Source organism: Diceros bicornis, chromosome 23 (genome assembly GCF_020826845.1).
Source record: "Diceros bicornis minor isolate mBicDic1 chromosome 23, mDicBic1.mat.cur, whole genome shotgun sequence".
Taxonomy (NCBI): Eukaryota; Metazoa; Chordata; class Mammalia; order Perissodactyla; family Rhinocerotidae; genus Diceros; species Diceros bicornis.
The window spans coordinates 19,700,314-19,844,492 of record NC_080762.1 but is presented as its reverse complement, the minus strand read 5'-3'; the positions used below and the strand labels follow the sequence as shown (position 1 = coordinate 19,844,492).

General features: G+C 39.3%; 4 protein-coding genes across 6 annotated transcripts in view; 3 read left to right on the top strand and 1 right to left on the bottom strand.

Annotated features, from left to right (window-relative positions):
• Window positions 1-15,683, bottom strand: part of TSPYL1 (TSPY like 1) — a 61,613-nt gene extending 45,930 nt beyond the window's left edge. The window contains exon 1 of the mRNA XM_058566168.1: window positions 15,608-15,683. Within this exon, the coding sequence (XP_058422151.1) occupies window positions 15,608-15,683 (76 nt within the window). The remainder of the gene's footprint in view (window positions 1-15,607) is intronic.
• Window positions 15,684-27,210: 11,527 nt separating this feature from the next.
• Window positions 27,211-97,105, top strand: DSE (dermatan sulfate epimerase). 3 transcript variants are annotated; one of them, XM_058566409.1, is made up of 6 exons: window positions 27,211-27,380; window positions 53,364-53,832; window positions 86,022-86,275; window positions 88,991-89,230; window positions 92,084-92,291; window positions 94,423-97,105. In XM_058566409.1, exons 2-6 carry the CDS (start codon window positions 53,417-53,419, stop codon window positions 96,182-96,184), a joined length of 2,880 nt encoding a protein of 959 aa, XP_058422392.1. In that variant the 5' UTR covers window positions 27,211-27,380; window positions 53,364-53,416; the 3' UTR covers window positions 96,185-97,105. The 3 variants fall into 3 exon arrangements, with proteins under 3 accessions (XP_058422392.1, XP_058422390.1, XP_058422393.1); XM_058566407.1 differs by lacking the exon at window positions 27,211-27,380 and adding an exon at window positions 36,201-36,318; XM_058566410.1 differs by lacking the exons at window positions 27,211-27,380; window positions 53,364-53,832; window positions 88,991-89,230; window positions 92,084-92,291 and having other exon boundaries at window positions 86,193-86,275.
• Window positions 97,106-118,777: 21,672 nt separating this feature from the next.
• CALHM6 (calcium homeostasis modulator family member 6) lies at window positions 118,778-120,492 on the top strand. Its single transcript, XM_058566846.1, has 2 exons — window positions 118,778-119,327; window positions 120,007-120,492. The coding sequence occupies exons 1-2, from the start codon at window positions 118,779-118,781 to the stop codon at window positions 120,421-120,423; spliced, it is 966 nt and encodes a 321-aa protein (XP_058422829.1). The 5' UTR covers window position 118,778; the 3' UTR covers window positions 120,424-120,492.
• A 20,961-nt stretch (window positions 120,493-141,453) lies between these two features.
• LOC131420662 (calcium homeostasis modulator protein 6-like) lies at window positions 141,454-143,286 on the top strand. Its single transcript, XM_058566845.1, has one exon. The coding sequence runs from the start codon at window positions 141,638-141,640 to the stop codon at window positions 142,130-142,132; it is 495 nt and encodes a 164-aa protein (XP_058422828.1). The 5' UTR covers window positions 141,454-141,637; the 3' UTR covers window positions 142,133-143,286.
• Window positions 143,287-144,179: the final 893 nt, after the last annotated feature.

Here is a 144,179-nt window from a genome sequence, read left to right as displayed (position 1 = left end):
GTAGGATTAATCTGGGTGAGGAAGTAATGAAATCCTAAACTAGGGAAGTAGCAGTGAAAATGAACAGGAATGAGAAAATAGTCGGTAGAATTGGCAGGACTTAGCAACTGAGTAAAGTTGGGGGAGAAGGAAAGTCAAAGGTAACTGAGATTTCAGGTTGCCTGTTGCTCACTCTTATAGCTAATGCCATTATAGAAATACGGAACAACAGAAGAAGAATCTCCATTTTGCAGATAGGAGGCTAGTGAAATATCCAAGAAGAGGTATTTAACCAGGTGATGGAAATGCAGAAGCCATGTTGCAAGATTTGAAAGTCTCTTTCCCGATAGTCTAGGAAAATGGATAGAATTTTTATGTGACTGTTTGTAAAGTATAAGAAGGTAAGAGTTGCATGGCATTTTAAAAAACACACTCACTGAGAAAAAAAGGTTTGAGGAAGAAAAATATACAAAAGAGGAACAGTCATGAGGTGTGAGGGGACCCATGAGACTACACAGTCACAGAAAGCCAGGGAGGAGGGTTTCATGCCAAAGGTTTATCTACTTGAAGTTCGTTGGGCCTCTTGGATACACAGATTAATATTTTTAATCAAATTTGATAAGTTTTCAGTCATTATTTTTTCAAATATTTTTTCTGCCCCTTTCTCATTCTCCTCTCCCTGTGGAGCTCACATTACATGGATATTGGTACACTTGATGTTGTCCCATAGGTCTGTGTTACTCAGCTTTGGTAATTTCTACTGTTCTGTCTTCAAATTCACTGATTCTTTTTTCTGCCATCTTGAGTCCGCTATTGAGACCTTCTAGTGAATTTTTCATTTCAGTTTTCAAATCAAGAATATGCATTTTGTTCTTTTTTCTAATTTCTGTCACTTTACTGAGAATTTCTATTTGTTGATTAAGTGCTATCATACTTTAATTCTTAAACATGGTTTACTTTAGTTCTTTGAACTACATAGCTGCTATTTAAAATAAGTGCTTTGTATTTTGTGTGTGCAAAATCCAACATTTGGGGACAACCAGAGACTGTTTCTATTGATTGCTTTATTTCCTGAATATGGGTCACACATTCTTGTTTTTTTGCTCATCTCATAATTATTTTGTTGAAAACTGGATATATTAGACAATACATTGTAATGGGTCTGGATTCTGATTTTTTTTTTACTTCTGAAGATTATTGTTGTTGCTGATTTTTGTTTGCTTGTTTAATAACTTTACTGAGCTAAATTTGTGATATTTTTCTCCCCTGCCATTTGTGTGTGCTGATGTCTCTGCTCATTTTATAATTTTATTTATTTATTCTTTTCCCCCAAAGCCCCAGTAGATAGTTGTATGTCATAGCTGCACATCCTTCTAGTTGCTGTATGTGGGACGCGGCTTCAGCATGGTCGGAGAAGCGGTGCGTTGTTGCGCGCCCGGGATGCGAACCAGGGCCGCCAGCAGCGGAGCGCGCGCACTTAACCGCTAAGCCATGGGGCCGGCCCTCTCTGCTCATTTTAAAAAATATATAGATGTAGATGTATGTATACATACATATATATGTATTTATATATTATATATATCATATATCTTATGAATCTATGTATCTTTTAACCGAGCAGAGTGTATATATAGACACATATATATGTGTATATATAGTATATCTACACACACACATGTGGTTGTTTTTATTTCTAAGCCTGGTTTCCTAAGGGTTTTCCTGTGTCTGCATGGCTTAGGAATTGGACAGAAGCTGTATTTAGCATCTTGAGCCAGTAAGGCTTCTGTCCTCTGCCAATGAATCGCTGTGTGGCTAGGGGAGCTCATTCAAAGTTCAGACTGTTTCCAAGCCTGCTCCAGCTCCAGCTTTTACTTTCTACCAGGCCTTTTCTTATCGCCTTTGTGCATGCACACAGCTCCAGAGTTTGCCAGGAATGTGTGACTAGCTTTGGCTCTCTCTGGTCTCCACATATACATAGCCAGGAATATGCCTCGACCGTGACCACAGCCTCAGACTAGTAGAGCTGTTGGCTCTGTCTCTTCACCCACCTAAGAGATCATTCCACTAAAAATGCTGCTGGGAGTGGTTGTCTCCCACCACTCCAAATTGAGTGAGCTTCCACTTACCATGACAGAGAAGCTGCCAGGCCGCATGGCCCGCCCTGCCTCTACAAAACCTCTGTCCTTTCTTAGGGAGGAGCACAGGGTGGGCAGCTTCAGGCCAGAATGCCACAAATTCTCGTTAATTTTACTGAACGTTTAGCAGTTTTTCAATCCTAAACACTTATCAGATTGTTGTTGCTTTTGGTCGATTTTCAGAGTGCTGAAATGATTGTTTTTGTCTATTTTATCCAGCTTTATAATTGCTTTTTGGACAAAAGATTTCCAGTCTCCTTACATGGCCATAACCAGAAGTTCCACACCTATTTACTGTCTTAAGAAGAATGGATTATGTGTTAATTCTGTTTCATATTTACATGCATAAAATTAAAAAAGAGATTACCTAAATATACTTCTCCCTTTTATAATGTTTAGGAATCTGAGCTTAGAACTTTAAGAATCTAGGTAGCCCAAATCTAAGTTTCACTTTCAAATTTTATGCTTTACTTTTTCTCTATTTCAAAGTGATCTGCGTGTCATAAAGGAAGAGGATAGTAAGAGAATTGAAAAGTGATCAGATCATTTCAAATGTCTTAATAAAAACTGTTCAAAAGGATATGGTTGAGGAACAGTATTAAGATCAATGTAGTATCCATGTGCATTATTCCAGGACCTACTTACTTCCTCACAGAGAAGAAACCATCTACTCTCTAAATTCTGTGGCAATACACTTCTTTTAAAGAAGCAAAATTACATCAGAACTCATTCTTCAGAGAAAGGAACTTTCATCTCTCCTTTTCGTATCACAAAAGCTTACTCCAGAGAACCCCGGATAAGCCAATCTGAAAATCACATTTAGAACTTGCCGAGTCTTGAACTTCTATCCAGATTTTCTCAAGGAAAAGTATTAAATAGGACCATCATTAGCCCATTAATCATATAAAAATCCACTAACAATTTTCTATTCTTTGAGGGAGCAAAGAACTAGTCAGGCATTGTATTGTATTAATTGGTGATTATGGTATCTAAGACTATTCTTTAGACAGTAAAGGATATGGCGGTCTAAATATCATGCAAGTTCTCACTGTTGTGATGGTACTCTCAAAGAGGAGTTACGTTCCACACAAGTATTTTCACTAAACATATACATTACTATATATAATCTGCTTCCAAGTAAGGAAAAAGCTAGAGCAATTTTTGGGTGTTTTCCATGACATGATGAAGATAGATTGTTTCATTGTACAATTATTTTCCTGGCATATCTTCCTTTCAAATAAAAAGTTCTGAAAGTCTCTCTGTTTCATGAAACATTCTAGTCTCTGTTCTGCATTGTATTACTTTACATAGAAGTTACAGTCTTAGAAAAAAATGTTTGTTCATTTGTTAAAAGCTACTTAAATTGGCTAATATTATTGATGCTATAGTTTGTTTTTACATAGTGTTTAATAGAACATTTGCTGTAGTTAAGCACAAATTTGTTTCTTCGTCTACTTTTCTCTTTTCCTCCAAATAGTCAATAGACGATAGTCAAGTAATAACTTTCCTATAGCAGGGATGTGAATGTTGTCCTCTTGCTGAATAGCCAGTCTCATGAATCCACGGTCTCAGAACCCTTATTTTAACAGAACAGTCATCTGATCTTATTTTGGCTATCCGATACCCAAATCTCCTGGCAGTGACAGAGTAACTCTTGCTTGGTACCTGTGAGTATGGTAGAAGATAAAAAATAAACCTGATACTTTATTTCACATATTAAAACTTTTGTTTTTTATTTAAGAAAATTGCTAATAAGTTGGTAACCTTATTAACATTTAAATTCCTAGGAACCATTTTTATAGCTGATTATAATATTATATTCTTATTGATTAAATATATCACAACTTCATTCTGTTACATTCTGTTATAGTGGTGTTTGTTATTTATGAATGACTTCGTTATTTTTACCTCACTATAAAATAGCTACATATATACTGAATTTTTTAATAATGTTCCACAAAGAAGGAAATAAAATAAGGGTTACTGATCATCTTAGATTATTTTTCATGAATCTGGAGTCCTCAAGTACATAATTTTAGAAACACGAGTTTATCAATTTAATTCAAATGATCAGTCTTTGCTGATTAGAGTAGTCTTCTCTATCATCCAGCATACTCCAATTCTAATCTTAGGGCATTTAGGAATTTGAATTTGTAATCAGAAAGCTCCCTGGTGAGCTATAATGGAGACAAAGGTCTTGAGGAATATTCATCCCAACTCTGGAAGAACCTAGAGAGTTGTCTCTTACATTTTATCATATGCCTTTCTAGGGACTGCAGTTCTCCTATCCCAGTGTGCTACTTTTGAGTTTATGAGAACTTTAAGTTCCATCATTAAACCTTTACTAATTGTGTGTAACCTCCTTGGTTACACTTAGTTTCCACTGGACTGAAACCAAAGCTCATTCCAGTCTCTGCCCATCATCTGGAAAAAGTTAAAATCTCCAGACTTTAATTCTGTCTGTAAATATGTAAAACAAAAGGATCAAACTAGATGTCTAGCTATAACATTTCATGATTTTAGGTGATTGTACATTCTTGGAATCAGTATCAACACACAGTGGTGGCTTTAAACAAATCAACCATTATCTATCTACACATGGCTTCCTTGGTGCAAGCAATCCTTTCAGACCTTAGCTTGTCCTATTGCTATGTCTAAGGATCAGTTCAACTAAAATGACCAGTCAGAACCATTTCTTCTCTCAATCACAAGGGTTGCCCAAACATAGGACTGCCTCAAAAGATGAAGTACCTGCCCAAGAACAATCTCTCAATAAGGTGCTGAACTGTCATGGGTCATTAATCTTAATTTCTGGACTCTGCATGGAGGTAGTGTGCTTGAAACTGTGGTTCTGAAAGGCAAAAGGACTTAAGATCCACGGGGTTAGTGCTAGTTAGGGCAGAGGTCAGCAGCTCTTAAACTGGTAGTAAACATGAAGGAATTGAGAAATAAAAAGCAGGAACTTTGGGATGTTTGAGGAGGATGCTTCTAACCACCACAGCCTCAAATGTTTGTGCTAATGAAGTAGAAGGGCCAAAAAGAAAACATTAGTCAGGTCTGGGACTCCACTCATTCCAATAATATGCCTGGCAGAGAAATTACTACCCATTTTGCAACGTAGCCTTAGGACAAGTCTGGACCAGCTCTGGGTAGGCAAAAAATTCAGTTCCCAAAACTGACCTGGCTTGCCAACCCAACCCATACACATGCCCAACACATGGAATCCTCCTTTCTTTCCTCCTTCCTTCCTTTTTTCCTTCCTCCCTTCCTCCTTCCTTCCTTTTCTCTCTCTCTCTCTGTCTCCCTCTCTCTCTGTCTTTCTTCTCCAGAATGATTTGTGGGAATATGGAATGTGTTTGCCAGACAGGTCCATCAGGGATAGTTAAGAAAAAGACGGAGGAATGAGGCTTGTGGTCATTATAAGTGCTTGAACTTCCCTACTACCTCATTCATTTATGTTAGCTAAGTACTAAAATCAAGGTCTTTATTAATTTTATAGTTCAAATATACATGTGAGCAAATATGTTTGTGTGTATGTGTGCACATGGAAGTGTGTATGTGTGTGGGTGTGTGTGTGTGTGAACACTGATGGATATTTTTCCAAATGAACTGATGGTGACCTCCAATTTGTGGTTTAGAAGAAGGAACTCGATGTTCTACTTTTCCTCTGGAGAAATAAAAAGACTACTAAGGGTGATGGTGGGGCAGCATCGTGCATATGTGTGAGTGTGTGAGTGTTAGGTAATATTGCGTGGAAAATTTAGGGATTTTCTTTTGTAGTATTCTAAATAAATCTGTTTATGTCATGGATAGTTACAGATAATAAATATCTTTCTTCACGAGGGCCTTCTTAATTTCCAGAAAATTTTATAAATGTTTATCAGTAAGGTCTTTAAATAGACTTTGTTTCAACAATAATAATAGCTACCTTTGAGCATTTACTCTCTCAGACGTTGCGTCCAACACTTTACATTCTTTATGTTTCATCCTCATAACCTCGTAAGATGGACATTAACATTCCCAGAAAACCGAGATTTGGGGAGGCTAAGCCATTTGCCTGATATCATAGAGGAAATAAATTGTACAGCTCTTGTTTGAACATAGATCTGACTGCCTCTAGCCTCTGGACGCTTGCCATTGTGACATAAAGGGACTCAAACAGTTATGGAGCTTATTTTATAATTTTTATACTTTGATGAGAGCTTGTCTATAAAGATGTTTGGTTTTTTCGTGAGCTTTAATGACAAATATAAAATAACGATAATTATTATAAGTTCAAAAAATCTTAGAGTCAATCTAAACATGCTCATATGTCACATATTGAGATTCTTACAAAAGGATTCAAAGTAGATGTAAACAACCCTCAGATAGTGAATCATAATAGCTATCTGCTTTTAAAGACTAATATAGCATTACTTTCTAGAATCTAGACTTCAGATAGCCCCCAAATATATGCTTACACTAAATATGCAGCAATATTTAGACGTAATATTTCCTGAAATATAGTCCTTCTTAAAGAGAATGAAGATAATATTTAGTGTAGGCTATACAGGAACAGAGCCTCTTTCCTCATATTTGTCCTTGAGATATGAAGCAAAGATTGGGGATTATTAAGTAAATGATGACCCAGACTATCTAAATTTAATGATCTAAATCTTTTTTTTTTTTTTTTTTTTGGTGAGGAAGATTGACTCTGAGCTAACATCTGTGCCAATCTCCCTCTATTTTGTACGTGGGCTGCTGCCACAGCATGGCTTGATGAGTGGTGTGTAGGTCCACGCCCAGGATCTGAACCTGCGAACCCCAGGCTGCTGAAGCGGAGCGCACAAACATAACCACTACTCCACTGGGCCAGCCCCATGACCTAAATCCTTTTTTAAAAAAAATTTAAGGAGGTTGGAAAAAGGTAAGTAATATTTATTGAAAGCTATGTGCTGTTTGGGTCTTAGACAACATAACCTCATATAGACCTTACAACTGCTCCAGTGATCAGCCATGTTCTCAAGTCAGGCTCTTTTGGTTGCAGGAAACAGAGTTGCCCCCCAATGCCATCTCAAAAGGGGTAAGTTATTTTAAGAGAGAGTGGATGGAGGGTTTGTACAATAAGGAAACCAGGAAGTTCATGGAATTGATGTACCAGAAAGCCTTACAAGAACTCCAGTTAGAACTCTGTCAGAATGTGAAGCAGCTCAAGAAACTCACTCTTTTCACTTCAGGAAAGGATGATATTTTTCTGGCATTAATTTTTCTTTAAATGTTTGATAGCATTTATCAGTGAAACTAACTGGTCCTGGGCTTTTCTTTGTTGGAACGTTTTTGAAACTCCTTACACGTTATTGATCTGTTCAGATTTTCTATTTCTTCATGATTCAGACTTGATAGATTGCATGTTTCTAGGAATTTATCCATTTCTTCTTACCCAATTTGTTGGCATATAATTGTTCATAGTAGTCTCTTGTGATCCTTTGTGTTTCTGCGGTATCAATTGTAATGTCTCCTCTTTTCTTTCTGACTTTATTCATTTGAGTATTCTCTTTTTTAAAAAAATTAGTGTAGCTTGTTAGACTGGTTTCTTAGTCTAGTTTGCCAATTTTATCTTTTCAAAAAACCAGTCTTAGGGGGCCGGCCCGGTGGCGCAAGCGGTTAAGTGCACACGTTCCGCTGTGGCGGCCCGGGGTTCGCCGGTTCGGATCCCGGGTGTGCACCGACGCACGGCTTGTCAAGCCATGCTGTGGCGGCATCCCATATAAAGTGGAGGAAGATGGGCACGGATGTTAGCCCAGGGCCAGTCTTCCTCAGCAAAAAAAGAGGAGGATTGGCATTGGATGTTAGCTCAGGGCTGGTCCTCCTCACAAAAAAAAAAAAAAAAAAAAAAAAACCAGTCTTAGTTTCACTGATCTTTTCTATTGTTTTTCTGGTCTCTATTTCATTTATTTCTGCTCTGATCTTTGTTATTTCCTTACTTATGCTAACTTTGGGCTTAATTTCTTCTTATTTTTCTAGTTCCTTGAGGTGTGAAGTTAACTTGTCTATTTGAGATCTTTTTTCTTAATGTAGGTTAGAACTGCTTTTGCAGCATCCCATAGATTTTGATATATTGTGTTTCCATTTTTGTTTGTTTCAAGATATTTTTTGATTTCTCTTTTAATTTCTTCTTTGACCTATTCATTCTTCAGGATCGTGTTGTTTCATTTACACATATTTGTGAATTCTCCAGCTTTCCTCCTGTTATTCATTTCTAGTTTCATACCATTGTGGTTGCAAAAGATACTTGGTATGATTTCAATCTTCTTAAATTTCTAAAACTTGTTTTGTGACCCATCATACGATGCATCCTGGAGAATGTTCTGGTGTACTTGAGAAGAATGTGAATCCTGGTGCTGTTGGATGGAACGTTCTGTATGTATCTATTAGGTCCATTTGGTCCAAGGTATGATTCAAGTCCAACATTTCCTTGTTGATTTTCTATCTGGATGATCTATCCATAGTTGGAAGTGGGGTATTAAATTTCCTTACTATGATTGTATTATTGTCTATTTCTCTAATGTTAGATCTGTTAGTATTTCCTTAATATATTTAGGTGCTCCTATGTTGGGTGTTTATATATTTACGATTGTTATATTTTATTCATGAATTGACTCCTTTATCGTTATATAATTGACCTTCTTTGTCTCTTGTTACCATTTTTGGCTTAAAGTCTATTTTGTCTAATATAAATACAGCTACCACTGCCCTCTTTTGGTTTCTACTTGCATGGGATATCTTTTTCCATCCCTTCACTTTGAGCCTATGTTTGTTCTCAAAGCTGAAGTGAATCTCTTGTAGGCAGCATATAGTTGGACCTTGTTTTTTTATCCATTCAACTTCTGTATGTCTTTTGATTGGATAATTTAATCCATTTACATTTAGAGTAATTATTGATAGGTAAGAACATACTAATGCCATCTTATTAACTGTTTTATGGTGTTTTGTAGTTCTCTTATTCCTTCCTTCCTCTCTTGCTGCCTTCTTTTGTGAATTGATGATTTTCCATAGTGGTACACTTTGATTCTCTTCTCTTTATCTTTTGTGAATCTACTATAAGTCTTTGCTTTGTGGCTACCATAAGGCTTACATAAAACATCCTATAGATATAATAGTCTATTTTATGCTGATAGCTATTTAACTTCAATTGCATAGAACAACTCTACTCTTTTACTTTCCTTCTTTTATATTTTTGATGTTACAATTTACCTCTTTTTATATAGTGTATCCTTTCCTTTCAGCATTTCTTGTAAGTGGTAATGAACTCCCTCAGCTTTTGTTTGTTAGGGAAAGTCTTTGTCTCACCTTACTTTCTGAAGGACAACTTTACCAGGTAAAATATTCTTGGTTGGCAGTTTCTTTCCTTCAGCACTTTGAATATATTGTCCCTTTCTTTCCTGGCCTGCAAGATCTTTGCTGATAAATCTGCTGATAGCCTTATAGGAGAGAAATTATTTTTCTCTTGCTGTTTTAAGATTCTCTCTTTGTTTTTGATTTTAGATAGTTTTATTACAGGGTTCTTGGAGAAAATTATTTTAGATTGAAATTTTGATGTGACCTATTAGCTTCACAAACTTGGATGTCCAAATCTCTCATGTTTGGGAAGTTCTCAGGCATTATTTCTTTAAACAAGCTTTCCACCCCTTTCTTCCTCTCTTTTCCTCTGGGACTCCAGTGATGTGAATATTGTTTCTTATAATGGTGTCCCTTAAACTTTCTTCATTCTTTTTTATTCTTTTTTCTTTTTCTCCTCTGATTGGATAATTTCCATTGATCTGTCTTCTAGATCATTGATTCCCTCTTCTTCTTGGTCAAGTTAGCTATTGAAGCTCTCTATTCAATTCTTCAGTTCAGTTATTGTATTCTTCAACTCCAAAATTTCTGTTTGGTTGTTTTTTATGTTTTCTATCTCTTTGTTGAGCTTCTCACTTTGTTCTTGTATTGTTTTCCTTATATCATTAAATTGTTTATCTGTGTTCTCTTGTAGCTCTCTGAGCATTTTTAGAACAACTATTTTGAATTTTTTGTCAGACAATCCCTGGATCTCCATTTCTTTGGGGCCAGTTACTGGACATTTACTGTATTCCTTTGGTGGACTCATGTTTCCCAGATTCTTCATGATCTTTGTGGACTTGTGTAGGTGTCTGTGCATTTGAAGGAGCAGTCACCTCTTCCAGATTTTATAGACTGACTCCATTAAGGGAAGACTTTCACCTATGGGTGGGGGCACAGTGGAGCATGCTGTGATCCCAGATCTATTGGTACAGGGTGCCAAATATGAGGATGTGTGGCAGCTCTGGGTTCAGGATGGGCATGACGTCTCTTTGGCTCAGGCTGCTGGGGTCCACATCATCAACAACTCTGTGGTGCTTGGTGAGCACTGTGGGTGATCCACAGTGACTGTAAGGACTACTGCGGTCTTCAGCTGCACCTCCAGGTCCAGTGGCTTGGGACCAGGGCAGGCAGAAGTGGTGGCTGGACCCAGTTGTGTGCACACACTCAGCTGTGGGGGCCAGCTGCAGGTTCCTGTGTAGTGGCAGGGGCTGGTTGCAGACACACACACAATGATGGGGACCAGGGCAGGAAGCATGACCAGGGCCAATGATGGGCTCACTGGCCTCTGCAAGGGCCCTAGCTGTTAGTATGATCTCCCATGGCTGCATAGTCTCCACTTCCTCCCCCCAGTGTGCACATGCAGAGAAGGATAGTGATGGGGATTGGGCCAGGGGCATGCAGGTGCACAGCTGGAGGGACTAGCTACAGGTGAGTGCAGTGGTGCAGCCTTAGTGACAGGAGATAGGGCATGATCTGAGACCACAAGTAGGTGCAGAGACCCTGCCTCACAGTTGCTCTCACGTGGCTCCACAGTCTCCCCCTGGGTAGGCACACTGCTGTGAAGGCCAGTGACAGGCATCAGGCCAATGGGTACAAATGCACAGCTGGAGGGGCTAGCCTTGAATGTGTACACAACAATGGAGGTCAGCTGTGGGGATCTATGCTGGCATCTTGCACTTATGCAGCTGCAGAGGCCTGGGCTGGTTGCTGGCGCTGTTAGGGCTCTGGTGGTGTGGGGCGGGGAGGCGGGGGGAGAAGGGAGGGACTCAGGTGGCTGGCATCAACAAATGAGAATACCTGTGGGGTGAAAGCTGGTGAAATCTGCAGGGAGTCTGTTGAGGCTATGCTGGCCTTTAGTTACTTCAGTGGCAAAATCTGCTGGATTTGTGTGCAGATCAGGTCACCGTGGACTGAGACTGCTCCTGCTGCATGGCTGCTATTGGCAGCCCCTGCTTTCCTTCCTTGTTCCTAGCTGTCTCTGTACATCTCAGCTTTGCTGGTCTGAGTAGGGTGAAGCCAATGCGGAACCTTCATGTAGTGTCCCAAAGGCTGGGGAAGCTGCTCGCTCACTCCACTATTCCTTTCCTGGCAAGGAGAACTCCTTCTAGCTGAGAAGTTCCCTCTTGGTGCTGAGCGATGCCGGCTGGGGGATGGGATGATGCAGGCAAAATGCAGCTGTCTTCGTCTCTTCGTCTCTTCGTGTGTGATTGTTCTCAGGTGTTTTGTTCCACTGTGTTCTAAAGTTTCTTAAGTGGACTCCAGAGCTCTCCTAGAACTGTTTTTGTTCGTGGATAGCTAACTGGTGATCTCCTTGCAGGGACAGAGGCTGGGTTCTCCTATGTCACCATTTTGGTCTCACTTATATTTTTATGCTCCGGTTAGGCCACAGATACCCTCATATCCCACTCCTTTCTCTTTGGGATAATGTTGACTAGGGCTCACTCAACCTAATTTCAACTTATCTCTTTTCTGAAGATTCCCTAGTAGCCTTCTTTGTTCGTGCTTAAATGATTTCGGAAGTCTAGAAAGGAGCCTTCTAATACATATACCCATATATTTTCATCTCAGTAAAATGAAAGTATTATGAGACTCTTCACTTTGATGAGTTCTCTCAACTACTCTGTTACCACTCAATTAAAGACATCTGAAGGTGAGAATTAGTCTTAGATTGAAGCCAACCAGTCTACACACAAACATTAAACAGTCTCAAAAATAGATCTGTAACCACAGAGGCAGCTCCGTCAAGTTACCAGCTGGCATGTCCTGGCAAAGTGGAATCTGGTCGCCTTTGTTTTGCAACATCAGCTCATTGTTCTTTAATACATTTTAACTTGAACAAGTTAAATTGCCTTCAATCACTGGAAGCACCCTATGCTGTCAGGATTAGTGTTGAAATCTTCCAGCCCACATAGGGGACAGAAGATAGTTCTCTTGATAACTATCTGGAGAGTCTCTGGAGAGGATACTAACCACATGACCACTGCTTCCCTTATTCCACTGACCTCTGAACAGCGTGAAGGCTCAATGAGGTCAGTGAAACACTGCCCTACTGACTGGTATGAACTGGAGGCACATCAGATTTAGCTAGTGGATTTTCTAAGCTATGACACATGCCCAAGAATTGAGGTGGGCTCAGAAATATTTTTTAAGTTCCTCCAGTAATTTTGAATAGCCAGGCTTTGGAACCATGGCTTAGAGCAGTAAAGAGAAATGTAGCTCCTGCTCCCATCCTGTAACTTTCCACTACTGTCTAGAGCTGTGCCATCCAATACGGTAGATGGTAGCCACTAGCTAAATGTGGCTATTGAGCACTTGAAGTGTGAGTGGCTACTAGAGATTTCAAAGACATGCCGAAATGACAATATTTTGGACATACTGGGTTAAATAAAAATATCATAAAATCTTATTTCACCTGTTTCTTTTTACATATTTGATGTAGCTACTAAACACTTAAAATTACATACATGGCTTGCATTATATTTCTACTGGACAGTCCTGATCTAGAAGGCATCTGTTCCATAGCTCAGAAACTATGAATCCTAAAATTCTAAAGTTCAAGGAATCTTATACATGGTACAACCCTTTCATTTCATAAATGGGGAAACTGGCACCCAGGTGGGTGAAGTGACTTATTCAGGTCACCTGAGTTGGTGGCAGAGCCAAGCTGTCCCTAAATCCCACATCCCTGGATCTCCATCCAGTGCTAGCTTCTCCCTCCCATGCTGCCCATGTTTGGCTGCAGTAGGCAATTGAGTGTTTCAGGGGTCCCGCAATACTGGGGCATGGAAAGTCTCTCCATTCACTGTGGTCTCTGCTCACCAGATCCTGTGATTCATTACTAAAGAGCCATATTCAGGCCTTAAGTCGATGTCTCCCCTTTTCACCATCTCACATTAATTATTAGTCTTGACTCCACACAGAGCTGTGGTGTTAGTGAGGTCTTGGTATCTTTCCAAAGCATGGCTCAAAAAAAAGAAATAAAAAATCAAAAACGCTTCTAGCTAATTGAGAACTGTGAAACGTTGAAATTCATTAATAATTTCCCCCCTCAAGGTTTACTACATCCTAGTTTTCTCTGGCATCCACAAAACAATGTTCCTTCTCCTTTACTAGTTTGCTCTTCAGAAGGATCAAGTGCCGATGGGTGGTGAGCCACTCCCAGGCTCCTGGCCTTTAGCCATAAAAACAAGTTATTTATTTTTTTTACATGGCATCAGCAGATCCTTATTTTTTTAAGACTTTTTTCAAAGCCAAAAATATTTTTCCTTCTCTCTCATCCTTTAATAAATGATTTGAGAATTTTAAGAAAATAGTGTTGTTGGTAGCACCCAAAATATTTCTAGAATCCCTCCGCCCAAATATTTGCTGCTCTGAATGGTGCATTCCAGGGACCTACTTTCCTGGATGATTGCAAGCCTGTTAAGATCCATGTATGTACATGTCCCAAAATGTCTGAAAATCCGTTTGTGTGTGGGTGTCAAAGTCAGTGAAGACACAGAGAAATGCCTGGCTGATGTCTTTGCATTTTGATGTATATCCTTCCAGATTCCTTAGGTTTAAGCTGAGCTGTCAAGTATAGAATTTATAGAGCGTAATTAACCTAAGTCACTGATAAATTAAAATGCCCCAGGCAAATAAGAATATGTGAATAAATCTGGTTTTAGAGTTTCTAAGGACTAGGTCACAAAATGCTTTCCAATTTCAGTCCTTTATTTTCGAGTTGAATCCTCACTACTGGCAGAAGGCAGGCAAGTCCTCTTTGCCTGGCTCCAAAGCTCTGTACCCAACACAGCAAAGATTTCTAAACATGGCCCTCTTTCCCTCATCACTTATAGGTGTTTTTTACTGCTGCTGATTCTTTCTGACCATAGAGATATTTGCTCTGTGAAAATAAATAAAAATAATAATCAATAGAAGACATGTTTAGAGATCAGAGTATCAACACCATCTACAATAGCAGACTGTAGCCTACGCTGGCATACATACTATCATACAATTATTTACACATGGAGGAGGTGAGAAGAGTTTTTAAAAGTCTCTAGCTTTGTTGAGGGGAAGAGTTATTCTTTAGTGATTAAAAACCTGAGATGAGGTAGTGAGACAATGTGGCGGGTATGGTCTGAGATGTTCAGTCCTTGGAAGTAGCCTTCCCAATGACAGAAGCTGATCACTCATGATCATGCAGGTGGACTTTCTCATTGATGAGCTGATGGCATCTAGACTGTGTGGAACTTCTGGTGCCTTACAGCTCTAACAACTGTGTAATTTCTTGGTGTGCCTCATAAACACAGGATCTTCCTGTTAGAAGATCTCTGTGGCCTTTGGAAAATCTTAAAGGTAGTACATGGCTTTAAACCATATCTATTTACTACTGTTTCCTTCTTCTCCTGCTAGTATGAGCAGGCTTCTAAATTCCACAAAGTTGTTTCTACTTCTCATTTGGCTAAAGCTTCAAGGCATCTTCTTATGTGTTTAACAGTCAGATTTATGTAGGTTGGAAAGAGCTTAGAAGCCACTGATTCAGTTTCATATTTCTTAGAGGTCTACACCCTTAAACTTTGAAAGTAAACATGAAGAATATCTTTCTATACATACACAATAACCCCAGTGCTATGTTTTTACGCTATAAGTTGCAATCTATTAGTGGGTCTTGAAATCTATTTAGTCTGTCTTTCTTTTTTAATGAAATAGACTAAAATAAAAAATATAAACATCGGTTTCTGAAACTTTGTTTTATACATATCTACTTCTATATCTTTACCATCTATCAATCATCTATTGTCTATCATCTATCTATCCATATTAGTTTTTAGTTAAAAAAAAAGTTTGAAGAAAATCTGCTTTAAGAGAACTGTCAGAAATAGATGATTAGACTTTGTGACAATTATTATGATTTCTTGGTAGACTAAACAGAGAAAACTTCTGATAAGTTTGCATACGGGATGATGTCCTTCTTTTACAACATCCTCCTCCCACAACTCCCATATTGGGTTTTTTTTTTTTGTGTGTGCCTTTTAGAGACATTTAAAAAGGGGTAATAATAAGTCTTACAGACATCTGGATAAATTATCAGAGGCGTTTGCCTGAGTGGATCCAAGCTCTCTGGGCTAGACCCAGCTCATGTTCCTCCTTACGGATGCCATCCAGCAGAAGAGACAGGTAGAACGTCAGCTCCTCCAAGGCCTTGCCTTGCTGGGCACTGACTCCCATGGGTGCCTTAAATGAAAGGGGTTGTAGAAGAATTTGGGCACTTGTTCCAAGTCTGTTCGTTCACGTATCACACCTCAAGCATGTACTTGGAAGTCAATAGCCAATGAGGCTTGTTTATGCTTCTGAGCAGTAGGAACACCAAACCCTTAACTGAAATTTAAAGTAAAAACTTTATCATGATATATAAAGCAGAGCATAATTTTTAAAGGAGACAGTATCATGAGAAATATTGCTTCCCTACACAATTCTGACACTTCAGTCACCCAGTCAGGACATAGAATTTGGTACTTTGTCAATCCAGAATAATTGAGCTGTCATTTGCTATCTCAATGTTGAAGAAACAAAAGTCACCTATAAAAATGGAGGTCAAAAATAATATATATTTTCCTGTTTATCCTTCATTAGAACTATTCTGCTCATCGGGGAAGGGAAGACATGGACACGTTCTGCTATCAGTTCCTGGCAAAGCTGGCAAATAAGACTTTCTTATATATTTCTGAAGTAAGAAAATACATATAGTTCTAACTGATGATGCTTCTCTCAATAAAAACAAAAAAATCTTATGTTTAGAATGGTATTTTAGCAATTTATTCACTGAAAGTGAAGAGTATATTTTAACCCAGTTTCTTAGTAATAAAATGCAATTTACAATAACCATTGTTAGAATTTTATGGATTTCAGTAGTTGTTGTCAACCATTATGATCAAATTTAAATATATGTTTCTTCCTATAGATAATTTTAGCTCAGCTATTGTAGTCATATCTCTAGTTTCTATAGATAGCAAATACTGTTTTAATATTAGTGAAGTTCAGAAGCTTCTTTGCTTTCAGAGAATAACATCTGACAGATTGGGGACATACAAAAGTTAGTGCTATTCTTTCACACTCAGAATAGAAACTCTGTAATACAGATCTTTCATTTCAATACAGTATATGTAACAGGTGATGTGGTTAAGTGGTAACAGCTGGGAGTTTTGCAATATTATTACAAATCAGAATTCTATAATACTTCCTTTTCTCTTCTAGCATTTGTTAATCTCAGCTCCTCTGTGGTTCTAAGTGTTATGTAGCTCGCTTTCCTTGTAAAATTATATCTGTTGACTTTGGAGGCAAGATCTCTTAGGGTAAATTGCTAGGCCAGGGTCATTCTCAGTGGCGTCCAATAAAAGTAAAATTCATATGGCAGCATTGTTTTCAAACAATTCCCCACAAAATTATGTTTTACTTATTAACTTGCTTACAGAGAAGGAATATTGCCCTGTATCTGCATATGGAAAGAAAGTCAGATCTTGACATGTGTTCTAATATTTGATTTGTAATTTCCCTGGTAATGGTTACTTTTTGCAAATGTGGAAAATATCTGAAAGCTAGTTATTGAAGGATTCGTAAATAAAGGTGACACTATTACTCTCCTTTCAACAGAGCAGGGATTTTTGAGTGGATGTACCAATTCGCTGTTAATTCCTCAGTCACTTTGTGACCATTAGTATGGATATTTAACACGTCTATATGTTTGAAAATGTTGCCACCTTGGCGTTATCAGAACAGAGTTCTAATTAAACCAAGAGCTCAAATACCATTCTTAAGAACTCTCCTATTAAACCCCAGGACTATTAAGAAGATTGCTAGTTTTGATTCATTAGTTACTTGTTCCTCTCTGATGAATTTTAAATGGTTCATGTGCCTGAGAGAGAAAAGTAAAAATATCAGGGGATTGTGTTTTCTACTTTTATGTTCTAACTTCTGTGCTGATAGTATTACGATTAAGTTTACTGGTCAGAGCTCTAATGATTTATTTTAAAAAGCCATTTTTCTGCAACTATTATTGTAAATTTTGGGGGAAATGGCATCTATAATTTTTATTCTAGAGCCATTTATATGCTAGTATCAAAAGAGATTTTAAAGTTATATAACTCTGAATGTAAGTTTTAATACTAAGAAATACCCATAGCGCCTTTATTTATATGGTTGAATGAACTTTTTTGAGATTTACAAAATAATCACGTTATGTTTGTTTGTTTTTTAGAACTATCCCTGGACTCTAAATTTGCAAGATTCTTTTAAAATATCTCATAAGCATCTGGCTACTATCCAAACCCTCATTTAGTCTTACATGGTGGAAAAACACTGACCATCAAATAAATCATTGATTTTTATGAAGAATAAAGGACCATATATCTAGCAAACATACTATCAAAATAGCAGTTCTCAAAAAAAATTCTGTTTAATGTATTATATCATCAACTGATTAATGAAAAGGGACTAACAAATGTGTTTGTATCTGAAACTACAAAATAGAAAGAGCTATCTTTTCACCTTCCTTTTGATATAGATTATCTAGATTATGTATATTATATCACATACATTATATATGTCATTATATTAAAATCTATACCATGTTAGGACTGAAAAGACCCTTAGAGATTTTCTACACCAGCGGTTCTCAGATTGGATTCACCAGCAGAGCTTTAAAACTTGCTTAGAGTGAGCATCCTGTAATAAATCAAAATCTCTGGGATTGGGCCCCAGGCATCCAAGATTTAAAAATCCGCCAGTGATTCAGTGTGCAGCCTAGTGTTAAGAACAAGTGCCCAGGCCAGTGATCCTCAAACTTGACTGTACATAAGAACCACCTGTAGAGTTTGTTAAAACATGGGTTCCTGGCCCTTACTCCCAGAGAATCTAATTCAATAGATATGGGCTTGGGTCTGAACTATTTCAAAATACCGAGTGCTATGGACTGAATTGTGTCCCCCTCTCCCTGCCCCCACACACAAATTCATATGTGACGCTCTCACCCCCAATGTGACTGTATTTGGAGATAGAGCTTTTAGGAGGGAATGTTACATGAGGTCATAGGGTGAGGTCATAATTCAGTAGAACTGGTGGCCTTATAAGAAGAGGAAGAGAGAGAAAGAAAGGTTTATTTCTCTACATGTGCATGCACCAAGGAAAGGCCATGTGAGGACACAGCGAAAAAACAGGAAGAGAGCTCTCCCCAGAACTGAATCAGCTAGCACCTTGATCTTGGACTTTCCAGCCTCTAGAACCATGAGAAATAAATTTCTGTTGTTTAAGCCACCCAGTCTATGGTATTTTGTTATGGCAGCCCAAGCTGACTAATATGCCAAGTAATGCGGATGCTGGTGGTCCATGAACCACATTTTGAGTACCACTAGCCTAGGCCACATCCTCCAGAAATTCTGTTTTAATCTATCTGAGGGTAGTGCAGGGCATCATTATTTTTTTAACGTTTCCTGGGTGATTCTAATACATAACTAGGATTGAGAACTGCTGATCAAGGCCTGTTTCTTCAACATATAGCTAAGAACACTGACATTCAAAGAGGGTAAGTGATTTGCCCTAGCTATCATGTATGCTATTGCTGAATTTTTCAAATTTATAGGAGAAAAAATGAAACAATTTCTTCTGGGGTCACACTGCTGATATGAAAGACTTAGTCCTAGAACCTGGCACAGTCAATTTCTAGTACTAACTCATTCATTCCTCCCAAACAACATCAAAATTTGTTTAATTCTGACAGATTAATCTTAAGTGACTTTTCTATTATAGTACAATCCGAGATTGTACTATATATGTTCTGTCTGCTTCATAATGGTTGCTATTTGTTGCAACATGCTCGACTGATCAGAAAGTGAGATTATATATATATAATATATATATATGTAGATATGTGGCTGATCTTCACATTGTAATATTAATCTGCCTACAATGACTAGAAGCACTGCTATCTAGCATTATCCTTCTTGTCTAATAGCCGAAAACTTAGAAAATTGATTCATGCAATAAAAGAGTGAAAATTTGTTAAGACTTTTGAATGCCTTAAAAATCCCAGCTATAATGAGGATAAATGACTCAAGATGGGTAAAAGTTTATGAAGATTTCACCTCAAGGACAGGAGCTTGGTTAGGTAGCTCTTGTAAGTACGTGGTGATGAGGTTTCTTTGCCCACATGTCCTTTGAAAATTATAAGTAACACACACCATCGAGTTTAACAGTGCTAAATGAAAGGTGCCGTCCCATTTATATTTTGAGTAGATATTTGATTTTCTCCCCAAATAGTGCTCATTTCTCCTTATGCATTGACATTTTGTTAATGGAAAGCATGCATCTTTATATATTTTTATAAATTGCCACCACTGTTCATGTAAAATATGAAAACCTCAAAAGGAGAAGTTAGTTGCACATCCTTGGCCAATGATACAGCATGGAGAAGTGGGAAAAAGAAAGTTTGGCCAGGAACCAGGAAGCTTGACCTCTCTTCTTACCCCTGCCAGTAACAAGCAGCAGGAGCTAGTAACAATCACCACCCACGTTAACCTCGGTTTCTTTGTAAAAAGAAAGGGTCGGCATATAATTATTCCAAATTTCTATCTACCTTTTTCTTTGCATAGATGATAAATACTTCTAAGGAATGCTGACTTTCTGTTAGACTGTAGCTGGGCTTTTAAATTTCATCATTTCAGCATTTTTTAAAAACACCAGTGTTTTCCATTTGGCCACAAAGAGTAAAAATGGCCTCTCCCAGATCGCACTATTTTAAAAAATCATAAAAATCAAAACAGAAGAAGAAACAGTCTGTATCCTTTGGAGTTAGATTAGAAAAAGTTATAGAAAAATGTCATTGGATTACATACTTAGGTTGACGTCAGCAAACTGTCAATTATTCCTCATCTAAAAGATACTATAAATGCAAAACAGCAAAGATTTTCTTTGCTTGATACAGTTAATCTCATCATCAGCAGAAGAAATGTGAATAGCCTGGCTGTTAAATGTTTTATTGTAACTCATTATGTATAATACTCGGACAGCAGAAATGTGTAGTGAAACATTAACTATAATCTAAAAGCAACTTCACTAGTTCAGCTAATACCAAAATCAAGTATCACTTCTTCAAACTGCATATTCAACCAGAAAACTTACAAGTACCTATGTTAGTGAACTGGTGTAAATGAAAACCAACCTTCACAATATTCTATATAATTATTACACAAGTACAAATGTGGCAAATAAACATACTGTCTAAATCGAATGCTTTATTTGGTTTGAGTGCCCATTTAAGACTCCTGTAGAACACCGGTTCCCAAACTTTCTGTGTATTGGAATCACAGTGTTTTAAACACTCCAGTCATTATGCTTTGATTGGTGCAGGCCACAACCAGGGGGGGCATCAGAAGTTCTAAAAGCTCCCCAGATTGTTTGAATGTGCAGCAAAGTTTGGAAACGACTGCCACGGAGCATTGGTTCTAACAGGCTGCGCACTGGAACCACCTGGTATCTTTAAAAGCATATAGGATGGCTAGGCTTCATCCTAGAAAGAATTAAATCAGAATTCCTGAGAGTGAACCTGAGCATTGGTGTGTTTTAGGTACTCCCCAGGTAATGCTAACATGCCACCAGGGTTTAGAATTACTACTACAGAATATTGCCAGAGTAGCTCCCTATCTCCTCCTGAATATGTTAGCATAAAATCCCACAAGGCTAGGCTTCCAAACCAGTGCAAACCTGGCGTAATCTCAACTACTTTTAGCGGGGTTGTGAGTGAGTGCAGTGCATGAAGAGAGAAGTGGGGCTATTTCTTGAAATAACAGAGCATAACACCACAGGGACATTGGGCAGATTCCTGGGCCATGAACCTGTCCTCAGAATTTTCTTGACACAATTCTTTAATTGGACTTTTCTGGAGAAAGCCAGAGTTTGGTTTAAAAAAAAAAGGAGGATTAAGTACTATCCAAATGCTTGTTATAAGGAATCACCAAAATAAATCAAGCCTCAATAAACATTCATTTTCTAAACTCCTCAGTGATGTCCACAGTTCTTTACAGTTCTCAAAAGCCATGTTTAAGAAAAATATTAAATGCTTAAACTCCTTTTGGTTCATTCCGTAACTCTGAGGAAAAGAACAAACTTCTAATTTCATTCATTTATGTGGCAAATATCAATATTTATATTTGTAATTTCACAGAATAGTGCTGTAATTTGGTAGGCGTATGGGACACCTTGGATAGTTTAAAATAAATCAGGATGCGATATAAAAATCATCCATTTCAAAAGTCAATCAAGAATGAATGGAAAATAACTTTCACCTGAGGCCAGGACGCTCAACCTGTAAGTGGGGCTACATTTAAATATGAAAAGTTGGTATAGGCTGAGTAGTTCAGTGAAAAGAGCCTGGATTTGATGTCAGAAAACCTAATCATATGTGGTCTGAGCCATGTATACCTGGGGGAAATTCACTTCAACTTTGAGCCTCTGTTTCCTCATCAGTCAAATGAGCACGGTAGTGCTGGCATCAGTGCCTATGAGGATAAAATGAGACACATATGGAAGTGCCTGGCATGCTTAATGATCTGCCGGAAGACTGTGAGGCCAGGAAATGCGGACCTGAAGAATTACATGTAAAAGCCTCAAATTGTGACTGGGGGCAGAGGGGGTTACGATTAAGAAGGTAGGTAAGTGTTTCGTTTTTTTTTTTTTTTTTTTTGTGAGGAGATCAGCCCTGAGCTAACATCCGCCAATCCTCCTCTTTTTTTGCTGAGGAAGACGGCCCTGGGCTAACATCGGTGCCTATCTTCCTCCACTTTATATGGGACGCCGCCACAGCATGGCTTACCAAGCAGTACTTCGGTGCGCACCCGGGATCCGAACCAGCGAACCCCGGGCCGCCGCAGCGGAGCGCGCGCACTTAACCGCTTGCGCCACCGGGCCGGCCCCTGTTTCATTTTGTTTTAATGATGAAAACTAAGTTCAGGAAGCTTGAGTCATCTGGAGATGAAGCCGTAGCAGCAGAATAGTCTAGGTAATGGGGAGAAGCAGGCTAGCACTGGAACAGTCAGGGAGGTGGTGGGCCTTAGTAAGGGAGGTCTCGAGAAGGTTCGAGAAGTGGTGGATGTGTGGCCAGAGCCGAATGCTCAGGAATGGAAGAGGAAGCTGGAGCTTATCACTGAATAAGCACGTACAAGTATAGGGCATCAGGCTTGAGCAAACCAAAATGATCGTGTCTCTTCAGTGACTCTAGAATGAATCTTTTAGGTGTAGGGTAAGGCAGTTTTACAAATAGACTAATTTCGCCTGAGGAAGAAAAAGAAAAAAATCACTTCAAGGATTGAAGCAGTTGTACAGTCATGGGCCCATTGGCTGGTTAGTAAAATCCAAAAGGGAAATTTGAGTTTAATTTAATGAACTAAACTAAACAAGAGAACAAAAACCATGTACTTGTAACAGCCCTATGAGATTAGGGTCTGTTAGGCTAGAGCCAAGAATAAACTAAGGACAACAAAAAACATTTACTTTTTTTTTTGTTTTGTTCGGACAAGAAGAACATAAAAGGGATGCCCCTACTTGAGATAAATGGATGACAAACTAGAACTAATTCCCTTTTTTCTTTTCTATCATGAAAAAAATAACCATTCAACTGAAAGAGTAAAATGAACTTTGCAAGAGTTCAGTTTCTTCACCTAAGATAGGTGAAGAACTTGTAAGAAAATACCCTAGCTCTCTAAGGCTTAACTTCTCTTGCCTAGAAAAATTATATCTCAGCAAGGAGAGTTTACAAATAAAGACTTTTATCTAAAATCAGCACAGAGGGAGAGGAACACTAAATGACTGGAGATGGACAAATGGAATCCCAGTTTCCAAGAAAGAATCAGCTTGATTCCTGAAACCAAGACAAGGAGCTTTTCACAGATCCTGAGCAAAATTAATAAACCTATTATTAAAGTACTATCTGTGCACTTAGAAAAGGAAGAAATTCAGAAGTTAAGAATTCACTAATCAAAAAATCAAGGTTAGAACTACCATATGATCCAGCTATTTCACTGTTGGATATTTATCCAAAGAACTTGAAAACACCAATTTGTAAAGGTACATGCACCCCTGTGTTCATTGCAGCATTATTCACAATAGCCAAGACTTGGAAGCAACCTAAGTGCCCATCAAGGGACGAATGGATAAAGAAGCTGTGGTATATATACACAATGGAATACTACTCAGCCATAAGAAACGATGAAATCCAGCCATTTGTGACAACATGGATGGACATTGAGGGTATAATGCAAAGTGAAATAAGTCAGAGGGAGAAGGTCAAATACCATATGATTTCCTTCATTAAGTAGTAGATAATAACAACAATAAACAAACACATAGGGACAGAGATTGGATTGGTGGTTGCCGGGGGGGAAGGGCGGGGAGAGGGGGGTGAAGGGGATGGTTCGGTACATGTGTGTGGTGATGGGTTGTAGTTGGTGTTTTGGTGGTGAACATGATGTAATCTGTGCAGAAGTGGAGGTGTAGTGATGTACACCTGAAATTTTTACAATGTTGTAAACCAATGTTACTGCAATAAACAAAAAATTAAAAAAAAAAAAAAAAGAATTCACTTTGTAGTCATTTCCTTTTTTTGGGCAGTGTTGCTATACCAGTAGGGCAAGCACGTCAAACAGACAAGGCACATCTGGTGTTTAGGGCTGTATCTGCAAGGAAGAGGTTGCTTTTTCCTAATCCCTCAGCCTGGATAAGGATGGTGTACCTTTTCTAATTTCTACAAAGATGCCTACACCCACGTCTATTAGCTGCTGCTCTGGGACAAGGAGAGAAAATATAACTAAGTAACACGTGAGTCCTAAGTTGATGAGAATATTCATCAACAGCATGCTAATTCAGTGTCAGTTGGCAGTGGAAAGCCTCTGACAATGAGAACTTGAATGATGACATGGCATACAGAGAAAATTAGCATAAGACATGAACTTGGGAGGTAGCATTACTCAGTCACATCAATAATATCCAACATGTTGACAAGCTAAAAGAAGAGGCCTAACTTAGCACAATAAAATTTAATCGAATTGTATGTGAAGTGCTGAATACTAACTGTAATGAGTGTAGGTTGGGAAGGCATGTTTTGGAGCAGTTGTGGAAAAGGCTTTCCTGCTTCAGAGTTTCAGTAGATTGTAACATAGGAGTCAATAGGGTAGTATTGCTGCCATAATAGCTCCCAGGATTTACTTGGGGAAATACAGTAATTAGAACAAAGTCATTAAACATCCTTTCCTCTGTGTTATTTGGATGAAACCTTGAATTCAGTTACTGGGATCAGATTTTGAGAGGGATGATGGCAAAGTAAATCACCTCCCAAGGGCTTTCAGAAAGGATGAGGAAAAGCTGATGGAGTTGGTAGGTACCCAGCAAATTGAAGCACTCTTCTGTGGAATCAAAGCTAGATGCATCCTGGAAGACTCCAGAGGTCAGAACTGCCCATCTTTTTTTTTTGCTGAGGAAGATTAGCCCTGAGCTAATATTTGTGCCAATCTTCCTCTATTTTATATGTGGGTTGCTGCCACAACATGGCTGACAGGTAGTGTAGGTCTGCATGTCCGGGATCTGGGCCTGCGAACCCGGGCGACCGAAGTAGAGCATGCTGAACTGAACCACTAGGCCACAGGGCCAGCCCCCAGAACTGCAGATCTTTGAGGCTTACTGTATGAGGGCCGTTTGCAAGAGGTGGATGTTATCCAGAAGCATATTTTTAGGTCAATCGAAGGCAAAACTGAGGGCGAAGCAGAGCAAATGACAATGGGTACCGTCTCCTTTGAAGAGTTCTCAATCCTGGTTGCACATTATGATCCCCTGGGAAGAAATTTTAAAATGCTGATGCTTAGATTCTAGCCCTAGAGATTCTGATTTATTGGTCTGGTGTGGGGTCCCCATTAAAAAGTATTTTATCAAAGTTCCCCTACTAATGTAATGTTCTAGATTGGAAAATCACTGAGCTAGATGACTACTTGTTGGGAGGTAAGATAAATCAAACCAGATGCTTTTTCTAAAGTCTCTTCCAAATTTGAGAAGATAAATGGAAATCAACACCTATGGGTTACATACTACAGCTAGGCACTTTCACAATTAATTTTCTCTAATAATTGAATTAATACATGTAAATCCCTTAGCACAGTGTCTGGCAGGTAATAACTCAAATATTAGCTATTTTTATTTTATCCTCTATAACTATTCAATGGAGGTATTGTCTCTCTACATTACAGATGGGGAAACCGAGGCTCTAAAGTTAGTTTTCCAAGACCCCTAGTAGTAACTTGCAAAATAAGGATTTAAACCAGATTAAAGCTAGTTCTCAACTCTAGAGCCCCCTCTCCTCTCTTCCACAGGCCACCTCTAAAACACTGCTAAACATCCAGTTTACGCAATCAGTGGTTTACCTGGGTGAACATTAAAAAAAATTTAATAAAACCACTTCCTCTTGACTTATTTATTTGTAAGGAGTCTCTCTTCAAACGCAATTTCTGAAAAAGAGAAGCATAAAAGTAGACATCCACATTTTTTTCTAACGTGGCCTGATAGCAACTCCTCTGTAAGTCTTGAGAACCGCTGAGGACAGGCAAAATGGATGGAGGGGGGCCCTTAGAACTCAAACAAAGCACTTTGAAGCAAATGGAGAAAAGCCCTGCTCTCAGGTAAAACATGTCCAATCCTAAGGAATGGGTAAACATCTGTCACTTCTGTACCGGGGCGAGCTCTGGTAGGTTAATTACATGCTAACACAAAGGGAGGTGAAGTTAGCCCTCAGGTGATGGCCCTGGCCACCTCTGACACCTCCCTGGAGCCAGGTTGGACCCTGCTGTGTGCAGTGGCTGCTTTAAGAGAACGGAGGAAACTTCTCCAAGGCGGCTGTGACTACTAAGGTTGCAGATCTTCCACCTGAAGAACTCAGATGGATGAGGGGTCTCTTCCTTCTCCCTCTGCCTCCCACCCACACAGGCCTAGGAGATAAAGTAATGAAATTTCCTCTTGTAAGCTGCAAACATCAAATGCTCTGTGCCTGACCATTTCCTTTGATGATTAAAATCCGTTCAGATTGCAGGGTTTAGTGCTTTTGGATTTAGTGTATTTCGTTAGTACAGCTGAGGCTAGAACTGCTTCTAAATAGGTGATTTCCTCCCTTCTCTCTGAGGAGAGAGTAAAACCGAATGTGAGAGAAAAGGAGTAACTATCTTGGAGAAGGCGAGGGGAGTGGGCAACAGCCCCCGTTGTAAGGTTCTCCACGTTTTCCTTCCCCGGGCTGTACAAAAGCATCAGCTCCTCCCCCTGGGCCTCCAAAAGTATCTTTTGATTGGGGGCGATTCCAGAGTTGAACCTGAAGCGAATGGGTCACTAGAAACTAGAGCAAGTTAGAGCCAAAGAGGCCTGGCAGGGCAGGGGTGCGTGGAGTCGGGGCCCGAGTGGAGAAGGCCGAACGCAACTCCGAGCCGCGAGCCCCGGGAGAGGAGGAGGGGGAGACAGCCGGGCGGGCCAGAGGTCGGGGTCGGGCAGGGGGAGAGGGTCCCGGTTTCCCTCTCCCATCCTCGCCTCCCCGGGCTCTGGTGACGTTGCGGTTTCCTCCTCTCTCCAGCCGAGCCTCAGCGCCCGCCGCGTCCCGCCCTCCTCCCCTCTGCCCACACCCCACCCGCCCGCGCCGGCCCGGCTCGCAGTAGCGCCGCCCGAGGCTGCAGCGGCGCATCCCGAGGCGCGGCGCCCACCGGCACCCATGGCGCGGCGGGCGCGCTGAGGGCTGGGCTCCGAGGGCGCCGGGGGCCCGGGCGCCCTGGAGTGAGGGGGCCGGGAAGGGGCTCCAGAGCCTGGGCCGAGGCTGGGGAGGCAACGCCCGAGACGACGAAGCCGCGGCGGGGAGCGGTAAGCCGAGGGGCGCGCGGTGGGCGCCACTCTGGGCCCCACACGGCGCAACTTTCTTCCGGAGACTCGGGCGGGTCGCCGGCCGGGCGCGGGCGGGAGGCGGAGAGCCACGTCCCCCGCCGGGTGCGGAGCGCCGCGCGCCCCGGGCTGCGCGCCCGGGCCCGGCTCGGCTGGGCTCCTGCACGGCGCGCGAGGCGTGAAGCCGGAGCCGTGGGGGCCAGCTTTTAGTCCCTTCCCAGCCCTGGAGCGCCCAGCCCAGAGCCCGGCGCACCGCGAGAACCCGGAGGTCGCTTTCGGTGCGTCGGGTCTGGCCGGCCCGGCCGCGATTTCCCGGACGGCCCGCGGGGCTCTGGCTTCCCTCTGCCCGGTTGGGTGCCACGGCCTCGCGCTCTCCTTTCCCTGCGTCCCCGCACTGATTGGGGTGGTGGTGGTCGTGTGTGCCGATCCCGGCGCTGGCAGCCAGCCTCTGCGGCTGCGGCAGTCCGGGAAGCACGTCCCGAGCCTCCCCCAGACGCTGGATTCCAGCGCCGCTTGGCTCCACCGACCCTCGGAGAAATTGTGGGTATACCTCCCTCCGAGGCAGTCCCTGGTGGTGGTGGGGGGGGCGGGGGCGGGGGCGGGGGGCGCTTGACTCACAGGCTGGGAAGCTCTGTAAGCAATGCCACATGGATGGGCTCGAGATCTGTCGCGGCTGGAATCTGAGCTAAGTTTGTGACCCGAGAACTTGCTCATTTTCATCGCTCATGTAAGGCAGCAGCCTCCGTTTAGGCCGGCTGGCATTAAAGGTTGAAACCGAATCCATTGCTTAAAAGCAGGGGATGAACCTCATTCACCTGGAATTCCTTAGATCAGGAAATGACACTTCTAGTTTCTGGGGATCTTCATGTAATAAAGGTCTTTAAATTTTTTTTCGTTAGTCATGGTTTAGAAAGTCATGGTTTAGTTAATGTTACGTTAAATTTGAAAATGGATATTTTCACTTAGAATTAGTTTCAAAATAGTTTTCAGTATTTTGTTTTTCACATTATAGAATTTAATCTTTAAGAAATTCTCTTTTCTTCAGTTTTTTTTGATTTCCCAATAAATGATAACCTCTATGAAATGATGAGCAATATTTTGTAGAATATTCAGACAGTACTACTAAAATGGGATCACAGAAATGTTTGTATTGTGCATGGAAGAAATAAAATACAGGATTATCTGAGTATTTGTCTATCATGTGCCACTTTTTCTTTTCAAGTCACCATACAGATATAAGTTCTTCTATGAGGTGTGTAGATAAGATGTGTTCTAGTAAAAATGGATGTGGAAAGGTTGAATCTGATGCCTCCATTGTCTGGTGACCCCTCTGTGTGGGTTCAGCAAAAAGAGCAAGACAGTGCTGGTTACTGAGGAGACATGTAGAGTTGTAAGCAACTGCCCGAGCTCCTTGGAGCGGCTCATGTAGAAAGGGAGAAAACATGAATAAGCAACACCTGAGAGTTTGAGTTTGGGAAGCATCATATTTCATTGATATATGATGTTAGTATATGATAGTATATGATGTTAGTTTCATCAAGTTTTAATTAAATAAAACCAGTGGCCTACAAAGTACATTTTTACATTCAGGTTAAAAAATGTTGATAGTACAGTCACCAAGCAAAAGGGAGTTCTTGAAAAAAGGAACTTGGACCAAGAGGGAAATTTGCAACAGAACACAGGATAGGCCTTTGCCATGGAGCGGATTAGGACCCTCCTGGTCCTGCTGGGTAGAGGCTGTTTCTGGTTCCTGCCTCTGAGGTTAGGGGCCTGGTTGTGGGAAGACCTCTTGTAAGCGGTCAGCTAGGTTGGCCACATGAGGTCAGGACCATGATTTGTGTGAGCATCTACTTTAGTATTCATAAAATTAGTCCACAAATTAGCTGACACAGAGTTTCAGTGAGATTTGTGGTCTTTCCAGTCCGGTATCCTACAGTACTGCTTTGAGAGGACTGGTGGTTATCCACCAGGTGAGGTTCTTAACTTCACCGATGTTGCCCTGCCTTTCCCAATGGCTCATTATAAAGATTTTTTAATCTCTGGAAAAGTGTTTTAAAGTCATAGATGAAAATGCACTCTGCAGTTAAACAATAAAATATTTGTGTATACATTTTTAGATGTTATTTGTGATAGATTAGTTTGGTGTTTATTTCTACTGCCTTGGTTCACACTGTATGGTGTGAAAGAAACTATGTGATTCTCATTCAGTATTATGATTTCAACAAATGACTGGAGGGGAATAAAGGAAGATAAAATATTTAAATTTGGGTTTTTATATATCACTAATCTTTGTTTTCAAAAGGGATAAAGAAACTAGTAATAAAAGACTAGCATTTTGTAGTTGCAGTGTATATTGAATATTACTTAACCATTAGCATGTTTGAGTCCTAAATATAGTAAATATTCTTATCCTTTTTCACCCCCCTCCCAATAAAAAGAGAAATATCGTTACTATCCTGCCATGTGCTTGTGGCAGGCCTTTGAGGAGGTCCAGGACTTGTGTAGCGGGAACTTCACTATTATAGTGGATATTGTTAGTCCATTTACTGAGAGGGCCGGGATCTTTACTATTCTGAAGGAATGCGGCAGGCAGCTGCTGCGATTTGATGAACAGCAGCCTTCTGAAAGAATGTGTCCAAGCAGAGGACAGGACAGTTCTTATTACTAATGCCTTAGGGTTTTCTCATCTTGGAATTACATTATCTTCCCTTATAGTGATTTATAGAATAAAACTCTTTGGGGATTCATAAGATTACCAGCAGATGTTTGGATGACACAATAAAATCCTCTAAACCTAAAGTCGGTGCCCAACATGGGAAATAGGCAAGTGTATAAACCCAGAGTACCAAAAAGAAAAATTGTTTCCCCATGGAATTCATATGGTGGATTAGTGGCCGAATGGAAGGTAGAGATTAAAATCCCAGATTCTCGTGCCGCTGATTCAGGCTTCCATTTGGTGATAGCAATAAGTAGAAATGGATGAGTTTCATAAAGTCGTGCCAACTCTAATGCCCAATTCTAATAGGAAATTCCCTCCGCCCTTTTTTTTTTGTGAGGAAGATTAGCCCTGAGCTGATACTGTTGCCAATCCTCCTCTTTTTTGTGGCAAAGATTTGCCCTGGGCTAACATCCATGCCCATCTTCCTCTACTTTATGTGGGACGCCTGCCACAGGCGTGGCTTGTTGAGTGGTGTGTAGGTCTGCGCCTGGGATCCAAATCTGTGAACTCTGGGCCACCAGAAGTGGAGCGTGTGAACTTAACCACTACGCCACTGGGCCAGCCCCAGGAAATTCCCTTTTAAAAGTTAAAGTTTGCGTTAAGTGGATACTATTTTTAATTTAAATAATTGTTCTTTAAAGAAAATCTTTTTATGTAAGTTGGTAAATAAATATAGTCCCAAATTCTGACCCACCTAAATTTAGTGTTTCACAACTTCTAGTTATGTATAGAAGAGTGGCTTGGTTAGCTGATGGTGAAGTGTTGCGGTAAAGAATCGAACTAGAAAGAGAAATAGAAAATATTGTGGATAGGATAAAGGGAGGTCATTAGGATTAATAAACTCTTGCTTACAAATTGATATGTATTTAGACGATTGAAGGAAAGGACAAGTCCCTGATAGATCACCCAGCTACATGAATACTTGCATTTTAAAATTGCCTAGTACTTTTTAATTTTTTCAAATTATTCTAATATTTCCATATTGTAGCCTAGAGGAAATGGAGAGTGATGTAGTACAGGTGTCTTATTTTCATTTTAGGGGTGTGGAAATGGAACTACTATGAAGGTAAGTGACTTGTTTATCAGTTTACGAGTAAGTACTGGCCTACCTTAAATATGAGATGAACCTAAACTGCATATTTAATTTTACTTTTCTCCTTCATGGCTCCAAATTCATGTTATGAAAGACTCTTACATTTCATTTTCCTACAGATCTAGTGTCTTATCCCTTTTACTACTCACTCCTGTCCATGAACTGTCAGCTCCCTAGAATGTTATGTGCTTCCCAGGCTGCTGTGAACTGGCCATTTACAGACACCCTTCCCCCCAGCTCCCTCCCCTTCCACTCTGCTGTATCTCCTCCCAGGCCCTGTAAGGATTCCATTGTGGGGCCTCTTCTAATTCCTGCAGAGTCCTAGGCTCCTTACTCAGTTCTCGTTAGCTGGCTTCAGGTCATGGATGCTTTAGCTTACTTCTGCCTATGTAGGCAAGCTCCAGCCTGTTAAGGGTGTGGATTCCAGATCCTCTTTCAGATGCCCAGGAGAGTATAAACCTGCAGGAGGCAGAGTGTTCAGAGAGCCTGTTGGAAATCACAACGGAGAAAAGAGAGTGATTTTAATTTGGAAAGGGAAGACAAGATTGTTGAGGCCATCTGTTTATTTCTTGAATGGAGTGGTTTGTTCAGTCCTTAATTCAGAATAATACTGTGAATTTTAATGTGCATTAAGGTTACCACTGGATTTCCTTCTATGTGTTTCAACTCTCTTGGGATATTCCATAAACTTGATCTTGGTAAGTGTTGTCATCAAATGTTAGTAAACAATTCCTGAAAGAACAGAAATTTTCTCTTCGGTAACACATGGAAGCTGTAAACATATTGATAATAAGCATGATTTGTTTTGGCGTTTCATGTTTGGGCATAGTTATAACCATTAGGTAAGTGTAGTCTGTTTTGTATGTAACAAAAGACGTATATGCAGTTATCTCTCAATTTCGCATATGTGATATATCCATTGTAGGTTATTTGAGTCCATTTGGTTTGTCCTAGACAAGGTCAGAGAGTTTGCAAGCAAGGGTATGTGTCTACTGTCATGATTTTTTTGGTGTTATTTACGGAATAAATAGTGCCTCTCTTCTCTCCAATTAATGTGAAAAATAGCAGGATAATCATAGTAAAATTCCCTGTGTGTTTAAATTAGCGTACATGCTCTTTTAGTAGAAATGGAATAGTTCCACAGTCAGTTAAAAAGCTGTCATTTAAATCTTTCCATTTGAAATATTTTTTGCATTCCCAGATGCCATAAAGTTGTAAATTTGTACTTGTTGGTTAAATCAATGCTTTTGCATTTTTTTCATGTGTAACAAACTTAGCTACTAAAGCAATAGGCATTTAAGCCTTGCGGATGTTACACCACAACAAAGTTGAATCAGCATTTCATAACTATTAAAAGGAATTTGTAAAGGAAATGGGCTCACCAAGCTTGTGGGTCTATAATGTTTTTATTGACGAAATATGGAGGCAATATACTGGCTTTACTGTTGGAGTCTAATGGCTATTGCAAGAAAAATGAGAATATTTGTTAGCAATTCCTGAAGTGGGAGGTAACAACATTAGGTTGGTAATACAAATTTTGGTGTAAAATGTAGTAATTTGCAGATTATGCTGTGAATCTAGTAGAGATTATTCATTTAAAGAAATAACAGAGTAGAAAGGAACCCTTTCATTTAAAGCAGTCTTGTTAGATTAAAGTAGTGAAAGGGTTATTGCATTTCTAAAGTTAGCTTACATCCAGAAAGTTGCGTCAGTGACAAAAAACTCAAGAATTGCATGATAAAAATCACTAAGTAGCGTAAAAATGTTGCATGCCAAGATGCACTCAACGTGCTGATGCAAAGCGTAGAGCAGTAGTGAAGACCAAGAGGGCCTGGCTGCAAGACAACGCTGCTTACCTTCTTTACAGTTCTGACTGTAAACTTTTCTTCTTGAAACTGTGCTATTTTTGTTGTTTGAGTATATCTGAGGACAGACTATAAGCAATGGATTTCTAGAATTCCACAAATACTGGTAAAGAACTTTCCTTGGGGCCTTTGCAGTTTAATGATATCATTCTAGGAAGTAGGAATGGGGCCAGGCTCCCTAGCCCCATGGATAATCAGCATGGGCCAGCTGGATTTTGGAATCACCTGCAGTGTTTACACTTCTCCCATGGGGGGAGTGAGCCTGGCAGGAAGGAAAAAGTAGCCTGAAAGGGAATGTTGAACAGCTGTTTTCCACCTTCCCTGAAGAAAAAGAAGAGGAAATCGACTTACAGCAAGCATCAAGGGGGATTTATACTAAATACAGGGAAGTTTTTCTGAATGTTTTAACCTTTAGAATGGATTTCTGAAGGAGGCCTTCGAGTTCTTCTCTGTTTAGAAAGGTTTAAGTGAGGATGTCTTGAAGGGATGTTAGCATTTGTCTTCTGGGACTCTAATTTTATGACTTCTGCTCATCTGGATTTGAAAGTCTTAGAAATTAAAAGTGATTTAATTGTATGAATGTAGAAGAAATGGCCAGTTTTAGTGTTTGAAATACACACTGCCTTTATAGTTTCTACTTAGCATTTTAATTTATTAGAACAGAATATTTGTTAACTGGTTAAATATTGACCATATATAGGACCATAACCTTTCATTCAGGTACACATTGCAATATCTGAAAACTCCTCTGCTCTATGCTTTATCTGTTTTCTCCCCAAACAGGTCACTTTTCTCCACTTTTTTTTTTTTTATTCTAGAAAATCTTAAAGAAAAGGTCTTGGCACCAGACTATGGCGTTCCATTGGACTTTGAATAATATCTTTTACATTTCTCTGTTCCATTTTTTATAGTAGAACTAGACTGGCAACAGTGGTCACATGAACATATGGGGCATTCATCAGCCATGTGGTCAAAATATAGAGGTTGCCCGTGTCAGAAAGACTCTGGAAATTTCTCTCATATATCAAACTTCTTGTAATAATATTTATGGCTAATAATGGTGTTTATAGAAACAGAATGTGAACTTTGTTTCATTTTTGTTTAGGAAGATAGAATCTCCAGGAGAACTGATTCTGTGGTTTCAGGCCAGTGCTTCTGTTTTTTCTCAATATTAAAATTAGGCAGTACTCACGATGTAATTATCTTAAAAGCAGGTTTATTTTGATGCTGCAGAAGATGTTGGAAAATTCACTTTAGGCCAATAATATTGGGTCACTGAGCTTAGAAGATGCCAGGAAGTGGTGCCCAGCAAAGTCAGTGTCTTAGGCCATTGGAATTAAGTGTTTCGACTTAGTTTTACAGCCCATAGTTTTAAAGCAGTTTTGAAATGTTTTTCACAGTTACATTTCTCAAAGGAAATTGGTTCTTGGAAGCACTGAAAAACCTGCAGAGTTATCTTAGGTAAGAGTGTCTTTTGCTGGCCCCTTCAGTTGTGAGGTTAATTTCTTCTTTTCTTCCTCTATCTTTACCATAAGTTTTCTACAAATTAGAGCCTGTTGGTTCTAATGAAAACCCAGGAGAAGTAGAGAGTGAAATAATCGATCTGTTGCTTTTATGCAATACTTCACTTTTTCCTTTTTTAAATACTAGTGGAAAATTTTAAGATCTACTTTTTTTCCCTAAGGAAACCAATATTGTTCAGATCGGATTTATCTTGTTGACTATGTGTTATGTTAGGGTTCTAAGATTTTCACTGTTAAAATTTTTAGTCTTATGGTGACTTGCATAGAATTATCCTATATAAAATTCAAATTAGCAAATGGTATTTGAGTATCTGCTTTGGAAACTCTAAAAATTCAGTTTCACCTTTACTTGTTAAATTTCATCTTACAAGTTTTAGGTTAAGTTGGACCACTTTCAATATCTCTTTCTTGGGGAAGAAATGTGTGGGAGTATTTACACTACTAAATTGCCGTAAAATGATAAATCTGGTGTCTAAAGAAGTTGAACTGAGCTAGCAGTGTTAGGGTGGTTATATAACAGATCCTTCTTTGTGTGCTTTGCACCTTTTTTTCTTGTTGGTGAAGCCACTGCAGTTTGGTTTAGTGATTGCAAGTTTTAGCAAAGATAAATCTGTGTTACTTGGGAATGAATGCTTTGATATTTAACTTTTTCCAATGTCCTTTTGAACCTGGAGAGTCAGAGGAAAGAACGTTATACTTTAGTGATACAAATACTGCAAGGATTTAGTCATTCAGTGAGTATTTGCCAGGTACTTCTGTGTTTGAGGGAACTTCTGAGTGGAGGTGAAGAGGGGAGGCATGCAAAATAAATAAGACGTGGTTTCCAGGCTTGAGGAGCCATAAACTCTGGTTGGAGAAGGATAACTGAGTATGAAACCTCATGAAAACAGTTAAGTGCTGAACGGAGACCAATGCCTACGGTAGGATTGCAGGAAGGAAGAGATCTGTGAGGGTTCCATGGGCAGAGAATACTCAACCAGGAGGGGAGAATGGATGGGACCTCAGAGCATTTTATGCCAAAAAGGGGAGGGGAAAAAGAATTATAAGTAAGCAGCCACTTGAGCAAAGGCACAGGAAGAGGCACGGGCAGAGAAATACAGCGGCTGCCAGGTTGAGGAGAACTTCTTGGAAAAATCATAGGAATTCACGTACCTCCTTTTATGATATTCTCTTTTCTTTCTTCCTTCCTTTCTTCACATATTCTTTCGTATTTTCCACAAATATTTTTTGAAGCCCTGTAATTGCACGTAATCAGTGGTGCATGACACTGTAGGACAAGATGAGACCTCAGCCTACCAGCAGCTTATACCCAAGTAGGTGAAACAAGTGTGAGAAAGTCAGATAACATATACCCTCAAATAACTGGTGTTAATTAGCACTGAATGCCAATTAGTACTAAATTAGTAGAGACAGTTAAAGCTATAAACATTCTTATTGACCCCTTTTTAAGGCCTAATTCAGTTACCACTTCCTCAGTGCATCCTCCCTTCTTGACTCCAGCCAGAAGTGTTAACTTCTGTAAATTTTAATAGTACTTTGTCATTCTCATGCAAACTTCCTTCTTTTTATTTTGTGTAAGTATTTTCTTTCTTCTGCAATCTTATAAAATGGTATAAGCACCTTCTTGGCTGGCATCTTCCCTGCGTTCTCAAAGAAAAGTGAGCTTATATGTGACCCCAAGGAGACCATTTATGGATAGAGTTTGTGTTTTTTGAAAAAGGTAAGAAGTTGGGTGTGGAGTAGGTAGAGGGAACCCCAGGGAAGGGAGTAACCATGGGAATAAAGGACAGAAATGTGAGTTGTGCTCAGGTGAGGATGAGCAGATAAGTGCGAAGGGGGAGTTTGTATAGGGAGGAAGTGAGTGATAAAATGGAAAAGGTAGGCCAGAGCTAGACTGTGAAAGCTCTTGGATGTGGAAAGTTGTCCATTTTGCTGTGGGAAATAGAGGCTCTTGAGTAGGAAAGTGATATGATGATGGTGATTTCTTTATTTTGTGAGGAACTTTATGGTTTATAAAGATAGTTATTTCATGGGTAGTATTAGTTAGAATGCTAGGTTTATATCTTCGCTCCTTCACTTTCTGTGTGACTTCGGGTAACTTGCTCCATCTATGCCTCAGTTTCCTCAGCTGTGAAAAGGAGATGAGATTACTACCTACATTATGAAAATGTAGGTTCTGTGAAAAGGAGATGAGATTAGTACCTACATTATGAAGCTATGGTGAATATTAAATGAGTTAATCCATGTGAAGTACTTAGCATAGTTCCTGACTTCTGGTAAGCATGAAATTTATTGTTTACAGCAGCCTCTGATGTAGACATAATAAGAATTACAATCCCTACTTTAGCAATGAGAAAAATATAGAAGGAGGACTCTCTATTAGTTTGGTAGGTCTGCTGTAACAAAGTGCCTCAAACTGGGTGGCTTAAACAACAGAAATTTATTGTCCCACAGTTCTGGAGGCTAGAAGTCCAAGATTAAGGTGTCAGCAGGGTTGGTTTCTTCTAAGGCCATGAAGAACAATCTATTCCATGCCTTTCACCTAGCTTCTGTTGGTTCCTGTCAATCTTTGGCATTCCTTGTCTTGTAGGTACTTCACTCTGATCTCTACCTTGGTCTTCACATGGGATTCTCCCTGTGTGTGTGTGTCTCTTCAAATTTTTCCTTCTTATAAAGATACCAGTCATATTGGATTAGGGGCCCATCTTACTCCATTATGACCTTGTCTTAACTTAACTATATCTGTGCTGACTCTATTTCTAAATAAGTTTACATTCTGCGGTATTGAGGATTAGGACATATGAATCTTTGCAGGACACAATTCAGCCCAAAACAGACTCTAGGTCAGATCTTTTGAGTCTACCACACTATGGCCATGGTGTGCCAAAAGGATTTTAGAAAAGAGGAGGAACCTGTAGGTTTATATGAGAAACATTTAATGAGCTGTCCTTGGCCCTTCTCTCTCCTGTTTGCCTGGACCTGCACCATTCTCTGAAGAGCCACAGAGATGGACATGTCACAGAGGGCCTTGGGATATTGGTGTGCTCCCTGTCTCCTGAAAGGATCTTTGGCCTTTCTTCCTTCTTTCCAGCATGGCACTCTTGGTGACTTCTTTCTATTTGGGATTGGAGGTAAAAATATTTAGATAAGTTTAAAGACATTATACTTGTACTGGATAATTTCAGTATTCTCTATAAAGTTGGATGATATATCACTCTTCCAATGTATAGGTAATAAGGGAAGAAGTCAATGCTTTTGGAAAGAGAAAAATCTAAAGTATCAATAGTAAGGATTTTACTGAGGAGTCAATTGGAGATGAATAAGTGGGCAGCTGTGCAGCTGTGAGGTGAGATAGAAGTTGATGTCTCCCAGGTTTATAGTAGGGATTGAGGTGGATGGGCAAATATGATTGAGGTTCCTAAATCACAGAAGAAGTTAGAAATATCCCCAAAGCAATAGAAATTACCTGTGAAGCTTAAAAAGAGTACATAGACAAATGGTGACTTTAAGTCATGAAAATGCCAGGAGAGTCAGTCCTAGGGAGCCACTGAGAGAATGAAGGTGGCCCAGGAATTGAAGAGGCTGGCTCCATCTTGCTTGTGGGTTGGGGAGAATGTGAGATTCGGCCTCCATGGGAGAGCGCAGCAAGAGCTAATGTGTCACTGAAAGAGTCCACGTTTCTTCAGGAAATATTTAATTTGGAAGGATCCTAAGTGACATCTGGTATCTCTCCCCTGCCCCATTTAACTCAGAAATCACATGACAGGTACTCATCTAAGTCTCCACATCCATTTAGGACAAGACATAGGAAGAGAGTTTAAAAGATAAGATTACTACAAAATGAGTTTTCTCCTGCATGGATGAAGAAGTGTTCCACCAGTTTTGACCAAAAGAAGGTGGAATCTGGCTGTGAGCAGAGATGGGGTGAAATGGGCAGGGTGGATATGAGAGGTGTATGCCTAGATGAGGAGATGCACGGAGTGGGGCTAACACCCCCATGTAGGATACTGTGAAAGACAGAGTGAAATATAGACAGTGGATTCACTAAGACAAGGATATAGACACTGAGTTAAACACTCCTGACCTTGGACACACACACAGACATAAACATGAAATATCTGGCCATGTTTCAGGCCCTGAATTGGAGTATTTCTGGCAGGAACATGTTTTTTGTCCTGTGGATCTGTGGCCAACAATTCAGAAATTATTCTCTTGTTCTGCACAGCGTGCGTAGTCTCCAGCAGTCTAGTAAAGCTTTTCCTCAAAAATTGTTTCCTGACCAGTAACACTTTATAGATAGATCTATAAAAACTCCCATAATAAGTTTTTTAGTACAAAGTAACAGGAATGATATAGGTATAAAATAAATAATAATTCATTAGAAAGCATCCTTATTTTTTTGAATTCTCTAGATAAATGCCAGCAGTATAGAAAGATTTTTTAAAATTTGCAAATAGTAGTGCTAATAAAGTCCTTATACCAAACCTTCAAATAATACTAATCCTTGGGAATATAGATAAAGGTGGGGACCTGAAGAGAATCACTTTCAATTTCAAAAAAGAATAACCTCAATAAAAATCTTAGCGTCGAAACAATCATCCAGCAGAAAGGGAGACCTGGCTGGACTGGGCATGAGTAGACGGGAGGAGTGGCAAGGTGTCTAATCCTATGTGAAATGGGCTGAAAGTTTTGAGGTGGCATTTAGGAAAAGACCCTAAGAAAACCATGAAAACCAGCTGTGGAATGTTGAGAAACAACAAGGGATGCTCAGGGAGTGGACTGCGGTCAGAGGCGGGCCAGGCACGTTAATGAGGGCTGGGGGAGATTTGGGGTGCAGCAGCCAGCCAGCACCCTGGGGCGAACATAGAGCTTTGTGTCTGAGAGAAGGTTGGGAGAACGCGGGCTATGGCGGCAGCTCTCAGTAACAGTAAACTCTGGTAATCGCCCTGAGCAACCTTGAAAGTTGCAAGCATTGTAGCACATTTTACCTCCAAATGGTTTGTCTTAGTGCATGAAAATTTATTTTGCTTCTTTCTATGTAGTTATATTTATGTAGCTATATAATTATGTGTATAGTTATTTCTGAGTTTTTGAAGGTTTACATCTTGACACCTTAGTTAAATTCATCTATTCAGTTAATATTCTCTGAATGTTGATTAAAAGCTGAGTACTCTTCTGGGTGTTGGGAGATAGCAGAAAGCAAGGTGCCCTCATGGAGCTTATGTTCTAGAGTGGGGAGCCAGGCACACAAAAGAAATAAGTAAACTATATAGTAGATGAGAAGGTTATAAGTGCTACGAGGAAAAATAAAATCTGAAAGGAAGTTAGGGAATGGTGGTGGTTGTGTGTGGTAAGGATGTAATTTAAATAAGACACTTGGTCACGGCTGGCCTCACTGAGAAAGTGACATGTGAGCAAACACTTAAAGGAGGTGAGGGAGCAAGCCATGTGGATGTCTGGGGGGAAGCATTCTAGGCGGAAAGAACAAGCACACAAGCGCTGAGGAGGGAGCATACCCCATGTGTAAAAGAGTAGCACGGAGGCCACATGGCTCGAATGGGGATAGAGTTGGGAGAGATATAGGACGCGTAGGCAGAGAGGTACATGGCCAGGCCTTGTAGTGCCCTGAGAGCTATTGTCAGCACTTTGGTTTCTACTAGGAATGAGATGGGAAGGCATTGGAGGGTTTAAGCAGAGTGGTGACATAATCTGAATTATGATTGAATAGGATGGCTCTGGCTCCTGTGTTGAAAATGACCATCAGGAGGTAAGGGCGAAGGCAAGGAGACTAGGTTGAAGGCTATTGCAGTAATTCAGGCAAGACATGGTGTGGCTTAGGCCATCTTGGTCGTGGTGAAAGTGGCTGGATTCTGGATGGATTTTGAGGGTAGAGCCAACAGAATTTGCAGATGGTTTGGATATGGAGACGGGGGGGGGGGGGGGGGGGGGGGAAGAGAGGGAGGGGGAGTTTCGGCCTGAATTGCTAGCAGGAGTGGTTGCCAGTAGCAGAGATGGGGAAGTCTGAGAAGGCAATGCTTGCATCTTTGGGTTAGTTATGTCTGTGCATCATTGTTTTACCAACCAAGTCTGTGGTATTCTGAGTTTTCATTGTGATTCATAAGAGGACATTTGGAAAGTAGTCAGGGCTTTTGTTGCTAAAGACCTATGATGTGTGAGACAAAAATGAGAATCATAAAAAGTGCGTATAAAAATGTTTGAGAAAGTGAAAGGCAGCAAAAAAAGTAAATTTTATCATTGGTATTTGAAGATTGAAAAAACGGAAGAATGCTTGAATATGCATAATGAATGAAAAAGAGCTGCATGTTTAGTGGTGAAAACATCACTCCATATATATTCATCCAATAAATGAAATTTCCATTTCAATCAAATGAACTGGAATTGTAGGTTTAATGCCAGCAAATTACTTTCCCATGAAATTCTGTTAAGCTTTTTGCCTAACATCTATGTATTTCATTTTTAAACGATATCTAAAGCTTTTAAACAATCTGTAAGTCCAGTATATTCAGCTGTGTCCTTTGCTCCAACTGTAGCATCCTTGGACAAAATTGTTTTTTCTGAGTGTAAGAGAAAAATAGCAAAAGTTATGTAAAGAGAAAGATTTGGTGAAAAGTATCATAACGTTTTCTTTTCTAATGGGACAAAGTATTATGGCAAGACTCTCGTAATTCTAACAGGAACTTAGATGATTGGACTAAAATGAAGGTCGGGGATCCTCAAGACCATTGTCAGGCTCAGTGATTCACTAGAAGGCCTCAAAAAAGCTGCTATAATCAGGGTTATGGTTTAGTACGGCCAAAGGATACAGATTAAAATCAGCAAAGGGAAAAGGGGCAAGGGGCGAAGGCCAGGAGAGACCAGGCACAGGCTTCTAGGAGTGCTTTCCTAGTGGGGTTGCACCCCCACAACAATATGCGACAACGTGTACAAAGTGTTGCCAGCCAGGTACGCTCACCTGAGCCTTGGTGTGCAGGGCTTCCATTGGGGTTCTGTCATGTAGACATGCATGACTGACTTCAGCTATTCCGACTAGCCCCCCAGAGCAAAGACAGAAGTTCATCATGTCACATTGTTAGTATAAACTATCTGATCAAACTGGTACCACATGGCCCAAGGCCTCAGCCATACAAAAAACTCTTATCAGGTGGACTATTACAAGGGCTCAGAGCTCATCTCCTATGAGTCAGACAAGGGGCAGTCCTAAAGACAGGCCTTTCTTGGAAATGTGTAGGGTTTGAGCAATAGGCCTGCTGAGTTAACCCTTTCCTGCATAGCATGGCAGGGCCTTAAACATGGTATTAGTGCTTCTTTGAGTCATTATTATTAGAGGGTGAACTTATAGGACCTGATCCTGGAGGAGATGATATAAGCACATAGTCAAAATATGCCTAGTTTTAGCTAAATTCGTGAGAGAACCATAGTAGATTACACACAAGAGGTTAAGCATGTTTTGTGGTGCTTTACCTGAAAATCTGTAATTGATGTCAGGACTCATCCCATAGAAGTTTGCAGATACTGGGCTAGAAGAACAGGGACACTGACCTGCAAGTATATGTGATATTGATTGGAATCAGGAAAGAGGTGGAAAGGAGGAAAGGTAGCCTGGAAGTTGATGTTGAGGCAGAGGAATTGGCTTATGTGACTATGGAGGCTGAGAAGTCCCATGATCTGCTGTCTGCAAGCTGGAGCCCAGGAAAACTGGTGGTGTAGGACCCAGTCCAAGGGTGGGAGAAGGCTATGCCCCAGCTCATGCAGTGAGACAGAGAGAGAGATTGAGAGAGAGAGAGAATGGATTCTCCCTTCCTCTGCCTTTTTGTTCTATTTAGACCCTCAATGGATTGAAAGAAGCTCACCCACATCAGAGAGAGCAATCTGCTTTACTCAGTCTACCGATTCAAATGCTAACCTCTTCTGGAAACCCCTTCACAGACACATCCAGAAATAATGTTTAACCACATATCTGGACACCCAGTGGCCAGTCGGGTTGACACATAAAATTACCATCACCACTGGTAAGAAAAGAAGTCGCAGATCTAAAAATCAAAGGGGGAGAGTTGGTTACAGAATTAGAAATAGTTTTATCCACAAATTCAAGGAGTTCCATTACCAACTGAAGGTTAACATATATTGCCATTTACAGGAAGTAGAAAATGTATTTCAATCAAACATCAAATTTTATAAAATTATATTTAAATTCAGAAGTAATTTTTTCATCTTTTAAATTTCATCAAGACTGATGTTTCTATATTTAGGACATTTTTTATGTTTAAGCAGATATATATCAGTATGGTGTATCAGTAAGCTTTATATCTCTCTATAAATTTTGGTTGATGAAGAAATAGTATTAGATTTAAAGACTTCTTTTCTCCTCAGATGTGTTCAGTTACTTGGAACATGTAGCCTGAAAGTTATAAATGTGTAGTTGAGCAGGAAGAAGGAGAAGCCTCTTGGCATCAAATACTTTATATTTGTCAAAAGATTTGATATTTTTAGGATCTTGAGTGTGCAAGGTTATGGACACACAGTGCATTGTACCTAAAAAATCACTTAATGTGAGTCATGGTTTTGTGAGCACTTCCTCCTGGTGTCATGGCACACTTCCTCTCAGTGGGACTGACCTGGGAGTGCTCATTGAGAAGATGATGCCTGCCAGCATTTATTGAACACCTTTTAAATCCTAGGCACCCTTTTAATGCTTTAAAGATATCAGCTAATTTAAGATCACAGAGACCCTGTGGGGAAGCTATTCTTATTTTATCTATTTTACAGAGGAGGAAGCAGGTACATCACTAAGGATGTGGTGACACTGGGATTCAAACCCAGGAAGTCTGGCTGCAGCTTGTACCCTCAACCACTAACTGTGTTCTGAGGTGAACAGTACTAACTAGCATTTTTGGGGGACACTTACCAGGAAGTGGTAAGTGCTTTATAGGTGTTATCTCAATCTCCCAACTAGTCTATGAGCCAGATACCATTTTATCTTCATTTTAAATGAGGGACTGAGTTTAGATAATTAGCTTGTCCAAAGTCATAGAGTGGTGAAAAAAGCCACTCTGTCCCCGGGGCCAGCCCTCTAAACCATCTCACCGGTCTGCCCTCGTAAATCTATGGCAAACAGAAAAGTTTTACTTTAGATTTTCATGAGCATTTCATGGTTTAGTTTAACTGTTATTTGAAACTGTCTGAGATTATATTTAGCTATTGGCTTCATTATCTTTATTCATCTTCTTTTCTGTGCTTTATTTTTTTAGTTAGTAATACCAGAAAAGAGTGTTTTCATGGTTAAATCTATAGCTGGTTTTTCAGAAAATCTTTGGTTACTTACTGTTGAGAATAACGTTGAAAGAAAAGATTGCTAATTTTCTTTGGGGGCCGGGTGCAGTAAGTTAAATAAATTGCTTTGGTCTAAGGGAAAATTCATATTCATCTTTATAGTCAGACAAAGCAATACAAGTACTGCAGTTAAAAAAAAACACCTCAGAAACTCCAGCTTCTTAGATTTTTATCCTATAGTTGTTTAGGGCAGAGCATAGATTTTCTTGTTTGCTTTGTATCCCCATGCCTACCATAGTTCTTGGATTTAATAGCTGCTCAATATGTAGCTGAATTAATTTATTAGTATTTATAAGAAATTCTTACCCCCAACATGGATAGGGAATTGATACTCCGATTCTGGGAAACAATGCATTGGAAAACTTAATACACATAAATTTCTACTTTTTAAAAGATTTAGAATACCAAAAAGAAATACACTTAATTGTACTCAACAGTAAATTATTCTGAAAATAAATATCAGAATAAAAAATTCTGAATATACTTTAGGATATTGTATTCCAAAACCATCATTAAGAACATCAATTAAACTTATAATAGAGAAGTACCAATCAGAAGATATCCAACTATTAGACTGCTAGATAAACTAGAATTTACTTATAGCTTATCTTAGTATAACCATTTCATTTTCTCTTTTAGCCTTTTTGTAAGCAAAATTAAGTACTCCAGTAGTCTCATCAGTGACTTTATAGACCCACCTCTACCCTGCTTTCTCTTTGCCTCCATGAAAATGATACAGATTTTACTTCCTTTCTACATTCTATGAGACAACCACTCTCTCAGAAGCTGGATCTTAGTTTTGTAGTAATGTGCACTAGGGAAAACTCTACTACTAAATTTTGCCTTAGTTTGATAGCCACTAAATTACTCATTCAACTAGTCTCTGATGAACGGGAGACTTGACATCAGAAAATAACTATGGCCATTTTATTTTATTTGTTGAGGAAGATTCACCCTGAGCTAACATCCATTGCCAGTCATACTCTTTTTTTTTGCTTGAGGAGGATTATCCCTGAGCTAATATCTGTGCCCATCTTCCTCTACTTTGTATGTGGAACACTGCCAAAGCAGGGCTGGTGAGTGGCCTAGGTCTGTTCCCGGGATCTGAACCCATGAACCCGGGCCACCAAAGCGGAGCGTGTGGAACTTTAACCCCTCTGCCACGGGGCCGGGCACTCTATGGCCATTTTAAACATAATTTAGATTAATTTAAACATAATTTAGATTAATTATGCTTCTCATATAAGGAAGTTGTACAATTATCATTGTTGATATAGGAAAGAAATGAGCTTCAGATTATATTATGAGAAAATGTGGTATCTTCACAGAAACTTTCCTAGGGACAATGTAGAAATGTTCTTTGCACAGACCTGCACTTAACTTACAAACCTAACCTAGAGTTTCTCCAGTGTTGAGCATGAAGATGGTGAACACCATTATTATACACAATGTGGTTTTGCGCTGTGGGTTCAGAGTTATAATTACTCCCTCAGTAGTGTGTATAAATTCTTGGGAGTTCAATATGCTATAATTTCATATTGTGGATTTTTGTTTGGAAATGACTTTTTGGGGAGATATTTTTCATTTCACCCTTAAATAAGGAAACAATAAGTCTTCAGTAAAAGCAAGTTTTATTTTCATTAAGAGCCCTTGGTTTTTAAAATTTTCTTTTTTGGCTGAGTCCACAGGCTTTACACATCAGGGAATATAATTTTAGGGAATGATGGTATAGTACCAAAACCATATGTTTTCTTAGGATTTGATGTATTTAAGAATAATGTTAGATTTATTTCACTACAAAAATTTACCAAGGACATGTAAGGTTTTAATTTAATATTAAGGAAAAATTACTTTTCAAAAAATCAACCTAATTCTATGTTTAATAAGGTTGAAATAGAAAAGTAAAGAGAACTCTAAAAATATGTACATTCCATTAGTTAAAATATGTGGAAATAGTGAAGTAGTTAGGTGTGAGACCATGGCAAGATGTTTCTCAAATACTTGGAAATAGGTTTCTCTGAGAGTTAAATCCTAAAATAGACCAAAGAAGGAAATGTACAACTCTGTTAGGATATGTTAGTGCTCTCAGGGCATCAGAGTTTGCCTAAAACCTGACTGGAGGCCTAAAGAGGCAGGAAACTTGAGTTTCAATTGAAGCATGAACAAGGAAGGGTCGTAGTTGCTGACTTCTGCAGTGTCTGCACATTTTTCAGGGGAGGGAGTACGACGTCAGGGGCATCCAGTTGTCTGGTCTGCGGGACTGTTTAAGCCCTCCGTGAATATGGGCACATCCACTTCTAGTGTGGGAGGTATTTAACTGTCCTAATCATATAACTAACTACTGGGCCCGTCCATTGGGTTGGGCAAACTGGAACAGCTACTCTTGGGCTGAGCTTGGGGGTGGTGGTGGCAGGAACTGTGGGGGATGTACATTTTTGCTCTTCTTTCCTAAATATCATTACACTTCAATTAAAAAAATTTTTTAATGCTATCCCAAGGGCATCTGTGACAGAGACTGACAACACAGCCTCCTCTCAAGTGCAGTTATGGCGGTGATCTTGACTGGTTGAGTTGCCCCAAGCTCAGGGCCCTTCCTCCTCCCTTTGTTCTGATTCCTTGTGCACCAGGCAATTATCTAATAATTTTACTTTCCTGTGTAGTTTCCCAATGAAGCCAGAAAATGTTTCCTAATCTACTTGATAGTTGTATTTCTTGTAAATGAATGCACTGACATTCTGGTTTTATATATGTTGGGGGAGGAGGGTTTTAGTTTTATTAACATCAGATAGCATCTCCCAGGATGATCAGCTGAGATACTGATGACATTGAGCCAAGACTAGACCCTGAACTGAGGTTAACTCATCAACTCTGGCAGTGGCAGCAGATGTCCCCTCCAGCAGAAGGGGTGTATCTTGTACCCCTTCCATAATATAAATTTGTTCCTAGGAAACAGCACCCAAGCCAGAGATTGTATTTCCCAGCCCCTATTCTATCACCTGGCCTTTCTTTTGAAAGAATAGTAAGAAGCAGTCACCTTTTGTACACCAAGAATTACTGGCCTTGGGAAGCAACCAAATTCATATAATAGTTTATTTAATCATTATTCTTTTCTTTTGGGGCATAACCTCCAACAAATACTCGAAAAATTTCAAGGGTCATATGCTTTCTTTCCAGTGCGTGTTGAGCATACTATGAATGTTGTGTCAAAGAGTCAGGAGCCTTATATTCCAGGTTCAGCTAAATCTCTAACAAGTGGCTTGACCTTACCCTAGTCAGTTAATGTCTCTGGTTCTCATTCTTTTGCTTGTAATATTTAGTTTTGTTCAAATAAAATATTTTATGGATAGATTAATATAATCTTGCATGTCTGAAACTTCTTCGCTTTTATTAAAAATAAATATTTAATGAGCTCTTACTTCATGTCTGGTTCTATGCTGAGTGCATCACATAATGTTTAATCACCCCACGATGTTGGGACCATTTTTTTGTGTGTATGTGTGGATGATTAGCCCTGAGCTAACATCCGATGACAATCCTCTTTTTGCTGAGGAAGATCGGCCCTGGGCTAACGTCCATGCCCATCTTCCTCTACTTTATATGGGATGCCACCACAGCATGGCTTGACAAGCAGTGCATCGTGCCAGGGATCCGAACTCCGCGAACCCCAGGCTGCCACGCTGCTGAAGTGGAGCGCGCGCACTTAACCACTATGCCACTAGGCTGGCTGAAATTGGGACCATTTTATGGATGAGAGAATGGAGGCTTTGAGAGCAGAAGTCAGTTGGTCAAAACTAGTAGACAACAGCTGGGACTTATACTCATGTCTGCCCAACTCCACACCCATGATATTAATCATTATTCTGTGCTCCTTAGACTTGGCACATATTCTAAGAGGGTTTTTAATCCATCTTAATTTGGGACATGTTTTACTTTCTACAGGGTGATTTCTCTCTTCCAGACTTACACTTTCTATATTTTCTAAAGCCAGAGGGATTGAAAGAACTTTTGTACGACCATGTGTTTCGTTTATAAACAGTCTCAGACCATTTGGAAACCCACTTCATTTTTGAACCTCAGTGTGCTAGTATAGTTTTCAATTCTTTTTCTTTTCAGCCAGCTTACTCTTTCTGTGCTTTCTTTGTGTAGGGATGGCAAAAATGGAAACTTTGTTGTTGTTAAAAATTTGGCTGAAAGGTGGCTGGCCTGGTGGCATAGTGATTGGGTTTGCACGCTCTGCTTTGGCGGCACACGGTGCGTGGGTTCGGATCCCAAGCGCGGACCTACACACCGCTCATCAAGCCGTACTGTGGCAGCATCCCACATACACAGTGGAAGAAGATAGGCACAGATGTTAGCTCGGAGCTAATGTTTGTTCCTCAGCAAAAAGAGGAAGAGTGGCAACAGATGTTAACTCAGGGCCAATTTTCCTTACCAAAAAAAAAAAAAATGGTTAAAGGAAATAAATTTAGCTGAGGATTTAGGAGATTCGAGTTCTAGTTCTGCCTCTGAAGTTTACTCTAAGATACTGTGAGAATAACAGTATCAATAACTCTTGATACTGTTTTTGCCACGTTAAGTTACTGTAAATAAAAGATCAAATATGTGAAAAGCATTTCATACAAAATATCTCTGTGTGTCAGCAATCATAATAGTTGGAGTGGATTGTTGAAATCAGAATTAAGGCAAAATAATTTTAGGCTTATTATTGCTTTGTGAGAATCTACTTAAGATAATTAGAATTCAGGCATCTTATTAAATGCTTTTTGTATCATTTGTTTTGGCCTAAGAATAATGCCAAACTTGGACTGCTGCAGATATAAGTAGGGCATAGAGGCAGAGAGATGATCAAATTGCTGTTTGAATTATCTTGTGGTGACAGGTTATATCTTGTATCTTGTAGTGACAAATTTATACTTGACACTAAATGACTATACTTAATGACTACACTTGTCTTAAATGACTATATTGTATTCATTGATTATGTCAAAATTTAGGCATGTTTTGCTCTCTAAGCTGCGCAGAGTGAGACAAAAGAATGAGAAGGAAGACTGGATTAGGCAAGTTAGTGTATTACAGTGGAGGAGAAGAAGAAAGAAAGACTTTTAGGGGAAATGAGGCTCAATAGAGTCATTGAGAAACATCCTGAGAATTGAATTACAGGGAACTGTGTATTATTAGGGGCAGCTGCTGGGGGTAGCCCGTGATTTTGCCATATTGAAAATGCCATGCTCTTGAACTGGGCCAGGTGCAACTTAGAGATTTAAGGGAGCTGGCAGTGCTCTGCTGTGCAACACAATGAGCTAGGGGAGAATGGCTTGGGAGATCATCCACGGACGTCTGAAAGTACTGACTTATTTGCCTAAGGTGTGTGTATGTGTGTTTTGTGATGGGGGAGTGGGAGAGTCAGAGACGGCCATTCTAGTAAACTCATTAGCCTTTAGTGGCCATTGTTTCCCTTAGCATTTTCAGCATCTCCCAAACTTTAGTCATTTAGGCACTGCCTTCAACAATTTTTGTGTTATCCACTTACTTTTTTTTAAAACTTACTTCTAAACTTAAATGTATTTTATTTTATTTATTTATTTATTTATTTATTTTTGTGGGGAAGATCAGCCCTGAGCTAACATCCACACCAATCCTCCTCTTTTTGCTGAGGAAGACTGACCCTGAGCTAACATCCGTGCCAATCTTCCTCCACTTTATGTGGGACGCTGCCACAGCATGGCCTGGCAAGCGGTGCGTTGGTCCGTGCCTGGGATCCGAACCCAGGCCGCCAGTAGCCGAGAGCGCACACTTAGCCGCTACGCCACGGGGCCAGCCCCTAAACTTAAATGTATTTTAAATGGGAACTTTACATATTTGTTGAAATCTCAGGTTTGATGTGCTAGTTATATTTTTTCCTAACGTACATTGAAATAAATACATAAAATTAGCATAAAATTCGTATCTATTGTCCACCTAAAATTATCTTGAGAAATGCTCCTTTCATCTAATTTTAGCTCTTCTCTTTGCAGAGATGCCGAAGGTGGAAGGTGAAAGGGGAAACCCAAAGACTGGAAATAGAGGCTTTTTGGTGAAATTTTCTAGACAGATTTAAGATAGTAGATGGGAATTAGGTCTCCCTTTAGATTATCAGCTGAAAGCAAGGTTGGATTAGACTTCAGTTAAGTTTAATTTCTTTCTTTCTTTTTTTGGAAAAACTACCAAATAGTTTTTAGGCTACAGGAGTTTCTAGGCCTTGTGAGTGTTTTCCTCCATTAGTTTCCTAGCAGAAATTTTTTCTGAAAAATTATAAACTTGCTTTGGCTTCAAATAAGGTTTCTCCTTGCTCATTTCAGTGATGGTATCTACTCTACCAGCTCCTAAGCCCGAGAGGTAGTTCAGTGCTCAGAGGAGCATCTCTGAGCTGCTTTTTATATGTCAGGCACAGTATGAAGCCCTGTGATGGGAAGAGGAAGCTATGGTCCCACCTTCTGTGAGGCATGGCATATAAACAGCCGAAACAGTCCAGTGTGATACAGGTATGAGCCAGATACAGGAGAAATGAACTCGGGGTAGATCAACAAAGGCCTCAATTAACAGCTGGGAGAGCAGTAGGGGCTGAGCACATTGAGTGTGATATAAGGAAAACAACACACAATTTGTGCCACTGTGAATGCTGTGGTACTTTCTCCTCCGGCGTCCTTGTACATGATTGTTCTGCAGAATTTCTGTGGGTTCTGCATTGGCCCACATGGTGTTCCAATAAGAATTAATGTTTTAAATGTGTGGTAACGCACGGCCTTGCTGCCTTGACACCCTCACATGAATTTGAAGCAATAACTAGGGAACCTTCAATAACAGTTGGCGTATTGGGATGGCATCATTCCCAAAACAACATCTTAATGAGGTTCTGTGCTTGAGGAGCAACCTTTCTTGTTTAAATACACTCAGGCACATCCGACGTAACTGGAAGCAATTTGGCAGAAGTGCCTGGGATCGTAGGATGAGTCCCACATTATGAGGGGCGCTCTGGAGCAGCCCTGACCAACTCCGTGACTCCAGACCTGGGCAGGAGGATTCAAAGGAAGAGAAAAAGAGTAAAACAAATCAGCCTTAGCCACCTTTGGGGAACGTTTACACAGAATCTGAGGTAGAGAAATTCTAGTCTTCACGTAGCTTTTTACCCATCCCCCCATAACCCGAGCCACCCCCTACCCACCTAGAACTTGAGCTACATATTCAAAAACCAATAGTGGAGAGAAGATCTTCAGTTCTATGTATGTAGGGGTCAATTAAAGGAGAAACTTCCAACCTATCCTCACTCTGGGTACCTAAAATTCCCTCAGTGTTAATTGCATTGATGGCTGCATCCATCTTAGATTTTTGAGGATTCAATATATACAGGCTTTTTTTTTTTTTTTTGGTGAGGAAGATTGGCCCTGAGCTAACATCTGTTGCCAATCTTCCTCTTTTTTTGCTTGAGGAAGATTGTCCTTGAGCTAACATCTGTGCCAGTCTTCCTCTATTTTGTATGTGGGTCGCTGCCACAGCGTGGGTGATGAGTGGTGTAGGTCTGCGCCCTGGATCCAAACCCAGGAACCTGGGCCTCCAAAGCAGAGCATGCAGAACTTAACCGCTTCGCCGGGGGGCCAGCCCCTATACAGGCTTTTTAAAAAGAAATTTTTAGCACAATTGTTCTCTGAAAAGAGCAAGCAATAAATCCCGGGGATTAGGGGGTGACTGAACATTAATTCAGACCCAGCCACGTCTCTGCATTGCCAGAGACCACACCCCTCCCCAGATATAACCACAGAAGACTATTTCTTTTGGCCAAGTCTCTGACCTTGAAGGATCTAGCCAGCCGCCTTGAAGCTTTGGGTGCTAGACAAAATATGAGTAGAGTCCAAGAGTTATTTCTATTTTATATAGTTTATTTAGCATGGCTATACTAATTATTTTTATTCATCACAAGTTCTACTCTTGAAGTAAATCTAAAATCCTTCATAAAATGGCTGCCATTGAGTTTCATATATATGGTCTAAGACACATTCAGAAATATAAAGAATACAAGAATTTATGGCAGCATCCACAGTGATGCCACATTGCCGTTCTCTTGGAGATATCGCAAGTTGGGAATGTGGATTGATCTCCAATGTGTGCGAAATCCTTAGTTTTCTTTCTTCTAAATGAGGTGAGACAGTTTTTCCTTGGAAAAATAGTTTGTGTTCAGCTGGGGAGGTTGATTTTTCTCCATAGTTTCTCCCTTTAATAATTGAAAACTACTGTTCATTATTTACATAAAACTGTCTTTTTCTGGTCTGCTTTCTATAACCTTTCCCCTCTGAAGAATTTTAAGAATTCCCTGACTTTCCTCTGGGGGATTTTATGCCTGCTTTATCCCAGATGTGGGACATAGACTCGGCTGTGGTTTTTTTTTTTTTTTTAATGTTCCTACATTTGAAAGACATTCTTTTAACCTGTGAGCAAAGCTGCCACTGCAAAAAGGATTTTTGAGAAAGTTAAGTAGTTAAGAAAATATGTGAGCTTGGTTTAAATGTCTGACTTACTGAATGACACCAAAATCCCATATGCAAAATGAAAAAGTAGACAGTAGTTTCAAATAAAAAGGGGAAAATGCACATGTGTTATTTCAGCCTTTTGATTCAGAGATTTTGTTTTTTGAATGAAGGCGTGTCAGTTTCTAGTCCCAGCAGCCAGTGTGTGATCTCGCACTGCATGCTTGCTGATGTCAGCCCAGGGATCGCTCGGGCTTGGCAGATCTTTACCCTGCTTTTGTCTTCTCTGTCCCCACCTTCTGCTGACACAAAGCAGATATTTAGCTTGATTCATAATGTTTTGTTTGCTTACATTCCTATGGATGTATTGATCCCAACCCCTCGTTCAGAATGTAGAATGTTAGGGGAGAAGTGAGCGTGAAGGAGGCTATTTAAGAAAGACAGGATTTTCTTTTCTTTCCTAATATCCATTCAGATTCCCAGTCGACATTTCACCAGCAGCTTTTGGCTATTGTGGTTTTCATATTAATGTCTAAAAAAATACCTAATGACTAAAATGTCTAAAAAGTAAAATCTAAACATTTTTGTGTGATGAAATATGAGAAGGCAGCCAAGGGCAGTTTTTCTTTCTACTTGAGCAAATATTACACTGTTTCCCCAAGTCTGAAGTTCTATTTTCCACAATGAATTTGTGTCTGATGTATCATGTTTAATTAATTAGTCAATTAATTAATTAAATTATTAGGTTTTAGTAAGTTTCTTCCTGGTTCAAATTTTTGTTATATTTTTAAAAAATCGAAATTCATAAGCTGTATTTTTCAATATATAGGCCTTTTCCTAGTAAGTGAGGTTGCTACGTACCACGTGTCCTACTTTGCCACGTTCCCTTGGTTGACATATCCTTTTCCTCCTGTAGGATCTTTCGAAGATGGTTTGGCTGCCTTGGAGATTTGGAGATCTGATGCCACGATGAAGACTCACACACGGGGGGCTCCCAGTGTGTTTTTCATATGTTTGTTTTGCTTTGCATCAGCCTACATCACCGACGAGAATCCAGAAGTCATGATTCCCTTCACCAACGCCAACTATGACAGCCACCCGATGCTGTATTTCTCCAGGGCCGAGGTGGCGGAGCTCCAGCTCAGGGCCGCCAGCTCGCACGAGCACATTGCCGCCCGGCTCACCGAGGCGGTGCACACCATGCTGTCCAGCCCCTTGGAGTACCTCCCTCCCTGGGATCCCAAGGACTACAGCGCCCGCTGGAATGAGATTTACGGCAACAACTTGGGTGCCTTGGCGATGTTCTGTGTGCTGTATCCTGAGAACATTGAAGCCCGAGACATGGCCAAAGACTACATGGAGAGAATGGCGGCTCAGCCTAGTTGGTAGATTTTTGTCTTTTTCTTCTTACTGTATTAACTCTGCAATTTAAAGAAATGAATTCATATCTAGATGAAATCGCAGAGGCCAGATTTTCGTATACTGGTGTGTGTGTGTGTGTGTGTGTGTGTGTGTGTGTGAGTGAGTGAAGGGGAGGGGTTATTTGTTATTTGTGTTCCCAGTGGCTTATGAATGGTCCATAGTTTGAAAAGATCTAGTAACTTCCATGTTTAGCTTTAGAAGGAAAATATTTAGATACAACCTAACCAAAAAAAAAAAAATTTGCTGAATTGAGTAAATAGTATCATCTTGATTGTTGAGAATTCTTTCCCCTTGTTTAATAAGTATGTATTACCATCATCTGGTGTTAGGTTCTGATTGACCCCCAAGTGGTGAAAACCTTTTGCCAGCAAGAGATTTCAGTCAATTAAGACTTATTTGCATCTTATGACAGTAAGGAGCTAAAAGTAAAGTGATGGGATTAACTGGCAATTTATAAACAGGAGCCTATCCAATAAACAGCAAACTGCCCAAACCTGTAGGAAAACCAATGTTGTAATGTAATTGTGTGAGGAATTCTAATTATGTAATAATTTACTTCCAGAAGTTCAAGATTTGAGAACAAAATTCCTGTCTCTTTTTGATTAGCTTAAATTTATCTTATTTGTTTATAATTAATGTGTCTACCTGCTTCCAGAAAGATATGGGATGGATTGATTAAATTAGGGATCCTATGGGTATTCTTGCTTAAACTGTGTTTAAATACACATTCATGGTTCAGTTGCACTAAAAAAATTTACAAACTATGTGAAATATCCTTTTAAAATTACATAAGCTGCTACTTGTCATAGGGCTAGAGAAGAGCTCATTTTTAAATGCTTAGAAAATTCAGTGAATGCATTTAATGCTGTGATGAATTACGTCTCGCATGAATTACATCTCCCATATAGCGGTGAAGAATTGTAGTTTGCAAGCTTCCTGAATTCTGCCACTGTGGTAAAGAAGTTTAATTCTTCCTAAATTTCTGCCAATATGGTAAAGAATGCTGTTTGCTTATAGAGTGTGAAGCATTTTCTGGAATTTCTTAATGAAAAAGATCATGAGAGTGTTGGCATTAAATTCATATCAGAGCTGATCTTTAAGGCTTATTGTTAGGTATGTATAATCATTTTGAAACTTATAATATTGTAGGTTGAAAAGAACCTTTTCATTTTGTTTATCTCAAAGCTGAGCCATGTATACAGTAGTTTCTGACTTTGACTCTATTTAATGGATATTATTCTCTCTGACACCAAGAAAGAAAATAAAAGACAGATGAAAATTTATTTGATATTTGAACTACAAGATTATATTATCAAATGTTACAATTACTCACTTGACATTGTGCAATTAGTTAAAAATGGCAACCATATTTACTTTATTTAGAAAAAAACCTTTGTTGTCTATAAGAGTGCTTTTTCTTTTAAAGCCCTTTTTGTGTTAGATAGATAAGTGAAATTTGACAGGTTAAGATACTGATGAAAATGTTCCATAGAGATAGTTACTATAAAAAGCCATCTATTTCATCTCTTAAAAGCATAGCTGACTGTGAAGTAATATTTTTTCATGGAGATTTTTTAAGCACAAATACAATAACATTAAGAGAATTCCACAAGACTAGTATAATTTTATTATTAAAATATAAAACATTCAGGCATATAAATACCAACTTGAATAATGCTGTCATTAGAGAGAAATAGTCTCCTATGATAAAAGAAGGAAAATAAATAACTTGAAATAAAAATGATTAATTTTCAGTTTCTACAAGTTCGGATTTACTGGTTATTGGAGATGTGTATAAATTTGTGGGAGGACAGTACTTTATCTGTGGCAGTATTGATAAAAATAGCTATAACTCTGTGTCATTATCCAGTAACCCAGAAGACAGTCTGTGACTTAATAGGGCTGGACAGTTGACTGTTTTTCTCCTGACCTCCTAGAAGCTGAAGGTCAGAAATTAAGAATTTACCTTTACATCTGGTTTCTAGTTCAAGAAGTGATCCCAGCATAAAAAGTTGAGCTACTGGAACATTTTGTCTTGGCAAGTACTGTTTCTAGGTGTGCTTTTCAATGATTTTATGGAAATTTTAACTTTTTAAAAACCACCACACCGAATCCCTAGACTCTTAAATTTTCATTTAGGTTTGTAGTTGAACATAATGACTTTTTGACAATTTAAAACACTATTAAATGTTTTTATAGTTCAACTATCTCTGTTTAAATCAACTAAATCATATGTCCCCACTATGCACAAGGAAGTATATTTTGGGTGTTGTCATTGTCTTAGGATATAGCTCACCTATATTTGGTTTCAGAGGGGGAAAAAAAGACTAGCTTTTATTTACAAAAATAGATAAATAATTAATATGATGGAATTAAAAAAAAAAGCTTCCTACAGTGGCTTCATCAGGCTGATAGATTTGCCATTTTCCTTGAAGAGTAGTTCTACTCTTTTGAAAACCAGTAACTAAACTGTGTTCATTCACTTATTCAATCAACAAACATTTTATTGAGCATCTATTGCCTGTCATGCACTGTGCTGGAGATTCAAAGATGTAATAGCCCAGTAATTTTATAATTTACACCTAGGGTAAAAGGTGCAAATATTGGATGTTTGAAACCTCAGCTAGGAGTATGCCTCAGCTCAGAAATGAGTGTAAGGATCACTTAATAAGGGGTTTCATTATTTTTCGTTCATGACTTACTTAAAGGTTTGTATCATGCTGCTCTTTAGTGCAGTAGAAAAGTGCTAACTTTGGAGTCATACTGCATGGATTTGAATCCCAGCTCCCAACTCTTTTGTGTTACTTCAGACTAATTTACTTAATTTGTCTGAGTCTTAGCGTCCTGTAGTATAAAGTGGCAGTAACAGCAGTATGTACCTCATAGGGTTGTTAAGAGGATTAAATGAGATTATGTGAAGTACTTAGCACAGTTCCTGTCACTTAGTCTTCAGTAAATAAAAATAATAATTATTGTTACTGTTATTTACCTAGTACTTTGACTCTGGTTTATAATTTGGTATTTGTAGGCTCTAAGGAAATAGTATTTGTTTGGAGTTTATTTGGAGGTTTTACTCATCTTTGTTCAAATTGCTCTCAAAACTAGAACATCTGTTTAACTCATTAAATTTTACTTTTGGCTTTGTTCCATTAAAACTTTCAGTGATGCTCCCTGGGCTGTTTTTTCTGCATTCAAGAATCTGATGATAACACCAACGAAGGAGGCCTGAGGGAAAGTAACAATGATGTGTCTTTCGTCTGGTGTTAAAAAGATGTACATCTGAGATATACATGCATACAAATTTATTAATGTGGTTCATTTCATTTGAGTATTTTATAAATGAATAACTAAAAAATCGCATCTATAGATTCACTTATTTAAGAATCTTGAGCCATTTTAAAAGGAAAGTTAAGTGGAAAATATTATGTAATTCTACTGATCTTGTTATGTGTCCATCTGATAAAACAGACTTACAAAGTAGAAAGGGGATCTGATAGATAATGTTACGGTGGTGATTGAAAAATCGCAGCATACAAGCTCCTTTCTTCCTTTTGCATTATGATTGTGTGTGTTTCCTATTGCCTGATTGGGCACCACAGAAAGATGAGACATATCTATGCGCTTTATCTGCCTTTGCAGAAATGCCACATCCTTCCTCAGAAGCTCTCTCTCCTTTGTTCTCCTCCCTTCTATGAATGCTCATACAGTCTTCATAATAGTGAAAGTAACAGAATAATTTAAGCTTGTTCGTAACTTAGTTCTAAAAATCAAATTAAAAAAATATTATTTTGGGGCCGGCCCCGTGGCCTGGCTTAGTGGTTCAGTTCGGTGCGCTCAGCTTCAGTGGTTCTGTTCATTGGCGGACATCCTGTGGCGGTGACCCACATACAAAATAGAGGAAGACTGGCACAGATGTTAGCTCAGGGCCAATCTTCCTCACCAAAACAAACAAACAAAAAAGATATTATTTTAACCTATATATATAAAATGGCAAATTATTTTCAGCATCACCAATAATGTTTTTAAGCTTTGAATTAACCCTTTTTTTCCCTATAGATCTCATCCTCCAAATGAGAGCTAGGATTTGGGTTGTGGTTGGCTCTGTATTATATAAAAGCTTGATTAGAACTTAATATTCAACCACTTTAAGATGGCTTGATGAGCTGAGATCATAAATCTAGGGCTGGTAACAATAGAAAATGCATTTTATTACACTTCAGGTGAAATCATTTTTTAGATGATATCACCTAGTCACTAGAGCAAGTTCTATGTATGCCAATTGGTATACACAGAATACATGGGGTATTCTCATTTATAAATGGTTGCTTTCTGCATTCAATCCTTACATAGTTTAAAAAAAAAAAAGAACACAATTGGACCCCAAATAACTAAAAGTTCTTCATCAGTTGTTTTTTTCCTCAAGAGCTTAAACTTTAACGTAGGAAAAATAATAAAAGCAGTTCTTAGTGGAGATTTAAAAGATTTCCAAAAAGTCAATTTTTAGGATGTGTTTTTGGAGTCACTGCATATTACTCTACTTTCCTAAAATTTTCATAATATGTAAGTATATTTTAATTTATTTATTTATACTTAATTCTACTATACCTTTTCCCCAAAAGATTAAGGAAACATAAAATACAAGATTCAGATTAAAAGTAGTTGAGAGGGGCCGGCCCCGTGGCTTAGCGGTTAAGTGCGCACGCTCCGCTACTGGCAGCCTGGGTTTGGATCCCAGGCGCGTACCAACGCACCGGTTGTCTGGCCATGCTGAGGCGGCATCCCACGTACAGCAACTAGAAGGATGTGCAACTATGACATACAACTCTCTACTGGGGCTTTGGGGAGAAAAAGGGAAAAAAAGGAGGAGGATTGGCAATAGATGTTAGCTCAGGGCTAGTCTTCCTCAGCAAAAAAAGAGGAGGATTGGCATGGATGTTAGCTTGGGGCTGATCTTCCTCACACACAAAAAAAAAAGTAGTTGAGAAAGTAAAGATCGGAGAAAAAGGTTGGGGACATCAACTGTACTAGGAATGAGAGAATTGCTGAAATGCATCTTATACATCACGAGTGAGCCACAAGTGGACCCATAGTTTTTTCACAGCAAAGAAGGTAGGCTCAGTCCGTTTGGAAGTATACGGTGTCCCTGAGATCAAATACAGATCAGTTACTCTGTCGAACTACTACCCTTGACCTGGGATCAGAAAGAAATTTCTCCTGGGGTTTTCATGAAGAACCTTCACAATACTCATGAACATCCTTATAGTTCACATGTGATGAGTTGCACAGTGCCATTTTTTATACGAGGCTGGGCTGAGGGCAGGACCATGTCTGTTTTGCTCAAGTGTGTACCACCAGCACTTAGCAGGGCATCAAGTAGATTTTCGTGGAATGTATGAATGATTGATACTGGAGAATACTTGGATGGAGGAACTCCAAAGTCAAGTTCACTAAAACCGTGGTGGAGATGGAGGGTGTGCACAGAGGGTTTATCCCCAGGCCACGTTTTCTTTCCTAATCTAGCTTAATCCTTCGGTAGCATTTTGCATACGTAGAAAAAATGAAATGACTGCATATCAGGCAGCCTCCCTGTACATGTGTATCTTAGTCGAGCTCAGGATAGGTCGGTTGTGGTGACCCTGACATTACACTCCTCTGCAAGTTCTTACAGTGATCTTCTGTAGCTCAAAGCAAACAAAAAACTCTTTCACTGGTTATTGGAAAACACTACAGATCTGAGTCACTTAAGAAAGGTTCAGTTGAGTTGACCATATTTTACATAGTAATATGAAGAGATGAATACATTTAAGAGATTTAAGATCCGACTGTAACAGAAAGGAATTGTTGTTCAAGCTCTAGTCGATGGCATAGTTTTCCTGTGTGCATTTCTGAGCAGCAGGCTTTTTGTGGCTTTTGTCTAAGCATTGTAAGCCCTGGGAACGGGCCTATCATAGTGGTCTTTGGAGGCAGAGCTGCGCTTGTATCTTGACTCTGCCATTTTCTTAGCTATGCGTCCTCTGGCAGGTTCCTTAACCTCTATAAACCTCAGTTTCTTCATCTATAAAATGTGCATAATTCTTCCTCTGCAAACAAGGTTGTTCCAAGGATTAAATGAGACAATGCATGTAAAGCTCTTAGCACTATGTGCTTGACACATAGTTTTACTAAAAAGTTTACTATTATTACACAGAAATAGTTATGAACATGTAGCTTTATTCTTAAGTTTCTTGATACACAGTACTCCATTTTACCTACTCTGTCACTCTGGAGTTGTGTTTGTGAGAAGTATTCGTTGTGAATCATTCTTTCACCATTTCTTTATAGTATTTTTTGCTTACTTATCGTCAGAAAATAAATCACAGAGAAAAGAAATTACTTCACTCTTGCGTTGGAGCCAGTTAACTACAGGAAATCAGAATTGGTGAGGGAAACAAAGAAAATTGAACTTTTGGACAGAGAAGTAATTGTAATTCTTTTCGCAGCAGACTGTGTATTAAATCCTTGCCTGTGGATTGCAAACTTCTGGAGAGTGACATCTGAGGATGTATTTGCAAAATAAAAAATAATAAAATAATGAAATAAAGAGAAGAAAAGAAAAAAGAAAGAAAAGCCTCTGGCATGATGAATGATCAGTTTCATTCCCATACTTTCCAAAATGAAGAGTTTGCCTGTCTTTCTCAGCAAGGCCTGCTGGGCTCCAAATACAGTTCCCTACGGCTATTTTGCAGGCTTTTTACTTTTCTAAATTGCACGTGAAGGCTGGGAATTAAAGGGGGGAGAATGTGACTGGACCCCCACATGTGGAGCCACAGCACTGTGAATAAAAAGATCAGGTTTTCTTATGACCTTACAGTGGTGAAGACTGGGAGGCCTAGCCCAGAATGCACCTGGAATCCATTGGATTCGAGGAAACAAATCCAGTGGACTCGTGGAAACAACTCCTGGGCTCTCAGAAAAGCCAGCCCCCAATTCCCCTGGTTTTTTCCCATTCATGTTTTTTCTTCCTGTTGCCCTTTCTCCTCCCCCTCTCTTTCTGCCTCTGTTTTTCTCTGAAAGAAAATTATCTCCTTTTACCCTCTTCAAGTCTTTGGAACTAGAAGGCTAAAACTGATGACTACAAGGCTTTTTATGATGATCAGATTCTTTAAAATTTACAGAAACACATTTGTTAGGAACATGGCCTTTGGGAATTCCCTTCTTGAACGGCATTTAATAAGCAGGTTGTTGCCAGCATTGTTCCAAATGAAGATGTTGGGCAAGGACTGAGGTCAGGTGACCGTGGCAGGAGGAAGCATATGAAGAATTGCTTAGTGAGAGATGAGGTCAGATGTGCAGGTTACCTGAGCATCTCATTTACAGTGTGATTGTTCAATACATAACAAGTAAACGGTTCTCCATCTATTTCAAATGCAAGTGAGGATAAAGTAGTTTTAATAATGCTTCTTTCTAACAATAAATTTAAGATATTTTATAACAGCTGTACTCACACAATTGAAAAGAAATCCAAAGTTAATTTTCTTTATGGGATCTGTTTTTGTTTGACTCTAGGATTCAGTATCGGTGCGACCTTCAACTCATCTCCATGATGAGTGAGACCCTAATCTGTCTCCCTGATAAGTGACTTGCTGTCTCCTACCTCCCACCCTTTTAGTGTCATTTGTTGCCTTTTTAGATGCAACATGGGCTTCAGAGTTGCCAGAGGGAGCTGTACTTAAGGCCAGAGGAATCCTTACCGCTATTTTGATGGAGTTCTAAGTCAGTGCCCCTCACCCCGTATATACAAACAGAGACACAAATGTATTAAGTTCCACATAGTTTTTACAATCTGGCTTTTAAATTTTTCTAATATTAAAAACTTGCCAAGCATGGTGTTTAAATTTTGTGCATTCCTTGCCCGATATCTTGAGGGAAAATATTACTTGGCAAGTGCTACATATATATCTGCATTCTATTTCAATAATGTTTCATAATCATTTTTTAAAAGTTGGCTTTATTTATTAAGTGAAATAACTATTCAGTTCTAACACCACTTAAGATGTAGGATCTTGTGGACATTAAGTTCTTACTAATGCTCTATAGAGATTTATAACTACTAGAGAGCGATAATGACATGAGTATGCCCATGGAGTCTCTTGTAAGATTGGGTAGTTCATTTTACCTCAGTTGTCTTCACAATGGCTTTTTACTTCTTCATCTCCTTCTGCCATATCCATTAAGGGAACATGTTTTAGCCATGTTCAACACAGTCTCTCTCATCCATCTTTCCTTTTCCTTTCCAGTGTCAACAAGCTGGCTTAGGACAGCAGGAGGAGACATAGTCAGGGGCCAGATCATTGCTTATCCCACGTAAGCCTGTGGTTTAGAAGCTTTATGTGTGGGATGGCTTAGAGGGGAGAAATTAAGAGGCGGGGAACTAGGTGGAAGCTTAGAATATTAGTCTAGGAAGGAAATGAGACCACAATTAAGACGGTGAGGGTGAGAAGAAGGAATGAATTTAAGAGACATTCAGGACAGAGAATCTACTCTGAGATTGGTTGGATATGGGACACTCTCTCAAAGTGTGATTCATCAGAATCATCTAGGTATTCCTATAAAGACTGAATCCTGGGCCCTATCCAGACTCAGTGAATACATCTCTTGGAGTAGGCCAAGGAACCTACTCTTTTAACAAGTACCCCATGTGATTCTGAAGCACGCTGAAATTTAAATAGTACAGGAAAGGGGGATGTAAAGTATGGTGCTTGGTTTCCGTCTTGGGTGAATGGCCATACAGTGATGCCCAGATGAGATAGGGAATATAGATAGGAGAGAGAATATAAATTCACTTTTTTACGTGTCTTTTTGTGTCACTATTTCTTCTCTCCACTTTATCTGTCTCACTTTGTCTCTGTTGAGATCACCAACTGTGTGAACAGATGACTTTCAAAGCCCTCTGCTCCTGTTATCATTACGAGGGCTCATAGATACACTTGGCAAATACCTTGGTGTATATTTATTACTATAATTTTAGGACCTCCTGGCCATATCTGTTAATTCTTATACGTTCCCCATCTTCCACTTTCACCTGTTCTGTGGCTTTTGAACTGCTCCTGCTACACTCTTTGCCTCTAGCCATTTTTCTCCTCTCTCCCCGTTCTTCACTTCTTCACTCTTGCTACTCTATGAATGCAGTTTGCTGTTATTGTTAGTGTCGTTGTTGAATGTGAGTGAACTCTTCAGGAAAAGGTATCTTTAGGTGGTTAAAAAAAAAAGGTCAGCCTGTCATCACTACCATAAAACATGGCGCCATCCAGAGCCTATGGATTTTTTAAGTCTTTTCTTTTCCTAAACTGTCGTGATTTTAGTGTTTTAAGCTTTTCACTGACGGGCGTTGACGTGCATCTCCCCAGCGGTCCACTTGGGCCATGTGCACTGGCGTTCTCAACTCTGCCCTGAGTCTGGTGGCAGTAAGTTAAATACTAGCCCTGAGCTGGCCTTTCTACCTGCAAAGATCCCAGACTCATTCGTCTCTTTTCTTCCTCCTTTCCCTCCAACCCTACCCAGACTTACAATCCAGTTTAACTTCTCCTTCCTCTATAACGCTTTCTATAGAGCCTCATTTCTCTCAATTCCCGTAGTTATTATTTTTCATGTAACTCATTGGTTTGCAGTAGTAACTGAGTTACTTACCTGGTTCCATGATCAAAAGTGTTTGTCTTCGAGATGCAGCCCCAAAGAAACTTCTTTGTAGAAACCTCCTGGACTCCAACTTCTACCCCTACCCTAGCCAATGTGATTCAGATGCGCCAAGGAACCCATGCATAACTCTTACAAGATATTTTGCCTCCACTATAATTCTTGGTTTGTTTGTTTGCTTCCCCCATTGGCACATAAGCTTATTGAGGGTAGCACCATCATCGTGTTTTAGTTTTGTGTCCTGAGAGCCAAATGTGGTATAGCAGCCACAAAGTCACTAATAAGTCATATTGAATGACTGAATGAATGATCTTATTTTCACTGAGAGTTTAAGCTTACAAAGAACAGAAGTCCCAGATCTATATCTAACTTTGAATCTGGTGCACTGTGGATGCTCACCTTGACTCTGAAGACCTGCCTGTTGTCAGCCTGTAATCACAGAGGTATTGTACCTTTGGCCCACTTGGAGGCCGGGAGGAGATATGCCAGGATTTGACATCTCGGTGCATAGTTTACCGAGGGTCTCAGATTACCTGCTCTTTGAAGTGCTCCTCCTGCACCTGGAAGTCTCTCCTCCCTAATCCCTTGAATTTTGGCATCCGTCATCTTAACATGTATGTAATATTCATGGGTGCTCACTATCAGGTAACCTCAATAGAATTTTGTTTTTATTCACTTTAAAGTCACCTGCTTCAATCTTTGAAATGAAGGATAGTGACATTAGGTGGTGGGAGGTGATACTTCACTGGAATTAAGAGGAAGGACTGTGGAGCCAGACTGCTTGAGTTCTAATCCCATTTATGAGCTGTGTCACCTGGAACATGTTACTGGGCTTCTCCATGACTCCCTTTCCTCATCTGTAAATTGGTGATAAATATAATAATACTTACCTCATAGTGTTTGGAGGATTAAATGAGTTAATGAAACAGTAACTGGCATAAGATGTTAGCTCTTATGGTTATCTTTATTACTTTTCTTATATTTTGTATTCTTATAAATTGATGCCAACAAAGGCAATTTTCATTTATAAATAAATGTATGCACCTACTCATTTTATGTAAATTTATTGTGTACTTATTCTGTTCTAGGCATTTTGCTAGAATTGGGGATATAAAAATTTGAGAACAAATTATACATCTTGCCTGGAGTTGTTGATCTATGGAAAGATATGAACTAATAGACAGTAGTAATGCAGCCGATAAATGGTGTGATTGGGAAAGTACAGTGTGTAATGGGAGACAGAGGGGTACTTCGCCCAACATTGGAGCATTGGAGAAGGCTTTTCCTGCTGGGGTCTGAAGGACAGATAGGAATCAGCCAAGTGAAGGAGGAAGAGAGCGTGTTTGATTGTTCCAAGCGGAAGTAACCGACGTTCAGAGGCTGTGACATAAGAAAGCAGAGTGCTTTTGAGGAACTGAAAATTTAGTGTAGGGAGGAGGCTAGCAAGCATTGAGGCTTTGAGTAGGGAGCCAGATGCTGCAAGGCCTTGTCTACCATGTGAAGGCGCTTGGACTTTTTATTACAAGCACTGGGAGGCCATTGAAGTGTTTTAACAGGGCAGGGACATGATCATATTTGTGTGTGTGTGGTTTTTTAATTTCTTCATTGTAAAATAAAAGTAGAACACTATGCAAATAAATGTGGAACCTAGTATTTTAAAGCAAATGCCCTGGTAACCACAGCACAAGGACTAGAACTTTGCTAGCCACCCTGAGAAGCCCCTTCGTGGGTCCCGTCCCAATCACAGCTCCCTCTGTCCCCACAAAGAATATCCTGACGTCTACAGTCTTCACATCCTTGTGTTTCTTTCTAGTTCGTTCAGGTGTGCATCCCAGGCACAAATTTAGTCTTGCTCATTTTTTTTTTTATGTCTTTTAAATCTTTTTTATCTACGGTTTCCCCTCCATCCCTTTATTTCCGTTACAATTTATCTCTGGAAGAACCTGGGCCTTTTGACCTTCACAACTTCCCACAGTCTGGATGTTGCTGATTGCGTGTTCAAGGTGCAGCTCGGGGAATTCCTCCACCCCTGGTATTTCCTGCAGACTGACAGCTGGGTGCCGAAGCTTGATCCAACTCAGTTTTGATCTCTTGGACATAAGCGTAGGTGGTGGCTCTTCTCTCATCAGGAGACATAAAATGGCTGCTGGTTTCTCCATGTGACAGATTTGTGTTCTAGGGAGAATCTCTGACCACATGTGGAGACTAAACTGTGAAGGTCAAACCGGGAAGACCTGTTAGACTTTTTGTGTTTAGCCAGATGAGAGCCTGACATAGGGGCTCTGAGAATGGAAAGAAATGATGGGTTCCAGAAAGGGTTAAGAATTAGCGTGTATTAAGATTTGACAATTGTGTTTGAGGAAAAGAGGACAAAGACATTTCTTTATGGATGCTGAGAGGATGGTGGGACCTTTTCAGTGAGAGTGTAACACTTGGAACTCTTGGAAAATGCTAATAAAGGTTTTGGTTTGGGATGTACCTAGTTTGAAGTGCCTATGGACCCAAAAGGAGATAAGTTCACATCTTTCAAGCATTATTTTTAGCTACTTCCTGTTTGCCAGTAGTGTATTATGACTTAAAAAAAATGTTGTCACCAGAAAAAAAAGTTTTATCCAATATAAAATGTGCTTTCAAGTACAGCATACATGACTTCTGTTGATGATAGAAAAATGTAGAAGGAGAGTTCAAGGAAGGTCGGATTTAGTTAAAGTAGGCCTGCCACAATAAATAAATGAATAACAACCAGAAGAATGAAAAGAAAAGTCAAGATGCTAATAGAGCATTACAGCCAATGGGTGTCCTCAAATCACTTTCTGGAGTTGAAGCCAAATTGAAATGTTGCGCAGATGGCACTCCAGAAGAAAAACATCATCTTAAGTGAATTGCACTGTTTCTTCTGAAGTTAAAAAAAAAAAAAGGAAAAGAAAAAAGGTTGTTGATAAAGCATGGATAGCAATTTAGGCTTTTAACAGTGTAGCGAGCAATTTTTCGTTCATTTCTGTGATTCATTGACAGTGAATTCACTATTACAAGAAAAAATCTGGGGAAAGGAAGAGGTAAGAATAAATCCACACATATTACTAAAACTTTATATTAACTTTAATATCTTCCTTTGGGCCGGCCCTGTGGCTTAGCAGTTAAGTGCGCACACTCTGCTACTGGCGGCCTGGGTTCGGATCCCAGGCGCACACTGACGCACCACTTCTCCGGCCATGCTGAGGCCGCCGTCCCACATACAGCAACTAGAAGGTGTGCAACTATGACATACAACTATCTACTGAGGCTTTGGGGGGAAAAAAAAATGGAGGAAGATTGGCAATAGATGTTAGCTCAGAGCCGGTCTTCCTCAGCAAAAAGAGGAGGATTAGCATGGATGTTAGATCAGGGCTGATCTTCCTCACACACACACACACACACACACACACACACACACACACACACACAAACTGTTTAAAAAAAAAAAAAAGTTTAATATCTTACTGCCCTAAACTTTTGGCCATAGTTTTGAAAAACCACGTGGAGTTTACTATTTTACCTTTTTTGGAGAGCCTGTGGTCATGGGAAAGATTTTCAAGTATTACTGAATCCAATTTGAATCTTTTGCTCTCTACTTTTCTACCGTGGCCTGTCACTTGGTCAGGGAAGAGGGAGAGAATGTGATCACATTCAGCCTTCGGGGTGGGATCAACTTCTGTTTTCAATATGACAAGATAACTCTACATCTAAAACTTGGGAGTGTTTAAAGCCCACGGCATGTTGAAGATAGCTAACAAGTTTGGCTCATAATTTAATTTAGTGTATTCATTAATTCTGTTTTGTGGCAACATGTGAGACAGCACATCCTCCAAATTTTTTATGATTCACAAAGAAAAATCCTAAAATGACTTTTCCCACTTTCCTGCCACATTTCTTTTTAAGAAGTACTCTATGAAACTGTCCCCAGGACATGAAATAAGATAAACGTTATTGGCACAGGGTGCTGGTCATAGGCATTATTTCATTGTCTCTCTTGAATGTAAATGGCTTCAAAGCCAAGCAAAATTGTTTTGAGGGGAAATGAGACATGTTTTCTTGTTTTTCCGCATAGCGATAAAATTATTTTCCGTTCCTGAATTGTCTGCCTGGGCCCGTTTGATGTTCCACATCTGCCTCCGTCCTACAGTACCTTCTGCCCTCTACTCTGAACATTCTGAACTTATCTGATGTGCTGGGTTCCTTCCTGATGATCTCACGGTGGGAGTTTCCCTCCGTGCTGGCTCCAGACCCTGTGTTGGAAAGTTCTCTGGGCAGCCCGGGCCTCAACCCAGCTCCATGCACTGAAGCAGGCCCTGGACCCGGGTCCTTTCTGCCTGCAGAATGTATCTGATGGGCTAGTTGTTTGCTGTCACATTTACTCTCTAAAACAGTGGTTTTCAAACTTTTTTGACTGTGACCCATAGTAAGAAACAAAGTTTATATCACAACCCAATATACACATAACTTTATCTCTACATATGTAAATATATAAGTAAAGCTTGCACAAATCAACCCTTGTATTTAAGTCATGCTTTGCACTCTACTATTTTCTATTCTGGTTCATTCCATTAAATTCCACTAAAAATGTGCTGGTCGTAACCCATTATATTCATTTCACAATCTATTAATAACTTGTGATTTATAATTTGAAAACTCTGCCTAACATTCTGATAAACACGTGATTCCTTTTCGGAGAATCCCTTCTTAATATCCCACTTCTTGAATGTCACAAGTGAGGGGACTGCTTCTCTTTGAGGTGGCCTCTTTATTCCATAATTCTAGTGTTTAGAGTACTTATTCCTAAAATATGTTAGGAAGCATCTTTTTTTCATTAGGAAACAGTGTAAGTCTGTGGTTAATGATTGCATTTCAGGTTTCCAGGGCTGAGTGGAATAAATTCTTCAGCACATTATTTCCTATTGGTGCCCAGAATAAAATCAGCACAGTTCATGCACTGCTTTAAAAAGGTAGTTTCAGCAAAACCTTTGGAAAGCATATTGTAGAAGAGAAAAATTTTGATAAAACATTAAAAAGTGGGAATCTTAGGTAAATATAAACCTTACTGAGGAGACCATAAGAGAAAGTAGAATACTGTTTCATGTATCCTTGCACCTTAAGGTCTGCCTCATTTGGGTTTCCATATTTTCCTACCATTAGGGCAGCAAGATTTAGCAATTTGAGTACAATTTTGCCGTTGTTCAAGTGTTCTTCACTTCTTAAACTTTGTATTTCTTAGGTAATTTTTAAATTTAAAATTTTAAAATACTTCAGGTAATTCTTTGCCCTTTTGCATGTTGTGTTGTCAGAATATTAAAAGATCGTCCTTTAAAAGAAATGAGAATAACCACACATTCAGGCAGTGGCAGGAAGAGGGTGGATACAAGATGGCAGCCATGGCAGGTCAGATTCTTGAAGGTCAATGTATTCATTGCTAGGGCAGCCATAACAAAGTACCACAGACTGTGTGGCTTAAAACAAACAGAAATTGATTTTCTTAGAGTTCTGGAGGCTAGCACTCTGAAATCATGGTGTCAGCAGGGTTGGCTCCTTCCGGAGACTCTGAAGGAGAAACTGCCCCACACCACTCTCCTAGCTTTGGGTGGTTGTAGGCAACCCTTGGCATTCCTTGGCTTGTAGATGCATCCCTCATTCTCACACACACCAACCACTACCAACACCTGTATACTTCTTATCCCTCCATCTTTCCAGTATAGATATGCTGTAATTGTCATTAGATGAATGTTGTTTCATATTTTAACAAGGCAAAAGCTATTGACAACTGAACCATATCATATACTATGATCACTTTTCAATTTGTGTACAACTTTTGTTTTCTTTAGGATTAATAACAGCTTTCTTGTTTTTTTTGCTTAGTTTCCTATACATTTGTCACTAATTACCAACCAGACTTTCACGTAGTTATATAAATCTTCACTCAGTCCTTTCATAAAGACATTCTTAATATTGATGATTGGATTTAAATATACTATCTTGGTATTTGTTTTCTAGTTATCCCTTCTGTTTTTGTTTCTTTTTCTCCCCTCTCCTGCCCTCTTTTGTGTTAGTCAAGCATTTTTTTAGTATTTCATTCTATTGTTTCTATTGGCTTTTAGCTATACTTCTTTGAGTTATTCTGGCAGTTGCTATGAATCACAATATTTACAATATGTAAATGATATTATACTACTTCAGAAAAGATGTGGAAATCTTATAGCAGTATAATTCTATTTACTCCTCCTCACTTCTTTTTTTGTTCCTGTTGTATATTAAATACTTCTACATTTGTTTGACCTACTTCATTATGTTTGACCTCATAATGCATTGTTATTATATTTGCTTTAAAGAGACATTAAACTTTCTAAAAGGTTTGGAATGAATGAATATGCACACATACATGTATAAATACAAATATTGAAGTAAAAAAGCCTGTTATATTTGCCCACATAGTTATCCTTTTTGGTATTCTTGATTCCTTTGTATAGAGTCTGGCTTTCATTTTGTATAATTTCCATCAACCTGAAGGAATTGTTTTAGCATTTCCTGTAGCACAAGTTTGCTAGTAACAAGTTTTCTTTGCTTTTATTAATCTGAAAAGTAAAGCTTTATTTCACCTTCAACTTTTTTCATCTTTATTGAGGTAAAATTGACAAGATTGTAATATATTTAAAGTGTACAACATGATTTGGTATATTTAAAGTGTACAAGATGATGATTGGTATACATATACATTGTATAAGGATTCCTAGCATCAAGTTATTTAACACATTCTTCACCTCATGTATTTACTTTTTTTTAATGAGAACACTTAAGTTCTACACTCTTAGCAAATCTCAATTATACAATACAGTATTATCAACTATAGTCACCATGTTATACATTAGATCCTCAGACCTTATTCATCTTACAACTGAAAGTTTGAACACTTTTACCAGCCTCTCCCTATTTCTCCCACTCCCTAGACCCTGGCAACAACCAATCTACTCTGTTTCTGAGTTTGACTTTTCTTTTTTTTTAGATTCCCCGTATAAGTATTTGTCTTTCTTTGTCTGACTTATTTCACTTATCATAATGCCCTCCAGGTTCATCCATGTTGTCACAAATGGCAGGATTTCCTTCTTTTTGTGGCTGAATAGTATTCCATTGTGTGTGTGTGTATAGATATAGATCTATATATACCACATCTTCTTTATGCAATCATCTGTTGACAGACAGTTAGGTTTTTCCATTCCTTGACTACTGTAAATAATGCTGCAATGAACATGGGAGAACAGATATCTCTTCAAGATATTGATTTAGTTCCTTTGCATATATACCCAGAAGTGGGATTGCTGGATCAATGGTAGTTCTGTTTTTAATTTCTTGAGGAGGCTCCATACTGTTTTCCATAGTGGCTGTACCAGTTGACATTCCCACCAATAGGGTACAAATGTTCCCTTTTCTCCACTTCCTAACCAGCATTTATCTCTTATCTTTTTTTTTTTTTTTTTTGGTGAGGAAGATTGGCCCTGAGCTAACACCTATTGCCAATCTCCTCTTTTTTGCTTGAGGGAGAGTGGCCCTGAGCTAACATCTGTGCCCATCTTCCTCTATTTTGTTTGTGGGTTGCTGCCACAGCATGGCTTGATGAGTGGTGGAGGTCTGCACCTGGGATCTGAACCCATGAACCCAGGCCACCAAACTTAACTACTATGCTACCAGGCCAACCCTCTTGTCTTTTTGATAATAGCCATCCTAACAGGTGTGAGGCGATAACTCACTATGGTTTTAACTTGCATTACGCTGATGATTAGTGAGTTGAGTACCTTTTTATTTACCTGTTGGCCATTTGCATGTCTTCTTTGGAAAAATGCCTATTCAGATCCTCTGCTCATTTTTTAATTGCGTTATTTTTTTTGCTATTGAGTTGTGCGAGTTCCTTGTATATTTTGGATATTAACACATTATCACATATGTGGTTTGCAAATATTTTCTCTCATTCTATAGGTTGCCTTTTATTTTGTGAGGAAGATTGGCCCTGAGCTAACATCTGCCAATCCTCCTCTTTTTTTTTTTTTTGCTGAGGAAGACTGGGCTAACATCCATGCCCATCTTCCTCTACTTTATATGGGATGCCGCCACAGCATGGCTTGACAAGCAGTGCATCGGTGCACACCCGGGATCCGAACTGGCGAACCCCGGGCCGCCGCAGCAGAGTGCATGCACTTAACCGCTTGCGCCACTGGGCCGGCCCTCGTAGGTTGCCTTTTCATTTTGCTGGTAGTTTCCTTTGCTGTGCTTTTTTTTTTGGCTGAAGCTTTTTAGTTTGATGTAGTCCCACTTGTTTATTTTCATTTTTGTTGCCTGTGCTTCTTTTGTCAAAGCCAAAAAATCCTTGCCAAGATCAATGTCAGGGTGCTTTTTTCCCTGTTTTCTTCCAGGATTTTTATGGTGTCGGGTCTTATGTTCAAGTCTGATTCATTTTGAGTTGATTTTTTTGTATGGTATAAGATAGTTGTCTAATTTCATTCTTTTGCCTGTGGCTCTCCAGGTTTCCCAATACCATTTATTGAAGACATTATCTTTTTTCCATTGTATATTCTTGGCTCCTGTAACAGAAATTAATTGACCATACATGGGTGGTTTTATTTCTGGGCTCTCTATTCTGTTCCGTTGAGCCATATGTCTGTTTCTATGCCAGTAACATACTATTTTGATTACTATTGCTTTGTAATATTGTTTGAAATCTGGAAGTGTGATACCTCTAGCCTTGTTCTTCTTTCTCAAGATTACTTTGACTATTCTGGGACTTTCGTGGTTCTATATAGATTTTAGAACTTTTTTTTCTATTTCTGTGAAAAATACCATGGGAATTTTGATACAGCTTGCATTGAATCTATAGATGGCTTTGGGTAGTATGGACATTTTAACAATGTTAATTCTTCCAATCTGTGAGCACAGACTATCTCTCCATTTATTTGTGTCCTCTTCGATTTCTTTCATCAGTGTTTTATAATTTTTTGTGTATAGATCTTTCACCTTGATTAAATTTATTCCTAAGTATTTTATTCCTTTTGATGCTATTGTAAATGAGTTTTTTTCTTAATTTCTCTTTCCAATAGTTCATTGTTAGTGTATAGAAACACAGCTGATTTTTGTATATTGGTTTTTTATCCTGCAACTTTACTGAATTCGTTTGTTCTAAAATATTTTTGGTGGAGTCTTTTAGGTTTTTCTATATATTTTATCATGTCATCTGCAAATGAGTCAGTTTTACTTCTTCCTTTCTGATTTGGATACCTTTTATTTCTTTTGTTTTGGCCTAATTACTCTGGCTAGGATTTCCAGTACCATGTTTAATAAAGGTGGTAAGAGTGGGCCTCCTTGTTTTGTTTCTGATCTTAGAGAAAAAGGTTTCAGCTTTTCCCTATTGAGAATGATGTTAGCTGTGGGCTTGTCATATATGGCCCTTATTGTGTTGAGGTATGTTCCTTATAAACCCACTTTATTGAGAGTTTTTTTATCATGAAAGGATATTGAATTTTGTCAAATACTTTTTCTGCATCTATTGAGATGATCATATGATTTTTATTCTTCATTTTATTAATGTATTATATTACATTTATTGATTCATGCATGTTGAGCCATCCTTGCATCCTGGAATAAATCCTACTTGATCATGGTGTATGATCCTTTTAATGTATTATTGAATTTGGTTTGCCAATATTATGTTGAGGATTTTTGAATCTGTGTTCATCAGGGATATTGGCTGTAATTTTCTTTTCTTGTAGTGTTCTTCTCTGGCTTTTATCAGGGTAATGCTGGCCTCATAAAATGAACTTGGAAGTTTTACCTCCTCTTCTATTTTTTGAAAAGAGTTTGAGAAGGATTCGTTTTAATTCTTCTTTAAATGCTTGGTAGCATTCACCAGTGAAGCCGTATAGTTCTGGACTTTTCTTTGCTAGGAGGTTTTTGATTACTGATTAAATCTCCTTGCTAGTATTTAGTCTGTTCAGATTTTCTCTTTCTCACGACTCATTCTTGGTAGGTTGTATATTTCTATTAATTTATCCATTTCTTCTAGGTTATTTAATTTGCTGGTGTATGATAGTTCATAGCATTTTCTTGTGATCTTCAGTTTTTCTATGTTATCAGTTGTAATGTCTCCTCTTTCATTTCTGATTGTATTTATTTGAGTCTTTCTCTTTTTTACTTAGTCTAACACAAGTTTGCCAATTTCGTTTTTCTTTTTCAAAAACCAGCTCTTAGTTTCATTGATTCTTTCTATTGTCATTTTAGTCTCTATTATATTTATTCCTGTCTTTCTTTGTTATTTCCTTCCTTCTACTAACTTTGGTGTTTATTAGTTCTTTTTTTCTAGTTCCTTGAGGTGTAAAGTTAGCTTATTTGAATTCTTTCTTTTTTCTTAATATAGGCATTTGTGACTATGAACTTCCCCTTTAGAACAGCTTTCACTGCATGCCACTGGTTTTGGTATGTTGTATTTCCATTTTCATTTGTCTCAAGATATTTTTTATTTCCCGTTTGGTTTCATCTTTGACCCATTGGTTACTTAGGAGCATGTTGTTTAATCTCCACATATTTGTGAATTTTGAGTTTTCTTCTTGTAATTGATTTCCAGTTTTATACCATTATGGTTGGAAAAGACGCTTGCTATGATTTCAATCTTCTTAAATTTATTAAGACTTGTTTTGTGACCTAACATATGATCTATGCTGGAGAGTGTTCTGCATGGACTTGAGAAGAAGGTGTATCTGCTGCTGTTGGATGGAATGTTCTGTATATGTCTGTTAGGTCCATCTGGTCTACTGTGTGCTTTAAGTCCGATGTTTCCATATTGATTTTCTGTCTGGAGTATCTATCCATTGTTGAAAGTGGGACGTTGAAGTCTCCTACTATTATTGTATAGCTATTTATTCCTTCAGATCTGTTAATATTTGTTTTATATGCTCAGGTGCTCTTATGTTGGGTGCATAAATATTTACAAATGTCATATCTTCTTGATGAATTAACCCCTTTATCATTATGTAATGACCTTCTTTGTCTCGTATTACCATTTTTGGCTTAAAGTTTATTTTGTGTTATATAAGTATAGCTACCCCTGCTTTCTTTTGGGTTCCATTTGCATGGAATGTTTTTTTCCATACCTTCACTTTCAGTCTATGTGTGTCCTTAAAGCTGAAGTGAGTCTCTTGTAGACAGCATATAGATGGGTCTGTTTTTTTAATCCATTCAGCCTCTCTGTGTCTTTTGATTGGAGAATTTGATCCATTTATATTTAAAGTAGTTATTGATAGTTATGGACTTACTATTGCCATTTTGTTAATTGTTTTCTGGCTATTTTGTTGTACTTTTGTTTCTTCCTCTCTTGCTCTCTTACTTTCTGATTTGATGATTTTCTGTAGCAGTATGCTTTGATTCCTTTCTCTTTACTTTTGCATATCTACTATAGATTTTTTGCTTTGTGGTTACCATGATACTTACATAGAACATTTTATAGTTATAACAGTCTATTTTAAGCTAATAAATTCTAACACATACAAAAGCTCTATTTTTATACCCCTTCCCACCACATTTTATGTTTTGATGTCACAATTTACATTTCTTATATTGTTTAGCCATTAACAAATTATTGTAGTTATGGTTATTTTAAATATTTTCTTCTTTTAAAATTTGTACTAGAGTTATAAGTGATTTACTCACCACCATTACAATATTAGAGTATTCTGAATTTAAGTATATATTTACTTTTACCAGTGAGTTTTAGACTTTCATATATCTTCATGTTACTAATTAGCATCCTTCTATTTCAGCTTGAAGAACTCCCTTTAACATTTCTTTTAAGGCCAGTTAGTGGTGATGAACTCTTTCAGCTTTTGTTTGTCTGGAAAACTCTTTCTCTCTCCTTCAATTCTGAAGGAAAATTTTCCTGGGTAGAGTATTCTTGATTGGCACTTTTTTTCTTTCAGCACTTTGGATATATCATCCCACTCCCTTCTGACCTGTAAAGTTTATGCTAAAAAATCTGCTCATAGTCTTATGGGAGTTCCCTTGTATGTAACAAGTTGCTTTTCTTTTGCTACTTTTAAAATTCTCTCTTTATCTTTAGTTTTTGACAATTTAATTATGTGTCTTGTTGTGGGTCTCTTTAGATTCATCTTTTTTTGATACTCTTTGGGCTACCTGTATCTGGACATCTGTCTCTTTCTCCCCAGTTTAGGGAAGTTGTCAGCCATTATTTCTTTGAATAAACTTCTACCCCTCTCTCTCTTTTCCTTCTGGGACCCCAATAATGTGTATATTGATCCTGTTGATGGTGTCCCATCAGTCTCTTCAGCTATCTTCACTCTTTTCCATTCTTTTGCTCCTCTGATTGGATGAATTTCACTGCCCTGTCTTTAAGTTTAATGATTCTTTTTTTTAACTTGATCTAGTCTGCTGTTGAATCCCTCTATTGAATATTTCAGTTCAGTTATTGTATTCTTCAGCTCTATGATTTCTGTTTGGTACTTTTAAATATTTTCTATCCCTTTATTGAAATGCTCACTTTGTTCATTCATTGCTTCCCTTACTTTGGCAAGCATTTTATAGTCATTATTTTGAACTTTCTATCAGGTTAATCACTCATCTCCATTTTATTAAGATTGGTTTCTAGAGATTTATCTTGTTCTTTTGTTTGGAATCTTCCGTTATTCATTTTATTTTGAATCAAATCCCAAATCATTTCATTTTGGTATTTATTTCTGACTTATATTTAATCTTGAATATTTGAAACATATGCACAGTTCACGATATGCCATATCAGAATCATATTACAAATAATGCCATGGTAAATAACCTTATGCATATGTGGTTTTGTATTTGCGGAAGTATATATTTGAGGTAGATTTGTGTAAGTTATATTACTGGTCAAAAGATAAAATGTTTATATAATTTTGTTAAATGTTGCCAAACTCCATAGGATTTATACTGTTTTGCACCCCTAACAGCATTTTAAGAATGTGCCTATTTCTCCACAGTTTTTGCTAGAGTGTTTGTCATACTTTGATATATTCACTAATCTGGACATTTCCTGTTATGGATTTAATTTACATTTCTTTTATTATAAATGGAGATGAGAATTTTGCTTTCTTGTTTGTCCTTTGTTCATTTTTCCAATGAGATTTTGATTTTTTTTTCTTAAATTTTAAGAGCCTTTTGTATATTAGGATAAGTATAACTGTATTCGAGATATATGTTGCAAATATTTTTTCCCAGTTTGTTACTTGTGTTTGACTTTGCTTGTGGTGTCTTTTTGCTGATACAAAAGTGTTGTTTTTAAAGTCTCATATGGCCAAAATGATCTGTCTTTTCTTCTAGTGCTTCTTGTTTTTGAGTCATAGTTGGAAGGGCTTTCTTTTCTCCAGGTCACAAAGGAATTCATCCATGTTTTCTTTTAATAGTTGTATGATTTAATATTTTACATTTAGCTGCCTAATTCGTTTAGAGTTTATTTTGTTGTATTCTGTGAGGTTTGGATTCATTTTTATCTTTTTTCAAATGACTATCCAGTTGTTCCAATATAACTTATTAAAAAGTGCTTCTTTTCTCTATTTATTTTTGATGCTGCCTTTATCACATACCAAATTTCCCTGTTTTGCACCTCTTTCTGTTTTGCTCCATTGGTTTGTCTGTCTATTCATATGTCAGTACCACTCTGTTTTGATTAGTGAAGTTTTACAGTATGTTTTCTTCTCTGGCAGAGCTAGCCACTCTCCATCATTGTTCTTCTTTTAATTGACTTCCCTGGCTATTCTTGCTTGTTTAATTTTTTTCTTACAATCAAATTGACTAGTTCCAGGCATTGTTTCTCACATGATCACTGGATGCTTGCGTAGTCATTGACTGAAGCAATGGCATCAATGAGTTGTCCAACTGAACTTTTTGAAACATATTTTATATTTTACACATGTAAACATAAAGCATGTTAAACATATAAAATACCAAGCTACTTTTTTAAATGGGCAAAAATAATTTGATTAAGCTTTTGTGAACAATATAGGCAAGTCTTTGTTATTCTCTCTTAGCACCTCTCTGGGTTTCAGAATTTCCCCATTATAACAGATTCTTTCATAATTCGTCTTAAGAATTTGGTAGGTAAGCCTGTTTTTAACCCCAGTCCTTTGAGCTCTGCCGTTCCAACAAAATAGAAGTCTTGTTATCAAATTTGAATCATCTTACCTATCCCGTTTCTCCCTCTTCCCTTTTCAGTCTGGACACTAGCCCAAAGCACACTTGGTCAACTAAAAGGGATTTAAATTATAGATGCTGTTTGATTCCATTTAAATAGATTATGCTTGGATAGCATACTCGGATATTTGGGTAAGACTTCGTGTCAGTGAGTTAAACACTGGAATAATGATGTGGCAGTGCCTTTTCCCGTTTAATAACACCACTCTACATTTTATTCACATTAGCTTTGTGTATTTTAACATTCAGATTAATTCATTTTCTCTGAACATCATCTGGAATATTTTTTTTAATTAAAAAAGAATATTCTCTTTAGTTTCTGCTTTTGCATAATTGACTCCTCACTATTCTGCTTGAGTGGGGCCAAGCTGACCTAAATTTTTGTATTTTAGAATTTAATACTTGGGATATTGAATTCTTAGCTTTAAAATGAAATTAAGTGGTAGTGTTCTGCTATATTGAAGCCAGTGATTTAATGAATATAGAAATCTAGATTGTGGGAGAAATTGGTCTTTTACATTTCAGGGCTGATAAGTTATTTTCCTTTAAGATGTCTTAGTATACAGTCAATTCTCATTCTATCACACTGTTATCCTTCTAGCAATTGTTCCTAAGTAGAGAGTAGATGTTGAAAAAGGAAAGCTCATTCATTGTCCATTTCCGTGTCTTCTGGGCAGCCAGCTTAAGGAATTGAAGGTTCTGAGCATCCATCCAGGTTCAGGTCCACCAGTCCCTGGACCAACTCTACATGGAGTAGTACATTAGGAGCCCCAGGCTCATTAGAAGTCTGTGGGGAGAGGAAGAGTTGTTTCAGGAATTCTACATGATTGATATCGCATGTGCCTTGGGTGGGCCCTGAGCAACCATCTGAACACAGAAACGTGCATCTCTTCTTCTGATGTCTTCCCCCTCTCCCATATCTCTTGCCTTGTATCTGTCTTAGTGTCATGAATATGGCAGGGCTTGGAACCCTGTGTCGTATTTCAGCATAAGTGTCCTTCTGCCTAGCTCTTTGTAGGTCTGCTACCTCTATCACTTTTTTCTGGTTGGGTTCTTATTGCAAACTTAGTGACTTTCTTTGAAAGCACAGTGCATTTCCTCACCAGGAGGAAGTAAAAACAATTCTAGATTTGGATAGTCCTGGATTCCATTCTTGGCTTCACCATTTAACTTAACTAGGTGATCTTGAACGGGTAATTTTCTTATCTAAATAGCACTTTTACAATCTATAAAATGGGCATATAATACCTAAGGTGAGTTTTGAAGATTAAATGAAAGTATATAAAGGGCTTGGCATATACTATGTACTTAATTAATATGAAGTACAACTTCTCTCTCTCCTCCCAACTATAAATAGTGAATTTTGCTTGATGATGCAAATGCCACCCATTTACCACCTAATCAAACATTTGCGATATGGACAAAAAGCAAGGCCAGAGTTTAGTTGAACTTGCCCCTTGGATAGCTGGCCACCCACTCAGAGGCCCTTAGATCAAGTTACTCTGCTCTTTTTGGCAAATCACTGTCAAGGCCCCAGTGCACTTCCTAGGCAAGGCCACATGAGTTAGAAATCCACTTCCTTTGGCTAAATTTTATAGGAATTACTTACAAAATTTAGCATATTACTGACATTTAACGTTCATGGTTAGTTTTCCAATTTAACTTATGGAGGGAAAAAAGGTGAATCACAACTGCCATTAGTCATATTTTTAAAAGCAGCGGTAATCCATGACTCTCCTAACTTATTGAAGTTGTTTCCAAACACACAGAGGCATTTGGTTGAAAACTGAATGGCTTTCCATCAGGTTACTGTCTTCAGGAGCCTTTAAAAATGAATAGACTAGTTTACATTTTAAAAATAGAATTGACCTTATTTTGGCTTATTTTGGTGGTGTGACCAAGTACACGTTGTAGGTAGAGGTGTGGCTTATGTACAGGAGACACAGCTGCAGTGAAGCTGGCAAAGGTGAAGTTGGTGCCGTTCCACCCTGTCAAGTCTACACCTGGGAATTTCTAAAGAGTTCATTGCTGTGTTCTGCACTTCAATTCATAATTCTTTTAAAGCTTGTTTCATTTTCTCTTAAATTTATATTTACATAAATATCTAGGTGTCTAAAATAAACCATATTTTTAAACATGAATCTTTTACTTTATGAATTTACTAAGTAAATAATTTATAGGTTAATGAAACTATATGTTATTTCAAAATGAGAAAAAGAAAAAGGATTGATTTGAATTCTGCTGCTTTTTGGAAAGGTTCAACAAACAGCAGAGCCTCATTTAAACATACTTTTAAAAATATGTAGATTTGCCTATATCATGGATCAAATCATGACCTTCAAAATATAGTTACATATGGAAAAGGCTGGTATAAAATTGTTAGGCTGTGAAAAGTGCTAGGAAACAGTACTAATAATCATAATAACATTATAAAGGGAATTATGAGTTGTCCTGTTGTTTCTAGTATTTATTTTTTGTATATTATTGATTCATTTAAATAAATATCAGTGATCTCTTGACACCTGTTAAATTTTAAACACTAAATTTCTGTTATTCCATGTATTTATTTTAACAGTATTTGTGTAAATGAAATAGTATAAAACTTTAAACAATATTATGCAGGGTATTCTGTGAACCTTATAGTGCTAAGTATTAATTTTTTCACAGACAATTATTTTCTACAGACTATATATATCTATTAAAATATATGAAAAAATTTAAATATAATCATTTGAAACTCAAATCTGTACAAATAAAAATAGTTGCCAACATTGTTATTAGACCTCTTTTTATGATTTCATCAAGTAAGCTGTCAAATTTTAAGACAGACAGACTTCTTAGATTGCCTGCTGTTGTACTCTGTACATAATAGTTCAGAAAGCATTTGTGATAATGGAAGCAGTCTGTCCATATAAAATTGTTATAAAAATTCAGTTTAATGAAGCTACTAAATTTTGGAAAGATTTTTATGCCTCTTTTCTTCCTTTTACAGTCACAACTGTATTCATGGAAACAGCACATCATGACAAATTCTGTGTGTTTTCCCGCCAACACCCTACCCTCAACCCAGTCAGTTAATAGTTTGTTTCTGTGTTCAATTCATTCTGTTTCACATAAATTCCCCTTTGAAAATATTCTAGACAGCACTTTTTAAACTTTTTGGACTGTGAACTCTTTTACACTCTTTACAATTAATGAGGACATCAAAGAACTTTGTTTATGTGGGCTATATCTATCAATATTTACCATACTACAAATGAAAACTTGGAAATTTAAAAAATATTTATGCATTCATTTGAAAAATAAGTCCATTTCATATTAACATAACATGTTTTTAGGAGAAAATAACTATTTTTGAAAACAAAAAGTAGTGTGAAGGAGGTCATTGTTTTACATTTTTGCGAATCTTGCATGTCTGCTTGTGTATTCAGTCCGTTGCAATGTGGTGTTTTGGTTCAAGTATGAAGAAAATCCGGCTTCACATAGATATGTGACTAAAAAAGGAGGAGTATTTTAAGAATATTTTCAGATAATTATGTATATTCTTTGATAATGTACTAGAACTTGACAAGTGGTAATTTCAAAAAAGTTAGTTTTATGTGGAATCTGTTTCATAAAAGTTAGTTTCATTGTGGAATCTGAGACTGTGTTATTGAACTCCTCATATCTTTTAAACGGTAAAAAATCCATTGGTATATTTTGCACTTACAATGGCTCTTTTATCTATGCATGGTTTTGTAATATCATGCCTTTTTATTTTGAACGTTTGTTCGCTGAGTTATTCCAGTCTTCCAAATGTTGACACATTTAGTTATACAATATAAAAATGAATCACATTTGTTATCACTGACCTCATCAGAAAAGTCTTTAAGTATTGGTAAGCTCTTAAGCTCATGGTAGCAGGTACAAGTTTTCCAAAATTCTTATTTTTGCTTGAAAGCTCCAATTTTGTCATTAGTAACGAAGGCTTTCAGTTATCCTTGAACTGGCAGGCTTCCTTGTTCATTTTCAGAAAAAATTCCACTTAAATACCCAAGTCTAAATTAAACTATAATTTGTCACTTGATCATTCTCTCATGTAGAAGAGATGTTGCATGAAAAAAAGCAGCTAGTTCAGCTCCCAGCTCAACGCACAGTGTTTTTTCCTCATGACGGTTAGTGCACTTTGGTAACCACAGTGCTGTATATATTTCATCCCACAGAATATTAAAAAGACATATCTGAAAAGGGTTGAGATTTTATAAAATTAATCCTGTTTACTACTTTATCAAGGATATTCTTAAGTGAAACTGGCTTTTTTTTTTTTTTTTTAACATAGCGTGCACAGCAACGTGCAGAATCGTACAAGGATTGCTAGAGCAATTCGGTGCCTCTGCCTGGATTCTTGCTAAGGTGCCAGCATTTTTAACCAATTAGTGTTTTTGCACCATCAGTTCAAATATCAACATATAATATGGTGATATTATTAAAAAAGTAATTTTTAATCGAGGATCCCCTAAAAGAGTCTCAGAGACCCCAGGGGTCCATGGACCTTACTTTAAGAACGGCTCTTTAAGGGGAGAAAGTATAGCTTATACAAGGAGGAATACAGTAAAAATTTTCCTAACTAACTTCCTCTTAACTGACTTGCCAGTGAAATTAACCTCCGTTCCTTGGGTAACCGGGCAGCAGCTCTTGTAGAATGCTGAATGTCAAGACTGCTAGGCCGCCCTCCAGTACGACAGTTCATTGCTCTTTCCACCAGTAGAGGTATGTGCGTAGTGGATATCAGTTGTATTTGTTCTCAAACCAGTTTTTTCTAGTTTCACTAATACCTGTAATTACACAATTTTAATAATAGTATATAAATAGAATAAATGTGAGTTCAAGAAGAAAACGAACTAATGTTTCTAAAACCAACTTAAATGCCTTGGAATGACTTACTGTAAAAAATTGTCATAATGTAATGTGGATGAGGTTTGTAAAAGTTTAGGGAAAAATTCACAGAAATCTGGAAGTATTCTACATTCCTTCACAAATATCTTTAATTTCTTCCTATATTATAAAGAAACCAAAGCTGGAAATTGTGATGCTGTATTATGTGTGTTCTTTGTAGGAAATAACAGTGAAACTCCTATCTGTAGACCCATATTCAAAGAAAAGGCATCTAGCTCACCTTCAAAAGATTGGTGAATCTGTGTACATATAGATATTTTAAGTTTAAATAAAATTCATAAATTAATACCTGTATCATTTTTTTATGATTCCGCATTTAACCAGCTTTTCCGGTAAATTTATTAACCACTAGTCAGGATCACATTGAATAAGATGGTTTCTTTGCTGCCATCCATGTGCTAGAAGCAAATTCCCTTTGGTTTCCATGACAGTAAAATATGCTCCACTTCCCTTCCAGGCTGGGTGAGATTGTATTGGTAAAGGATTTAGATAACCTTTAATAAATATAGCTATTACAGATCAGGTTTCATGATATAGTGATCAAACTGATGGTACCATAAACTTTTTTTTTTAATCAACGTGCTAGTATTTTGTTGAATGGAGAACTGCTTGGAATAAGCAACTGTATGTGGGAGCTTGGAAATTTTCATGGAAATTGCGTAGTAATATTTCCTGAAGGACGAGAATTATATTAAATGTTCTTTTATCTTTAAAAATAAGTTCATTGGTTAATCAGATGTGTGAGGGTTCAGTAGATGGCAGCAGTTCATTGATGTCAGCTTTCATGGCTAGGTGTATATGCTGTCATTTATAGATGCATCATAACCTGGTGCAAAGATACAGGCTGGGAAACAAGTGACTTGGATTCTCTGCCTGGCTTACCATTCACCACAAGTCAGTGAACACTGTTCCTAATTCCCTGGCAGTGAGTGTGCAGTATGAGTTGTTTTTTTCCTAAAAGTAGGGAATTTATTCACACTCTTCACAGCCTGTTTACAACCAGTACACACACTGGCAAGCTGACTGGCAAGGCATCTTTGTCTGTGACCCACTGGTTATGAAACTCATCAACCTTAGTCATTTTAGCACCAAGCTGTATCATCAGCACAGCTAACCAAACCCTGACATTGTTATCAAATACCAAGGGATTCCTCCAAATTCCTGATTTCGTTAATGATCACTTATTCATTGTCCACAGTGTGGCCTAGTTTTATAGACTTTTTCTTCCATTGTTTCTTTATTGAGAGTCTACTGTGTGCCAGACACTGTTGGAGGATTGGGACCCAATGGTGACTACAACAGAGGAGAAAAGAAAACCCTGCACTTGTAGAACTTAGATTCTAGTAGGGGATACATATATGTATATGTATGCATATACTGATACATTTACATACATAAAGGCTAAGAGAACAAAAAATTGAGGAAGGGAAACGAGATATTGTTGCTTGGGGAGTGATGTTGAAATTCTGACAGGGTGACGAGAGAAGGCCTCATTAAGATCATGTCTTTAATAGAAACTCCTGGGCCGGCCCGGTGGCTTAGTGGTTAAGAGTGCGCACTCCGCTACTGGTGGCCCGGCTTCGGACCCCGGGCGCGCACAGACGCACCGCTTGTCCGGCCATGCTGAGGCTGCGTCCCACATACAGCAACTAGAAGGATGTGCAACTATGACATACAACTATCTACTGGGGCTTTGGGGAAAAAAAAAAAGGAGGAGGATTGGCAATAGATGTTAGCTCAGAGCCGGTCTTCCTCAGCAAAAAGAGGAGGATTAGCACGGATGTTAGCTCAGGGCTGATTTTCCTCACACAAAAAAAGAAAAAATAAATAAATAAATAAAATTAAAAAAAAAAAAAAAAAAAGAAACTCCTAAAGGAAGAACACAGTCTAGAAGAAGTCTCTTGGAATATTTTTAAGTATTCTTAACCTGGGATCTGTGGGGTTTGTTTGGGGAAAATACTTAATTTTCACTAACTCTAACTGAAATTTAGCATTTCTTCCAAATCCTGAATGTAGATAACCAACTGTAGTAAAATTTAGAGAATCTGTAACTTTGTCACAGATATTTTCATATCACATTACAGTTATGTATATGTGTCAAAATATTGTTTATGCTCATCGCTACTTATAAATTATGGTAGTTACTATCTCTGCTATTAAATCTTGTTATTTAATGCCTTAATAAAGAAACACGTATATCACAATTTTTAAAAATATCTATATTGATAGTTATATTTCAAAGTAATAGATTTACTTGTATCCCTAGGTATTATATCTTATGAATTTTAAAACATATTGAGAAAGAAGCTAAGGCTTCACTACATTGCCAAAAGAGGCTCATGGCGTAGAAATGTTAAGCTTTAGTTTAATCCCTACTTGAAAGCTTTCTTCCACCTCCCACAAGTACAGCACACTCTTCATTTGTTTCCCTCTCTTAGAGATTACTCAAATACATCCTGAACAGATGGGGAGGGTTTTCTGGATAATTCCATAGAATTGTGATTGTGAAAGATCCTTTTTAGCTTCCTGTTTAACGCAGGCCACACACTATTAAAATACTTGCAGAATAATGTAGCAAGTCAAGCAGAAATTTGGCTTCCTAGAAAATGACGGTTTAACACTTCACAGATCAGCTTTTATACTTCTCTGAAAAATATCCAAAGGACCTTAAGGCAGTGCAGTTCGTTTTATGAGAAAGAGTGAGATGGAGAAATCTGAGCTACAATCAGCTCATTTTACTCGCTTATATCAGCTTTTTAGCCACTCTCTTCATGATGTTGACCAAGTGGGTCTGTCCAGACTGAGAGATCATAAACTATAGACCATGGTACCTTCATCTTGACCAGCCTATAGGAAATAATATGGATATACATATTTGACTGATTTCGCAAGTTAGCCATCAGAATAGAACTGAGAACCTCTTATGCAGGTAAAAAGGAGAGGGTGAACACTAGTTAAATGGGTATCCAGAGAATTTTTCCCTGCCACTACAGGTTATGTGCTTTAGATCTCTTTGAATATATTCTTCTATTTCTCATCAAGAATAAAAAATCAAGCGTAAAAATTCTCAACATCTTAATGTTGCCAAAAACCTGAGAGAGAAAAGTGTTAACTCTGTAATTTTCACATTAGACAAACTTTGTGCTTTTGTCTCATGTGGAAGGAAGTCGATTCTGTGTCATTAAACCTCTTGGATTATATCTTCAAATGTGCCCTTTACTTCTGAGAAACAGACACTTAAAAAGTGTGATGAAATCTGTGCGCTTTGTTTGCACTCATTTCCATGGTTTATTTTCCTTTACAGGTTGGTGAAAGATGCTCCTTGGGATGAAGTCCCGCTTGCTCACTCCCTGGTTGGTTTTGCTACTGCCTATGACTTCTTGTACAACTACCTGAGCAAGACACAACAGGAGAAGTTTCTTGAAGTGATTGCCAATGCCTCGGGATATATGTATGAGACTTCATATAGGAGAGGATGGGGATTTCAATACCTGCACAATCATCAGCCCACCAACTGCATGGCTTTGCTCACAGGAAGCCTAGTTCTGATGAATCAAGGTGGGTGTGGACACGGCCGAGGGGAGGCCCAAGCTGACATCAGTCTTAGTTGCCATGTTGTAAGCAAAGCTTTTTTATAGCTAGTCTTAGCACATGTTCATACCTGGATCCTAACTAAGCCCATGAGACGAAGTAATTATCTTACTTAAAGAGTTGAGAGACATCTCTTTCCTCATTTCTGCTAGTTATATTAACCTGCAGGTTGTTTAATTATGGCCTTTGATTTTGCCAAGGCATATCCTTATAGCACAGGATCAGTGGTGAATATTCATTTTTACAGAGAATTTTGACAGTGAAGACAGGCAGCCTAGATACATGGAGTTTTTAAAAGCTAAATAGGTGGTTTATTATTTGAAATGAATGTTCCTCGAACACAGATGTGTATCCTCACACCACTACTTTTTTTTTTCTCTAAAGACTTAGACATTTTTTTCTCTAAAAACAACCAAACTAGATCATTTAGGTCAAATTTGGAAGTGATTTTTGTGGATTACATAGCTGCTTTGCCTTAATGTATTATGTAATTGCTAATATTGCATCTTCTTTGTTCTTGTAATTCTGACTTAATTACAACTCCTATGGAAGTCTGTAAATGATTGAATAAGATTGTATTTAAGAAAAGCAACCCTAAAATCACAGTGAATTATTAGAATATTAAATATATACTTGGAGCTGCCAAATCTAAAATAATTTAACTCTTGATTTTATTCCCCATAAGAATTAGTAGGCATTTCGTAGATTATTCAGCATCGGATTTTACCCAAGTCTAGCTTTCTTCCTTGTCATATCAACCAAACATCACTTTTAATCAGGTCTTAGAGGAAAAGAAACTAACATTAATTGAGCATATGACATGTGCTAATCCTTGTCCATATTTTATTTAATTCTCACATCAACCATATAAGGTAGGTGGGATTTGGATCCAGTTCTGGCCAAACTCAAAGTTCAGTCTCTTTCCACTATATTTTGTTGCCTTTCTTGGAATAGAATTTAATTGGTAGTAATTTAAGGGAAGCTTAATTAAGAAAGTGAATTTTCATCCTAGCTCCCTTATCCTAGGATATGGATAAGTGGGATAATAGAAAACATTCTAGGCAAGGTGTATGGGTGGTGGAAAAATACAGGACATAGCATGAATAACAATATCAATACCTCGTATTGACAGATTTGAAGTTTACAAAGGTGGTAGGCATTGCCTCGTATCTCCTGAACTGGGTTGCTGTAAGGAAAAAATAAGGAAAATCAGGTAATGTGATAGTTGGGCAGCAGTGCGCAGCAGGCCTGATTTTAAGCATCAGTCACATTGGTATCTAGTTGGAGATGGAGGATACAGAGAGGAAAAAGATGAAGATGATTGGAATTTTAAACCCTAATGATTAGAGAATAGAAATTGAAAACGATCCAGAAGACTGGCAGGTGTGGAGCTGGATGGGAGAAGGAACCAGGGGACAATTAACAGTCACCTCTGCACAGCTGAGGCTGAGAACCGTGCTGCCCCCAATGAGGTGGGAGCTGGGTCTTACTTAGCCTGGGACCTTGGATTTAGGCTGTGAGCTGGTGGTACCTGGGCCTGGGGAAGCCCCCACACCAGCACACCTAGTAGGCTGGGGGTGGAGTGTTTAGCACTGATGATCACACACATCTGTGGGAGTGAAGCAACAAGACTCCACCCACATTAGGAGGCAATGAGCTTAATTTTATCCTCATAGGTTGTATGTTTTAAATACAAGCAAACAAAACAAACCTTAAATCTAAAGGCCTAGTTCAGATCAAAGTTCCGTTCATTTTTAGTCATGTGCCAGGGGTCTTGAACAAGTCAACCTTTCTGTAATTTTGGAGTAATAATGCATAATTAAGTTGTTAAAAGGATTAAGTAAGATTGTGTTCAGTGCTGTGTAAATTATAAATGTTATAGAAATATGAGGGGTTGTTTTTACCTAAATGCTGGTCTCGCAAGAATTATAGAAAGCTAGCATTTCTGAGTCAAAAGGATTTACAAAATTTTTAGACCTTTAATTTTCAGTTGAGGAGGTTGAAAAATGTGACAGGTTGAAGAAGTGGTTGAACAGAATCATGTAGCTCATTTTTGGCAGATTCTGGACTCTCAGTTGATGTTTTTCACTCTTAGATTGCCGCGCCAATGGTCTCTCCACCCCACTGTGCTGCGTTTTCACATCCTAGCGAATCTAAAAGCACATAAAGGATGAGAAATGGTCTTCGAATGACAGAACAAATTGAACACTGTCCGTTTAGCCATTGTAGTATTTACAGCTTTATTACCAATCCTATAAAATAATGGTGAAAGTTTTGTAAAGTGATAAACTTCAAAACATATTTTCAAGTAATAGTTTTTAGGAAAATTGAATAAAAGTCTCAATTTACAGATATTTTTCCGAAGACATAAAGTTATGTGCAATTTGTGATCTCAGATATGATGTGGTTTCAGTTTATTAATGGTTGGAAAATGACTGATACTCATTTAAAGGTTTATCTTTAATTAATAAATGACTTATATTCAAGAACTTCTTAACTTACATCATGGACCCATCACAAACCTGGATAAGCAGGATATTATTTATAATGTTGATATGTGAGAGTTTTACAAAATGCAATTTGTAATATAAACTAGTCGGATAACTCAGGGTTTTATTTGGCCATATTTTTGTTTATGCTTCTTTACAGCCTCGGTCATTGTTTCATGTTTTCATCTTTCAGGATATCTTCAGGAAGCCTACTTATGGACCAAACAAGTCCTGACCATCATGGAGAAGTCTCTGGTCTTGCTCCGAGAGGTGACTGACGGCTCCCTCTATGAAGGAGTTGCATATGGCAGCTACACCACTAGATCTCTCTTCCAGTATATGTTTCTCATGCAGAGGCACTTTAACATCAACCACTTTGGCCATCCGTGGCTTAAACAACACTTTGCATTTATGTATAGAACCATCCTGCCAGGTATAGTGAAGAATCAGAAGTGGGAAAACATTAAGCTATTGGATGTTTTTCTGATTATGAAAATGGGCTGGATTAGGAAAATAAATGTGGGGTTTGGATCATATTGAGATTAAAGATTTTTTAAAAAAATCATAGAAGAATTTAATTCAAGAGTTGTAGATAGCCAGAACATTTTGAAAGCTAACATGTGGATTTGTGATTTAGGTATTGTAAAGTTTGGAGCGTAAGGGTTCAAATATAATTTGTAGCCCCACAATAGTTTTATTTTTGTATATGTACAAACTTGGGTACATATACAAACTCATTTTCATGAGTCTAAGCAGAATGTAAACATTTATGATTACATGTTAATTTTTCTTTTTGTGTGACCCCCAATCAATACTATTTTATTTTTCAGTTTGTAATTTTTTCTTCCAAACTATACAGACTTGATTCAAAATGAAAGTTGGAGCTTTACTATTTTCTTTAAATATTTTATTGAAATAAATAGTATAAAGTATAGAAAATTAACCAAAAAATGAATTGCTATAAAACTTCTAATTTCTTGTTGCTGTGTAGCTTAGCTTTCTAAGAGAACTGGCTCTAAAAGAAAATATGTATAATTTGAGAACTTATTCATTTCTAGGAGAGCCTTGTAAGTTTCTTTATTTCTAAACAGGACTAAGATGTTAGAAAAAGTTTAGGCAGTAGATTTTGATCAACATGGGTTTTTTCCCCCCAGTGAAATGCAATTTTTAAATGATGATTCTAGACCTACAGCAAAGAATCCAGTATTTAAATCTTTTTCCTACAGTTGTATACCCATGGATTGGACAGAATCTCCATTATTGGATTGGTTATCCAAAAAATACGTCAGAGCAAAAGAACTATATTGAGATTTAGTTTAGACTTACATTCAGATCGCTGTTGTTTTATTGCTTATTTCTTAGACATGCAGGAGAGGCCTGTTTTGTAGTTTATCTTGGTAGACAAAGGCCAGCTAAAGCAAGGGACTTCTAAGAGGTCTCAGAGCTTTGTAATTTGAGCTGAGATCTCACAGCCATCCACATCAGGGCTTGGGTGTGCTGTGAGCTGTGTCTGTGGCTACTTCCTTAGCTGGAAAAGACAGTATAAACATCTCTAATAGGAAGATTCACATATTTGTGTCAATTAATCCAACAAATCTTTATTGAACATCTCTGTGCCAGTCACTGTACTAGGCAGGGATTCAAAGACGAATAAAACGTATCATCTGCTTTCATAGGATTCAGAGAATCACATTTTATAATAAGATTTACTTGGGAGAGCCTTTACTAAACTGGTAGAAGCAAAAACATTAGCTGTAAATTATGTAAATATGGTCATTTTTAGAAGAGATTCTGTGTTAAGTCAATCTGTTCTCAACGACATTTCTCATTTTTCTCTACAGTCGCTATTCTAGTAGTGATTACAGTCGTGCCTCTCTTAACGACAGGGATATGTTGTGAGAAACGTGTTGTTCGGCAATTTCCTCATTGTGCAAACATCGTAGAGTGTACTGAAGGGGAACAAAATTTGCTGCCCCAAAATGTGTCTCTTTAACATGAGGATTATTTTAGGATGATTATTTTTAAGAAACAAAAGACTCAGAAAGTTTTTCTTGTTATCTCCCCCTTAACTGCCTAAAAGAATTCAGATTAAAAAACCTGTCTCAGGAAGAGAGCTATCACCTTAGCATAACGTGAACTAGCTGGTAGACAGGGAGGAACCTCGAAAAGCCTGTTTGTTGGGCTCCCCTCTGTGTTCTTCTATTTCTGTGTAGCCAAACACACTTGTTTTCCAAATGTTTCCTCCCTTTCACCTACCTGTGAATTGCCTTCTTGCCCTTTGAAGGCCCTGACTCTCCCCACCTCCAACATCTTCTTTTGTCTTTAGCTGAGGATAGTATTTAAGGTGAGGGCTTTGGCCATTTTGGTGAGTTTACTTGGTTTTCCTGGGTTTCTCTCATGTATGCATGTTATTAAACTTTCGTTTGTTTTTCTGCTATTAATCTGTCTCATGTCAATTTAATTCTTAGACTAACCAGAAGAACCTAGAAGGGTAGAGGAAAATTTCTTCCTGCCCTACTGTCTTTACACAAACCCAGAGGGTATAGCCTACTAGACACCTAGCCTACATGGTACTAATCTTATGGGACCACCGTTGTACGTGCAGTCCATCATTGATGGAAACGTGATGTGGTGCGTGGCTGTATATAACTAACAAGAGAGCATCAAAATACGTGATACTGATATCCAGTCTTACCTGCTTTTGTTTTTCTGACCTTTCCAGTGTGATCTTTGTATTTGCTCTCTTTTCTTTAACTTCCAGCAGTATGTACTGGCAGGATCTTCTCTGGGAATTAAGTTTTTTTCCTATAGAAACTCAGTTTCTCCTCTTTCTTCCACTTTCTTGAAGCACTTTATGTTATTATCTTGGCCTAGGATGTGGAATGAGTTGGTGGGAGAGCTAGTGCTCATTTCAGGTTTAAGAACTCATCATGCACAATGCAATAGCCCATGTATCTGTGCAAATATAATGCCATTTAGCATGGACATTGGAAAATTAGGAAGATGGCCAATATACACAGGCATTAATAGTTGTGGCATTTCCATTACCAATGACAAGTTGCCACGTAACAAATACAAACTTGCACACAAGATTTGTGGAAGACCTTCAAAGATTCTGATTAATTGGTCTGGGATAGAGGGTGGGCATCCTAGTTTTGTTTGTTATTTTTATCCAAGATACACAATTGATTCTAATTTGAAACCAGGATTGAAAATCATTGTTTAGACCTTTATGGGAGTATGCAGTTTTAAACTTATCTTAATTCTGTCAAACTTCTTTCCCCAGGGTTTCAAAGAACTGTGGCTATTGCAGACTCAAATTACAACTGGTTTTATGGTCCAGAAAGCCAATTAGTGTTCCTGGATAAATTTGTCATGCGTAATGGCAGTGGTAACTGGCTGGCTGACCAAATCAGAAGGAACCGTGTGATGGAAGGTCCAGGGACACCATCCAAAGGGCAGCGCTGGTGTACTCTTCACACGGAATTTCTCTGGTATGACACGTTGGGCTGGCTTTAGAGAGAAATCGTACCCAGGGGTATAGTGTGCTAGATTTTTGCATTTAAAAAAAAAACTAACCTAAAGCACTTTTTATCCCTTTCTCCATGCCACCTAAGTACTTGCAGCTTCAATTCATATCGCAGTGTTTGAAAATCTGTTAGAAACATTTCCTTACATTTAGGATCTAATTACTGTTTGCAGTTTTTGGTGTTCTTGTTTTACAAATGTCCTTGGCTCACACTATTTCATAGATATGCATGTTTTTATTTACATCATTTTTGAAAGCACAAAGAGAAAACCACAAAATTTAAACTGGGTTATTCTGATAATCACTCCAAAGAAAAAAAGGTAGTAAAATATTTTGTTTTGTTTTGGTAAATGGAGCATTATAATTTTCTAATAGCAAAGCTGTTACTAAATTTTCAAAACTATTTAAAAGTGTTTGACAGTATTTGACAGTTTTACTTTGATAATAAAAGAACCGTGTAATTTTTTTGCCTTAATCTTTTAAGCCCAGAAGGAGAAGCCAGGGTCTCCTTTTTAAGTACTGCCAAATGTATTGTTGGCATCCAATAAATTAAAATAAAAATTACAGGGAACTGGTTAATCATTAATTCCTGATGTCTTTTCAAACTCTTGAAATTTGCATTCAACTCCAAAATAAGCTTCTGTGGTTTGATTGCTTTTCTTCATTGTGTTTTTTTTTTTAATTTAAACAATTAGGGGGAAAAATTAGTAAAGTGGTAGCTGTCTATAGTTTAACCAGCATTTTTTAAAACTATTTTCACAGATGAACTAAATATATTAATATGCAACCATTATGACCCTTTTTAGGGATATGAAGTAATTATTTAATAGTGTTTTCACTTACTCATAAATAAGCAACCAAGAGAGTTCTGTAAACCTGACTGTAGGAGTCAGATTAATGCTAAACCTAACTCGATTCAAAATTTGCCTTTACAGGAATATGACCAAAAACTGAGAGAAGGATGATGGCCAATTCAGCTTGTATCTGGATTTGTTAAATTATAATAATTAAGCCAACATTATACTATATCTAAGTAGAGACACAATTTCTGATGTCCTGATACTGAGACTCTAGAACAACAGACAAAACAACCAAAATCAAACACCAATAAGATTAAGTCTACCATACGTGATTGATTCACTTTAGATAAAAGTATCTAAGAGCTAAGAATAGGGGTCTGCCCTTCTTCCCTTGAGCAGCAAATCTCAAGATCTATGAACAGGTTCAAGATCTATGAACCTATCAAGGCTGTTATCTCAAATCATCAATGCAAACAGTCATCTTCATTATTATATTTTGAGCCTTTCTGAATCAAAAACCTGTGTTCTTAATGACTGTGAAATGTTAATGTTAGCTATTGTATTACTTTGATGCAAACATTTGTCCTAAATAAAAATAAGCCATTTATTGTCCCAACAGTATGATATCATCTTCAGATTAAAACAAAACAAAACCCTTGGATCTGGGCTAGGCAGTGGTAGCCATAGTTACAAATTTTCAAGTATTAGATAGTTTCCTGAATTTTATGCATTTATAGTCTTAGATGTGGTATTGGTAGTAAATTTTATCTAATATGTGAAATTCAACTCTATTTAAATTATTTTTTTAGAGGGAAAAAGTGCTCTACCAAACTTGCAATAATATCACTTGTTGCAGAACAATACTTCATTACAACTCGAGGCTTGTTAGAGTCCAGATCCTAACATGAGGCTCCCTAGGATAGGAGCCCCTCAACTAGAGGTCTGGATGAAGTGCTTAATTCTATGAGCCCCAGTCATTTGGTGGCAGCCCTGAAATCATTAAGTGAAGAAAGTCCATGTAATAATTAGCAGCAGCAATCATTTCAGGCTCAAACCCCAGGATCATTTTGTAAAGATATACTCCTCTCCCATTCACCAAAGGTGTTCCTCTGTGCATGCTGATGGTCCGTGGGTGTTTTCAGAAATGTCTCTGATCCGTTCTCCACTGCCAGTGCTCTGGGTGGCCTTGTGTGTTGTTTTCTCCAGCCACATTACCATGTGGCATCACAGTTCTGATGTGTTATTTTCACTTCCATGAGAAAACTGCTTAATTTTTTAAAATTAATTCTTTTTCAGGTATGATGCCAGCTTGAAATCTGTTCCTCCTCCAGATTTTGGCACCCCTACATTGCATTATTTTGAAGACTGGGGCGTTGTCACTTACGGAAGTGCACTGCCTGCAGAAATCGATAGATCTTTCCTTTCCTTTAAGTCAGGAAAACTTGGGGGACGTGCAATATATGACATTGTCCACAGAAACAAATACAAAGATTGGATCAAAGGATGGAGAAATTTTAATGCAGGGCATGAACATCCTGATCAAAACTCATTTACTTTTGCTCCCAATGGTGTGCCTTTCATTACTGAGGCTCTCTACGGGCCAAAGTACACCTTCTTCAACAATGTGTTGATGTTTTCCCCAGCTGTGTCAAAGAGCTGCTTTTCTCCCTGGGAGGGTCAGGTCACAGAAGACTGCTCATCAAAATGGTCTAAATACAAGCATGACCTGGCTGCTAGCTGTCAGGGGAGAGTGGTTGCTGCAGGGGAGAAAAATGGGGTCGTTTTCATCCGAGGAGAAGGTGTGGGAGCTTATAACCCCCAGCTCAATCTGAAGAATGTTCAGAGGAATCTGATCCTCCTGCATCCACAGCTTCTCCTCCTTGTGGATCAAATACATCTGGGGGAGGAGAGCCCCCTGGAGACAGCAGCAAGCTTCTTCCACAACGTGGATTTTCCTTTTGAGGAGACAGTGGTAGATGGAGTCCATGGAGCTTTCATCAGGCAGCGAGATGGTCTCTATAAAATGTACTGGATGGATGATACTGGCTACAGTGAGAAAGCAACCTTTGCTTCAGTGACATACCCTCGGGGATATCCCTACAATGGGACAAACTATGTGAATGTCACCATGCACCTCCGAAGCCCCATCACCAGGGCAGCTTACCTCTTCATAGGGCCATCCGTAGATGTTCAGAGCTTCAGCATCCACGGAGACTCTCAGCAACTGGATGTGTTCATAGCTACCAGCGAGCATGCCTATGCCACTTACCTTTGGACAGGTGAGACCACGGGACAATCTGCCTTTGCACAGGTCATTGCAGATCGTCAGAAAATTCTGTTTGACCGGAGTTCAGCCATCAAGAGCACCACTGTCCCTGAGGTGAAAGACTATGCTGCTATTGTGGAACACAACCTGCAGCGTTTTAAGCCAGTGTTCCAGCTGCTGGAGAAGCAGATCCTGTCCCGAGTCCGGAACACAGCTAGCTTTAGGAAGACTGCTGAGCGCCTGCTGAGATTTTCAGATAAGAGACAGACCGAGGAGGCCATCGACAGGATTTTTGCCATTTCACAGCAACAGCAGCAGCAGCAAAGCAAGTCCAAGAAAAACCGAAGGGGAGGCAAACGCTATAAATTTGTGGATGCTGTCCCTGATATTTTTGCACAGATTGAGGTCAATGAAAAAAAGATTCGACAGAAAGCTCAGATTTTGGCACAGAAAGAACTGCCCGTAGATGAAGATGAAGAAATGAAAGACCTTTTAGATTTTGCAGATGTAACGTATGAAAAACACAAAAATGGTGGCTTGATGAAAGGCCAGTTTGGACAGGCGCGGATGGTGACAACTACTCACAGCAGAGCCCCGTCACTGTCTGCTTCATATACCAGATTGTTCCTGATTCTGAATATTGCTATTTTCTTTGTTATGTTGGCAATGCAACTGACTTATTTCCAGAGGGCCCAGAGCCTCCATGGCCAAAGATGTCTTTATGCAGTCCTTCTCATAGATAGCTGTATTTTATTGTGGTTGTACTCTTCTTGTTCCCAATCACAGTGTTAGCACGGAAGCTATAAATTGCTTGATCGTTTTGAGGTCACAAGTCTATGCAAAAAAAAAATTATTGCCCTAGTTTGTTACTGGATTTTTTTTCTCAGATTCATTTTAACAAATTAAGGAGAAGATATTTTCACACAAGAAAGCAGGGACATGGAGAAATCAGAATTGGAACAAGCAAAGAATTTATCAAAGGAATAAGAATAGCTCGGTTGTCACACAGTGTTTCTGAAAGGGTTTGGCTTGGCTAATTCAGCAGTCCCTATAATACTACTCTTATAAGAAACAAAGAGTCTGGTTTTAAGTAATATTTTTTTCTTAAGAGAAACAAAAAGGATTTAGATAGAATTGGATTTTATTAATATTAATTTAATGCTATTAGCAATCTCCAGGTACTATTTTATGAAAAGACTGAAGCACACAATTCTGAAAAATACAGAAATTTTTTTAATGGTGTAGTCATGTTTAAAAATAAATGTTGCTAAGTTGAACAATAAATGTTGCTATGTTGGTGTCAACTTCCTTGGAGAGCAGTTTATCTGCATATTGGATTACTATTCAGGTAACGTAGTAAAATGATGGCAGAAGATCATTAAAAACTTAAAATGTATTTCCAGTAGAAAACATATATCTATGAATGAATATTTCCTTGATGATGTTGGTCTTTGCACATGCATAATTGATTGCTTTTATGAATCCACTGGTTCAATAAATAAAACAATAACAGGTAACTTAATTTTCTATTTTCCTTATATGGAAAACTGTTGTAGACCCAATGACTAATCTTCAAAGTAAAATATTTTATATCCTAAACGTTGATTCAATACCAAAGAAGATGGAGAATCTAAAATTTGAATATGATTCTTATGTTTATTAATAGAAAACTTTCTTCAACTTTATTTTGCTAAATAAATGTCATAATTGTGATTTTTCTATAGTGTCTTTCTTCTTTGTTTCATTACATTCAACACATATGCAACAATTTCAAAAACTTTGAAGAGAAATGTTTATTTGGACATGCATTAATTAAACTTATAATGTAGTGTTTGAATTGAAAGAAGTAATTTCTCTGCTTATTTACCTTTTTATTGTTTAAACATATTTTAAACATTTAAAACAAAAGTTTGGGGCTGGCCCAGTGGTGTAGTGATTAACTTTGCGTGCTGCGCTTCGGTGGCCTGGGGTTTGCAGGTTCGGATGCTGGGTGCGGACCTATGCACCGCTTATCAAGCCATGCTGTGGCAGTGTCCCACATATAAAGTAGAGGAAGATGGGCACGGATGTTAGCTCAGGGCCAATCTTCCTCAGCAGAATGAGGAATATTGGCAACAGATGTTAGCTCAGGGCTAATGTCCCTCGCCAAAAAAAACCCAGAAAAACAAAAGCCAACTTCTGATATTTAAGGAATACCAAACTTAAACATACAATTTTTGTATTTATTTTCAATCAAGTCCTCAGGAGGTAGCAGCACAGAGTACTGGAAACATATTCCACAGTTTATACATCAGCATAAGAAAATGAGATACTTAAAAGGAACTTAAGAATAAATTATCTTACATTCAGCATACTTGAGTCTCATATATTTCTCCCTTGAAAAGAGAAAATATGTTGGTCTCAAATTTTACAGTAAGAACACATTCACTGATTTATAGGTATAAAGTAATGGCGATCTTTTCCTTTTTCTTGTCCTTTTTGTTCATGGAAATACCAGTATGTAACAGAAAATAAGAATACCCAGAAACTCTTATGAGCACCTTTTTGCAGTTCTAATTTTGAACCTTCTGACATAAAAAAAGCACAAGTTTGACTTTTTACTGTGCTTCATTCATTATACTTGGAATCTAGAAAATGACTTCTGAGGAAGTATTTTTTTTTCTTTCATGGGAAAGGTCTCTAGGGAGGATGTCATTACACACTGTTTAAAAGAATGTTTTCAAAAGAATAATGCTTCCGTTTGTCCTCCGTGGATGCTGTTACTGGGATTTAAACTTGCTTTATGTGACAGATTCTCCGTTTACTTAACCTCATTCAACATTCCTCTCTTCTACTCTTTCTCGTTCAAAAGGATGAATTGTCTGAAATGATCAAAAGAATTTTGAAAAAAAGGGAAAATTGCTCTGTGAGGCTACCAAGCAAACCTGATCTCAGATCCAAAAACTCAGGCATACTTTCTAATGGAGATGAAAAGTGCAAGCGAGTGCCAAATCCAGCTTTCCTTTTGCTTTCACCAGGTTAGGGCAGACAATAAATTAGTCACCTTAGCACGATCCCATCTAACACATTAGCTCATTTTTTAATTTTTAAAAATATGGTAATCATGTATCTTTAAGACAAAATTAATTAGATGAATTTTTTCCCTTCTAATGAACCTTGTATTTCTTAAAAAGAAATTTCCTCAAGCAGTGACTTAAGTGCTTACATTAAAAAAAAAAAAAAATCTGAAAGAAGTCACAGCTCTTCATAATGAGGCATGTTTTACATCAGGGCTAGTGCATATTTGAATAAAACTAAGGAACTTTTTGTATCTTCAAGAAAACCAAGCAACATTATATCTCTCTCGAAACTGAGTAATCAATTATGGAATCTGTTTTAGTGCTGCTCACTCTGAAAGGAGTGTTTCAAGTTCATCGGGTAATATGTGAGCTGTTGTTCAGAGGATTGGCAGGACTTTTAGTCCTAGCCTTAAAGAAAATTTGGGAATCATTGGTATACAGAGCTTGTCTGTGCAGTGGAAGGGGCGTATTCCCTGATTGGTAACTGATTAGCTTATAAACAGCCATGATGACGGATGAGACCTGTGTATCATCTGCTGAGAGAACATTTTTTTTAGGTCATTGTTGTAATTGTTAATAAAGTCAGGTGGAAGATATTCTGGGAGTGTTTTAATAATTAAAATTTATTGTATCATCTAGAATATCGAATTAATTCTTCCACAAATATTTTAGTTATAATTTTAAAGAAGGTCCAAATGTTCTAAGGTTACTATAAAATAGTTTTAACAGCATATTATGCACACTGAATGTTTTTAAAAAGAAAAATTTACGTTATGACTTATTCTGTTTAAAAAGAATTCTTGATAGTTCACAAACTACCCACAAAGGAATCAGAAATTTCTCCAAATTTTTACGAGAAAGCAAGTTATGAAATGTTCTATTTGTAAGTTAAGTGAATTCCTGTTTTCCCTTAGGAATATAAAACAAGATTAAAATGGATATGGTCATGGGTAGGACAGTCATGTAATTTATCTTCTAAACTGGGCACTTTTGAGAGTTAAAGGAGGAGCAAACCAAGATTGACGTAAACCAAGACTGTCCTAGGAGAACTAGAACATGTGGTCATCTGTGTCAGAGATTAACTCAGGAAATAAAAGGGGTTAGGGAGCTGTGTGAAGGTCTAACTTGAAATTTAGTGCTAAAAAGGAACTTGAGATGATCTGATCGAGCTTCCAAAATCTGCAGATGGAGAAACTGAGGCTCAAACAAAGGAGGCTACCCTCTCTCCCCACATCCTGCCCTGTGCTTATTTCATTTCTCTTGGCAAAGCCCACTGGCTTGAATCTCTCCTCTTTACATTCATGTTGAGAAGAGGTCTGTTTCTGCAGCTCATTTAGCTTATTGGCCAAGATGACGTTTTTCCAGCACGTTCAGCCAGATATTTGCTTTATGCTATGTAACGTCAATGAAGTACTGACAAGTTTTCAGAAAATGACTGAGAGAAATCATGCATCCCACTACACGGTCTAAATATTTAATTTTTGGTCATCTATTTTAATAGACAGGTTCAAACTCTGTTAAACAAGATGTGTAGTCACGATGTGAAGAGTAAAAGTCAATAAAGTTGCATTATGACTTTTCTGTTCTTTGTATTGGGTATATGGTTTCTCTTTTTTTGTTTTTGGGGTTTCTTTTGTGTATTTTTTTTGTATAAGTTATAAACATACATGATTGAAAAGGTAAAATAGTACTAGAAGACTTGTATTTTTTGTTGTTGTTATTTTGTGAGGCAGATTGGCCCTAAGCTAACATCCCTTGTCAGTCTTCCTCTTTTTGCTGAGGAAGATTGTCCCTGAGCTAACATCTGTCCCCATCTTCCTCTGTTTTGTATATGGGATGCCACAACAGCATTGCTTAACGAGCAGTGTGTAGGTCCACACCCAGCATCCGAACCAGCGAACCCCGAGCCCCTGCGGAAGTGGAGCATGCAAACTCAACCACTATGCCACCGGGCCGGCCCCTAGAAGACTTGTATCTTTAAAAATCTCCTGCCTGCTCCCTTCTCACTCTTGCTTCGTGCTTCCCAGAAGTAACCAGTTACTGATTATCTTAGCTGCTGTGGCCACGGTGTCCTTGTTTATGCTAAGGTCTAAAACTTCCTACCAATGAAGAAGAGAGTTTAGCTCCCTTATCCATCTCCCCTTTCTCCAGATGTGTTTCATTCACCCCCAACCTTCTAACAGGGCTATCAGAATTTTTGGCTAGGTCAGTCTTCAGTGTTTATATGTTATAACTATGTAAGTATGGCTTGCGGGTTAGCCATGAAGAGTACTATCTTCCTTTCGTATTCTTCCTTTCATATCAATCCAGAGTTAATGATTGTTTCTTTTCTTCGTTATGCTTAGTTGTCAAGCAATCTCATTTTATCGCAGAACTTTCCAACGTAAGTGTGAATCTCCTTGCTCTATGTTTAATCACATCTATGTAACCGGGAGGTTGTTTTTATTCTTGGGGCCAGCCCTCCTTTCCTCTCACTCTGATCTGAACTAGTCCGTGTTGGTTGTCCTAAGATCTCCTTTCTCCGTCATTCTGAGGATTCTCTATGCCTCTCTTCTGTGTAAATCTTCTGTTTTCTGAATCCTATGCTTTTTCTTCATTAATGCCTCATTTTGGTGGAGCATATCCTCCCTGAGATTTCTGAGAAAGGATACATGGGGAGTAAATATTTTGCCTCCTTCTATTTCTGAAAATATCTTTATTCTCCCCTTCATTTGATTGATCACTTAGCTGACAACGCTAGGTTGCAAATAAATTTCCCTCAGAATTGTGCAGGCATGGCTCCATGATCTTCCAATTTCTGGAGTTGCTGTTGAGAAGTCAGTTACCAAGTTTCTCTTGAACAGAGCAATTTTCACCAGAAAGAAAAATCTCCAGTCTCCTCCCTGGTTGGTTCAGTGGAGAGATGCTGGAGGAGGGAGTTGCTTAATAGTCACTCATTTATCCTCTAAGTACAGTGCCTCCTCTCTCAGCTGGGCAGTGTCTTTAAGTCGAAAATCCCTCTTCTCAGTCCCTCCAGGGAGTCAAAGCCTCATCTTCTGCCGGAGTCCGAGTGCACTCTGCCTGCTGTGGTTCCATTTTCCACTCAGGTGCATTCCCACTTTCAGAGATACTTGCTGCCAATTCCTGAGCCTCCTTGTGGTTCTGCCGAGTGAACTGGCTTGTTTCTGTCAGCTCGAACCCCATTCTCCTGCTGGCTTGGATTTCAGCCTCCTGTTTAGTTACCATTCATCCATCTTCTCTCAGCTTCCATGGTCTTGTTCTATTCTTCATGCTACAAATGTTTTTTGAGCACCCACTAAGTGCCAGGCACTGTTCTAGTACCTAGAAAACTACATTAGGGAATAAAATAAAGATCTTGCTTTCTTGGTGCTTATGTTCTAGGGATGGGCCTGACAAATTAGTATAATTTATAAGTAAATGATATAATCTATTGAAAGATAACAGGTGGTATGGGGGGCAGGCAGAATATGGAGACTGAGAAAGGGAGGGTATAATTCTAAATAGGGTGATCAGCATAGGCTCTATTGATATCCCCACTTCGATTCTCTTTTTCCTTTTTAAAATCTCTTTACTGTCAATTTAGTGGGGTTTTAGGAAGAAATAAATAAATTCATATATTGAATCCAATATGTTTAACTGGAAGCCCCACATCACTTTTCAGGTGAGTTGACAAATGACAAGAATGACAATAACACATGTTTACTGAGCTTGCTATGTGCCACATCTTTTTAGGAACTGGAGATTCGGTAGAGAACAACAACCAAAGAAAACCTTGTCCGCATGTAGTTCATGTTCTGATACGACCAAGTGGATGGATGGGAGGGACAAATAACAACAATCCCAATAAAAATGCAATATGTCAAGTAGTGATAAGTACTATGGAGAATAAAGCAAGGGTAAAGTGATGGTAAGCTGGTACTATTCTATAAAAAGCAGCTTCAGATGTGATGACATATGAGCAGATACTCGAAAGAAATGAGGGCATGAGCCATAGAGACATCTAGGAGAAGAGCATTCCAGGGAGAGAGAACAGTGGTTGCAAAGGTCCTGAGGTCAATATGTGTTTGGCGTTTGGGGAATAGGAAGCCAGTGTGGCGGGAGCACAGTGGGTGAGAGGAGAATGTTGGGAAGCAAGATCGGATCATACATGCCTCATAGGTTGTAGCAAAGACTTGGATTTTGAGGTGGCAAGTCAGCTGTAAGAATGAAGTTGCAATTAACTGAGATGTGGCCAGCTGCAGCAAGAACAAGAAGGGGGAGATGAGTCCAGGAGCTTCTGTACTTTCTAAATATCCAATTGGAAATGTACAAGCCTGGAATCCAGGAATGAGCTCTGACTGAAGATATAATTATTGGTACCTTCTTCAAGGCCAAATGGAAATCACTAGCTGTAGAAGAGGAGAAATGCATTCTGGGTAAATGAAATAGCATAAAGAAACAGAAGCATGAGGCCAGCCCAGTGGTGTAGTGGTTAAGTTCGAGTGCTCTGCTTCTGTAGCCCAGGGTTCCCAGGTTCAGATGATGGGCACGGACCTACACACTGCTCATCAAACCATGCTGTGGCAGCGCCCCACATACAAAATAGAGGAAAATTGGCACAGATGTTAGCTCAGGGGCAATCTCCCTCAATCAAAAAGAGGAAGATTGGCAACACATGTTAGCTCAAGGCCTATCTTCCTCACCAAAAAAAAAACAGAGAGAGAAGTATGAAAAACCAAGTCTCCTTCAAGAATTCACCCAGATTAGTACAGCTGGCTCACAGGGCATATAATAGAGAGTGGTTGAAGATGAGACTGGAAAGGAAAGCAGGGAGGATATTGTGCAGGACTTTGTACGGAATGCTAAGGAATTTGGACTTGATTCTGCAGTGAGGGCTCCGCCACCTTTTTTATGCTGCAGCATAACTGAGGGATACAACCGATGTCCATGACTGAGCTAGCACGGCAACGATTTTCACTAGGTGGGATATGTGGATGGGGGACAAAAGGGACTTGGGTAAGGGGAGGTGATGATGTCACACATCGCTGTATGCGTGAGTGAGGTTTTGAAAAGTCCTTGAGGTGGTGCTGATATGCCCTCATTTCCCACATGTTCACGCTAGGGGATGGTTTCTTTCTAGTTGGAAATCACTGCAAGCAATCGGGAGCCATTGAAAGATTTTCTTTTTAAATAATCAGATTTGTTAGAAAGACAACTTTAGCTTCAGTGTAGAGGAAGGATCCATTGGGGAAGAGATTGGGAAGCTATTTCCATAGTCTAGGTAAGCGATAATCAGCTCTTGAGTAAATCTAGAGAGGGGATATTTAAGGCCCAGCTCACAGGCAAAACAAGTGACCAAAGGAATGCATACTTTGTGGGCACATTGGTCAAAAGAAGATGAATCAAGGAGCCCTCGGGATGTATGTGACTCTGAGTCCCATTTTCTGTAGAAGAGCATGGTTGCCTGCCATGGCTCTGCCCCAGTCACCCTGACTGTCCTTTAATAAACTTAGGAAATTGTCCAAATCTTCCTGCCATTTCTATGTTCAGCCTGCCTGGTTCAGGGGCTTCACCTAGATTGGTGTGGCTGGAGTATAGGGTATGTAAAGGAGGGTGGTGGAAAACTAGACTGGAAAGATAGACAGTGTGGGGTGGAGGGGATGTCCCTTTTTTCCCCCTTCCATTTAATTTTTAAAAAATAGTGTCAATTATATGAGCACTTTGATTAACCCAGGCAGTTGGAATACCTTCTGAATGGGAAAAGTAAAAGAGCTGCTCCTTCTGCATGTCTCTAGAAATTAGTTATTGGGAAGTCTTTGTCACAGAAGGATCATGAGATTTTAGTGGTGAGTCCTGAAGGAAACACTAATGATTCAGGATGGGCCTTTGAGGCTTTGGTTTAAAGTAGAATTTCTTAAGGCAAGAGCTTCTAAAAACATTTCAGTCAGCCCAGCACTTTCCAAATTAAACACTGAAAAGTGATTTTAGTATATATTTAGGAATTATTTTCTGAACAAAAACATTTTCAGTGGTTTAGGCACTTTCTTTTTCTTTCAAAGAAACAGTAATAACAGGATACCGGAAATACCTTTCTGTGTGAGGGGAACATCTTGTCGGTTTTCCCTACTTTGGACTTTTCAGCATTTGTTGTTTATCACAACACAGACAACGGTAAAATAAAAGAAAGTCCCAGTTATTACTTTCCTGTACAGATAATCTTGATTTCTTAGCTCTTTCCCCCCAGTCTCTAAGGAATTTGCTTTACCAAAAGAAGGATTTATCCCTACCAATTATTAGAGTTCTGAGGAGAATTCTTGGAGCAGTGGATATATTTAAAACTCTGCACTTGATACAAAAAGACTGAAAAAAAGGAAAATGTGATTATTTTAAAAGGTGAATTCACAGATATTTGTATCTAAGTTGAAATACAAATTGCAATAACAATTTAAAACATCGCTATTACTGAATATTGTCCTTGGGTAGCTCACTCTGAGGAGTCAAAAGAGATCATAGGGGCTGGCCTGTGGTGTAGTGGTTAAGTTCGGCATGCTCCTCTTCAGTGGCCTGGGTTCGTGGGTTTGGATCCCGAGGGCGGAAATACACCACTCATCAGCCATGCTGTGGCAGCAACCCCCATACAAAATAGAGGAGGATTGGCATAGATATTAGCTCAGGGCAAATCTTCCTCAGCGAAAAAAAAGAGAGAGATCATAAAAATCGCTACTCCATCTGACTTTCCCACAAATTACACTCTTTGAGTGCAGGGATTGTGTCTCTTGCTCATTGTATGTACATGGTTCTTACACAGTGCCTGGTACATACATGGTATTCAAAAAATATTTGATGAATTGACTAAATACCTGAATGGAGCACAGAAGACTGTGGTCCCAGAAGACCTTAACATATAGACCTCCAGCTCTTACCATGAGCTAACATCACTAACCTCCCACGTATCTGTGAACTTTGACCCTGAGAGATGCTCCAACTAGATCCTGGAGCTGTTTCAACACTGTCACCACTGGGCTATGTGGTGACCTTAAAATTCAATCTCCAGGACAGGGCACATGAGAAAGACAGATGTTAACAAGGTATACTTGGAGCTGCTCTATATCTGTTATGCATGTGATGGTCCCACAGGGGATAGAAAACCCAGATGCCAAAGCACATCCTAAAATAACACACCATTTGTGTGGGATGTTGTAAACTGCCAGTAATCAACAGACTGTTGCTAAGCTTCAGCAATTGCCCATGAGAATGCCTTTTAAGTTCACGACATTGTGCAACCCAGCAAGCAAGGCTACGCCAGCACAGCTGACTTTCTAAAGAACAGAGAACAATGTGGCATGGGTGCAGGGCACGTGGGCGGGCGGTGTGGCTGGGAGGGTTGGTTATTCAGCTGGCTTTGCAGGCACACCAAAACACATGGAGAGTCACACCATGGCATCTTGGAGTACACTGGACTTCCTGAGAAAGACTCTGGCAAGAGAAGGATATCATATAAGTTACTGCATGTTTTCTCTACTTCTAAATAGAGTGTCTGTGTTGCCTGGTGAATGTTTTAAGAGCCTTATAGATGATGAGAGGACCTTTGTGAATTCACTGCTGAGAAGTCATTTTTTATTTAAAAAAATACTTTTGATGCCAGAGGAAGAAATAGGGAATGAAAGAGTATTTGATAATTCTGTAAAACAAATTTTATTTTTTAAATAGGATATAAAGAGCCCACATGCTAGGCTTATTTTATAAAATGTGCTAAAATTCATGAAAACATTGCCCAGTTTATGTTTATGCCATTATTATGTTAAAACATACTGAATAGCAATGATAATAATAGCCATCTTATGGAGGCCTATAAAGCAAGAACTTTGCACACATCTGCACACCAATTCTGCAAGGATGTAAGGAAGATACCAGCTACAGCTCCATCTTATAAATGAGGAAGCTAAGCTCAGAGAGGTTAAGAATTACGACCAGAGGGGCCGGCCCGGTGGCGCAAGCGGTTAAGTGCGCGCGCTCCGCTGCGGCGGCCTGGGGTTCGCTGGTTCGGATCCTGGGCGCGCACCGAAGTACTGCTTGGTAAGCCATGCTGTGGCGGCGTCCCATATAAAGTGGAGGAAGATAGGCACCGATGTTAGCCCAGGGCCGTCTTCCTCAGCAAAAAAAGAGGAGGATTGGCGGATGTTAGCTCAGGGCTGATCTCCTCACAAAAAAAAAAAAAAAAAAAAAAAAAAAAGAATTACGACCAGAGACACACAGCCAGCAATTATTAAGGGCTATTGGATGAAGCTCAAAATAAAACAATGTTTTAATATTTGCTCTTCATTATTTGGAATGCTCAAAATGGCACATTATAATCATTTAAACTATTAATTGAGTTGTGAGCATAGTTATATCAAAACTATGAAAGTCTCATTGTAATTTTTTACCTTTAATCTTGTGAAACTGAAAAGAACAAGCAAAAATTTTTTTGTCAAAGCAGTTCGTTTTATAAATAAGAAAGACGAAAGGACATCCCCATATTTTAGAAATTATTACAACTATTTGTCATAGTTTAGGATCCTGCAGCACGGCTTACAGAGAGCCTAAGATATACCATCAGTGCAAAATCAGACTTCTGCTTCTGGTTTCTAGGCTCATCTTGCACTCAAAATGAGAGTCACTTTGATTCTTTTAAAGTAGAAGAGTTTCATAAACATAAAAGCAAATTATTCACTAATTTCTTCATATCCATCTCTTAATTTAGTATTGTTCTCCACACTTTTCCCTCAGTCATGTTGCGGTTTTTCAGGTGGTTGAAATGAATGAAATCATTGTAAAACTGTAATGCTTTCAATTGGCTGGCAAATACTTTATGTAAAATAAAGTAGGTATTTTATCACCTTTTCCTAAAGAAGATAAATATGTGGCTAAAATAATTATTAACGGGTGTGGAGATACAGAAGAGGCTAGAAAATATTTCACAATCAATGCATCTTTCAGACAGTCAAACACTTGTCATTCACATTGCTTTTTAAACCCCAGCATTATATGGAAGGAAAAAATGGAACCACAGGGTTTTTTTTTTAATTCCTGTTTTGGTAGATTTTAAAAATTCTTTGTTTTTCACTTTTGATTGAATTTTGTCACTTCTTGGTTGAGTGTCTGTATTTTTGGAGATAATGCCTGTTTCTAGAATTGTTTATTACTGAAGATGGTCTAGTCCAACTCTCCCGTTTTACAGTTGAGGAAACACCTTGTGTGGCATTTCTTCACTTTAGGGCAGGTGAGGGCATTGCCCACATCCACACTGCCTGCTTTGACTTTTCCACTGCAAGCTGGACCAACCCACCGTGGGGAATAAACAAACAGGGAAGAACACAAATTTAGGATGCCATTAATCTGGCTGTTGGATTGTTCTTCCCCCAAATAATTCAGGTAAGTGTTAGACTTAAATTCTTGAATTAAAATATTAATGTATTTCATGGAATAGAGATGGCTGATATTCTGTTTACTAAACATCTGATTCTTTGTTCTCGGTTAGATGAGCAAATCAAGCGTTAACACCCCTCAGAGTACAATAGCCTTTTATGATGGTGAACTAGCGCCCTCTAGCATATCTCTGAGTCGCCACTGTTAAAAAATCTTTTAAAAATGTAACCGTGAAACTAAAATGTTCTCAATACTGTGCTGGCTTCTTTATACCATCTCACTTTAACTCTCACAAAAATTGTATGACTTCGGTTGAGAAAGCTTTGTAAGGAGATAAAGCTAATCTGCAATGTAGGGAGGGCTACTTCAGGTGTGAGAAGAGAGTTGTGGACAGGGAATGACGGACTTTATTGAGGGATGCAATGATGAATAAGTCCTGGCCCTATGGGAGCTCCCAGATCAGTAGGGGAGACAGAACTCTGGAAAAGAATGTTGCAATAGGCACGTTAAGAACTATTGCAGCGTTATTCCTCCCCCCAATGCATTTATTTTATTTTATTTTTATTGAGGTAACATTGGTTTATAACATTATATGAATTTCAGGTGTACATCATTATATTTTGACTTTTGTATAGACTACATAGTGTTCATCATCAAAAGTTTAGTTGACATTTGTCACCATACAATGTGTCCCTTTCACCCTTCCCCCACCCCTTCCCCTCTGGTAACCGCCAATCTGTTCTCTGTATCTATGTGTGTGTTTGTTGTTGTTTTACGTTCCATATATCAGTGAAATCCTACAGTATTTGGCTTTCTCTGGCTGACTTATTTCACTTAGCATAATACCCTCAGGTCCATCCATGTTGTTGCAAAAGGAAAGATCTCATCTTTTTTTATGGCTAAGCAGTATTCTGTTGTGTGCGTATATATATATATCAGATCTTCTTTATCCATTCATCCATTGATGGACGCTTACTTTTTTTAATGGTGTGGGAGCAAAGAAACAGAACCACTGACTCTGCTTGGGGGTTCTGAAGATGACTTCAATGAAGAGACGACATAGAACTGAGTATTAAAGAAGAGAGTGGTGTGCCAGGTGAAGAAAAATGTCATTCAAGGCAGCACTAAGAGCAAGTGAGAAGGCATGGAATTGAGGAAGACCATGGGATGTAAGCACAGAAAACGTAGGGGGGTCAGTGCTATTGGAAACTGGGTGCCTTGAATGCAGTGGGGCAGAGATGGTTGGAGCAAGACTGGGAAGAGCTCTGTGCCAACATAGAGAGTTAGGAACTTGTCCTCTTGACAGTTGGGAGCATTGGAGGTTTTCAACTGGGAAATAATGTAACTGGATTTCTTTCTTTTCATGACCTACAAGTTGAGAAATATAACCCATAGTCAGGAAACTATTAAAACAAATATAGTGTATAAAGCATAATTATATAGCAAACACTTCTTTAACCCTTACTCTGGTATAGAAATATAACATTGTGAACACCCCGCCCCTCCTCCCTACCCCAATCATAACCCCATCTAAGTCCAAAAGATAAGAACCACTGTCTTTGTGATTTTTAATCACTACATTTTTTTCTTCATAGTTTTATTACTTATGTGTACATCCTCAGAAAATAAAGATTATTTTTGCCTATTTCTGAACATTTTTTAAAGGGAATCACACTGAATATTTTGTGTTTGATTTCAGGTGCTCACCATTGCATTTTTAAGATTCGTCCTCATTGTGGATTGTTGCTGTGGCAGCATTTATTTATTTACGTTGCTGTATAGGATGCTCTTGTTTTAATATTTTGCAGTTTATCTTGTCTGTTGTTGTTGGATATTTTTTCTTTGTTTTTTAATCAGTTCTTGCCTCATGCAAACAATATTGCTATGAGCTTTTGTACCCTGTATCCTGTTCACACACACATAAGTTTCTAGAGCATATTCAGATTCCTTTTTCAGCAAGTTAACTCTGATAGGACTGTGTGGCATAACTAGAGTGGGGTTGAGATACCCTGGTCTACCTTCGTTGAAGGTGGAGAGGAAAGGTCTATCTGAGGGATGGTCCTGAGGCAGATGGAGCTGCATAAGAAATGGAGTGACACCCCTGGGTGACCCCGAGTTTTCTAGCTTGAAAGACTGATATCCTTAACTGACATCAAAATTCTGGAGGAGAAATAAATTTTAGGGGAAAATGAAGTTCTCTCTGGGGTTTGAGGTGAACGCTGGACATACAAGTGGAAATACCTGCTAGGCAATCAGAAATGCCCATCTAGAACTTAGGAAAGGGAGGGACTGGAGAGGAAGATTTAGAAATGGTAACACACAGTCAGTTGTCAAAGCCACAGGAAAGGAGAATAACGATAATTGGCAATACTTTTTGAGCATTTTCTATGATTCTAAGAATGCCACATGTATCAACTCATTCGATCTTCACGACCACCCGATGAGGCAGGTGACATTATTATTTTCATTTTACAGAGGACAGAACTGAGGCACAGAGAGGTCGATTAGCTGGCCCAAGGTTAGACATCTAGTCAGTGGTGACACCAAGTGGAGGTTATTCAGGAAGAGAATGTGGAAAGGACTGAACTTTAGGGAGTACCAATATTAACGGTTGGGAGGAGGAGGAGCTGGAAAGAGACTTGGATGAATAGTCATGGAGTTAGGAGAAGAGCCAGAGAGCGCCATTGATAGCCAAACTTGAATTAACTTAGTCAGGTAAGCACTGCAGGTGTCTGGCACTACTGGAGCAGGTCAGGTAGCTTGCCAAAACAGAGTCACAAACAGTCAAGGTGTCAAGGGGAGTCTAGGTGTCAACAAAACCTATTCAGGCTTGGTTCATTACTTCCAAGAAAGGATATGAAACCTCTTTAAGGAATCTAATAATAAAATGTAGAAAAATAGTTATTTCCCTTTGGTTGTTGTCAACACCTAAAGTAAAAAGAAAAATCTCTCCCTTGAGTAATTCACTTATGTGTGGGTTATGGGAAAATGGTGGAGAAATGGGGAAGGTAGTGGTGGAGATGAGTGCTACATACCAGACAACTCTGCTGAGTAAACACGCTGAACTGGGTGGGAGGGAGGGCAGGAAGAAGTCTTGGGAGAGGGCCTGCTCCGCCAAGGCCTGCAGTTCCGCCATCCCCCACTGTGGTTTGGTGACTCTGATGAAAGTGGGTGGCAGTGGGTGTCCAGGTGGCTCTTCAGCTGTACCTGGAACCTGCCCCATGGCCCTATCTTCTCCCTGGTGTTGCCCTGTTCCTCTCTGGATAGACTTATCTACCGTTTGTCACAAGGCTGGCAATTCAAGATGCCTTTATGTTATTCTGAGCTGGATAGCATGCTCAGACAGGCACGACCTCTGCAGAAGGGCACAGGTTCTGAGCTGAATAAAGCAGGCATGGGGCTGACTCTGCAATAACAGAAGAGAAAAATCCAAGTCTGCTTCTCATTCATTCATTCATTGATTCACTCATTATTCTCACAGATATTTGCTGAACACCTATAACGTCCTGGACACTACGCTAAGAACTGTGTCACCAAAAAGGGATTAAATCAAGCATGATCCCTGCCTTCGTGAAAGTTATAATCTAGTTGGGGAGATGAAAAAAAAAATAGTAAGCAGCAAATAAAAGATTATAAAACTGTCACGTGTAATAAGGAAACAAATGTGAGGCAAAAAGAGATTACGAGATAGATGGAGGAATTTAGAAAGACTGGTCATAGAGGACGCGGTAGAGACTCCTGTGCTCAGCCATGTCCAGTTCTCTTTGCTTTTAAGATCTGGGAGAGGACCCTGCTTCCCCTTTTCCTTGCAATTGGGTGGAGCCTTGTGACCAGTTCTGACCAGATATTGGTGCCTGAAGCAGGGTGCTTCCATAACAAAACCCATCTCTCATCTTCCCCACTACCTTCCCCATTTCTCCACCATCTTCCCACACCCACACATAACTGAATTACTTAAGGGAGGGAATTTGCTTTTTACTTTAGCTGTTGACAGCAATCAAAAGGAAATGACTATTTTTCTATATTTTATTATTAGATTCCTTCAAGAAGTTTCACTTCCTTTCCTAAAATATGTGGCATTAGTTTAGCCGTCCAGTGGTGAACAGCACGGAAATTGACAATGGAAGCTAGGGAGATGGCAAGTCCTCTGTGTGGTTGTTGATAAAACAGCATTACTTTGGAAAGAAGATTATATAGCTAAAGAAATGTGGCTCTAGGGAGAAAGATTGGAAAACAATGTTTCTAGTGTGTGTTGGTTCCTACTAGCTACGTTTTGGCAAGTCTTTATAAGCTCAAAAAAGAATTGGTTGATTTGTAAGCAGAGTGGAAAAGGAATAGAGATATTTCAGAGAACTGGGGACTTGCAAAATTGGAAAGCCTGTCAGGTTTTAGACTCCAAACATTAAGAGAGAGAAAGACTTGAAAGACAAAGTCCATTAAAGTAAACCTGTGAAAAGTCCAAATTAAATGTATGACATCTACACCAATTGGTAATAATACCTCTCAATACATTAAGGAACTTGAGGGCAAAGGTAAAATTCAGGTATTCAATTAGATAAAGAGCCAGGACAAAGATCAAATTATGCTTTTCCATAGAAAACCTTAGTTTCATGTTTACTCAGGAGAGTAACCATAAGGCCATAGTAATGGCAAGAGAGAGACAGATTATATGTATAAACATATGTGGGGAGAGAGGGAGAGAGAATGAATGCGACAAGAAAGCAAAAGAAGATACTAGATCTGACAATCATGTTGTGAAAAGAACTGGAAGTATAGGTATTGGCAAACATAGTTTACTGAAGTCAAAGAGACAAGAAGCTTACTAAATTTTGAGAGAGATTTACAGTCAAAGGAATCACAAGTCCAACTGGACAGGTAGTCTTCCAACATTTAACATTAGCACATGGACAAAAAAACTACTCAGCCCCCAAGAAGATGCCCATTAAGTATGTAGCCAAGGAAGATAACAGAAGCAGCCCCTCCAGAGGGTGGAGTCATGAGAATCAAGGAACATTTTCCACCCCCAGGGTAGGCGCCTTCATGGTGTTTGCCCAGGAGCAATTTCAGAATTGAGCAGGTCAGTCAGTGCCTGCTGAAAGCTTCCATTTTTCCCTTTCAGAATGGAGCGTTTCCTGTGGTTGTGCTGGCCTTGTTCCTCCATGTACATGGTCTGTGGGACACAGATTAATCCATCACTGTTAGTTCAGAGCTCTGTAGACCAAGAAGACCTGACGTAGAGACTACCACACACTACCCAGACATCTGGACTGTGAGCTCCATGTTGTGACTGATTTAGATTTTTGGTTTGTTTCTTTTGGGAAGAAGATTAGTGAGTTCTGGTGGGGGAAAGAGAGTGAAACAGAAGAGTGGCCTGTAGTAGACACTCATTATCACTCCTTTCCTTCTGGCAAATGGGAAGATTGCATGTCCTTGTCCCCTTGCAGTAAGGTGGACCACAGACTGTGCTGAAGCATTTATGGCCCCTGGGAGACCTCCCATGCCCCACAGCACTCTTCCTGCCCTGGCAATCATGGAGGAAGCTGTGCGTTGTGATGAAGGTGCTAAATATTCAAAGTAGTATGAAGACAGGTGCCCCGGAGCATGTGTTTTGGAAATGAGAAATCAATGTATTGTATTAAGCCACCAAGATTTGGGGGTGGTTGTGAAGACGACACAGTCTAACCTAATGCAGTAGTCTGTGAGTAAACGAATGGAGGCTAGCATGGGGACAAGTGAGAAGACAAGTAGAACAGCCTAGAGGCTGGATCTAATAAAACTACTGAAAGCTGGTGTCTTCGTCCTTGGATTGCTGTACCAAAATACCACTGACTGGGTGGCTTATAAGCAACAGAAATTTATTGGTCACAGTTCTGGAGGCTGGAAAGTCCAAGATCAAGGCGTCGGCATTGTCGCCTTCTGGGGAGGAGCCTCTTCCCGGTTCATAGTGCCTTCTCGCTGTGTCCTCACATGGTGGAAGGGGCTGGAGAGCTCTCTGGAGCCTCTTTTATAAAGCACTCATTCCACTCATGAGGGCTCCACCTTCACGACTTAAGCACCACCCAGAGGCCCCACCTACTAATACCATCACCTAACCACGCTAGTGATCACTCTTTTAGGGGTTAGGATTTCAAAATATGAATTTTGGAGACACACCTTCAGGCCATAGTATTGTCTGTAGTGAACAAGAAGAAGGAACAGGAAATGCACTGGGGACAGGGGGTTATAGAGTCAGCCAAACCTTCCTAAGATGCAAATGTCGCCCTGCAGAAGAATGTAAATAATAATAAAACTTTAAAGGTATTTCCTTTCCTTTCCTTTCCTTATAACAGCAGACCCCAGGAAAGCGACACTGGGATGAACTGGAATTCTGTCTAACAGGAACAGTCCCTTTTCTTTCCCTAACTCTCTGTTGCTCAGTCAGGAGCAGTTCTCAGCATACATTAAAGAGTATCTTATCTCACCAACACCCTCTTCCTTTTCTATACTTTTCCTCATGCATAGTTGGTTTTTAATGAAGCTAGACTAAAACAGATAACCCCAAGCTCAGGAAAAAGCTGTCTGGATCAACATTTAAAAGAGGTGATGGTGGTTTCTAAACTGCTGGATGCTGAACTCCCTGCTCCCTTCTTCAGGAGCTCCACAAGCCAGCCACCTCCTTTCTTCCCCACTCGCCTTTCCCCTCTGCCTTGTTTCTATTCTAATAATGGGGGACACAGAAGACTCTGTAGAGCACAGGTGGAGGCTTCTCTAAAGGAGGAAGATGGGTCTTTGGATAAAAGCCACCCAACCACAACTCCATCTAGTCTTTTCCTCTTAAATTCCTATTGCTTTTTGTCAACTTTCAGTTCTCAAACACTCAGTTCTTTATCTACTGTATTCTTCACAGTTTCTCACTAAGATTTTTCACTTTTGGCAACAAGAAGTGAGTTATTACGATTCCAGGTTCGAGGAGAAGTCCTTGATATAAACTCTATGTGCAAAGAAGGAAGGAGAAAGAAGAGACTGTGAAAAAGCCTCTTCCCAGACTCGTTCTTTAGAGCTTCTCCATTAGATCAAGACAATTGATGTTAATATTTTTTAGTTGTAGAAGTAATACATGTATGTTTTAAAAAATAAAATACTAAAGAAAGATATACAATAAGGCTCTCTCCCTACATTCATTCCCAACCCTATCCCCTACTTCTCAGAGGTAAACACTTGACAATGTTTTTGAATCTTGCAGAATATTGTATGCATCTGCAAGGAATATATATTTTTTTCTTTTTTTTTACACAAATGTATGACATGCAGTTTTTTTGCTTATCTTCTCCAAGTAACATGTCTGCTCTGTCTAATTTACACTCTTACTGGCACATACAGATCTATCCGAATCATATGGACCTACTTTGTCTTCCATTGCACAGATGCGTCATAATTTCAATAAATTGTTCTCTACAACTGGGCCTTCCCTTGATTGTAAATATTTTAAATATACTGCCTATTTCAAGTGATATATTGTTTTAAGGAAGATCTTTCATGACACTTTAAGTTCTCCATGGAGTTAATTCAAATTTTTGAGATTTTGCAACAGTGTTGTTTATAATTTGAAGAAATCAAAATTTCCTCCTAGTAAATTATTTTTATTTTCTTTATTATTATCCTTTTATCTTATTTCCTATTGATTATTATTATCTTTGGAAATCCAAATCTTTGATCATAGTTCATAAACTAGTAAACCAAATTTGAGTTCACACGAACTGGGCTTGTGATGAAGTGAAGTATAAGTGGTCATTGACAATGAAGCTCTATTACACATTAAAATCACCTCTAAAATAACTTAAGTCAATAAGAAATCATAACTTAACTTACCAAAATTCCTAATAGACATAGGTTTTAAGAACCGTGGAAGGTAAACCAGGACCTTTAATAGCCTTCTGGTGCCAAATGATGATGATGATGATGATGATGATGATGATAATGATGGCAACAGTGATGACAACAAAAACAGGCCACATCTGGGTTCTCAGAGTTAAAAGAATCATCTTCAGTAAGAAAAAAATATTTTTAGTGTGCTGGGAGGAAATTCAGGCTGGCAGGCAGAACCCGGACTCTCACGGTTGTGGAAACCTGGAATAAGTGCAGAATGGTCATCAGTACCTGGGAAATCCATGATTGGGAGAGCACTGTGGTGGCAACTCCAGGAGGTGGTGTTTGGAGACACAAGCTGACAGGACAATAGGTCAGGATGTAGCCCAGTCTGTAATGAGTTTCAGGGACAGGATTGTAAACCACATAGTCTGGTCTATCAAGCCCCTAAACCGGACCACACACCTATAGCTCTGCCCTCATGATGTGCCACCTTCCTTCTCACCCTCAATGCTCCCACCACTCGGGCTTTCTTTCCAAGCACGGAATACCAAGCTCCTTGCACCTCAGACCCTTGGTCATTCAGATTTCTGCCTAAATATCCTCTCTTCCCAGAGTCTTTCTCATGACACTCTCTACCACATGGTTCCATTTAAATTATCTGCATAATCTTGAGGACCCTCCCCTCATTATCTATCTCCTCTCCACTATAACATAAGCTCAATGAAAGCAGGCTATCTGTCTTGTTCCTTATTGTATCCAATAATCCAGGCACTTTTATAGGTACCTAGAATATTCTAGGTGCTTATTAAACATTTAAATGAATGATTAAATTAACAAATGAACTAACTAATAAATTCGTTAACGAACGAATTACTCTAGTCGGGATAGTGGACCAACAAGATAAAAGTTTCCGTGACTAAAAATATTTGAAACCACATCCTTGACTAAATAACAAGGGCTGGGAGAAGAGGAAGGCTGTCACCAGATGCAAAACTCTTAATAAATGAAGAGAATGAAAACACATGGCAGGAGTGAAGTAGAGGAGGAGGTTGTGCTGAACAGCTTCAGCCTCAGTGTAGGACAAACTATTAGAGGATGGTGAAATGCCCTGGTTTGGACGTAGTAATGGGAGATTGCCAGCCCCCCTCTTGTTTTGAGAAATGGGAGAGAGTAAATAAACCTCACTCATCAGCATGAAAGGGTACCTTTGAGTTAGGTTACAGTTAAGAGAGATTTGGATAGAGCCATCTGCACAAAGGTTGTGGATATAGTGGGATTTGTTCATGATGGTACATGGGAAGTGGCGAGGCAACATCTTAGAGGAGTGGGGAGGGGGTGAAGAAGAGTCCAGCAAGAAGAGGAGGAGAGTCACCCAAGGGACAAGGGAAGGAAGATTTTTTTGGAGATGTAGAATTACAGAGTTGATAATCATAGCAGAAGTGATTTGCCTCAATCATGCAACTCCAATGCAAGTTCACAGGGAGCCTGGCAGTACCTGGTCTACTCTCAGAGAAGAGGGCCCCAACTGTCCTGCATGACAGTGAGGACCCTGATTTGGGGACAGCTTCTTAACACTCACACGGGGAGAACAGCTAATCAGCAAAATGCTGTGGAACGGTGGTTTTGCGCCAGGCACTCGTGGTGGGAGGTAGCTAAGAAGGCAAGTTGCACTAAATAAAGAATAATACGTTTCTTGCACCCTCTCTAACAACTCACTCGGTTCTGTAGGCTACTTATTCTTCCCAGAGAAATACAGCCAACCTAGTGGATGAGCACCAACAGCATCCAGTTCACTGTGACCTGCCCACCCAGACTCCATGTGCAGACACTGTGCTTGTAATGAGGTGGACAGCTAGGGGCACCCCGATTCTCTTAAGGCAGCGGAGGATCATTGAGTCACTACATACCATCCTTGGTCTAAAATTGAGCATTCATTTGGATTCTTAAATTACGTACAACAGTTATTTGTTGTCTATGTTCCAGGTTGCCATGTAAGAGGTATTCCCTCACATTGAGCATTCGGTTAATAAGCACACTCTATATGTCAAGGAGCTTTAGATAAGCTATTCAATGTACTGGTCTCAACAATCTCGAAAAGTGAGCACTATAATCCTGCTTTTACAAATGAGGACGCTGAGTCTTAGAGGGGCTAACTTGTTAGACACACACACAGACACAGTGCACTGACCCCCAAGCCCAAGTTCTTTCAAGTACACTTCCCCTCACTCTAGAGCCACACGGACTAAGGCTCAGTTTCACAGAAGTGGTTACAGTTTGTATTAGAGCGATGCTGCTTTGAGAAAACTGAAGGTGAAAGAAATAAGACGGTAGTTAGACGTAGCTGCAGTTTGCAATTTTTTGGTTTAATTAGGATTTTTTGGACAAACGTAGCCTCCACCCCCATTAACTTGGTGCTCACTGGTGACACTGGACAGTGTCACGACATACCTGGGGGGGAAAAGAGGCAGAAGTCAGTACAATATATTCAGTCTAGCGTCCTGTGGGAGATCAGGCAGAGGAGGGAACAGCCAGTGTGAATTAGGCTGGTGGTTCTGTCCAGAAGGGGGACAGGAAGGGGGCAGAATATCATGGAGGTACTAGAACTTGACTGTTTTTGTGATTGTTTGGTCTTACTAGGAGTCAGCTTAGGAACTAGGGTGGCTGCAATAGAGGAAAATCTGGCGTTTTCCCAGTTTGCCCAAGTAAAAAGTATTCTTTCCATTGGGTGGCTGCATTGGGTCAGGAAGGGCAAGGAGGGGTCCACTAGTTATTTGTCAGTTGGGTGGAAACAAAGGTAACAGTGGTACATTGTCTGCCCTCTCTGATAGTGCCTGAATTGGGGGAGAAGGGCCACCAGTGCGGGTGCCTCTGGAAAGGGGTGGGTACTGGGCAGGTCAGTGGTATTTGTGCTCGAGTCTGTTTGGCAGCCAGAGCTGGGTTGGTTGAACAAGAAAGCAAAAGCCCACGAAAGCCAGAAAGCCCTTCTGTTTCTGGAAGCTGCTGCTTAGCAGAGTGTAAAGCCCCAGCCCCCGGCCCACCCAAACCATTCGAAGAGCAGGGCAGCGAAGAGGCAGAAGCATCGGCACCTGTCCATGGCGTCCTGGGGTAGGACCGTGGAGAAGTTGTGGACGGTGCTAGCTCTGCACCTCAAGCACCACAGCAAGATGGGCTGCTGCCTGGTGACGCTGCTGACCGCGGGCGGGGAGCGCATCCTCTTCACCGTGGCGTTCCAGTGCCCCTGCAGCGCCTCCTGGAACCTGCCCTACAGCCTGGTCTTCCTGCTCGTGCCGGCGCTGGCGCTCTTCCTCCTGGGCTGCGTGCTGAGCGCGCCCTCCTTGCGCCTCCTGATGGGCTGCCGCGTCTGCAAGGGCTGCTGCGCCTGCAAGGGCTGCTGCACCTGGTGCGAGTTGTGCTGCCAGGTCAGCGGAAGCGCCTTGCTCGCGTCCCTCACCTGGGTGGCGGTGGCGCTGCTCGGGGGCGCCGTCTACGAGTGCGGCGCCAGCGGGAGCACCGAGGTGGCGCGGCGCCTGTGCGCTGGCCGCGACTCCAGCTGTGCTGCCCGGCTGCCGCTGGTGCCCTGCCAACAGGCCGGGGAGCCCGACGTGCAGGACCTCCTGAGGGAGCTCAGGGCCCAGTCGCAGGTCAGGAGCTGGTGCTGAGCGCGGCTGGGAGGAGAGGGGAGGGACAGACGGTGTGGGGTAGAAATCGGTGCCCTTTCTCCGGGCAGGCGACACCCAAAGGCAAACTAGAATGGCTGTTTACGTTTAATGAGCCGACAAGGCAATATTTAAATAAAACAAATGAAGAAGAAAGGCACTCAAATGCTGTCAGGCACCTGCTCTGTGCCAGATACCGCGCTAGGCCCTTTACTTCTATGTTATTCTCTTATGTCTTCACAGCGAATATACTAGGTGTGGTCAAGCTGTTTGTCCAGCCAGAAGAATTTTTGCAGCAAAATGGGTCGGCTTGGCTCTAAAGCCACCAGCTCACACTGCTTCTGCGCTTATAAAGCTCAGAGGTTCTTGAAAATGAATGCTTGTTTCATTGGATTTGCCAGAATTCGGCGTTTGGAGTTCTAGAGGAGTGACATTCAGGCTCTTCCCTGCGCCCTTGACATGACTGGGAAAATGACTGACTTGTCAAGCAAGCAGTTGTACTGAGGGGTTCGGGAGGGTGCTGCCACTTCTTTCTCTAAAGGGGTTAAGACCTAAAACTGTTGCTTGTTCATCATCATAACCATGAGTAGTTCAAACTTTATCTGATGATTTCAAAATTTCTTATAAAAAGTGTAATTAATTGCTATTTTGTTGTTTTCCTAAGGTTTGCGGCTGGAGCCTGATAATAGTTGTTATCATCTTCGTTCTGATTATGACGTGCATCTCAGAATGCCGAGCTGCAGGTAAATTCCCGCAGCTGAAATTTTGGAAAATCTATTCAGAACAGGAGAAGCAGATTCTTAAAACACAAGTCACAGAGCATGCAACTGAATTGGCAGAAGAGAATGTTAAATGTTTCTTTGAGCACTCACATCCAGAAGAATGCAACATCCCAAGCGTTGAAGACTGGCAGCAAATTTCATTGCCATATACTTTCAATCCGAAGAACAAGTACTATAGCCCGTTGCACAAATATGTTAACACAAGAGAGAAGGAGCAAAATATCAGCTCTTCTAAAGGAGGTGAAGAGGTTTGTTTTCTTGGCCGTGTAGATTCCCCTGATAAGGAGAACACTGTTTAGTTAACACCCTATTAATGAATAAGAAAAAAAATTCTTTTGAATGAATGTTTCATTTACAATAAAATAAACATTGGTATTATTTATGACTGCTTTTTTTTTTTTGGTCCTCCACATTGTGGAAACAGAATTTTAAATCAAATAAAAATATAGAACTTTACCTCTTTATTATATTAATTGTAAAAAAAAGGAAGGAAGGTTAAATGATTCACTCAAAGTGACAAACTGGAGCTGAATCAGAAGTTTTATATCCCTAGTCTAGAGTCCTTTCCACTGAATAATAATGCTGCCTTCAGATAAAAGATTTTAGTCGCAAAAACAGTAAAAGAACAGTTGAACTTCAGACCTTTCTTTTAGGTTATCTGGTGTTAATTTCAAATCCACTCTCTTGCAGACAACACATTGTTTAGAACTTAAAAATACTGGCATTTTATGGCTCTACTATGGTTACTAAACAAAAATACAAAAAATCATCATGAAAGGGAAAGTAAATTCTTTTTTCTTTGCTGAAGAAGATTCACCCTGAGCTAACATCCATTGCCAATCTTCCACTTTTTCTTTTTACTTGAGGAAGATTACCCCTGAACTAACATCCGTGCCAGTCTTCCTTTACTTTGCCTGTGGGAAGCCACCATAGCATGGCTGACCAGTGGTGTAGTTCCATGCCTGGGATCCGGACCGACAAACCTGGCCACTGAAGCAGAGCGTGCAGAAGTTGAACCACTTGGCCATGGGGCCCGCCCCTAAAAGTAAATTTTTTTAAAATACAAAATTTGAAAAACTAGGACAATTACAGGCATAGGAGTTGTTTTTAGTTTGTAGCATCAGAAGGAAAATTTTAAAGCTGCTCATTATAGTAAATTTAAAATACGTACAAAAGTAGAGAGGGTAGTACTGTGAACCCCCATGTAGTCATTACACAGCATCAGCAGAGTGCAGAAGTCAGATAAAACGCATACCGTACAAATAAATATAGAACGACAAGTTGTGACCTGATATGGATTAGGGGAGGAGGGGGTTGGGGAAGTCTGTGAGAAACCGAAATCTGTAGAGTAGAAAAGAGCATTTCAGTTTGCAGGAACAGTGTGTGCAAAGACTGAGGTGAGAAATAGCACAGTCGGACGCCTTACAGGCAGGTGGAAGAAATGAACAAGGGACAGATCATGCAGCCCCTTGAAGTCATGCAAAGGATTTTGGTTTTTATCCTATGAACAGCACAGTTATTTCCTGGTGGGAACACGGTCAGCGCTGTCTGGTAGGACACACCACTCCTCTGAGCCTGGTCCCAAAGAGGCCACATGACGGGTTCAAGAAGCATTTCTAACTCAGGTTGTATTTATTAGCTGGCTCACCAAATGATTCCTCATAATCACCCTGGCTTTATGCTGCCCTAAAGCCTTGACCTTAGAAGAGATTCAAACACAGCATCTGCTATTAATATTTGCTAAAAACAGCCATATTGTTCTAAGACGTGATTCCACAATGTATTGAGTACTGGCAAGATGATACAATTTACAGAACATAAGATTAGGCACGGTGCCTTTGCTCCATTCAAAGCCATGAGCAGAAATATCACTATTCGATGAACTGGTTAAATTATCAAATCCTGAGGAAAGCATCAGAACATAGAATTAGCCAGGTACGCATATGTCTCCGGCTGAGAAACATCTCGGATCTCCTAAGTTTCACAGCATCTTGCATCTTATCTACCAGGTGGCCTGTTGTAAATAACTCTTCCTAAGACAAAAGATGGAGAGATGCTCCCTGTCTGAGTCAGCCCCAGCACTCCCACTGAGTGCCTACCATGTATCAACCCCGGGGCCTGCCCTGAGAGCTAAGCCTTTGGTTGATCTCATTTTGTCTCTTCCTCTTCTTTACCTACTTATGAAATATGCCTGGTGAGTGTCAATGGAAGGACTGGGGAATTGATCATATCATAGTCTCATTTAAGGAAACAGACCTGTATCCAAAAATGGACATGGTCTGTCAGACGCTTTGCCACAAGGAACAGAATACTAAAAACCTCCAAAAGAAAGAAAAATTCTGCAAGATTATGACATTTATTCTCATTTGAAAAATTGTGAGATATCAAACATAGAGAAGAGCATCTGAAACATTTATGTACAGTTTAAAGAATAATCACAAAGTTCTATGTAACCACCAGAGAGGAGAAAGAAATAGTACATTTCCAGCACCCCAAAACCCCCTGCCCCATGTGCCTCTTCAGAAAACCAACTCTCTCCACTTGGAAGTGGGGGGTGATCATTTCCTCACTTCTATTTATAGTTTCACCACATATGTATGCATTGTTAAAATATTAATGTTTAGTTTTGTCTTTTTTTGAACTGTTTATGAATGAAATCATCCTCTAAGAATTGTTTTATTATCTTCTTTTTTGTTTGGTTTTGCTTGACAGATTCATCCATATATGTCTAGAACAACTTATTTATTCTGATTGCTGTATAGTATTCCACTGCATGAACATACCACAACCTAGTTATCCATTTAACTGCTGATGGACATTTGGGTTGTTCCAGTTTCTGGCTCTTAGGAGCAATGCTGGACTGAATCTTCTGGTACACATGTGCAAGTGTTTCTTCAGGGTATGTTCCTAGGAATAGATGAAAGCACAAGGGCATGTGCATATTCCAGTTTGCCAGATAATGTCAAATGCTTACCATAAAGGTTGCACCAATCTACACTATTACAAGAGTCCCATTGCTTCTCATCTCTGCAACACCTAGTATTTCCAATTATTTACCTTTTGTCACTCTGGTGACTATGTAATGGTATTTCTCATTGTGGCTTAAATTGGCACTTCAATAACCACTGAAGACTTTTGGCATCTTTTCATATGTTTACTAGCCATTTGGGTATCCTCTTTTATGAAATGCCTATTCAAGTCTTTCCCCCACTTTTAATGTTTGGGTTGTTTTTCTTTTTCCTATTGATTTATAAGATTTCATTATTATTTCATTCACTTAAACCAAAAAATATTTACTGAGTGCTTGCTCTGCTCCAGGCATGTTTTAGGTACTTGGGATCTCTCAGTGAACCAATATCAAAGACTCTGACATAGTGGAGCTTATATTCTAACGAGAGAGAGAGATAATAAACGGTAAGCATAATAAATAAGTAGATAATTGGGTATGCAAGGAGGAGAAGAATACTATGAAAAAAATGAAAAAGGAGAACTTATATATAAGAAATAAGATGTAACCTCTACTCTAAGAGGCATTAGAAATGCTGGAGCTTGGGGGACTGTTGCCCTCCTTGAGAAGTAATCTTTGAGCAGAGACTTCAAGGGGTGCAGGGTTAGCCAGTGTGGTCAGTGAGCAGTGAGCTAGGGGGTAAAAGTAGGCCAGGATGTCAGAGTGGTGCAGGGGACAGATCATGTTAGGCTTTGGGGCCATTGTAAGGACTTTGACTTTTACTCTGAGTGAACTGAATAACCACCTTACGCATTTCCTACAATACCTAAATCATCTGATGACTGAGTCAGACCACTGGACACTTTGGGATAATCAACAGAAGGCAACAAGCTGATTTACAAAAGAAGAAACAATGTTCCCTTTCAGACTATGGGTGGCCATAGCCCTGGAACTAGGAAAGAGATGCCCAATACCTAATAGAATAGGTTACTGTGGAAATAAAGTCACATGAGAAGTGTATTTGTATGTTTGTGTTTGTGTGTATCTATACGTGAGTTCTCTTATGGTGTCTACAGTACATTTTTGATAGTTTGTTTGAAGGAGAATATTACTTAAGAAAACTTGGGTTAATAAGGTTATTAACAATGGTGAGAAATGGACTTGTGTATTCAACAGTCATGGATTGCTTTTAAAACTCTGCAGCTCACCTTTCAGTGATTCTCCTTGTGAAGGTTTGGGGTCCATTTAACCAATGCCCTCATGTTCATCATCAACGCCTTAATAGATTCATTTTCAGTCATTCGAGAAACATCCAAACATGTACTGAGAATACCTACTGTATGTGGGAGTCTTTATAATACCATGATTAAGAGCTTAATCATTGGAGACAAAGTACTACAGACTGGGTGGCTTATGAACAACAGAAACTTATTTTTCATAGTTCTGAAGGCTGGGAAGTCCAAGAACAAGGCACTAGCAGATTCAGCGTCTGATGAGAGCTCATTGCCTGGTTCATAGATGGCTGTCTTCTCACTGTGTCCTCACATAGTGGAAGGGGCAAGGGAGCTCTCTGGGGTCCCTTTGATAAGGGCACTAATCTCATTTATGAGAGCTCTGCCCTCATAACCTAATCACCTCCCAAAGGCCCAACTTCCAAATACCATCACAGTGGAGATTGGGTTTCAAGAGATGAATTTTGGGCGGACACAAACATTCAGTCTATAGTACTGGGTTCGTGTTCTGACTCTGCCTCTACTAAGGCCATGACCTTAAACATCTCCCCCAATCTCAGTTTCAGCATCTAGAAAATGTGAAATAATCATATTCCTTACATGAAATTTGTGAGGGTTATGTGAGATAATGCCTAGAAAATGCTCAGTAAACAAAATTTAGCATTATTATTGTTAAGACAGTAGGCAAAATTGATTGGAGAAAAAGCAAGAAATAAGATGTAAATTCTACTCTCAAGGAATTGATAGGCAAATAAGTAAAGAATTATTGTAATAGAAATAAGAGTAAAAAATACTGTAATAGAAGTATAAGCAAAGTGTTTTGAGAAAAGAAAAAATAAATTCTGCCTAGGAATATTTGGAGAAATTGTCATTAAAGAGGAAATATTTTAGCTAAGGCTTGATAGTGAGTTAGATTCCACTCATCACAGGAGACTGAAAAGTCAAGCCTACTGAAGACAGATAAACTGCGAAGCTACCCGGAGCCTCCCAGTGAAGGCCCTTTTCTTTACATTTCATGTAAACATGAAAATGTTTACATGGTGGTGAGCATCAAGTCCTAAAGGATGTCCCCTGGAGGTGCCATTTCAGGATTTCTCCACAATAGCTCATCTCCTTGGACTGTTCTTTTCTTGAATTCATTCTCTTTTTGGAGGGTAGTGATTATATTTTTCAGTGTAATGTTTCCTTCACTATTTGTAGCATTTTTTTTTTCAAACAGTAGCAGCTTAAGAAACTATCTAATTCAAACCATTATTGCCATGGAAGACTATCTCTCTCAGAACTCTTCCCAGTACGTTCGCGGTGTCTGGTCAGCTTATCTCATGTATTAAATAGCACCTGTCACAAAGACCTCAATATCCACAAATATTTTGGTTTGATGTTCACTGTGGATCAAAACAACCCACCCCTATCTATATTTAAAGCTCTCAGGGGCTCCTTTCTCCTTTGTCTCCTTTCCTCAGCAATTTGCTTCTTCTTAGAGCCACTTATCTTTTCTTCTTCAGTGATGTTTGATGCTCTAGCTCAATGCACTGAACCACTTTGTATGAGGGGTCTGACATAAGGTGCTGAGATGAATTTCAAGCTTCATAGATTCTGTCTCCTCTGATCCTGGATTATTGTAATAGTCTTTTACCTGCTTTACCTGTCTGCACTTTCTCCCTCTTCCAATCTCTCTTTCCTGCTATTGCATGATCAATTTTCCTAAAACACTGATTCTGCCACCCTGATTGAGATATCAGGGTGATATCATCTTACTGTTATCACCCTAATGAATCACCCTATTGTTTGTCCCATTGAATCTAGACTCAAGCTCCATGTATCAGAAAGAGGCTACCATTCAATTTCTGAGACAAGAAGCTCAATTTATTGCTTGTTAAGCAGAAGCGAGCTGTGCTTGTGGGGCACAGCCTACTTAAAGAAACCTGCTGATCTTATATAAGATTTTGGGAATGGTAGATTTCAGGAATTTGTGAACTTTCAGAGAGGGAATTGTTTGAGAATTGGTGGATTTTAAGCTTGGAAGTGCAGTTATTGGGGTGAAGCTATTGCTGATTGGCTGACTTTCAGAATTACGGGACTGTAACTGATCGGCTGACTTGCAGAAGTGTCAGACTGTCAGTGATTGGTTGGCTTTCAGAATCATGGTTATTGAAGAAAAAGTTGTCACTGGTCAATTGGGATGGGTTTCAATTTGATTTTGGTAGTTTCTTACTCAAGGCTTGGGAATATGGCCATTTCTATGGCCCAAATCCCTTTCTTGAATTTAGGACGGGAACATTTTATTTTCGCATGAGTAGAGAGACTGTGTCTGATTTTGTTCCCAGCTGTATGCCTAGTGCTTAATATGGTTGACTTAGTCAACAGATCTAAATTCCTTTGCCTGTCAGTCTTAGTGTGTTTGGGCTACTATAACAAAATACCATACACTGGGTGGCTTATACACTACAGAAATTTATTTCTTATAGTTTGGGAAGGTTAGACCTCCAAGATCAAGGCACCAGCAGATTCAGTGTCTGGTGAGCACCTGCTTCCTAGACAAACCTCTTTCCACTGTAACTTCACATGGCACAAAGGGTGAGAACCCTTGTGGAGGTTTTTTTATGAGCACTAATCCCATGCATGAGGGCTCAGGCCTCATCACCTAAGCACCTCCCAAAGGCCCTACTTCCAAACATCATCTCACTGGGATTAGGTTTCAACATAAGAATTTTGAAGGGACACAAATATTCAGTCCATAGCACTGTCCCTCACAGACCTTAAAATTTACCTGTCTTCCACTCCATCCCACCTAGCTACCCTTATCTTTCAATATTCTCCAAGATATAATCTCTGATTTAATCAAGCCTCTGACCATTCTCCCACACCCATTAAACAGAGTGAAAGGTTCAGTTGCTCTTCTTCCCTCCACTTGATTCTCTTTTCTGTCGTTACCCCCAATTTCTTGTCTGATTTCACCCTATTTTCAAGCTAATAGTCTGTTACCATATCATGGAAGCTGGCAGAAGAGATGAAATTTCTGAGCCAATGACAAAAAACTATATTAATCATAGCAGAGCAAACTGCATGAGCGCCATGTTTGCATTGGTTCCCCTTGCCCCCAAGTCATCCAGGGACAACACAGAAGGCTAAGATGGGTACCTGCACACACAGTAGGTTGTGTTACTGGAGAGAACACTGAGCTTGGGGCACCACCACTTTAGAGCAGGTAGTAATCAAGCCTGCTCTTTGTCTAAGAAGGAGACTACTTCATCCCTCAAGGTTGCTTGCTGTAAACACAACCCTGAGAAATGGCCTGGGTAAAAAGCAGTCAGAGCTTTGCATTCTATGTCCCAACACACGATATTTCAGTCTCTCAAGTCCCAATTCAAATCGTACTTCCTCCTCAATGCATTCCCCAGCTACATCAGTACACAGTAACTTATGCCTTCTCTGAACTCTTAGGACGTCTCCTCTCAAACTCACGGTAGCACTTGATCATGTACCTCTTTGCATCATATTAAAACTCCATATTTTCTCTTCCCAGCATGATTTTATGCCTTCTGAAGACTTTTTTAAAAAAAAGTTATCTTTCATATGCTACAAAACAGCAACAAAACTGATAAAAGCAAGTCAGAAAGATTATATTTTAAAAATTTTATTAAGAAGAAAAATTTTTAAGTAACACAAACATTTGTCAAAAATTTAAGACACAAAGTACATAACCATAGATAATAAGTTAGCAACCAGAGGCTGGATTTTGGTAAATGTGTTATCACTCCTAGACTTGCAAACCATGTGTTTGTAAATCAGGTGATTTCTTAAGTTATTTGTTGGTCTTTTGTGTATGGCACTCCATTTCTTTCTTTTTTTTTTTTTTTGCTCACAAACATTCCCCCAAGCTAAACTCTGTTGCCAGTCTTCCTCTTTTTGCTTCAGGTAGGTTCACCTTGAGCTAACATCTGTGCCAATTTTCCTCTATTTTGTATGTGGGTCACCACCACAATGTGGCGGCTGACGAATGGTGTAAGTACATGCCTAGGAACCAAATCTGGGCTGTCGAAGCAGAACGTGCCAAACTTAACCACTAGGCCACAGGGCTGGCCTGGCATTCCGTTTCTTAAAGGCAGATTGTAGCACAAGAAAAATAATTATATAAATATATTTAATATTTTTCTTATATATAGTAAAGAAACAAAATTTGAAAGACAAATTTTTTTTTTTTGGAGTACCCACCAACAACTTGGGTTATTGAGTTCCACAGAACACAGTTTGGAAAACAGTACTTCAGATAATCAGAGGCAGGTGGAAAATTAACAGTTGTTCCGCTTACATCACAATATTCTTAAATCGTAGTCTATCCAAAAATACCAACCTGAATAAACTCTGGTCTGAGATATGGTCAAACTGTGGGACAACTTATTTCAATGGCCAAGCAAATAGAAAGATATATAAGGGATTCATTAAATCATAGTTTATCTCATGGAGACCAGACCATCATGTGTCTAGGTGACTTTACAGGTACTTAAAAGCACTTGGAGAGAGTGAGTGTGTAAAGTCAAGAACAGATGTTTTTCCACTTAAAAATCACATTCTAATCCCTTTCTTATATCCCAGCTCTGTTCAACATTTCTTGATGAGTGTATAGAAATGCAATTGATTTGTGTATGTTGATGCTGTGCGCTGCAACTTTGCTGTAGTTGATTATTTCTAAAAACTTTCTGGTGGATTCTTTAGGGTTTTCTATATATAGAGTGATGTCACCCACAGACAGCGACTTTTACTTCCTCCTGTCCAATTTGGATACTTTTTATTTCTTTTTCTTGCCTAATTGCTCTGGCCAAAATCTTCAGTACTATGTTGAATAGGAGTGGTGAGAGTGGGCACTAATAACGAACTAGCAGAAAAAGAAGTCAAGAATACATTACCATTTACAATTGCAACAAAAAGAATTAAATATCTAGGAATAAATTTAACCAAGGAGGTGAAAGACCTATACACTGGAAACTATAAGACATTATTGAAAGAAATTGAAGAAGACATAAAGAAATGGAAAGATATTCCATGCTCATGGGTTGGAAGAATAAACAAAGTTAAAATGTCCATATTACTTCTAGCAATCTACAGATTCAATGCACTCCTAATCAGAATCCCAATGACATTCTCCACAGAAATAGAACAAAGAATCCTAAAATTTATATGGAACAACAAAAGTCCCCCAAATAGCCAAAGCAACCCTGAGAAAAAAGAACAAAGCTTGAGGCATCACAATTCCTGACTTCAACATATACTAACAAAGCTATAGTAATCAAAACAGCGTGATACTGGCACAAAAACAGACACACAGATCAATGAACAGAACTGAAAGCCCAGAAATAAAACCACACACCTACATACAGCTAATTTTCAACATAGGAAGCAAGAACGTACAAAGGAGAAAGGAAAGTCGCTTCAATAAATGGTGTTGGGAAAACTGGACAGCCATATGCAAAAGAATGAAATAGACCATTATCTTACACCGTACACAAAAATTAACTAAAAATGGATTAAAGACTTTAATGTAAGACCTGAAACCATAAAACTTCTAGAAGAAAACCTAGGCAGTATGCTCTTTGACATTGGTCTTAGCAGCATCTTTTCGAATACCACATCTACTCAGGCAAGGGAAACAAAAGAAAAAATAAACACACGAGACTACATCAGACTGAAAAGCTTCTGCAGGGCAAAGGAAACCACGAATAAAATGAAAAGACAATCCACCAGCTGGGAGAAAATATTTGCAAATCATATATCCAACAAGGGGTTAATTTCCAAAATATCTAAAGAACTTATACAACTCAACAACAAAAAGACAAATGACTCAATCACAAAATGGGCAGAGGGGGGCTGGCCTGGTGGCGTAGTTGTTACATTTGTGTGCTCTGCTTTGGCGGCCCAAGGTGCAGACCTATGCACCGCTTATCAAGCCATGCTCTGGCAGGCGTCCCACATAAAGTGGAGGAAGGTGGGCACAGATGTTAGCTCAGGGACAATCTTCCTCAGCAAAAAGAGGAGGATTGGCAACAGATGTTAGCTCAGGGCTAATCTTCCTCACACACAGACAAAAAAGGCAGAGGATATGAACAGACATTTTTCTAAAGAAGATATACAGATGGCCAATAGGCACATGAAGAGATGTTCAACATCACTAATTATTACAGTAATGCAAATCAAAACTACAATGAGATATCACCTCACACCCACCAGAATGGCTATAATTAACAACACAAGAAATAAGAAGTGTTGGAAAGGATGTGGAGAAAACAGCACTCTCATACATGGCTGGTGGGAATGCAAACGGGTGCAGCCACTATGGAAAACAGTATGGAGATCTCTCAAAAAATTAAAAACAGAAATACCATACGATCCAGCTATCCCACTACTGAGTATTTATCCAAAAAACATGGAATCAACAATACAAAGAGATCTATATACTCCTATGTTCATTGCAGCATTATTCACAATACCCAAGATATGGAAATGCCCATCGACTGATGAATGGATAGAGATGTGGTATATATACATGTATATATATATGTACACACACACACAATGGGATACTACTCACCCATAAAAAAGACAAAACTGTCCCATTTACAACAACATGGATGGACCTTGAGGGTATTATGTTCAGCAAAATAACCCAGACAAAGGCAAACACTGTATGATTTCCCTCATATGTGTAAGATAAACAAATACATGGATAAAGAGAACAGATTAGTGCTTACCAGAGGAGAATGGGTTTGGGGGCTAGTTGAAAGGGGTAAACAGGCACATATGTATGGTGACAGATAAAAACTAGACTATTGGTGGTGAGCATGATGCACTCTATACAGAAACTCATATATAATAATGTACACCTGAAATTATACAATGTTATAAACCAACATGACCTCAATAAAATAAAATTTTACTTTATATATATCTGCACTATTTATTCTAAAAAATGCATGTACTACTTCAGAAATTAATAAAAGTATACATAACTGACAGCTTTTCATATCAATTAAAATTGTTTATGTCATCCAAAAAAAACACAAGATTTCTTGATGAGACCACTGTTCCTGTTCAATTCATATGCAATTTAAGAAGACTAACTTTAATGGGTCCATATTCTTTAACTTTAAATATGCTTGCCACTGTTCATACCAACAGAATTCCACAACTTTTCCAGCCTCATAAGCATATTTATCTCACCTAGAAGCTGCCTAACTCTCCTTGCAGATGTATGGTGAAGTTCTCTCTATAAATAGTCTTTTTTATTTTCCTGAAATCTAAACCTTCATTGTAGGTCCTCTATACATATTCCCACTCCAATTTGGGATTCAACAATTCACACTTATGAAAAATAATGCTTGATAGGGGCCAGCCCAGTGGAGTAGTGGTTAAGTTTGCGTATTCCGCTTCAGCGACCCAGGATTCACAGGTTTGGATCTCAGGCGCGAACCTATGCACCACTTATCAAGCCGTGCTGTGGCAGGCATCCCACATATAAAGTAGAGGAAGGTAGGCACCAATGTTATCCCAGGGTCAATCTTCCTCAGCCAAAAAAAAAAAAAAAAAATAATGCTTATAAGTCAGAGGGAGAAGGTCAAATACCGTATGATTTCCTTCATTAAGTAGTAGATAATAACAACAATAAACAAACACAGAGAGAGAAATTGGATTGGTGGTTACCAGAGGGGAAGGGGGTAGGGAGGAGGGTGAAAGGGATAATTCGGCACATGTGTGTGGTGATGGGTTGTAATTAGTATTTGGGTGGTGAACATGATGTAAACTATGCAGAAATAGAAGTATAATGATGTACACCTGAAATTTATACAATGTTATAAACCAATGTTACTGCAATAAACAACAACAACAGCAAAATGCTTGGTAAATATGATTATTGGCAGTGAAAGACAACTGGAAAAGGTACTTCTGGTTAACATGACTTCTGGTTAAAATGGTTGGTTTGAAAGTGTATATTCAAGCACAATAAACAAAAGCAAACGGATCTTTTTTCATGTCATAAAGCAACCAGAGAGCAAGAGAGGAAAAAGCAAGACAATTTTTGGAAGTTGGAAAGCAGATGATAAGTGGTAATTATTCTAACAGACCTGAGAAATCTGAAGCCTAAGCCAAACTGGATAAAGAGAAGAAGCAGTATGACTTGTACCAAGGAATTGGTAAAAAAGGCTTAGGTATTGTTACTGCAATAAACAAAAAATTAAAAAAAAAAAAGAAAAAGGCTTAGGTATTAGCAGGACCACTGGCCTCTGGAAATGGGGCTGGAGGCAGGGCTGACAACAGGATTGGTTGAAAGATTGTTTAGGAAGAATTGGTGCCTCAGATCTCTGTGCCAAGCAGCTTGGCAACTCCTTCTCCCTACCCTACCTAGAGATGGGAGTTTTAATCTCTAGATATGGTTTTTCAAAAAGATTTTTGAACTGAGGGACACTAGACTAGGTAGTCGAAAGCAGGGAGACTATATTGAGCAAATGGAAATTAAGTTAAAATATACATACTGAATTTTTATTTCCCCTGCCTTCTTCCTCAACCTGGCTCCCAGAATGCTGGTGTTCAGACATGTATTCTCCAGGCAGTAAGTCAGAAGAGCCATATGTAGCAAATCTGACTGCCCAAGAGAAGAGACTTCAATAAAAGGACACATTTTGAGATTCACATTTAAATTCCCCAACTTATCGTCCTATGTTGAAGCCCATAATCTACAAGTTCTACCAAAGTTCATATTTTGTACAATATGAGTGTATATCCAAGGAGCTCCAGAGATTTGAGAAAAGTATGAAAGACAGAAGCCAAAGCAAACAGAAAAAGTTATTTGGAGGAACCAGAAACAATGCTCTTTTTAGAAAACTTAAAAAAAAACCCTACCATCAGTGACTTTAGAGATATAAGAGGAGACATTACATGTATGAAATGAGAATCGAATGGTATTAAAAAACCTTTAAAGGACAAAGGAGTTCTTGGAAATTAACAACATGATAGCAGAAATTAAAAATGCCAATAAAAATGCTATGATTTGGCAAGGCTTTATAAGCTCAAAAAAGAATAGGTTGATTTGTAAGTAGAAATAAAAAGGAAGAGATATATTTTAGAGAACTGGAGACTTGCAAAATTGGAAAGCGTGTCAGGTTTTAGACTCCAAACAGTAAGACAGAAATTGAGAAAGCCTTGAAAGACAAAGTCTATTAAAATAAGCCTGTGGAAAATCCAAATTAAAACTATGGCCTCTACACCAATTGGTAAGACCTCTCAGTAAATTAAGGAACTTCAGAGCAAAGATAAAATTCAGGTATTCAATTGGATAAAGAGCCAGGACAAGGATCAAATTATGCTTTTCCATAGAAAACCATAGTTTCACGTGAACTCAGGAGAGTAACTATAAGACCATAGTTACATGTTTACCTGTAATGACAAGAGAGAGACATATATATATATACTTGTGTGTGTGTGTGAGGAGAGAGGGAGAGAGAATGAATGCGACAAGAAAGCAAAAGAAGATGGATCTAAGAACCGTGTTTTGAAAAGAGCTGGGAGTATAGGTATTGGCAAACATCGTTTACTGAGATCAAAGAGACAAGAAGCTTACTAAATTTTGGGAGAGATTTACATTCAAAAAAATCACAAGCCCAACTGGACCTGTAGTCTTCCAACATTGAACATTAACACATGGACAAAAAAACTACTCAGCCCCCAAGAGGGACATATGTTCATTATGTGGCCAAGGAAGATGACAGAAGAAGCCCCTCCAGAGGGTGGAGTCACGAGAATCAAGGAACATTTTCCACCCCCAGGGTAGGGGCCTTTATGGTGTTTGCCCAGGAGCAATTTCAAAATTGAGCAGGTCAGTCAGTGCCTGCTGAAAGCTTCCATTTTTCCCTTTCAGAATGGAGTGTTTCCTGTGGATGTGCTGGCCTTGTTCCTCCATGTACATGGTCTGTGGGACACAGATTAATCCATCACTGTTAGTTCAGAGGTCTGTAGACCAAGAAGAAGACCTGGTGTAGAGACTACCACACACCACCCAGACATCTGGACTGTGAGTTCCGTGTTGTGACTGATTTAGATTTTTGGTTTGTTTCTTTTGGGAAGAAGATTAGTGAGTTCTGGTGGGGGAAAGAGAGTGAAACAGAAGAGTGGCCTGTAGTAGACACTCGTTTTCACTCCTTTCCTTCTGGCAAATGGGAAGATGCATGTCCTTGTCCCCTTGCAGTAAGGTGGACCACAGACTGTGCTGAGGCATTTATGACCACTGGGAGACCTCCACCTGTCACAGCACGCTTGATGCTCCGGCAATCGTGGAGGAGGCTGTGTGTTGTGATGGAGACGCTAAATATTCAAAGGAGCATGGAAGACAGGTGCCCCGGAGCATGCGTTTTGGAAATGAGAAATCGATGCATTGTATTAAGTCACCAAGATTTGGGGGTGGTTGTGACGACAACATTGTCTAACCTAATGCAGAAGGCCTTTCTGAGGATGTGACATTTAAGTTGAATCTTAACAGATGAGAAGGAACTAACAGAGAGAACATCCCAGGCAGAGGACTATTTATATGTAAAGGCTTTGAGGCAAGAAAGCTAATTCTGTTTGAGGGTTTGAGACAAAACTAGTATGGGAGGAGTGTAGTGCATGAGTAAACAAATGGAGGCTAGCATGGGGATGAGTGAAAGAGGACAAGTAGAACAGGCCAGAGGCTGGATCGGATAACACCACTGAAAGCTGGTATCTTAGTCCTTTTGGGCTGCTGTACCAAAATACCACTGACTGTGTGGCTTATAAGCAACAGAAATGTATTGGTCACAGTTCTGGAGACTGGAAAGTCCAAGATCAAGGTGCCAGCATGGCCGCCTTCTGCTGAGTAGCTGCTTCCCGGTTCATAGTGCCTTCTTGCTGTGTCCTCACATGGTGGACGGGGCTAGGGACCTCTGTGGAGCCTCTTTTATAAGGCACTAATTCCATCCATGAGGGCTCCACCCTCATGACATAAACACCTCCCAGAGGCCCCACCTACTAATAGCATCACCTAACCACGCTAGTGATCACTCCTTTAGGGGTAAGGATTTCAAAATATGAATTTTGGAGAGACATATTCAGGCCATAGCATTGTCTGTAATGAACAAGAAGAAGGAACAGGAAATGCACTGGAGACAGGGGGTTATAGAGTCAGCCAAACCTTCCTAAGATGCAAATGTCACCTTGGTGAAGAATGTAAAGAACAATAAAACTTGAAAGGTATCTCCTTTCCTTTTTTTATTGTTCTTGCAACCTTATAACAGCAGACCCCAGGAAAGGGATACTGGGATGAACTGGAATTCTGTCTAATAGGAACCAGTCCCTTCTCTTTCCCTGACTCTCTGTTGCTCAGTCAGGACCAGTTCTCAGCCTATATTAGAGAGTATCTTAACTGACCAACACACTATTGTTTTTCTAGATTTTTCTCCATAAACAGATGGTTTTTAATGAAACTAGAATAAAACAGTAAACCCCAAACTCAGGAAAAACATGTCTGGATCAACATTTAAAAGAGGTGATGGTGGGTTTCTAAACCGCTAAAAGCTGATCTCCCTGCTCCCTTCTTTAGAGACTCCACAAGCCAGCCACTCACCCACCTCCTTTCTTCCCCACTCGTCTTTCCCCTCTGTCTTGTTTTCGTCCTAATAATGAGGACACAGAAGACGCTGTAGAGCACAAGTGGAGCCTTCTCTTTATAAAGGAGGCAGGTGGTCTTTGGATAAACGCCACCCAACCCCACCTCTATCTAGTCTTTTCCTTAAATTCCCACTGCTTTTTGTCAACATTCAATTCTCAACCACTCAGTTCTTTATCTACCATATTCGTCCCAGTTTCTCCCTAGGATTTTTTACTTTTGGCAACAAGAATTGAGTTATTAGGATTCCAGGTTCAGGGAGAAGTCCTTGATATAAACCCTGTGTGCAAAGAAGGAAGGAGAAAGAAGAGAAAAAGCCTCTTCCCAGACTGGTTCCTTAGAGCTTTTCCATTAGATGAAGACAATTGATGTTAATATTTTTTGCTTGTAGAAGTAACATATGCATGTTTTAAAAAATCAAAAACTAAAGAAAGATATACAATAAGGCTCTCTCCCTACATTCATTCCGAACCCTCTCCCCTACTTCTTGGAGGTAAACACTTGACAATATTTTTGAATCTTGCTGAATATTGTATGCATCTGAAAGGGACATATACATATATATATATATTTTTTTTTTAATTTTCTTTTTCTTTTTACACAAATGTATGACATGCAGTGTTTTTGCTTACCTTTTCCAATTAACTTGTCTACTCTGTCTTTTCACCCATACCAGCACATACAGATCTACCTCAATCACATGGACCTACTTTGTAGTCCATTGCATAGACGCACTATAATTTACACAAATTGTTCTCTACAACCGGGCCTTTCCTTGATTGTGAATATTTTAAATATGTAGCATATTTCAAGTGATATATTCTTTTAGGGAATATCTTCCATGACACTTTAAATTCTCCGTGGAGTCAATGTAACTTTTTGAGATTTTTGTAATAGTGTCATTGATAATTTGAAGAAACTAAAATTTGCTTCTATTATTTTATTTTTATTTCCTTTATTATTATCCTTTAATCTTATGTGTATTCATTATTATTATATTTGTAAATCCAAAACTTTGATCATAGTTCACAAACTAGTAGACCAAATCTGAGTTCAGGTGAATTGGGCTCGTGATGAAGCAAAGTCTATGTGGCCTTGACAATAAAGCTATTTCACACATTAAAATTACCTCTAAAACAATTTGGGTCGATAGGGAAACATAATTTAACTAATCAAAATTCCTAATATACATAGGTTTTAAGAACCATGGAAGGAAAACTAGGACCTTTAGTAGCCTCCTGGTGTCAGATGCTGCTGCTGCTGCTGCTGATGATGATGAAGAAGATGATGATGATAATGGCAATCACACCAACGATGATGACAACAGTGATGACAACAAAAACTGGCCGCATCTAGGTTCTCAGAGTTAAAATAATCTTCTACTGTAAGAAAAAAATATATTTTTTAGCATGTGAATGAGTGAATACTTAAAATTTTGTGATAGGTTTAGAAAATTCATGCTAAGAAAAGGTGAAATAATCTGTAAAATGGTTACTTGAATTGTCATGGGATTGCCATTTAACAAATGACACTCCTGTGTCAGGGAAAGTGTCCGATCTTTCCCTGCTTCTGCTTTATACTTTCATAGGAAAAACTTTTATAACCATTCAAAAATCTTAAGATAATAATACGTTCAGACTTTCAAATACATTACTTAACATAAATATATATTCATAAATTATAACATGCAGAAAGATATTCTTTAAGGGTGTCAGACTTTCTAAGTTTACTTGTTAATTTTGGCATCTGAAGTCGTTGCATGTGGTGGATACTTGCACATGGTGGATACTTAAAAGATATATGAATCTTAATTTGATTTTACTCTCTGGGTGAGTCTTGGGGCCAGCATTGACACTTTGCTAGAATCTAGCAGTCATATTCCAAGCAGGGTCATACCATCAGTCTGGGTTCTCATGAAGACTACAGAGAATAATGTTGGAGAACTAGCTCACTTGAAGACGCCTGCAAGGAACTTTCAGATTCACAGTGTGAATGTGTTTTTCCTTTCAAGAGTTCTCTTGCTTTCTTTTCTGAGAGATGTTTTGTGGTTTCCAGAAGCCATTCTTGACCCTGATAATAATAGTGCTAAGAAACAAAGTACTACAGTTAAAATAAAAGAAAACAAACCCCATAACCATTGGTTTTCCAATGTGCTTAACATGAGAATCTCTCACTTATTTCTTAAAAGCAAAAGTAAACTGGTATTAAATTATAGATTTTTAAAAGTGAAAAGTTCTTTCAAATATTATTCAGTCTACTCTCAGAAAATTTTTGAACCCTCTCCACATTATTAGCATGTTACTCTATTTCCAGTAAGGGCTGAACTTCTGAGCAATGTCCTCTCAGAACAGAGCTGGGTATAAAGGGCTGGGAGATCTTCAATAGACCCAGGACCAGAACCACCCACTGCTCCAGAGGTGGTGGAGGTGGATGTCAGGGTACTAGACTCAACTGCAGGTGCTGGGAGGAAATTCAGGCTGGCAGGCAGAACCCGGACTCTCACGGTTGTGGAAACCTGGAATAAGTGCAGAATGGTCATCAGTACCTGGGAAATCCATGATTGGGAGAGCACTGTGGTGGCAACCCCAGGAGGTGAGGTTTGGAGACACAAGCTGACAGGATAATAGGTCAGGATGTAGCCCAGTCTGTAATGAGTTTCAGGGACAGGATTGTAAAGTACATACTCTGGTCTATCAAGTCCCTAAACCTGACCATCCAGCTGCAGCTCTGCCCTCATGATGTGCCACCTTCCTTCTCACCCTCAATGCTCCCACCACTCGGGCTTTCTTTCCAACCACAGAATACCAAGCTCTTTGCTCCCCAGAGCCTTGGTCATTCAGATTTCTGCTTAAATGTCTTCTCCTGCTGGAGGCTGTCACAGGACACTCTCTACCACATGATTCCTTTTAATTACCTGTATAACCTTGAGGACCCTCCCCTCATTATCAAAATCCTCTCCACTATAACAAAAGCTCAATGCAAGCAAGCTGTCTGTTTCTCTTGTTCCTTATTGTACCCAATAATCCAGGTACTTTTACAGGTACCTAGCATATTATAGGTACTTATTAAATATTTAAATAAATGATTGAATGAATCAATGAACTAATTAATACATTGGTTAGCAAATGAATTACTCTAGTTGGGATAGGTGATTGACAAGATAAAAGTTTCTGTGACAAATAATATTTGAAATCAGGGGCCGGCCCTGTGGCCTAGTGGTTAAGTTTGGCGCACTCCACTTAGGCAGCCTGGGTTCACAGGTTTGGATCCCAGGCACAGACCTACACTCATCAGCCATGCTGTGGTGGCGACCCACATAGAAAATAGAGGAAGACTGCCAACGACATTAGCTCAGGGCGAATCTTCCTCAAGCAAATACAGGAAGATTGGCAACAGATAGCAGCTCAAGGTGAATCTTCCTAAGCAAAAAAAAAAAAAAAAAAAAAAAAATTGTGAAACAAAATGCTGGACTAAATAACAAGGGCTGGGAGAAGAGGAAGGCTATCGCCGAAGGCACAACTCTTTAAAAATGAAGAGAATGAAAACATATGGCAAGAGTGAGGTGGGGGAGGAGGTTATGCTGAATAGCTTGAGCCTCAGTGGAGAAGCACCTATTAGAGGATGGTGGGAAAACCTGGGTTTGGACAGGGCAATGAGAGAATGCCAGCCCCCCTCTTGTTTTGAGAAATGGGAGCGAACAAATAAACCTCACTCAACAGGATGAAAGGGCACATTTGAGTTAGGTTACAGTTAAGGGAGATTTGGATAGAGCCATCTGCCAGGTTGTGGATACAGTGGGATTTGTTCATGATGGTGTAGGGAAAGTGTGGAGGGGGAGGCAACGTCTTAGAGGAGTCGGGTGGGAGTGAAGAAGAGTCCAGCAGGAAGAGGAGGAGAGTCCCCAGAGAGACGAGGGAAGGAAGGTTTTCTTTGGAGATGTAGGATTACAGAGATGATAGTCACAGCAGAAGTGATTTGCTTCAAACATGTAACTTCGCCTCAAGTTCACAGGGAGCCTGGCAGTACCTCGTCTAATCTCAGGGAAGAGAACCCCAACTGTCCCGCATGACAGTGAGGACCCTGATCTGGGGACAGCTTCTTAACACTCACACGGGGAGAACAGCTAATCATCAAAATGCTGTGGAACGGTGGTTTTGCGCCAGGCACTCGTGGTGGGAGGTAGCTAAGAAGGCAAGTTGCACTAAATAAAGAATAATACGTTTCTTGCACCCTCTCTAACAACTCACTCGGTTCTGTAGGCTACTTATTCTTCCCGGAGAAATAAAGCCAACCTAGTGGATGAGCACCAACAGCATCCAGTTCACTGTGACCTGCCCGCCCAGACTCCATGTCCAGACACCGTCCTTGTAATGAGGTGGACAGCTAAGGGCACCCCAATTCTCTTAAGGCAGCGGAGGATCATTGAGTCACTACATACCATCCTTGGTCTAAAATTGAGCATTCATTTGGATTCTTAAATTACGTACAACAGTTATTTGTTGTCTATGCTCCAGGTTGCAATGTAAGAGGTATTCCCTCACATTGAGCATTCAGTTAATAAGCACACTCTATATGTCAAGGAGCTTTAGATAAGCTATTCAATGTACTGGTCTCAACAATCTCGAAAAGTGAGCACTATAATCCTGCTTTTACAAATGAGGACGCTGAGTCTTAGAGGGGCTAACTTGTTAGACACACACATAGACACAGTGCACCTGACCCCCAAGCCCACGCTCTTTCAAGTACACCTCCCCTCACTCTGGAGCCACATGGACTAAGGCTCAGTTTCACAGAAGCGCTTATAGTTTGTGTCAGAGTGAGGCTGCTTTGAGAAAACTGAAAGTGGAAGAAGCAGGATTGTAGTTAGACGTAGCTGCAGTTTGCAAATTTTTGGGTTAACTCGTAATTTTTGAACAACCATATAGAAGCCCCCCCCCCCCCCCCCGCCATTAACTTGGTGGTCACTGGATAGGAATTTGACACTCCTTCAGGTATGGACAGTGTCATATACCTGGGGGAAAAAAGATGCAGAAGTCAATACGATATATTCAGTCTAGTGTCCTGTGGGAGATCAGGCAGAGGAGAGAGCAGCCAGTGTGAATTAGGCTATTGGTTCTGTCCACAACGGAGACAGAACATCATGAGGTACTAGAACTTGACCGTTTGTTTTTGTGATTGTTTGGTCTTACTGGGAGTGGGTTTAGGAACTGGGGTCGCTTCAATAGAGGAAAATTTGGCATTTTCCCAGTTTGCCCAAGTAAAAAGTATTCTTTCCGTTGGGTGGCTGCATTGGGTCAGGAAGGGTAAGGAAAGTCCACTAGTTATTTGTCAGTTGGGTGGAAACAAAGGCAACAGAGGAACGGAGTCTAACCTCTGTCAGATTTCCTGAACGGGGTGGGGGAGAAAGGCCACCAGTGTGGCTGCCTCCGGAAAGGGGTGGCTACTGGGCAAGTGGGTGCTTGGGTCTGTTTGTCAGCCAGAGTTGATTTGGTTGAAATAAGAAAGCGACAGCTCAGGAAGGCCATAAAGCCCATCCTTTTCGCCAAGCTGCTTCTTAGCGGAGCAGAAAGCCCCAGCCCGGAGCCCACCCAAACCATTCGAGGAGCAGGGCAGCGAAGAGGCAGAATCATCCGGACACGGACAAGACGTCCTGAGGTCGAAGGACCATGGAGAAGTTTTGGACGGGGCTCAAACTGCACCTCAGGTACTCCACCGTCCCGGGGTATGGCTTGGCGACCATGGTGACCGCGGGCGGGGAGCGCATCCTCTTCACCGTGGCGTTCCAGTGCCCCTGCAGCCTGGTCTTCCTGCTCGTGCCGGCGCTGGCGCTCTTCCTCCTGTGCTACGTGCTGAGCGTGCGCGCCTGGCGCCTGGTGACCGGCTGCTGCGAGCTGTGGTCCCGGGCCAAGGTGTGGACGCATCTCACCTGGGCCGGCATGCTCGCGTCCCTCACCTGGGTGGCGGTGGCGCTGCTCGGGGGCGCCTTCTACGAGTGCGGCGCCAGCGGGAGCACCGAGGTGGCGCGGCGCCTGTGCGCTGGCCGCGACTCCAGCTGTGCTGCCCGGCTGCCGCTGGTGCCCTGCCAACAGGCCGGGGAGCCCGACGTGCAGGACCTCCTGAGGGAGCTCAGGGCCCAGTCGCAGGTCAGGAGCTGGTGCTGAGCGCGGCTGGGAGGAGAGGGGAGGGACAGACGGTGTGGGGTAGAAATCGGTGCCCTTTCTCCGGGCAGGCGACACCCAAAGGCAAACTAGAATGGCTGCTTGCGTCTAATGAGCCCATAGGCGAATATGTAAATAAAACAAATGAAGAAGAGGAGAGGCGCTCAAAGGGTGTCAGGCACCTGCTCTGTGCCAGAAACCGTCTAGGCTCTTTACTCCTCCATTATTCTCTTACATCTTCATAGCGAATACACTGAGTCTTGGTTATTCTTCGTCCATCGAGAAGAAGGTAGAAGACTTGTTAGAATAAAATGGGTCGGCTTGGCTCTAAAGCCACCACCTCACACTGCTTCTGGGTTTATAAAGCTCAGAGGTTCTTGAAAATGAATGCTTGTTTCATTGGATTTGCCGAGAAATTCCACGTCTTGAGTTCTAGAGGAGTGACATTCAGGCTCTTCCCTGCGCCCTTGACATGACTGGGAAAATGACTGACTTGTCAAGCAAGCAGTTATACTGAGGGGTTCGGGAGGGTGCTGCCACTTCTTTCTCTAAAGGGATTAAGACCTAAAACTGTTGCTTGTTCATCATCCTAGCCATGTGTAGTTCAAACTTTATCTGAGGATTTTACAATTTTTTATAAAAGATGTAACTAAATTGCTATTTTGTTGTGTTTTCCTAAGGTGCTGGGCTGGTGCGTGATAGCAGCTGTTATCATTGCCCCTCTGATTTTTGTATGTGTCTCCCGATGCCTAGCTACAGGTAGTTTCCTGCAACTGCAATTTTTGAAAACGTATTCGGAACAGGAGCAGGAGATCCTTAAAAGACAAACCACAGAGCTTGCAACCAAATTGGCAGAAGAGAATGTTAAATGTTTTTTTGAGAGCTCACATCCAGAGACATACGACGCTCCAAGTGCTAAAGACTGGCAGCAAATTTCACTCCCACGTACTTTCAAACCGAATGAGCAGGACTACAGTGTGTTGCACAAATATGTTAAAACAAAAGCGAAGAAACATCTTCTGAGTTCTTCCGAAAGAGATGAAGTGGTTTCTTCTCTCTCTGTAGATTCACCTGATATGGTGACCACTGCTGAGTTATGACCTTATTAATGAATAAGAAAAAGAGTTCTTTTGAATTATTGCTTCATTTGAAATAAAATAAACATTGGTATTACTTATGACTGCTTTTTAAATTTTTGGTCCTCCAAATTGTGGAAACATAGAATTTTAAATCAAATAAAAATTTAGAACTTTATCTTTTATTAAATTAATTATGAAAAAAGGAAGCGAAGTTAAATGATTCACTCAAAGTGACAAGCTGGAACAGAATCAGAAGTTTTATATCCCTAGTCTAGAGTCCTTTCCACTGAATAATAAGGCTGCTTGCAAATAAAAGACTTTAGTAGCAAAACAGCAAAGGAACAATTAAACTCCACGCCTTTCTTTTAGGTTATCTGATGTTAATTTCACATGCACTCTCTTGCAGACAACACATTGTCAGGAACTTTAAAATACCAGCATTTTGTGGCTCTAATATGGTTACTAAATAAAAATACAAAAAATCATCATGAAAAGGAAAGTAAAAATATTTTTAAGTACAACATTTGAAAAACTAGGAAAATTGCAGGCATAGGGGTTGTTTTTAGTTTGCAGGATCAGAAGGAGAATTTTAAAGCTGTTTATTATAGTAAATTTAAAATACACACAGAAGTGGACAGGATAGTATTATGAACCACCAAATAGACATTACACAGCGTCAACAGAGTGGAAAGTCAGATAAAACCCGTACCATACAAACAAATATAGAAATACAAGTTGTGACCTGATGTGGATTGGCGAGGGTGGGGGGCGAGGGGGGGTTGGGGAAGTCTGTGAGAAGGTGAAATCTGTAGAGTAGGAAAAGCATGTCAGTTTGCAGGAACAGTGTGTGCAAAGACTGAGGTGAGAAATATCTTACAGACTGGAAAAAATGAGCAAGGGACAGATCATGCAGCCCCTTGAAGTCATGCAAAGCATTTTGGTTTTCATCCTATGCGCATTTTAGGAAGATT

Excerpts from the sequence above, each read along its gene's own strand:
- CALHM6 (XM_058566846.1), top strand. The coding sequence starts at position 118,779 with ATGGCGTCCTGGGGTAGGACCGTGGAGAAGTTGTGGACGGTGCTAGCT. Across the intron at positions 119,328-120,006 it reads AGCTCAGGGCCCAGTCGCAG|GTTTGCGGCTGGAGCCTGAT; the intron begins GTCAGGAGCTGG and ends TGTTTTCCTAAG.
- DSE (XM_058566409.1), top strand. The coding sequence starts at position 53,417 with ATGAAGACTCACACACGGGGGGCTCCCAGTGTGTTTTTCATATGTTTG. Across the intron at positions 53,833-86,021 it reads ATGGCGGCTCAGCCTAGTTG|GTTGGTGAAAGATGCTCCTT; the intron begins GTAGATTTTTGT and ends TTTCCTTTACAG. Across the intron at positions 86,276-88,990 it reads CCTAGTTCTGATGAATCAAG|GATATCTTCAGGAAGCCTAC; the intron begins GTGGGTGTGGAC and ends TTCATCTTTCAG.
- LOC131420662 (XM_058566845.1), top strand. The coding sequence starts at position 141,638 with ATGGAGAAGTTTTGGACGGGGCTCAAACTGCACCTCAGGTACTCCACC.